The sequence below is a fragment of the Dermacentor andersoni genome, chromosome 5, assembly GCF_023375885.2.
Source record: "Dermacentor andersoni chromosome 5, qqDerAnde1_hic_scaffold, whole genome shotgun sequence".
Lineage (NCBI taxonomy): Eukaryota > Metazoa > Arthropoda > Arachnida > Ixodida > Ixodidae > Dermacentor > Dermacentor andersoni.
Window position 1 is genome coordinate 101,965,161 of NC_092818.1, and position 144,179 is coordinate 102,109,339.

Here is a 144,179-nt window from a genome sequence, read left to right on the forward strand (position 1 = left end):
GGTACGAACCATCGATGGTGACAGCTTTCGGCGTGCTGTTCTGTATGTTCTATGCGTGATTAGAAAGAATTTCAGCACTGCTCGCTTCACTTTACTGAGTGCTTGTAGCCTCTGCCTTACGGGGTTGTGGGTGGTGGCATTGGCTAACGCTCCCAAGGTTAGTTGTAGTAGTAAAACATAAATGCCCAAGAAAGTGGATGGGGAAATGGCGCCGTGGTAGCTCAATTGGTTAGAGCATCGCACGCGTAATGAGAAGACGTGGTATCGTTCCTCAATCCAATTTTATTGTCATTAATTTATCATTTCTTTAATTCAATTAGCAAGTACAAGTAATTTCCCGTATGTTGTCCTTGGTGTCTTTGTTGGCTTCTCATTACAAAGTCTTTTTGACATATTTTACCTTTGTTTCGGTAATCCTAAACAGTCAGCAGCTATGTCACTGACTGGAAGGGTCTTCAGGAGGACTGACGGAGGATACTGGTCTCTTTTGAGCTTGTTCCAGCGCATAGATTGCAAGTATTGAGTAGTATTGGCCAATGGTGCTTATACTATCGGCTACAGTTAAGTGTGCGCGAAGTTGACTAGGTGAAATCTATTGGATAATGCATTTGAGCTCGGCCACAAAATTACTTAGAAGAACAGTGTAACATATCAGCCAGCGGAGCTTTACTACATTATCGAAAAAATATAAAGTCGACAGGCTTTAGGGGTTCATTCAGATGTCCTGCGACCACGACAGCCTGTCACAGCGGCTACCACCAGCTTAAAAAAAAATATTTGTTGGCGATGCACACAACGTGCAGAGTTGTGCCTTGAAGAAATGTGTCTTGCAGTTCACTGCACGATATTTAAAAAAAAAACGGCGTTCAGGATATATGGTTTGCGGTGTGAAGTACCACTTCGGCTCGTGCCAGCTTGTGGAATAAGCTACTTGGACAAGTCTCTATATTGGAACAGACGATGAATGAGTTTATAGCGTGGCATGTTAGTCTTCCTCCGGTACATTGGTCTGAACCAGACCAGGGTGGTATTTGCCCTTGTTGCCATGTGTGCTTGTTGCTGTGCTTCTGTTTGTTATCTACATGTGCAGTGTGTATGAGCGGGTGATTTCTTGCATGACCTGGGCCATCTGGAGTAGCATACTAGGCGCATGGCCATGTAAACGTCTGCAGCGTTCATTAAAGAATGTCTCTCTGTCTGCCTTGAAGCACGACGCGAGTTATCATTTATGCCGACCGAGCTGTTGGAACATTACTTTTTCGTGGTACCATAAGTTGCTGCAGCATAGGAAATAGGCAACCGCGCGCACACGTCACAGTTGAGGCGCGATCCCCCCCCATCCTGCATGGGCTGTTTCTTTACACTTTTCTATCCTCTTCCCCAAAACAGCTTTTTGCGTGAACGAAACGTCACTCAGTGACTTTGGAAATTGCTGCCAGAGCGACAGGAACACGGCAGGAATGCCTACGGAAGAATCCGGGTTACTACCTCGACACAGACCTTACTACCTCGGTTACTTTGGGTCATCCGTGCGCCTTCCGCGGACAACCTGGATGTCGTGGCTTTCAGATTCAGGCAGCAGCAGCCACCGCCGCCGCATTCCGGCACAAGTGAAAGGGAAAAAGGCGTCTCTCTGTCGAGGTTCACGTTGCACCTTAGGCAGTCGACTGCTCCTTTTACCCGAAGAACCACTCCTTCGTTCTTTAACGTTGGTTCTTTCCATTGCAGCGCTTTCTCATGGGCTCTGTACATATTTACTCGGAGAGTACCGGAATCCGCAGAGAGCACAGGACGCTTTCACATACAGGCATAACTCACGAAACTTGTCACCGTGTCGCGCAGAGAAGAGAATCGACGCCGTCGAGTGTATGGGAATGTGAATCTGGCAGTTCGTGGAAAGAGGCTCGGCTGGCAGAGCGCGTGAAGGGTGTCACCCGCGCGAGCGTTGGGAACAGCGGGAACAGCAAGAAAACGTGTATCGGGCGGCCGTTTACGTGCTGCGACCAGCGGGTGCGTGTATGTGTGTGCGTGCGTGTGTCGAGAACTCTCCACCGCGCTTGCCAGCAGTCGCCCGCCCGAATTTCTTTTCCTCCGCTGCGGTGTGAGGTGCGCGGCGGCGTGCAGTGAACGGTCGAGCGAGACGAGTGGAGGGAGCCCCTTTCTTTTTGCCAGTCCCACGGAAATGGGTCACATTCGCTTGGTCGCGCATGCGCGCACCGCCCGTCCCCCCCAGCTCCGTCTGGCCCACAGAGTCGTCCCACGGGGGTGCGGGGGACACAGCCGAGGAGCAAGCGCTGAAAACTTGCAACGCGCCCGGGCGAAAGCGAACGACGCCGTCATCTGGTCGGTGGTGGTTGGTGGTGGTAGTGGTTCCGCGCAGAGCAGCTTTCCTGGACGGCTGCCGCCTCCGTCAGGTTGTCTCTCACCTGTGCGCACCTTCTCCGCCGCTGTGTGGCCTCCACTCTCGCCTTTGCGCGTTTTACATTTTTTTTTTTACTTTCTTCCGTTGTGAATTGCTCTCTCCCTGCGTGTGCGTGCGTGCGTGTGTGTGTCTGTGAGTGCGACAGGAGGAGAGGTGTATGACGAAGGGATGGAGAGTGCGATGCTCTGAGTCTCCGCAAGCGGCTGCCGCGATCTCGCCGAACCACCTGTAGCCAGCGAGAGCGCGTTGTTTGGCCGGCCAGCAGGACAGGCCGCCAGTCAGTCGGCAATAGGGGGGTCCCATCTCGGACCGCCAGTGCGTTTGTGGTGTATAGCTGCCGTGCTCCGGGTACTTTCGGGATGAATGTCTGGATAACCCTGCTCGCCCTGATCGTCACCTTGCAGACCGGTGAGTAGCAAACGATGTTACGCCGTTGACCGCCACAGGTCTCTGTGTTGGCCGCCGCTCGAAAACCGGGGCTTGTTGGGGGGTGCACGTGGACACGAAATGTCCGCTGCCTAAGGACCATATGGTGATCCCCCCCCCCCCCCCCCCCTACTAGTTTCCCTCGCATGGGTGAGGCGTCGCTCCGACGAGGTGGTTTTCGAATCTGTGTCGGCGGCTCCGTTTTGTTTGGCTTTTGGCTCCGTTCGGGACTGTCTGGATTTTTCCCGAGCTGGCTGGCCCGACTGGCCCTGCGGGGGGGCCTCCGCACGTTCTACTTTTGAGGTGCTTCCGAGATGATGTCATTTCCAGCAAGGAAAACCATCGTTGCACCGAGCCTTGTCTGCACTCTTCTTGCTTTTTGTGCAATGACCATTATGTGTCCCAAAGCTGTGAATGTGAACGTTTAGCGGGTTGGTTGCCTAATGTACGAAATCTTTAACGTTGAATCTTCTAGGGGGAGTTCCGAAGTGATGCGAAGACCCGTATCGCTTCTTCGTGGTCCAGTTCTTTTCCACGAATAGAGACAGGCGAAGAAGAAGCCTGGATCAACTAGAGGTTCAGTGGTTGGCGCTGCGGCAAAGTGGGCTTATTTTCTCGTTCGGTATATAGGAGACGCGAAGCGCCTGTCACCTCTCGCTGTTTATAAAACTACAGCGTTGTCACGTGCTGGCAGCAGAAGGTGCCGACATTGGTTTAGTGCCTATAAGCGCGCAGGTGAACAAAACATTTTGATGCCTTTTTGTGTGAAGTTTCTCCCCTGTCCATCGCGTCTACAGCACGTCTTAAAGCACTCCTCAATGAAAGTTGTTAGACAGTTTCAATACAGAGATATAAATCGTTATTCTGCGTTATACTTACGGAGTGGGGGGGATAATACGAGATTTCATTGTTCATAGGTATGACCGCTGATGTTTCAGTTGCCTTGAGGAACAGTGTAATGATCCCTATGGTTGTGTCACAAGCTTATCGTCCTTCTAAAGGTCCCATGCACAGGCCACATCGCGCATCACAGTGTAGCACTTGCTGTAGGGCAAGATGTAGTGGTGAACAAAATAGAAAAAGAAAATACGATGTGGGTACCAAAGTAAGGGAAACAGCTGAACATTCCAAGAAGTTTCAGTAATGTGGAACTATTGCAGGGCAGTGTAATCACGCTCTGCCTTCTCTACTCTTACATGCAGTGTTTAAGAATGACTCGGTGTCTCTTAGTGCGTCGTAATCTGTTTTCTCGAGTGCCGCCGCCACCAAGGACTCCGGAAGTCGGTGCGCCTTGGGGGATTCCCTTGACTCGACGTGCTACAAACCGCTGCGTCCGATAGATCTACACAGTTAGTATATGAGTGCGCGTAAGCGTCCTTTCCTGCCTAGTGTCATTAGTCGCGCGCGATGGTTCGTGCGAATGCGGACTGCAGCCTCTGCGAGCGCCATCGCGGTCAGCCGTTTTCTCTCGGTGCTGTAGTCCTTCCGGCACTCCGGCACGCTCTCGCAATGTAACGGTCAATCTGACGAGCTCTGTCCGACGCTGGTCACGCCCGGTCGCTGGCTAGCTCGCTTCGAGATGCCTCCGCGAGCCTTGACGAACCGGCGTCGCGTCCTTGAAACGAACGACTGAAGCGGCAGCTCCTGTCGATTCCGCGAGGCAAAGGTGCCGTTACAACTTAGCTATATACATAAAAAAAAGAGGAGAGAGGGGTTGGGGCGAGTATGCTTGATCGCCGGTTCAGAGCGCCAAGGTTATCCAGAACCAGCGCTACCTGTTTGTACTTTGCACATCTTCGGCGATGTCGGCCGGCGCCTCGCTGTCCGCATTGCCGTGGTGGCACCGGTGGCTGTTTTCGTGGCGGCGTTGGCCACGAGCTCCTTGTGTTGTATTCACTACACGCACTTTCATAACGGTTCTTGCCTTGCACGCGAGGGGAACAGGAGTGGGGAGGGGGAGGGGGCAAGGTGAACCTGACGTTAAGAGTGTTTCGTAGAGTCCTGTATTCTCTAACTTTATTCTTTTTTTCTTTCCACATTCTTCTTATATTGCGCGACCCTTTAAAGGTCGGCTCGTGCCAGTCGTCTAATGACTTCACCGGCCTTTTCAAACCGATGTGTGGCCCCTCTTGCGACAACGGGCAATTTTCGCACCGGCGTGGTTGCGTCGGCATGCACGGGCGTAGCTGCCTTCTGGATCTGTTTCTTTTTTACGTTTGCATTGCGCCATCTGTCCGTGTAGCCTAATAAAACTGTCTGTGCTGTTGGTGGGTTGTGGGTCTACTTCGAACAGCAGGACATTGACGAGCGCAGATATTAGAATATACCGAAATGCCTGCTCGTCGATTCAGAGAGAGAGAGAGAGAGAGAGAGAGAGAGAGAGAGAGACAGAGAGAGAGAGAGAAGAGGTTGGTTGAAAACTTGTAGGGCGAAGTATGCGAAGACCGATCAAAATTCTCGAGGAAGCCTCAAAACTAAACTACACTATATATATATATATATATATATATATATATATATATATATATCAGAGTAATGAGGAAAATATGCATACAACACTACAGTTTGTAGAATTGTGCTTTCGCAACTAAGCTGACGGCTTTCCGTAGAAACCCTGTGAGCTCCGAATGGCATTACGAGAGGAAATGTCTCTGTGCTTAGGCACGCGCCAGGGGGATTTTTCTCAGTCAAGTGCATGAGGCTTTCTGGGAATGTTGTCGTAACTGGCAGCTGAAAGTCGGCTCGCGTCAGCTGTGCGTGTCTTCGCCTCATCCGACACTCTCACTATTAATTTATTACCCCTATCCTTAGGGATTAATTACGTGACGGGGAAAGTATAGTTACTATGGGCGCTCAGGAGGGCGCATAGTATGGCGCGTCAACTTTATTGCAGGTGAGTGAGTGAGTGAGTGAGTGAGTGAGTGAGTGAGGAAGCTTTATTGCAGGTTCGCGTCCTCGCCGGACCTGCAATAAAGCTTCCTCACTCACTCACTCACTCACTCACTCACTCACTCACTCACTCACTCACTCACTCACTCACTCACTCACTCACTCACTCACTCACTCACTCACTCACTCACTCACTCACTCACTCACTCATTGGACACGTGGCTATCCTTGCGCACGTTCATCTGTAGTCTCTGCTGACTGGCGAATTGCTCCGATTCCCGTGCAACGGTTCCTGGACCATAACATTTTTTTTTCTGTATGTAGCAAATTCTTATAGGGTCCATCCCCGGTAGCATACGCATTCCGATATTTAAAACGCATTGTTCAAACTATACGTACAAGTAAACTGGCGCGCATTATTCTTTGCTTTTTCTTTGCTTTTTATCTCTGTCACTAAGAAGTCGGCAGACATCCTGATAAAAAACTCCTCTTATTTGATACAAGTTTGAAGCCGTATTGTGCGGATAACACAATATGATGTCATATGTGACTAGCTATCACGTGTGCGCTTGCCAAGCAATTCTGACAAGCAAGGCACTCCGACTATTTCAATTCCGCTGGCAGGGACCTGACGCTGTTAAAGAACTTCATTTGCTTGCTCGCACAATGAAGCAAGCTTTCTGGAGCTCTCCGAGCGCCTGGACCCTTTGTTACTGCTTGCAAGTGCCAACTAGCCGTACCCGCGGGGATGAAGCACTGCGCTACCGCCTATGGCTCGGTGTGGCATTTACAAAACCGCATTCCTTCCGTCTTGAAATGGCCGATGCACCAATGTGCGACATCTGCGCTTCTGAAGAAACCGTCAGGTACCTGTTGTGAACTTGCCCCCGTCGTCTAGCGCGGACTATTACAGACCCCACAAAGCCGGCTGGATTCTAGCAGAACATTTTCTGAAACAAGAATTCTTGGTCCCTGGTAACATCCGTCGATGGCGCAGAAAGCTATTCGGGCGCTACTGCAGTTTTTGAGGAACACTGGCCTCAGTGAGCAGTTGTAATACTACTGTGTGCGCTCAGCGATCTGTCCCACTTTTACTCTTTCTGTTTACCCTTTCCCTTACACCCAGTGTAAGGTAGCAAACTAGGCGCCCGTCTGGTTGACCTCCTTGCCTCTCCTCACTTTGTTTTACCACTCTGTCCCTGATGTGCCCAAATAAAGCGAAAACTGCAGAGGAAAACAGGGGCGCGACGCGTGACTTGTCGATGGATGGAGGGACAACTATGACGTCCGACTCCGCGGAGATTAAAAAAAGAAAACGCGTAACATGTTCTCATTACGCGAGTGTCAGATAACGGTTTCACATCTTGTTGCTCCGGCCAATGTAGGTCAATCGAAAGCGGCTGTCATCGCACGCTTGCAGGAATTAGAATCGTTGGGCAATCCATTTAAATAGCTGATGACGCAAGATGACGGCAACTGCTTCGAAACGCGCATTTATTACTTTCGGTCGTGATATAGACACCAATTACTTCAACCGTGGCGTCAAGCCAATTCACCTGTTCCGTTCAATCGTATCTGTTCGGGAAGACTTAATCGCAGCTCTGCGGCGTCTTTACTACTCATTGTTTCTAGAACGGAACATGGAGGAAACCGAAAAAAAAAATATTTTGTCTAGGCGAGGTCTGTCAGCTCAGGGAAAGATTTAGACAATAAATTCGAGGCATCACGGACGCCGCAGGGTTGTTTGCCAGAAACAGGAGCGCGGCAGCTTTTAAAGCCATTTTTCTCCTCCGCGCTGAGCAATTGATTTGGAACGCTGCTCGCGGATCCATTTGTTCTGACCGCTCGCATTCGACATCAATCACGCGGTTTGTAGAGAACGCTATTCGACAAGGGCCCAGGGGACATTTCGGGCTTTCCGCGAACCACAATCTCCGAACAGTTGATACGAGGGATGAAATGTGAAAAAAAAGAAAGAAAGAAAGAACAAAGAACCTAATATTATATCCGCTTAACGTAATATACTTTGGCCGGAACAGGTTCTTCGAACGACAGACTGTTGGTTAATATATTGGGGTGCTCTCACGGTGCGGTTTGGATATGAAGGATAATGATGTGTGCAGAGTGAGAAAGAGACAGAAATGTGCATATACGGGTGCACAACCATGAGCCACTGCTGAAGCATCGAGTCTAGTGTAAGGCTAGTTCAATTCCAGCACATTCGGGCTTGGGGGGATGGCTATATGGCTTCCGAGACTTTCGGTGGCCTTGGTGTGCGCGGTGAGCGGCCCGATCTCTAAGGCAATCCAAATGATGTCCGCCACAACTTACGCTCGAAGAGGTCAGTGCGCTTCGCAAGCAGTCAGTCCAGGCGCAGTGTTGCATATTCAATTTTTTGAAGAGTGCCTTCAGCACATCAAATACTAATTTTCTAGTAACGCTGAACACAGGACGCGGAAGTAAATAGAGGATGAAGTACGCGTGCAAATTTTAGTGTGTTCTTATTCCGAACAACACGTGAATTCAAATAGTACCGTGCGACTTGCCACAAAATGCGAGCCAGTTTTATATTGCAAACGAAGACAAGAGCATGAATCACACCGAATTTGTAGAACAAGAGATCCGCCATGTTAGCCTGTTTCATTGCTCTTTTCTTTTTTTTTTGCTTTTGCCCAATCCGTCGAAATAGGTCATATTGAAAACTCACATAGCGCTTTTTCTAAATTATACGTTTGCGTACATTTTATTATATATTTAGTTGGAAGTTAACTTACGGCGCTCTTGTCATTTATTTATGGTCCAAGGCGCCAATGTTGCTTAAGTACACGTTTAATGAAATAATCAAATAAATCGACAAGGAGGGAATGAGAAATGCTACTGAAACGGGTCCTTACTGTGTCCAGTGACTCTATAAATGTTTTGCACAATCAATGAGGGACGAGTAAGAGTTCCGCTCGAAATTCGTTTAGAGTCCTTAAATATATGCAGTACGGAAAACGTTAGCAATTGCTAAAAGCATACTAAGCGTTTTACTGGAAAACACGGAGAATGTAAAGAGAAACGAATCCAACGTAGAAATAAAGGAGGCAAGACGGAAGTGTGCCATTCAATAGGAAATGCAGGAAAGGAAGAAGTAATCCTACATGTTTATAGAATAAAGGTGGCAATCTAGCTCATGATAGCCTACCTATTCTTCCACAAGAGCCGAGCAGATAGCCTATGGTGAGACGCCCGCTGTAGACGAAGCCCTAGAGGCTTCTTGCTCTTCGTGAAGGCGATATTGGTCTCTTTGTTAAGTGCTCGAAACGCAAACAGCGCGAGGGCAGCGCTGAAGTCTCGCATGCGTCGCTCTTTTTTGGCACTTCTCAAGGGCCATTATACAAGGCCCCCTCCGAACGTTGCGGTATCCCACGCGGCGCCCGCGCGCCCTGCGTGGATGGCAATTTCCAGGAGCCCCCCGATATTACTTCCCCAGCGGGTGTCTCATAGCCCAAGAAAACTGTTTCAATTTTCTCCTCGAGCGAGTCTGCAAGGAGGTAATTACTGGCGGTCTTTATTCAACACTTCCTTTTATTCCTTTCGTCGCGCGTCGAGCTTTCATTTCCCTCCTCGTGCTCGCTCAGGAGTCTGTCAGGTCAGTAGGAAAAATAAACACGGAGAAAATGAAATACTAAGAAAGAAAGGAAAGAAAGAGAGAAAGAAAGACCCGCATGGACGACGGTTGACCCTGCATAATTCGTTTTTGACGCCGTTATCTGTGGCTTAAAAAGGTCCGCAGCGAATGTCATTAGCGCCATTCGTCTGGTTGTCGGAGGTGCGCGGTAGGATGGTCCCACGCAGAAGTGTCCTCAGCCGGGCGTGCGTAGTTTGTTGCTGAATTTGTATTGTGATGCGCTTTTTATAGGAGTATTGAACTCGTAGCTTGGAGAAGAATGCAGACTGTTCCAACACCGGTGGGACAGCAGCGCGCATGAGCGTTCCCCTTGATGAGTGAGTTTGATTTGCGAGCTATTTATTGCATTACATATTTCCCAGAGAGCCTTTAGTATTATAGGTTGAGAGGAAGATTGCTTACCTTGACCTTGCATGTCCGTGGCTTGGTTGAGTTTGGCCTTGGATGCGAAGGTCCTATCCAAGACGGTAATGTTGTCAAATAAATACAGACTCTTCGAACAGCTCTCATCCGAGGTAGCAATTATGTGTCAACAGCAAACAAGCACTACCGCTTCAACGATACATTAAGTTCCATTTGCAAAGTTTACATGTTTTCTTTTGTTGCGGAACAGCACAGTTGTGAAGAAAATTGGTGTTTCCATACGAAGTCTATGTCAGGGCTTCGTTTCTGGCTTTTCGCTACAATCACTTTGATATGCGCATTCTCTAAGTAAGTAAGTAATGAATCAATGAATGAAGTCTGTACTTACTCAGATGTAACTACGTCGCATCGAATTCGCTTGCGTCGTTTTAAAGCCTATTTGCTTGAGGCACGTGGTGAGAGAAGTGAAAAAATTAAGAACACGATAGAACACGGAGGGCGGTGAATATCGCGCCCATAATTAAGCAGCTTTATTGCCCTGTGCAATCGGCTGCGCCAAGTGGTGCAGCAAAAGTCTTCAGTATACCGGCATCTATAGGGGGCCGTGACTCATGACAAATGATGCCTATTTAAGTAGGGGTACTCACCGATGCACTTGTAAACGGTGCCATGCAATTGGCTTGAGTGTAAGCGCTATGAATTTTCAGCCGGAAGTGGAAATTCATACACGTCTTGGAAGTAATGGCGGATGCACCTCGCTTAAGGCTTAGCCCGTCTTCCCAGAACTGATGCCCTGTCTTGGCGCATTGAGGTTGTGTGCAAAGCAGAGTGCTGTCGGACCCCTCCCTTTTTCTCTCTCTCGCTGTCACACATACGTACATTTCATTGTCGTGATCATTATTCTAATTTATATAAATTGCAGAACGAAAGCGATCTACGCTTACCCCTGGATTTAGTCAAATGCCTCCAGCCTGTGCTTGCAAAGTTGCTATTTTCATCACACTACCAAATTTTCTTCCGTTCCTCGGCTGCACTTTTGTTCTCTTGGCACTTATTCTGTAACTTTAGTAGAGCACCGGTATCCGCCCTATGCTTTCATGGCCTTCGCAACTCTCTTTCCTCCACTTTATCTAAAGCAGTCTATCGGCTACACCGTTCTCGTTTTTTTAAATCTCGAGCCACTTTACAGAGGAAGTCATTGCAAATTCAACGTCAATATGAAGTCAAAGGACGAAAACTGGCAAGGACAACCGCAGCCAATTGCACCTGTTTTCCTTTTTGGCGCAATACATAAATATGATCGGAAGGAAGTTTCGTATTTGCACCTGTGGTGCGGTATCCTCCTCGCCTATTTCTTCTCCTACATTATATTGGTACAGAAATAATTTCTACATTCATGGTCCGACCGCTCGACGAAGATGCGACCATGCGAGAATGAAGAGCACGAATTCGCATCGCATTCAGCTATATGCCTGAACGGCGTTTCTTTCTTCCCAGCGTATTTTGTTCCACAACAGAGCTGTTAACTTAAATCTCATTTATAAACAAACAAGCCTGCTTATTATCGCTGACATGAATCGTTTCGTTAAGCGATAAGTAGTAGCTGGTATCACCAGTAACATCAACTTCTCCTACATACACTTCAAACAAACAAACAAACAAACAAACAAACAAACAAACAAACAAACAAACAAACAAACAAACAAACAAACAAACACAGAAGCACAGAAGCACAAGAACACAGAAGCACAAGAACACAGAAGCACATAAACACAGAAACACATAAACACAAAAACACATAAACACGAAAACACATAAACACAAGAACACATGAACACAAACACACAAAAACACATAAACACAAGAACACATAAACACAGAAGCACAGAAGCACAAACAGAAGCACAAGAACACAAGAACACATAAACACGAATACACATAAGCACAAAAACACATAAACACAGAAACACAAAAACACAAACACAAAAACACATAAACACAAAGACACACCAACAGAAAGACACATAAACACAAAAACATATAAACACATAAACACATAAACACGAAAACACATAAACACAAGAACACATAAACACGAATACACATAAGCACAAAAACACATAAACACAAAAGCACATAAACACGAAAACACAAACACAAAAACACATAAACACAAAGACACATCAACAGAAAGACACATAAACACATAAACACATAAACACATAAACACGAAACCACATAAACACAAAAACACAAACACAGAAACACACAAACAAAGAAACAAGAAGTCGACAAAAATTGATGCGTTGCGTCAGACATTGTACACATAGACCTGCTAGGGAAACAATACGACATGCACAGAGTAGGTACTGACGTTCCTCACAGACGTGTACTGGCCTGCCAGTCAGTACCGTACCACCTAGGCTACTGCTCATGATACTGATAATGCTTTATTAGTTTCGTAAGTAAACAATTCAATTTCTTTCGACATTTTATTTTTCGATGAAACAATGTATTTCGTGAGGGGCCGCAGGCTTGGTTAGATGGCTGCGTGAAAATGCCTTATTCAATGCAAACTGGTGCGAGCTCTGGGCACTCGGTGGTTACTATCTGGAGAGAACCGAAGGAGGGAACGGGTACTTGGAGGGAGCGAGTCAAAAGTGGGCGGAACAGACTTGGTTACAGAAGTGCGCGACATTGACTGCGCGCCTACGGCCAGCCTACACAGGGACGCGCGGGCTGAATACACAGGCGGCATGGCAAACACTTCCGCTGCTCTAAAGGTGTGCTGCTGAGCGCCAATGTTAACGGAGTTTTGACTTCATGCAGTGATTATATATATATATATATATATATATATATATATAGTTATAACAGTACAAAGGTATGCAGGATGTCCTGCGTAACTAGGGCCAATACATTAAAAATCAAAGGCGAGTCGGAAGTGAATTGAACCGAACGCATACTATTCGCACTGGCCTATAGTAACAGACCATATCTTGTTTTCCCAATAATAAAGTAAGTTTAATTACGCATTTCTTTTAAATATTGGCTGAGGACCACAAGTATGATACGCAGATCTGTAGAGCACCTTCAAAAACCACCGATCCAGTTGTTTCCTGTACGATACGTCTCACGTAGTCCTTTATTTTTTCCGGGCTGCAAAGAAAGCCCGCGAAATATGAAAGACGCCACGTGACGGAGCGCTTGCGCAGTGGCATCGTGCTGCTCTCAAGTGTGCGTTCGGTGAACAAGGTCTGCTGCATCTTAACTGGTGACGGTGAAGCCGCAGGGCATTATGATGGTTGTAGGCAGCTGGCCCGGCGGCTCCCGTCGGATTACGGTGCAAATGCAGGCTGATGGCCGAGCTCTGCCGAGTAGATGTAGAACGCCCTGCCGCTTCCCCGACGCCAGACACGATGCAGCCGAACTGGCTAACCGAAGGCACGATACCACTGCGGAAGCGCTCCGTCACGTGGCGTTTTTCATATTTCGCGGGATTTCTTTACAACCCGGAAAGAAAAAAAAAAGGACTACGTGAGACGTATCGCACAGGAAACTGGATCGGTGGTTTTTGGAAGGTGCTTCACAGATCTGCGTATCATACTTTCGGTCCTCAGCCAATAATTAAAAAAATTGGGTAATTAAATTAACTAATGAGTAAGTTATGGGGAAAGAAACTATTGAGTTACTAGAGAAGTTTAGCTTGTCCGGTATTCGGGTAAACGCAGGTTGGGGCGATGGGGCGGAGATGTAAACGGGAGCGGCCTGCGTGGTGCAGCCACTTGGTGGCGCAGAGCTCAAACAGTCAAAAACAGCTAATATCGCATTAACCAAGTGTATTGTATGTCGCTGCTGGTACAAATGTTCGGCACTGGCCTAATAGAGTTGCTGCCAAAAATTTACACGCAGGTAAATGGGTGTAAATTCGAGTAAACGCCGCCTGCGTTTATCCGACTACCGGACAAGCTAAACCTATCTACTATAGCCAGTGCAAATAGTAATCGTTCGGTTCAACTCACTTCCGACGCGCCTTTTATTTTAAAATCTTAGCTCAAGTTACGTGGGGTACCCTGTACACTCGTTTTGCCTCTCATCACAAGTTGCTGCTGCTCAGAAATAATGTGAATTACTGCAGATCAACTCGCCTTTTGTTGTTGTTGTTTCTTTGAGAATCGCCTTAGGCCCAAATTTAAAAGCAACAGCTGCTTTGGAATTGCTGAAAGGAAAATTGGAAGTGTTTATGTTTAGTAACTCTACCTTGATTTCACCTTCTGCTCACTTAACTCGTTAAATTGCGTCTATGTGTTTTCCGCATCGTCTTTCCTTCAGTGAATTTTACTTGCGCCGGAGATCTCCCTCGCAGACGGTGAATTACTGTCTGCACGTTCATGTGTCTGTATTTGTGACGTATTTTCTTCGAACAAATTTGAACTTGAATTGTCTGTCCTCTGAGCGAAGGACGAATTCGCGCTCAGTTTCCTTGCAGAAATGCCCAGTAACATACGCATCATATAAGGGGAACCGTGCCCGTTTATTTAGTCGGATAACGCTGTGATGCAAAGAACTTCCTTCACGGTATATGCCCACCGCCATCCCCCTCAACCCTAGGCCGCCTTCGGACCGCTGCCGCCTGGTGAAGCGTATACTGCAAATATAGGCGGTATTGATCTTCACGTACAGTGTAATGCACCGGCGCATTGCGCCAGTACAAGTGAGAGCCTGCCTCTATGATTGGCGCGCCGACGTTGTTTGAACTGAACGCTGCCGCCGGATGACGTCACTGCGGAACAAGAACCTCCGTGACGCGCGCGTAAGTGATACCGAGCGCGGCTGTTGCAATCGCTTTGCCCCCGAGCCGAAGGCAGGCGTAATGAAATAGCGTGCCGACCAGAAACGTTCCTTTTCCCTCGCAAGGGCGGCGTTACACTGGAATACGAGCGGCTTTTGCTCGCGTGGCTGTAGGGACAAAATGGCGCAACGCGACGCTCTCGCGTCGAAGCGCTGACTCTCTCGCCCGGTCGCAGAGCGCGCGCGACAATTGAAATAACAAACATTGGCGGGATAAGTGCGACACACTGACGAACGCTCGCTACACGGCACGCGTCGCGCGCTAAGCAGTCTTTGTGGAGCACTTATGAAACTGAAGAACTGCAGTGACAGAGAGAGAGAGAGAGAGAGAGAGAGAGAAATGGAAGTAAACAGGAGCAAACGAGTCAAAAGGTCGGATGCGCTTGCTTCTAAGGCAATTAGACCATTAGCAGACGACATAGCGGAGAGCCCTAACAGCGTCTTCGTCGTGAACACGATGCCACTCGCCTCTTTTCCATCAGCGGATGGCGTACGCGCGGGCGGCAAAGACGAGATTTCTTTCGCAAATAGCAGCGGTCGTGGCATCCGCACTTCCCGAAATAGGGCCGCGCGCGCGCTTTCGGCCCCGCAACCTTTGAACGTTTTGCTGCCACTGTGTCGGCTGCTGGTTCGGAGAGAGAGCAGTTTGCGCTGCGAATTACGCCGGGTGCACCAGTTCTGCATTCGCTTTGTTTGCGGCGGTTCCCGCGCAGCGAGCAGAAGTCCTTCGCTGTACCGCGCACACTTTCTTTTTTTTTTTCGTCTCTGTCGCCCGCCCTCCCGCGTCGCGCTAGCTGGTTCCGGCGCTGAGAGCTTTGATCGTTGAAGTGTTTAAGGAATACGCCGTTCTCCGAACCTGAGAAAGCGGTGAAAAGCAGAGATTCTTGCACGCTGGGACCTATACATGGCAATGAGCGAATCTCATTGCCGTAGACACACCGGCGTAATCGTTAGAAACGAACTCTGTAATTTGGAGAATGCGTTTCTCGCCTGTACTCCTTTTGCTTGAGTGGTACTTTATGTCCTAGTCCACATGCAGGGTCCACAGGTAGTACCAGCTGTTTTAAGAACGACGGCCAGAAGTTTATATGGACAGTGCAGCGGAAACAAAGACGCGAATTCTTTCCAGCAGCGAATTGTGTTGCGAAACGTGTGATAAAGGTAGATACCTAAGATATCTAGCGAAAGAAAGAAATATCGCCCCCACAACAACGACAACAACAGCAGCAAAAAAAAAAGTGGATAATCATCTTACTACTTAGGGTTAATCATCTTAGCAGCTTTAGCGCACGTTTAAGATTGCAGGATTGACACGACGCTTAGCTCGAGGCATATATTTTTGCCCGTAGCCATATCACCAGTTCCGAGAAGCCGGTGCCGAATTCTGCGGCAAAACTCATCGCCGTTCAATGTAGCTGCGCGCCGATGTGCGGCAGGAAGGCTTTTTGGGAAATGGGTACGTGGAACGCCACTGTACTGCCCCACACATCTCGAAGGGTGGCGGTATCTCGATACTAGCGCCAACTTCAAGATTCCTGGTAAAAATGGTCGTGCGTCAATTGAGATGGCACGGAGTGCGCGGATCTTCCTTACTGCTCTCCCTCTCTCTCTCTCTCTCTCTCTCTCTCTCTCTCTCCCTCCTTTTTTTAGTTTATGTCGTGAGAGAACCTTAAACGCGAAGGCGGCTGCGTGCTGCGAGAATGTCTACAGTGGTGAAAGGCAAGTGTGGCGCCCTTGCGTTGCGCCACGTGTGCGTTTGCAAGACGTTGTTGAACGTCGCGAGTCAGTGCACCGTCGGTGGGCGTACGTTACGAGTTTGTGGGAAAGTTCACGAACGTTTGTGTTGTTCTTGCGAAGAACATGCACTGCGCTCACTTAAGGAACGTGGTGGGGAGGTAGCGGGGGTTAGCGCTGACTTTCGAGGCGAGTGCGCGCGCGCTGCTTCCCCGAAGTATTTCCCTATTTAGTATTCCGCATGCTTCAGTGAGTTCTTCTGTTCCCCGTAACATAGACAGTGCGTGTTCCAATTGCTGTCGCTGCGTTTTAGGCCATGCTGAGGGCGACAGTATTCTAAAAGGAATACACATATCGTAGTGGGCCCTTTCGTGGACCGTATAGCGTGCGTTGCACACATCAGTTTGAGCAGCTGCGGCTTATGGCAATGTATTTGTCAAGTGCACCGAATATAAAAGATGCGTAACATGAGTACAGTCAGAAATGAATACTGTCGGAACGACAAAATCATGAGCCATTCCATTCTGTGAAGGTGGTTGACCAGCGAAGCTGCTTAGCGCACGATATAGAGGTGACACAATTTTGAACAAAGGTACGAACTAATTTATTGTAATGATCAGTGGTCATCATTACTGCAATCACATTCTTTGATAATGTCAAATCGACGCACGTACGCCGCTGGGTGGTCGGTTGGGCCGGATCGGTATGGCATCGCAAGGGATATGTCTGCAACATGGAACGCGTAAACTGCTCCCTTTTCGATACCAACACACCCACATTGAAATCGCCGACGCCGACAAGAGGGGCAATGTCATCGCAGCAAATTCACGCAAAATGAGTAGACATGAACCTTACAGTACTATAAATCATTGCCTTTTTTGCTTGCTTACGGGTGTATGAGCCATTGCTCAAGGGGTTGTGAGCCAGTGATGATGACAGTTTTCGACATGCTGTTCTCTATATTGCATGCGTGATTAGACAGAATTTAAGCCCTGTTCGCTTCACTTTGCCAAGTGCTTGTAGCCTCTGTCTTACGAGGCTATGAGCCATTGATGATGACAGCTTTTGTTCACGGAGTACCAAAATGCATGGAACCCTAGCCATATACAGCTTCGCTGTAAATATGCTCGACCTTTTCACTATTGCTGCGAGCGGACATGCAGCATATATGTAAATGTATTCATCAGATATGTTTGTGTAATAGTCTAATGAACTGCAGTACTCGCCACATCTTAAGTTTCGAATTTTAATGAATGATTCTATTAAAAAAGGCAAGATCGTCCGTTGGTATTCTATTCGCAAGCGCTGTGCCAACACTAAAGGGCTGGTCATGCAGGACCATTAAAAGCTTCGTGCCACGTGTCTAGAACTGATTTCGATGCGGTAAATGTGGAAACTACAGAAATTGCACAATCCCAACCCAGAAACTAGGTACTCATTTCTTGCCGTGAGGATCCCTGTTTAGTTACCCTTGTAGCGTACCATGCATGAGTAAGTTGCTATGTGGGAAACACACGTTCTATTCAATTTTACTTTATGAATTACTTTATATTTTAACTAAGTGGGGGTCCCATTACCTGCACTCGGCAGCGTGCTTACCTCTGCCGTAACTCTGTTAGAGGGGACGGAATAAAGACATGGCGGCCGGGCGGCAACGGTGAAGCTCGCACTTTCATTATTTTTCTTATTTCGGCACCGAGTCAGGAGAACGGGTTTTGCTCGCGATACGACTGCTTGGACGATTTTGGGTTGCAACATCCTTACAAGGCGGGCTCGCTTACACCTCTGAGAATCCTGCCCCCTCGCCTCGTTTTTGCAAACCACCGCGGACCACCGCTCCATGCGCTTGAAAGCGTCACTGTGTCGAGAGAGTCGCACCGCGTTGTCAGCGTCGCTCTTTGAAGCCGGCAACAGAAGACGGTTAACCTCGCGAAGTGGGGCTCGTTCGTATTCAAGCTTGCGCTCTACAAAATAAAACCGGTCGGCATGACGACAGCCGCTCCGGGTGTCTTGCTGTGTGTGCTGACATCTTTGAAAAGCGATAAACGCGATCCTTTCTCTCCCTTTTCTTTCTTCTTTTTTTTTATCGTATCGTGCCTCGAGACTCGTATGCACCGCTTCGCGCGCGCTTGGCTGGCGTGGTTCACTGAAGACGGCGTCCTCTGCGTGGGCAAACCGTCTCTCTTCGTCGCCGGCTGTTTAAATCTCCGGGGAAATTTATTAGCGTCTCCGGGGTGCCTAGGTGGGACAGTTTTGACGAGAATAGCAAGAAGAGCAGCTTGTGCTCCGAGAAACTCATGCAAGTCGGTCTCGAAGTGTAATTTGTCTCTATTTATACATATGTTCAATATCCCACAGGTTGCCACGGGGATCGTTATAGGGTAACGATAACGAAAGCGCTTACTGCGGTAAATTTCTGCGGTAGGCGATGGGCGTTTCTTGTGTCAACAAGGTGCAGAGGGTCGAGAAGAAAAGAAGATGGAGAAGAACAGAAATGAAAGATACAGCGTGGCCTCCCTCATAGTAACAGACATTGGAATTATGGCGAAACATTCTCATTCTCAAGAAGAGGACTTCACGCGCACGCTTTGTTATCATAAATGAATTATTTCGTAGCATTTTAACGCTTAGTTTCGTTAGCCGTTGATTTCGACAGGAATGTCTAGATATTTGTTTGTCGTTGGAAATTACGTTGAATGAGCGAAATTATGTAGCAGAAGAAATCGGGGCTCGCAAAGTTACCGTTACCATGGTGGTGTACTCTATGCACGCGCACCCATTATACAAGCTAATCCTGATATACCGGTACGTTAAAGTGCACAAACGAAATCTGCATGATGTATACAGACGACCTGATGAAGTATATTGGATAACCCGAAACATCGCGAGCAACTCAAGTGCTACTAATACTGGCGCACTCTGGGAGCTCTTCTAATATGCAGATCCTGTATTCTGGAGCGACTCATTTTGTTTGCCGTTCTATTTTTCTCATCAACCGTTGCGCGCAGTGGATAATCCTGGTGATAACGGCGATGCGGCGTCGTCCCAACGAGGGACGAAAGGCGAAAAAAAAAGAAAAAGAAAAAAAAAAGAAAAATGGAATGCGTCGTTACGAACTATGACTGCAAAAAGCAAATTCTAAAACGTAGCGTAAACATTAAAACCTGCTCCACGTGCCCTCGCCACGTTAGCTGTAGTCGACGTCGGGAGCCGCGCATAACGGTGTAGTTTTTATTGGAATGCACTAAATGTTCACTTTCAAGGACTACAGCATCTCGTTTAGCGGCTCAGTCAACCTTGCCATCTAAGGGCCAAGAACTTGGCTCATTTACACGGTGTTTATTCGACACGGCCATAAAAGCAACTCTAGCTGGCGGCATGCATAGTAAAGGGCACTGGTGTTCATGGTCGCGCTTTTGCTTTAATGCTCACTTTTTTTCCTTGCTGCTGAAGGCTTGTATGTTTGTAAACAGAACGATTATACCGTTGGCAAGCTCCCGAATCCTGATAACTGTTCTTTGTTCTGCTGTTAGTACTATTGCAAATAATTTACATCGGTGGGGGAGTAGATATTGTAAAATAACTCAGTAAAAGGTCAGTGTACTATTACTTGTAACTGACCGTGACTGTAAGTAATTTACTAATTCCATAGACAAGGAAGTGGGTAATCATATAGACCACTTACTTTAGGCTTGTATCTATTCTAAGGAATGATGTTTCCACGTCTACCTATTGACATAGCTCTTTACAGATTTGACGTTATCTATGTAGCTGGCTGAGGTACTGCAGTCTACTTCGAACGTAGGATTCCTGATGATTACTGGTGATTCCTGGCGTTTTTGGTGATTGGAAACGAGCGCGAGTGGTGCCAATTCATAAGAGTAGACAGAGGGACAGAGTTGAAAATTACAGACAAGAATCCTTAACTAGCATTGTTTGTAAGGTTATGGAACATGTGATTTGTATCTGCATCCTGTCTCATCTTGATTACAATAACCTTCTTCATCCTAGTCAGCATGGGTTTCGGCAGGGTTTTTCGTGTACGACACGATTGGTTGCATTCACTCATGGGCTAGCCTTAGCAGTCGACAAGAAACAAATTGTTGACTGCATATTTCTGGATTTCAAAAGGCTTTTGACGCCGTTAGGCATTATCTACTGATCGCTAAACTTTGACGTTGCAAGTTGGATGACAAAGTTATCGCATGGATTGCTGAGTATCTTCGCTCAAAAGAGATGTATGTGGCTCTCAACCGATGTTCCTATGAATATGTTTCTGGGACTTCTGGTATACCCCAGGGATCAGTTCTATGTCCACTTTTATTTTTGTTGTTCATTAATGACATCACTTTGGGCATTACATCATCATTTAGAATATTTGCAGATGACTGTATAGTATATAGGGTCATCAACAGCGAATCTGAACAACAAGCCCTACAACATGATTTAGATTCGATTGCCACATGGTGTGAAAAATGGAAAATGTCGCTGAATGGTGACAAAGAGTGTCCACGTCACCTTTACCAGGAAGCGCTCATACGACAGCAATCATTACACTTTAAGTAATGCTACTCATTAACAAGTATCTGAATATAAATATTTAGGTGTATTTTTTCCTGCTGATCTAAGGTGGAACAGACATGTTACTCATGTTAGGAACAAGGCTATCTAGGCATTGGGTTTCTTGAAACATAACTTTAGTAGTTTGCCACAGAAACTTAGGGAGCAGCTGTATTTCACACATTTCCGCAGTACACTGGAGTATGCGTGTGTTTGCTGGTGTCCAAATACTACAGAACTTGTAGATAAACTAGAAAAAAAGGGCAGAACAGGGCAGAACAGGGCAGTTCGGTTTGTCCTTGGCAATTATGACAGGATGCTTAGCATGACATAAAGCAAAAAAAAAAAAACGAAAAAGAAAACATTAAATTGGCATCGTCTTGACCACCGTCGTCAAAATCTCAGATTAAGATTTCTTCATAACTTATACTACTCTAAAACGGGGATAGCCAGGGAATTGCATTTTCCGCCGCCCACATATGTTCCTAAAAGGCGAGATCACAAATTAAAAATACGTGAAATTCCTCTTAAAAGTGACGCTTTTGCTACTATTTCTTTGTTCGTACTATAAGAGATTGGAATACTTTACCACCTGACACTGTCTGTATTCGTTGAAATGATGATTTCTTCCATGCTTTAAGAATGTAATATTGAGTGTTTATTCATATGAGTTATAATCTTCCTGCTCTAATGCCTGAATGGCGACGCAGGTACCCAATAAATAAATAAATAAATAAATAAATAAATAAATAAATAAATAAATAAATAAATAAATAAATATAAATAGGAGAACGTCACGATAACGGACATATTGAGGCATGTGGATGTCATGTAAATATTGTCATAAAATATCATGTCATGTCATATAAATATGTCATATGTCATATAATATATATGCCATATAAATATGGATGTCATATAAATATGTCATGTCATATAAATATCATATCCATATGATATTTAGCGCTACAACTAACCCTATATGTAATCTTAAGTAACGCTCGCCAAGGAAGGAAGGAAGGAAGGAAGGAAGGAAAAAGTGGAGAAGGAAAGGCACGGAGGTTAACCAGTTTAGCTTAACCGGTTTCCTACCCTACACATGGGAGAGGGATGGGGGCCGTGAAAGATGGGGAAGGGAGAGAGAGAGAGAGAGCACATAGCACAGCACACACACATCGTCCGTTAGAGTCCATCAATCTGGCGTGGTACGTGAAATTACTGTCACAGCCGCTTGTCCAATCCCGTCTCTTTCAAAAACCGAAGTAGCCCCTTCGTCGCCTTCACCTGCGATGTCTTCTGTCGGCGGCATGTGAAAATTGTGCCGAGGGACAATGGTCTAGTGTCAAGGTGCGCTAGAACGGATGCCAGGGACTATCGCTGAACATTATATTCAGGACAGTCACACAGAATGTGTTCCAGCGTCTCCTCGCAAATGCGGGCATTGCAGAGAGCGTTGTCAGCCATTCCAATGCGAAATGAGCAAGATTACGTGAAAGCCACCCCTAGCCATAAGCGATAAAGCAGAGTCGCCTCTCTTCGGCGGAGTCCAGTTGGCATACAGAGATGCATCAAAGAGGGCAGGTGGTATTGACGGTTGCTCCGGTTGGTTGTTGCGCCAAACGTGCAACACGCATATATGTGCCTGATATATTTTATTTTAAGGAAGGGCACGGCTTGGTGCCACGCCAGTTGTGTAATGGATTCCGTACGGGCAGCTTGACGTGACCGAAAGGTAGACGCAGATGTAAAATAAGGGTGTCTGCCGCCGGGTATTTTAGCTGAGGAAGCAAGAAATTCAATATTCTTAGCAGCGGAAATCTAGACAAAAAAAAAAAAAGGAATACAGAGAGAAGTAGAGGAAAAAATACAGCAGAGTTCGATTCTTTCGAATCTGAAATCATTTGCAGGGACAGCAGCAATATCCCACACTAAAGAACGCAGTGTTTTTACTGCTTGCATATTTTTCCTGAAGTAATAGTGACTGCCCATGCGGGAGGATGGACAAGAAGGCAGTCGTTATAGTGTTGTTGGTTTGAAAGTGAGAGAGGGGGAGGGAAGGCCTCGAAGTTCCCTCATGGGAGAGCTGAGCTTGGGTCGTTAAACTCTGCCGGATTTACAATAAAGTTGTTTCCATCGATATGATATATCAGAAAAATAGGGCCGAATGTTGCTTAGATAAACAATTGGAGGCTTTTTTTCCCCTTTGTGATGCACACAACTTACGATCCGCATGGTTTGCGAAGCATTTTGTGAAGTTAAAATACACGCAAAGAGACTAGCCCTTTCACATTATCCGCAAGTAAACTAGATTTATCTAATTGAAATGTGTAGCTTTATGACACCGATGTTTATCATCTCTTAGGCCACCCGCCGTGGTTGCTCAGTGGCTATGGTGTTGGGCTGCTGAGCCCGAAGTCGCGGGATCGAATCCCGGCCGCGGCGGCCGCATTTCGATGGGGGCCAAATGCGAAAACACCCGTGTGCTTAGATTTAGGTGCACGTTAAAGAACTTCAGGTGGTCGAAATTTCCGGAGTCCTCCACTACGGCGTGCCTCATAATCAGAAAGTGGTTTTGGCACGTAAAACCCTATAATGTAATTATAATTTTTAATCTCTTAAGCCAAATGATTATAACTCACTTGCGAGGCAGTTCGACTTTTTATTGTTTGAAAATACGTGTTCCAGGCAGTCTAACTGCATTTTGTCTATTTTTGCTCCTTTCGTGTGTCATCATGGCAAGGTCACGCTTTGGTCATTGCGATTAGCTTCGAGAAGTCGTTCAAAACAGTCACATTCTCTCTTTCCATCGCTAAGCAGGACAACGTCAAATCACCAACATGCGCGACTCCTCAGGAGCATGGAATTTAATTTGAAATCGCATTTGGAGATTCCTTACGTTATTTTAGAAATTAGGCGTTTCTATAAGTTAATGCTTAAGCCACCGGTGAAGAGGGGAGTTGCTGTGTTAAGCATGATGGGTTGTATTAAAAGTCCTATAGCAAAGAATTATCTCTAAGGCAAAAGGTGATTCTACAACTGATTTCGCGATCAAATTTCCGCTACAAAATTCTAGAAAAATTAGTTTTTTCTGTGCATTTGTTGCTCTGCTATATCGGGCACTTAGCAGGTCTGAATTCTGTGCGCTACTATGTAACAATCTATGTCACATTGCCGTTGTGATGTTGTGGGCAGTGACGCCATCGATGTTTTCGACGATGTTTTCCGCCAGCCTCCTGATTCCTGGCGCATCCTCCTTTCTGGACATCTGCCATGTTTGAGGCTCATGATCATCATCTTAATAATCTTTATGTATGTATGCCTATTTTGTGCCGTCGACGCTGTTTTCATTAGCATGACGACGAAGAATTCTACGCCGACACGCTGCCGTCTTGTCGAGAACAGCTTTCACTCGATGCAGATGATGTCATTCTTGTCCAATACAGTATTAATTGTTCTGGCCTGCGATACGAAACACATGCGCAGACGTTTTCTTTTTTCTTCACCATCAAGTTGTAGTGAAGCTGGAGGCGCCGAGGTCGCTTGACGATGACGAAATGACGTCGCTGGCGACAACGATCGTCGTCAGCGTAGCGGAATTGACAGACGGACGCACAAGGCAAGAAACCCAGTTTCTAGCACTAAATTCTGCTATCGCAGTAAAATAGATTCGGGAGAACAAAGGAACCCGCTTTTGGAAAGGACAGGTGAAAAAAAAAAGAGTAAGGAAGAAGGAAATAGCAGAAAAGAGGAAGAACATTCCAGAACGAATGGAAGTAAAGAATGTTTACGTAGATATGTACAAATGAAGCGCAGAAAGCCAGTTCACAAGAATAGATTCCAGTACACACACGGCCGCGCACACATACACACACATGCCTTTTACAGAACAATGCAAACAGCCCTTCTGTACTGTGGCGCCGTTACACATAGATCTGACTCTAAATAAGAACAATACTCACGTGAGCCTGAAACTCGTGGGTCTGAGCGCCTAATTTCGTGCGTGGGAGTCAGTCGGTGATTTCGTGCATCTATTCCGTGAGACCGAGTGAGTCTGCCTGAGTCTGCGTTTAGAGAGTCTGAGTGAGTCTGCGAGCCCGAGAGGGCCCTTGTTATTGCGACACTTGCGTCTGGGTAAAACCTAAGTTAAATATGTACTTTGTGAGGGAGTTGGTGAGAGTTTTCTTCATTTTGCCGCCATGTGCTTCTAAATGCTTGATCTAACTAAACCGTTCTACAGACTTGGGCCTCTACTGCGCGATTTGCACACCTCATCTTTGACAATGTCACATAATTGCGTCACATGCTACGTGCTCAATAGAAATACTTGCCGTCCTACTCGTTACGTCTCTGGCGTCGATCGTAGCAGTCATGTATTTCAGTACCTCTCTCTGCTAAGAGTTGGTTGCTTTGAAAGTAAGGAGACTGAATTTAGCACAGCCACTGTGTTTTTATTCTCTACGCTGTTGCTAGTTCCTTCTGACCGTACCTTGTTGTCTCTTTACACGTGAGGCGAGCAGTGCCTATCGATGCTTATATTTGGCATTTTTCTTTCCTTGCTTTTCTTTTCGCAACTCAGTGAGTTACAGATGCGTCGTTTTCACAATAGCCTTGAGTCTCTCGTCGCGTGCCTGTTTTGCGCTGCAAGCTTTGCCTCGTTACGTGCGAGGCACACCGAGGTTTCTGAAGGGGGGCGGGAGGGTTAGGTAGGTGAGCGAGGCGTTGTCGCTTGCCGCGGTGGCCGCTGACTTCCCCGTTGGCCCAGATTCCGCGCGTTCCCCGGAGACCGCGGAGACACTCTGGGTTCGTTGCTTAGCGAGCTACTTACTGAGGCTGCAGCTGTGGGGGCGATAGCGTATTACGCGCGTCGTCTCCCATCTGCCACTCCCATGTAGCAGCAGCGCGGACAGGAGTTAAAAGGTGTGTGCTTTCCTGTTGATCTGGGACGACTGTGGCACGCGACCGATGTCAGGCCGGGAGAGAGCGGTCCCGGTTAGACAAAGCACTGCCTACCCTCTCGCCACATAGCGGCCCGTCTCCGTGGTGAGGCCGTGAGGGTGGCACGCGAAGTAAGAAAAGTGGGCGTCCGTCTTGGATGCTTTCGTTTGTTGTTTGTACACACGCTCGCCACTAACTGTACTCATTGCCAAGAGGTCGCAGCTACGGAGGCCGAAATTCCACGCCGTTGCGACGTTTGTGGAGAAAAAAACAATCCAGTATTATGTCTTGTAGGAAACTGCATTGAGATGGTATAAACTCCACTTTACTTTCTAGCGACTTCTACCTCCTCCTTGCCCTCACTGTTGTCCTTCGCTACGCTGTCTTTTCGATCCTTTACATAACGTTGTAATTCTAAGATGCGGAGAAAAGCGATGCGCTAGAGAGCGTTTACACCGCGATTCGCTTGTGCATTTCGAAGCGAGCTCAGGTAATACCATTCATTCATTCATATATATATATATATATATATATATATATATATATATATATATATATATATATATATAACTCTGGGTATTCTGTAATTACGACCTTCGCAATGCTATCGCGGTTCATTCAAATGCTCGGTAATTTTTGTTTACGTACTGCAAAATACGGGATACTTTCAAGAGACGATAGACACGGGGACGTCTTTATCGGAAGTTGCGCAAGTCTCTCGGAATCTCTAACCGCTACACGCAGTCGTTCCGAGCAAAAAACGAACTAAGTTGTGCAGATTAATGCGGTCGTAAAGAAAGTGCTGTTTACGATCCATTTCTGCAGGCACATCGCGAGACGAATCATTGTACCTCATCCGCTCTGATGAAGCCGATCGATTGAGGAAAATTTATTGACACGAAAAACAGTTTAGATAAAAATGAGGGTTGGAATTTGCCCTTTCTCCGGCAATCAGCGAAACACTCGCTAGAAATGGTAAACAGCAACGCTTGCACCCGTATAAGTTCTCAATAAATATTAGGGAGCAATTGTCCCTCACTGAGCAACCTTGTTTGAGGGGCCGACCATTTGGGCACAAGAATTATGGTCTATCCTCGAGTTATCACCAAAGAAGGAAACTTTAATCGTGGGGTATGACGGACACTCGTCAGGGTGGATTGCTACTCAGCGATAAAAACTGACAGGGCCAGCAGGCGTTTAAGTTCCCCTCGCGGTCAGCCGCTGGTGCCCAGTATGTTCGAGGAACACGTGTTCAAAAAGCACTGGCGACAACACAACCCCAAGTTGTGTGGCAGTCTTTAGCTGTGTGTGTGCGACTTGTTGAATTGGGCCTTTGCGCTTGGACAGTTTGCTCACAGCCACTGCCTAGACGACTCAGCATTCCTTGGTTGTTAAGAGTTCCCAGTCAATCTCCCAGCAAAATATTTCGACTGAGGTTAGTCTACCAGGCTTACTCTCTGCTGGTACCAGTGGCCTATTAGGCAGCTGGTGCCATTGATCTATTCAGGGGGTCGAATGCGTCTTTGTCTGAAGGCGCACTAAGGCCGCGATATGGATTTTACTGCGATAGCTGCATATGCAGAGCAGCATACTTACACGGACAGCCTTTGATCTGTATTCGGCATGCCATATTTCGTGCGTACCACATATTAACCGGAGTAACAAAGACAATGACTGTTCTGCTGGTACGAACGTACTACCATGAGCAGCAGAAGCAGGCAGGTTGTCTCTTGTCACAATATGCTTCAAGTACACAATACGTTGTTGTCGCTATACGCTTTAAACGGCGAGAAAAATACTGCTAAATTCATTGCCAGTGTACGCGAATGAGCTTACTAATGGGAGCGTTGCTTCGTTGATGCAATTATGCAGTAGGTGCGTATTGGCGTCCTGGTGAGACAGTTGGCGGCGTTTTTCCTCCAATCTGCACCGGTGTAAACTTATCACGGAGTAAATATGGTTTCCCTAGTCTCTTAAGCACACACGGGTGACCTCCACTCCGGATGCGCTTTAACTGCCAGTACGTGGGCGTCAGGATGCTCATCCGACTTTAGACGTCGTTTGCTCCGCCACTCGACAGAGGCAACCTCGAACTGGTGTATGGTACGAGAAGGTTCTAAATCCTTGAGGGGGGCTCATGTCACTCACGGGTCTTCAAACCGTTAACAATTCATGGAGTTTTTGATTGATACATTGATTTATTGTTTGAATGATTGAGTGAGTGATCAGCTTTAACGTCCTAAAGCCCCACCGCATTAGTGGAAGGTTCCAGAATACTTCTGATGAGCTGGAGTTCCTAAGCGTGCCCGCAAATATATGTACACGGACCTTTTTCCATTCCGTCTCCATCAAAATATTGCTGCCACGATCGTGAAACGAAACCGCGACCTTGTGCAAGCACTGTAGCCACTGTGTCACTGCGCCTGATTCTCCGTTAAACTGTAACGATAGCCAAAATGACACCACATTACTTTGATGCTCTAAGGAATCCGTTTTCGGACATTACATTAGGAGCGTTGGGTTACACGAAAAGGAGACAGCTCAACCACGCGCGTTCATGCCATGTTGATCCCCATGGCCATGCCTTCATGTTCGACTCCACCTTGCAGCGCTTCTCAGAGCGGTGATATCGAACGCGGAAGTCGTGGGACAGCCGCACGAGTCGTGAAATAGCGCGCAGGGCGCCACGCGAGCCGCTCGGTGAAAGTGGGGGAAATTGGGCTCCGAGCAAAGGCAGGCGCAACGAGCGGGCATCGGCGGCATCTCTTTTTCGCGCTGCCGTCGCACCGGCGGCCCATGGTGTGTTTTGGCGCTCGCCGACGTTCGTAACGTTCGCCGCGAGGGAGACCGGTTGACCTGCGCGCGGGTACGTGCATGCGGGCTCGCACGCGTACGCGCGCTTATTGGCCTAATTGGACAGCCCGTGTTGGGCCGGTTTAGGCCGACGAAGGCAGCAGTGAAGCTTGCCAACCGGAAAGTCGCACCCCCTCGAAGACGGCGAGCGAGACCCGAAGCCGGCGCCGTATAGGATTATTACGTTGCCGCGTTAAACTATAGGAGCTAGGTGCACAGGCGCGTAATCGGGAGAAGCCTCGGCTATCGTTTAGGGCACCCATTGCGCCTCCGTTGTCGCGCTCACAAACTGTGGCACACTTGAAACGCTTCTCAAGTTTAGTGTTACTGGAAGGCCCAGGGTGGCCCAGGGTAATAAAGGAAGCAATATTACTGCCCTCTTTTGTTTCTTTGTGTACATGATGATGCCTTGCTTCCGGTCACGACTGTTGTCTTCACAGCATATATATGAATATATAGGCGCGCGCGCGCGAGAGAGAGAGAGAGAGAGAGAGAGAGAGAGAGAGAGAGAGAGAGAGAGCACATAGCACAGCACACACACATCGTCCGTTAGAGTCCATCAATCTGGCGTGGTACGTGAAATTACTGTCACAGCCGCTTGTCCAATCCCGTCTCTTTCAAAAACCGAAGTAGTCCCTTCATCTACATACTCTACATTAATTGGAGTGACTGACAGCGGAGCATGCGAGGTCTGTGGCACGGACGAAAACATCGACCACCTGTTGTGCCATTGTCCACGATACACCCCTGAGAGACAAGAACTTGCCAAAGCTTTTCAAAAACTGGACAATCGGCCGCTTTCTGTGCAAGTGCTGCTGGAACACCGCCCCCATCGCCCGTCGGCCCATAAAGCGGTGAAGGCGCTTTTGTGTTTCTTAAGGACGACGGGTTTGTGCGACCATCTGTGACTTTTAATGCAATTTCTGCAAGACCACACGCGTCAGAGAACTCGCCGCAATTTCCTTCTTTCCTTCCCTCCTCTCTCTCCCTGTGATCTTTGTTTTCCGCTTTCCCATTGCCCAGTGTAGGGTAGCCAACCGGACGTTATTCTGGTTAACCTCCCTACCTTCTACTTTTCTCTTCCCTCCTCCTTCTCATCGCCTTCACCTGCGATGCCTTCTGTCGGCGGCATGTGAAAATCGTGTCGAGGGACAATGGTCTAGTGTCAAGGTGCGCTAGAACAGATGCCAGGGACTGTCGCTCAACATTATATTCAGGACAGTCGCACAGAATGTGTTCCAGCGTTTCCTCGCAAAGACAGGCATTGCAGAGAGCGTTGTCGGCCATTCCAATGCGGAAGGAGTAAGATTTCGTGAAAGCCACCCCTAGCCATAAGCGATAAAGCAGAGTCACCTCTCTTCGGCGGAGTCCAGTTGGCATATAGAGATGCATCAAAGAGCGCAGGTGGTATTGACGGTTGCTCTGGTTGGTCTGGCTGTTTGGTGTGCACCATAGAGAGAGCGTGATCTCCTGTGCAAGCACTCGAAGTCTGCTAGCTGCGTTGGATTGTGAAAGCGGTATGGCCTCTTCTTGTGCGTCTTCAAGAGCTGCCCGAGCGGCATTATCGGCGTCTTCGTTTCCAGTGACGCCTCAGTGACTTGGCAACCACTGAAACGTCACGTGGTGTCCTTTCTCCTGTGATGTATGGAGTAGGCATCTAATATCGAATACGAGCTGTTCGAATGGCCCGCGACGCAGAGCTGATAGTACAGATTGTAGGGCTGCCTTTGAGTCGCTGAAAATTGACCATTTTCGAGGTGGCTCCCGATAGACGAAACGAAGTGCAGCGCGAAGAGCAGCTAGTTCCGCAGATGTCGATTTCGTTGGGTGGTCAGCCCTAAAGCTGATGGTAATAGCTTTTGCTGGGACAACCACAGCACCGGACGAACACTGGATGTTTGTGCAACCATCAGTATAAATGTGTTCACTGTCCGCGTACCTCTCGTGCAGAAGAAGCAGAGACAGTTGTTTCAGCACAGGCGACGACAGTTCAGACTTTTTCCCAATTCCTGGTACACTGAGATGGACTATGGGGCTGATAAGACACCAAGGGGGTATCGATGGTTTAGATGCAGCGATGAAGCCCGAGTGAAGTTTGTCGCTGTACTTGATGATAGTTTTAGAGAATAATAATTCATGAAATGCACACAGAACAGTAGGGCCAATATGTGGCTAGTTCCTGGTCCAACACAGAAAATGCATATGTGTAGGCGAACCACGTACATATTTGCTCAACGATTAATAACACTGCTTACATGAACAAGTGTTCATTTATTAAAGAAAAGTTATTACACTTAACTAGACAAGTAGAAGCGTTTACTGTGCAAGGTCAAAATTTCTCGTGACATTTGTTTTCACAGGCACGGTGTTCCAAATTATAGCGCCAAATAACTGTAATATAACTTCAGCGTACACATTGCTCCAATAAGGAATATTAAGTTACTTGCTTGCCTGGTGTTCGCACGTGTGAAGTGTGATGCTGGGAAAGAGGAAGTTTGTCAGTAAAACTTCTGTAGGGCGAGTTGGTAAATGTCCTGTAAAAGAGAATAGCGCAAACCAGGACGACCACAAAATGAGAGGGACACACACAAGCGCTTCTGTGTGTGTCCCTCTCATTTTGTGGTCGTCCTGGTTTGCAGGAAGTTTGTGTTGAGTATCTTGGAAACTAAACAAGCGAATGGCTAAGTAAAAAAAATCAGGTATTTGAAAGAATCCGATTATTTATAATCTGATATTCCAGTGCCAGTTTGGCGTGCTTTAGAGGTACACCTGTGGGCCGACATCGTGTGTTCAGGTTTTATGTAGGAATTTATATATTGAATTACGCAATACAGAGGTGGCGCTACTCGGATTACTGGGTCGGTCAGCGTGTCATACAGGGGTTACATAAACCCGTTTGCTACACTCTTAGGCAAAGTTACACCCTTTGGAGCGCCCCTTCTGCCACACAACAATAATCGTTATCTGCCTTGATGCGTTTCCTTTCTTGAAAACACCGCGTCCGCTACTTTCCTCTCGGGAATGCTATCAAGCTGATAACGTGCATGCCGTTCGTTACTGGAAAGTACCGGGCTCGCAGCGTTAAAGAAAGGAAACGCATCAATGCAGATGACGATTATCGTTGTGTGGTAGAAGGGGCAATCCAAAGGGTGTAACTTGGCCTAAGAGTGTAGTACTAGCGTTCAGTTTAATATAAACTTTTGATATATACAGGGTGTTTCCTTAAGCTGCAGCAAAATTTCATAATTGCCTGTGACAGATAGCACAACTTGAACACTTGATCTAAATTACTCGAGGAGGCGGCCATTACTTCTACGAAAAATCAAAATGCTTTATTGAATAAATAAAATAAGTACCCTAATTAACTTTATGATTAATTACATTACGGGACATAATTCGATCTACGATTTGTAGCTAGTGAATATGCAAGGCATATTGACTTAGAACGAATTCTGAGGATGGCACAGGTTCCTATATATGCGCTGTCAAACTTGTGGTAAAAATGCGCTGTTCGACTTGCTTGTTTAAGAAAACGCTGTTTTAGGCATTGAAGCACGAAAGTAAGCGGAACGCCAATACAGTTTGCTGGACACCTTGAAAATGAATATCTCGAAACTGGGTAGTCCGGAGAATTCGTTCCAAGTGGCTTGCATACTCACCAGCTTCAATTCGTAGAAAGAAGTATGTGCCGTAATGTAAGTAATGAAACAGATAATAAGTGTAACTATGTCAATTATTCAGTTAATCATTTTGATTTCTGGTAAATATTCTGGCTGCCTCGCCGAATGATTTAGATCAAGGGTTAGAACTGCGCTATCTGCCACGGGCAATTTTTAAAAATTTTGTGCTACTAAAAAAGACACCCTGAATATAATCGACTATATCCACCTGTAGATACTGACTGATCCAGCAGCAGACAGCAGTGGCAGCGGCCACACCAAAACCAAGAGAGTAAACAATTAAAAAATTGCTTAAAAACACAGAAACAAAAACAACAACAAGAAAAGCTACTTTAGCATTGCTTTCGTGGACAGCGACTTTTGCTCTGCCTTTCAGTAGCAATCCTTGCTCTGTATTTTTCCGCCGCATTGTAATCTTAAGCATGTTTATTAAAGAACAAGTCGTTGCTCGCTAAAGCGATTCAGCCTGTAGAGGTAGTAGAACAGACAAAAGCAGACGTTTATTTGCTCTAAATTGCGAATGGTGCGTACTTTTCTAGTTCAGGAGCCTGTCGTTGTGCCCGCATACCGTGAGAGTTGCTCGCGTCTTTTCGCCGCAAAACAGCGAACGTTATTTAAGGGCGGTGGCATCGCATGTTTTCGCCGCTTCGTCTCAAGCAGAGTATCTAGGTCCCTTAGCGCGACCTTCAGGCGCACTCGGACTTTTTTTTTCTCTTTTAATCCCTGCTCTGCGAGTCGGTCTCCCGCTTCCTCTTGACAAGAAAAAAAAGAAAAGAAGGTCGAGCAAGCAACCTTGTCGTGTCAGACGAGTCGTAAGGCTGAAGCAGACCGCAAGAAGCGTGCCGAACCAACCTTCCAGACGAATTAGTGCGAGGCGGCGTGCCGTAAAGTTGCTGATTGTGCGTCCTTGTGTGCATCACCGGACCTTGATGTCGCTCGTCTCTGATTCGAAGTCCCAATGGACGCTCCGCAATTTGTGTTATATGTTGGCGACCTTTGAGCGATTCGTTTCGTTTGTGACCCTTTCTGTAGAGTCTGTAGTGCAGCAGAGTGCGTTTGCCGAGTACGTGTGACACCTTTCTCGGGCGACCTCGGCCTGGCTGCCGCGTCGCGCCCGTTTGTGTGCGTGTTTATTGCTAAGTGCCAAAATGCTCAAGAATAGTTTAGTGGTTAGCTTCTAACATGGTGCGCGCACGCGCTGACGCACAGGCTTATTAATGAATGTACACAATCGGAGCGCTAAATAAAGCAAGCGATTTTATGTAACTATCTGTATGTTGTCTCAAGAGCCTCGATTTACTTAAGAGTTAAAAAAGACGTTAGAAGGCGATTGAAAGCATAGTTGAAGTCGATGCAAGGCAACGTTTTCCTGGGATAGTTAGGGTAGATAATGGGGTGCATGAAACCGTATAATTTATTGTTAGACTAGAGGTTGAATCGCCTTACAACTTTTCATCATCATTCATCATCATCATAATCATAACCATGATCGCCATCGCCGACATCATTATCATCATCACCATAGCCATCATTATCGGGAGCATAGTAATAATCAGCACCATCCTAATTATCAGCGCGGCTCTTGGAATAAATTATATGGTTCATCATCATCATCATCATCATCATCATCCGTTCTGTGACATTTTTAGACTGCACTAATGTTCGGGATCGGCTCACGAAAGAATCCAGAGGCTAGAAACATTCACAACCGAAGTGGAAAAGGGGCGGTAACTCGCCAAGGAAGACGCTCTCTTCAACATAAATGAACCTGGATTTAAAGCTTTGAAGCTGAAAGCTTAGCTTTGAAGCACGTCCAAACAAATAACGCATCTTATAGCAGTCTCAGCAGATCTAACGAGTTGGAATCTATATATAGCGAAGCTTTGTGTGACTGCATAGAGAGTCGAAACACGAGTTTGTGTTCATTGAATGTCCGCATAAAGTGACGCGGCCGGCTTTATTCAGGCATTGTAGAGAGTGCTAATGCAATGCCACCGCCACTGCTGCTGCTGCTGCTGCGGATGCGCGAAGGCGACCGCCATCTGGTGGTGGTGCAAGGTGCGATTGGTTGGCCTATCGGGCAAGAGAAAAGCCAGGCCGCAGCAGCCATGGTAACGAAACCCTGTGAGGTTCGCAAAGAAAAGCTTCACTTTTAAAAGATAGGCAAGGCGAACAAAATAATTAAGAAAAAGCAGTCACTGACTCAATATATCTTAAGACGAACTTTTTTTTTTGCCTTCCGGAGTGGCGAAGTGACTAAGCGCAGGTTGTGACTCACGGAGCACAGGAGGAGTCGAACAAGATGCCAAGCAATACACAGCGCTCAGGGATATCGGAAACTGGCTGAGTAGTGCTGCACGAGTAGGTTTGTCTGCAGAAAGTCTGTTGGATCACATTGCCGGAAAGGAGTATATAGAAGTTAACGCTGGCGCCAGCTGGCCTGCTGGTAGTTGGTATCGTCGGCAGTTGGACACGCGTGGTCACCGAACCCGTCTTCCCGCATGTAGCGTATTCTTTAAACTGCTTAATTAACACAACGGAACGGGGAAGGTATACGATGTCGCACGCACTTATGATTTGGGTCCGTGTGTGGTGAGCTCACTAATCAACTGCTACGAAGTCGTAGGGATTATCTGGTACTGCCGCTTCAGAGTCTCAACCTATGCCTTCTCATGCTCCTGACCAGGAAAGAAGGGCATCAAAAGGAACAAAGATAAGGATGACGTCAGGTCGGGGACTCGCTTACAACTAGTTCTTCATTCAGGAAGGCACACATTGATGCGCAGGTGCGATAAACGTCTTCGCAGGTGTTACTCAAAGTGTCTACGTGTGATAACGTTTGCTTGCATTCAACTTTAGGCTAGTGCCAATTTTATTTTGACCAGAAATCTTTTATTAGCAACAATGCGCGGTGTAAAGATCGGATAATGGTTACCTTCTATACGTTAAAATCTGTCACTCGCAGATATACCCTGAACGGGCGCGCAGTCTTTGTCGCGAGTTCTCGTCCAACAACTCGCAGAAGTAATCTTGCCTTGGAACAGCACGCCATGCTCGCCCAATGAGTCCAAATAATGCTACCAATTTGAGAGAAAGGGCCATGTCGCACATGTAACGCACTTTGAGAACTTCATGCAAATCATTTTTCCTGTTTCTGCTCAACGTTTTCCGTTTCCCCAGTGTAGGGTAGCAAATCGGACGCTCGCGTGGTTGACCTCCCTGCCTTTCCTCTCCTTACTATCTCTCTCTCTCTCTCTCTTTCTTGTTTGCTCAGTCCCAGACGATATGCGAAAGAGCGCAGGATTTAGTAAATTTTTCATAATGCTTATGTATAATTGTAGACTATGATTCAGAAGCAAGAAGCACGCCATGTAAGAAATATTGACTAACCGGCAGTATTCTTATGTCGTTGTAACGTCATTAGCAGTTCGCAGAGCAGGAATTTGGTGCGTAAAGCTGTAACGAACCTCACGTGCGATAGCGTGTAATATCGATGAATGTACTTTACTGCCGCAATATTACCTAGTAAAGTTGAAACTGATGTCTTAGCACAGCAAACGTTATGACCACTGTAGCGCTGGCATTTCGTCAATCGTACTAAATATTACACCATATATTATGAAAGCGTTCAGCCCTTGGTTGCAGAGAGACGCGGTTTAGACTAAAATCGCCACTTTCGGAATAATTTTACATTGACCATCACCTTGATTTTATTATCCAGGAGATCTTTCAAAAGACTATTTCATCGTTCGTGTTCAGCTGCCACAAAATGCGTTCCGCATAGAACTTGCCATGCTTATAGTGAGCAAGATACTTACGGCCAGGCAGATGAGATCTTTCAACATATTTCACTAGAATGTGCGCGACACGATACTGAAAGGTCGCGTTTGATGCATCATATATTGGCATTGAAAGACAGGTCACTAAGCCTCAAGTAGGTCTTAAGTGCATAGCGAACAGGCACATAACAAAGTTAAGCATTACTGGCGTTATAGATATTTCTGGAAGCGAACAATATTCTTTGTAAATATTGATCACGGTTTGCATCACATTTTGTGAGCTGACCTAATGTGTTTTACTTGAACTGAATTCTTGTTCCTTCCTTGCGTTTCTATGACATGACTTTGTGCTCGCGTGTCTTTGTTTTTCGTTTTATTCCTGCTGTATTTGTCTTTTTCCCATCCGACGCGTTCTTGACTTGTAGAATGTATTAATTGTATGTGAAAATGAATTGCTGGCGCCACTTGAAAGCGACAACGTCTCGTAAACATTGGATAATAAAAAAGTAAAAACATTTCGGTGAATAGACCACTTTAAGCGAACATTTTCGAATGTTATGACGAATTAGTGCGTGTTCATTTTTTATAGCAGAATAGGAGAGAATCCAGACCCCACTGCTATGGCTCCACCAGTATCTCATCAATCAAACGGATCGGGAACATCATGACGAACGGCGCTAAATTTCCCAGAATCTGTCATTGTTACAACGGCAGCCGCTCCGATTGAGAACCCCCTCATCGCGTGCTCTCGGATCGGACGGCGACTCGGCGAATTCTGTTTCTCCGTGATTGCGAACACCGACACACATACTTAAAAAAAAAGAAGACGGAAAGAAATACAGAAAGAAAGCCACTTGTACGGAGTGTTTCGTATCAGTTTCGCACTCAGTCATCGCATAAAGCGATTTTCATCCCCAATTTCGGAAGACAACAAAGAGGCCGGTTATTAATGTTAAGAGATTTCTATTCCCGATGAGATTCCGCAGTACGTAAGGCACTTATCACGGAAGAAATAAAAAAAAGCAAGAAGGCCCTTTTTCCAGCTGCTTTGGAATAAATTATGTGTGTTTGTTCAAGCATGCACCGTAAAGAAAAGAGCTTGGAGCCCGGTTCCTCTCGCACAGCTCCCCCTCTTACTCTCGCTATCCATCCTTAAGTTCTCGGAACTTTCGAGGCACCGAATTGCTCGCTTCTTACTTTCGCATTTGTTCGGGCAATCCAATTTATGCAGGCACGGGATCCCGGTGTGCTAACGCAGATATATTTCACTTCGCAACTTAGCGGCTTTTCCGAATGGCGCGGTATTTTGTAAGCTGCCAGGCCGTTCGCCGCAGGCAAATAGGAAGAAACGACCTTACAATAAACACGATTTGAAGGCAAAGCGTATGCCGGAGAATGGCTCGCCAAGGGCGCGAGAAGATACAGCTCGAAAAGTGAGAGGAAACGCGACACGGAGCGAACGGATACACGAAGGAAAAAGGACTCGAGTAAGGGTTAAATTCAATTGCGATTTTTACTCGTGTTATTCTTATAGCCTCGGTCGCGTCCTATACGGTACGCGCACAGGCGGGGACGAGAAAGTGCTGGGCCTGATAGGCCGTCGCGCGCCTCCGCAGCTCTCGTTCTATCGCACGACACACACACAAAAGGGCGCGACGGGAATGCAGCGTGCTACTAGCCTTATTTTTAGGTCTTTCGGGCGAAGGGAAACTAGAAAAGCTCCAAACTTCTCTCCCGCACTGATTTCACACTTTCTTGGCTTCAGAGTGCCTATGTGCACGCTACTTGGCGGGCTGTGCTTTCTTTTTGGAAATACGAGAAGAGGATTCTCGCAGACCGACCCGTCTATCGCCGGCGTTCAGATCCCTCGACCCCTTCTTAGTCGTCGCAGCGAGGATTCTGTCTGCGAGCTCGGGACGCATATCTATATCGTCTCTTCGCGTTCCTTTTCTTTTTACCTCGTCTTCGGAAGAAAGGGTCCGAGATAAAGTGCGCGCCCGGTAAGAAAAAAGGTAAACGGCTATACGACAGGAGCTGGAACTCTATAGGTTGCGCACATGGCGATGACGCAACTGCGAACCCCTCGGCATGCCGGGCCAGTATCCTTTATGCGTTGAAAGAGCCCGCGAAGACGATTCGGCAAATTTGTCTGCTCGACCGGAAGCGGTGACTGTGAGCGATATCACTTCACAGATGTGTGCGCTTCGCGCGTCTGTTGTCGTGTCTTTGGAAATAGGTAAGGCGATCTGTCCCTTCGCTCAAAGGATAAAAAATTGCGCGCCGAACAATAATAATAATAATAATGAATAGCTTCGCAAATGCCTCCAATTAAGTGGAACAGAAACGATGGCTCATGGGAGATATATCGGATGCACCAAAGTGTGTACTCGAAATGAATGTTTTAACCTTGAAATGATAGGAAATCTGTCATTGTCAAAGTTTTGTAGGAGCATTCCTTCATGTCTGCTGAAGTGTGATAAAAAAGAAAAAAATTTCCGACGATTGCGCGGGGGATACTCCCTAATGGAAAATTTGCGTGCAGGTTTATACGTGCTTTCATGTATAAGCCAGAAAATTGGAGACCGATATCACCGCTCCGATTGGCAGTTGGTCAGTGCGGTGAATGCCTTCGCAGAGGCAGGGGTAGTATGGTAACGGTAGCGTGATGAGCAGCATGGGAGGCAGCTGTGGAAGGAGACGACGATGAAGGCGCGGGCAGTTGCACGAGCGCGAGGGGCAGTATGGCAGCGCTGGCATGGTGAGCGGCATTGGAGCCCGCTGTGGAAGAAGAAGACGACGACGACGAGGGCGCGAAATGTGGCATAAGCGCGAGGGACAGTATATGACAACGCTGAGATGGTGAGTGGCATGGGAGCCAGCTCTGGAAGAAGATGACGACGAAGGCGCGCACAGTGGCATAAGCGCGAGGGGCAGTATATGACAACGCTGGCGTGATAAGCGGCATTGGAGCTAGCTGTGGAAAAAGAAGACGACGAAGGCGCTAACAATGGCATAAGCGCGAGGGGCAGTATATGACAACGCTGCCGTGATAAGCGGCATTGGAGCCAGCTGTGGAAGTAGACGACGACGACGAAAGCGCGAACAGTGGCATAAACGCGAGGGACAGTATATGACAACGCTGGGATGGTGATTGGCATGGGACCCAGCTCTGGAAGAAGATGACGACGAAGGCGCGAACAGTGGCATAAGCGCGAGGGGCAGTATATGACAACGCTGGCGTGGTAAGCGGCATTGGAGCCAGCTGTGGAAGAAGAAGACGACGAAGGCGCTAACAATGGCATAAGCGCGAGGGGCAGTATATGACAACGCTGGCGTGATAAGCGGCATTGGAGCAAGCTGCGGAAGAAGAAGACGACGACGACGAAAGCGCGAACAGTGGCATAAGCGCGAGGGACAGTATATGACAACGCTGGGATGGTGAGTGGCATGGGAGCCAGCTCTGGAAGAAGATGACGAAGGCGCGAACAGTGGCATAAGCGCGAGGGGCAGTGTATGACAACGCTGACGTGATAAGCGGCATTGGAGCCAGCTGTGGAAGAAGAAGACGACGAAGGCGCGAACAGTGGCATAAGCGCGAGGGACAGTATATGACAACGCTGGGATGGTGAGTGGCATGGGAGCCAGCTCTGGAAGAAGATGACGACGAAGGCGCGAACAGTGGAATAAGCGCGAGGGGCAGTATATCACAACGCTGGCGTGATAAGCGGCATTGGAGCCAGCTGTGGAAGAAGAAGACGACGAAGGCACGAACAGTGGCATAAGTGCGAGGGGCAGTATATGACAACGCTGGCATGGTGAGCGGCATTGGAGCCAGCTGTGGAAGACGACGACGAAGAAGGCGCGAGCAGTGGCATAAGCGCGAGGGGCAGTATATGACAACGCTGGCGTGATAAGCGGCATTGGTACCAGCTCTGGAAGAAGACGACGACGAAGGCGCGAACAGTGGCATAAGCGCGAGGGGCAGTATATGACAACGCTGGCGTGATAAGCGGCATTGGAGCCAGCTGTCGAAGAAGAAGACGACGAATGCGCGAACAGTGGAATAAGCGCGAGGGGCAGTATATGACAACGCTGGCGTGATAAGCGGCATAGGAGCCAGCTGTGGAAGAAGAAGACGATGAAGGCGCTAACAATGGCATAAGCGCGAGGGGCAGTATATGACAGCGCTGGCGTGATAAGCGGCATTGGAGCCAGCTGTGGAAGAAGAAGACGACGAATGCGCGAACAGTGCCATAAGCGCGAGGGGCAGTATATGACAACGCTGGCGTGATAAGCGGCATTGGAGCCAGCTGTGGAAGAAGACGACGACGACGAAAGCGCGAACAGTGACATAAGCGCGAGGGACAGTATATGACAACGCTGGGATGGTGATTGGCATGGGAGCCAGCTCTGGAAGAAGATGACGACGAAGGCGCGAACAGTGGCATAAGCGCGAGGGGCAGTATATGACAACGCTGGCGTGGTAAGCGGCATTGGAGCCAGCTGTGGAAGAAGAAGACGACGAAGGCGCTAACAATGGCATAAGCGCGAGGGGCAGTATATCACAACGCTGGCGTGATAAGCGGCATTGGAGCCAGCTGTGGAAGAAGACGACGAAGGCTCGAACAGTGGCATAAGTGCGAGGGGCAGTATATGACAACGCTGGCATGGTGAGTGGCATTGGAGCCAGCTGTGGAAGACGACGACGAAGAAGGCGCGAGCAGTGGCATAAGCGCGAGGGGCAGTATATGACAACGCTGGCGTGATAAGCGGCATTGGTGCCAGCTCTGGAAGAAGACGACGACGAAGGCGCGAACAGTGGCATAAGCGCGAGGGGCAGTATATGACAACGCTGGCGTGATAAGCGGCATTGGAGCCAGCTGTGGAAGAAGAAGACGACGAATGCGCGAACAGTGGCATAAGCGCGAGGGGCAGTATATGACAACGCTGGCGTGATAAGCGGCATTGGAGCCAGCTGTGGAAGAAGAAGACGATGAAGGCGCTAACAATGGCATAAGCGCGAGGGGCAGTATATGACAACGCTGGCGTGATAAGCGGCATTGGAGCCAGCTGTGGAAGAAGAAGACGACGAATGCGCGAACAGTGCCATAAGCGCGAGGGGCTGCATATGACAACGCTGGCATAGTGAGCGGCATAGGAGCCAGCTGCGGAAGAAGACGACGAAGGCGCGAGCAGTGGCACGAGCGCGAGGGGCGGTATGGCAGCGCTGGCATGGTGAGCGGCATTGGAGCCAGCTCTGGAAGAAGACGACGACGAAGGCGCGAACCGTGGCATAAGCGCGAGGGGCAGTATGTGACAACGGTTGCATGGTGGAGCGGCATTGGAGCCAGCTGTGGAAGAAGACGACGAAGGCGCGAACAGTGGCATAAGCGCGGGGGGCAGTATATGAGAACGGTTGCATGGTGAGCGGCATTGGAGCCAGCTGTGGAAGAAGACGACAACGAAGGCGCGAACAGTGGAACAAGCGCGAGGGGCAGTGTATGACAACGCTGGCATGGTGAGTGGCACAGGAGCCAGCTGTGGAAAAAGACGACGACGAAGGCGCGAACAGTGGCATAAGCGCGAGGGGCACTATATGACAACGCTGGCATGGTGAGCAGCATTGGAACCAGCTGTGGAAGAAGACGATGACGAACGCGCGCGCAGTGGTACGCGCGGGTTTACGCCGACGTCGAAGCCGGCGCCCAACCCAGGAACGGTAGCTGCGCTCTTAAATTATAGTCCGTTCCTAGGGTCACATTGTGTTTCGTGAGAACCCGCCGGTCCTGACGATTTCGATAATCTTGCAAAGTATTGTCAAGCACTGTTTGCCACTGAGAGTGAGTGGGCAACGAGATAAAGCTTTATGCTGCAGAGCAAACTTTCGCATAAAAAAGTGATAGAAAACGCACATCAAACTTCTCCGCAATTTTATTCGACCAGACGATAACTGCCAAGGGGGGTCGTAGCCGTATGTGGAGTTAATAAAGCATCCTCACTGCCACAATTACCGCTCCTCGTTTGTGCCACCTAATCGAATAGGTAGGTACGGGCTATTCCGTGCCGGCGTGCGTTGGCACGGAGTGTACTTGCATATTGCCGAAGCATGAACTTGATGCGGGCAGGTCGTGTCAGAAGCCTAGCCGATTTAGCCGAACCGATCGCGTTTGCGTGCATCTCGCGAATAGTGTTGGACGAATCAACCCATCCCTTGCAAGCAGTGACGTAGCGAGTTTTTTTTTTTCTGTTCCTTTAGGGGGTCGGGGGTCGGGGGCGTGCTCGCTCTTGACTGGTTAAGAAAGGTAGGGCAGGCTGGTGTTGCTGCACGTCGTTTTATATGCCAGATAAGTGTCCCTGGTACATAGAAATTTAGGGCAGGAGGAGGGAGAACGCGCGCACCCATACACGCACAATTTCCGCCTCTTTTTATATCTTCGCGCTACTTTTGTCTTCTGGATTGCTGTTTTGTCACGCTTCTGTCGTCGTCGAGGCGGAAATGGCAGCAAGCATATCCCTGTGCACAGTGTAGTCGAGGTCGAAGCGATAGCGGTACTAGCAGGCAAACTTCTGCTTGCAAGCGTAGGCCTGCAAATGTACGAGGTGCTGGCAGACGTTTCGAAACACTGTCACATGTACACAGCGGTAATTAGCTGGCGCATATTCTCGGTGCTGCGTCACTGCGTCTATTTCATGTCAGGCGATGCTCATGCTGTTGTAAAAGACTACAGCGCGGGAACCGACGGAGACAGAGGAAGCACTCAAACTACACAGACGCAACGCTGTCTTTCAACTAATATGTTTATTTTGCCGGTGCGCAGTTGGTCTTATAGTGAACACGTGGCAAAAAAACAAGATCATACGTGCGTATAGAACCTACTCATAATGCTATCGAACCCTGGCATTTGAATCTAGGTAGGTCAGCTCTTTTTCACAGGCTATCGATGGACAACTGACGCAGTTATTTCCCGCACGTGAGCAGTTATTTCCCGCACGTGAAATGGCAGCAGCCTTGACAATTTCTCTAGTAACGCTTGATTTGCTCCTAGATACAATCTTGCATTTATCGAAGGCAGGTTTGCACCCACAGTCGCGGCAAGCGCTGCTCAAGTTCAAACAACAAGCCCAACGGGTTACTCTGCTGAATTCATGCTGTAATCAAAGTGGATGCCTATTCGCTATCCTGTCATCACGTGCAAAGACATACGCCCCACTGAACAATAAGATGTTGCGCGGGTGTGAGGGAACGTGAAGTAATGAATCTTGGCGCGGACACAAAACTGCTTGCCATTGCTATGTTGACAAGTTGCTCTTGATGGCGTTGACAAGCGGCGACTCATAAACAAGACCGTGTCCCACGTGCTTTACTTGTAAAACGTCCGCTTATTTATTCACTTGTACATAGGCACACGCAGATGGCCACTCTGGCACCAAAGATGTCATAGCACCTTTCTATGCTGGTTGACTCATGCGACGCGTCTTAACAAATTTTCCGGAGGCACGTTTGTGTCAACCGCCCTGCGTGGACATCGCCGAGTAAAAGTTCGGTTATTGGTGTTATAATATCAGTCTTTTGTCAAGGCGTATCTTCTTTTCACCTAGTATAGTTCGCACATTATACTAATAGCGCTGTAAAGTCTCGTAACGCATACCTCAACGAACAGCAATTGTCCAGAAACCATCAATAATGCTTGTCAATGTGACCAGCCGAACGCTTCTAAAAAGCCGTTCGTCTTATTAAAGGAATGATGCGCTTGTAGGTGTATATTTGTTGCAGGGAGAATGTTGTGGCTACCGTTATCTTGCTTCATTGCGTAATTTCGTGGAGAGCAGAGCCGTTAGCCAGCACACCTGTAGCCGTAGCATAGGTGGCTAAACATTGTATAGGCCGGTTTGTCATAGGTGTGTCGACTCCGACGGCACCATCACCAGCGTGTGAGACGCACTGTAAAATAGTTTACACCCTAAAAAGTGAGAAAGGGGGTAAATTTGTCTATAACTCACATCCTTAGGGTGTCCGTTAAATAGATAACACCCTAAGGGTGTGAGTTATAGACACATTTACACCCTTTTTCACTTTTAAGGGTGTAAATTATATTACAGTGCGATTGCCGTCCTCCTCTCCTGCAACCGTCACCAAGAAAAAGGGCGCAGGGAAAAGTGAGGGGCTGTCCTTCCTGAGGACTCCAGCGCAGCATCCAAATACTTCAGACTTCACATAAAAGTCTCGTGTGCTGGTACGTGCGCTTCAAAGAACATGTGCCAAAGCGCACATATGTAGTCCTATAGCAGCGTGAAAACAAAAAAACCGATCTTAATAGTTAGGACAGAACATACCTAAGGAATTGACCTCAGCTTGGGATGAGACTTAGCGATGACAGGTTTTGGCGCTTGTTTCTTGGTGACAGGACGAATGGCCAGTAACAAGCGCGAATTCGGATTGAGGCGGGTAGTTGGCGCTGTATGGGCGCTGCCACGTTTAGGGTGGCTATTACGATTACCGGCTGTAAATAGTAATTCTCGGTATACGACGTGCATGCGCAAAGGTCCTAACATGTTATGCATCGCTGTACCATATCATGTAGCGAGCAAAAATAAAATTCTCTAGTGTAGCCAAAAATTTACAGTCGTATTATAATACGCCAAAGAGGGTGAAGGCGAAAGCCTGCGCGCTCAAGAGACATCATTAAATTACTTGACATTCTCATTCGAATGCGTTGTTACTTCTTACTTATTTTCTCCTACCAAAGGTCGTGGGTTCGACTCCCATCAAAGGTCGTGGGTTCGAGTGCCTTAGGGCCAAGCAATGATCTTCTTTATCTCAGTAAGGAAGCCTTCATTGCGGTGAGGTCACCTTATGTTACTCTGAAAGCTTCCTTACTGAGGGGCCCTCGGTGAAGGCTTCCTTGGTGCTTCCACAGCGTAAGGTAGCTCCGAAGCTACCTTCATGCGTCCTTACGCCGCTCCTGGCCCTGAACGAGCACTTCACCTCACTGCTTAGCCACGTGACGTTTGCTTGCGCATGCGTGCTGTCGCCAACCTGTGGAGAAGTGCGAGCACGGTACTTCTTGCCAGGTATGTTTGTTTCTGTCACGCGCGCGTCATGAAAGCGTTGCTAGGCGTTGATAGGCGTAGCACGACTCCGGCGTGCCAGCGTTGCCGGAGCACAAGTTTTGCACTGTAATGTGATACTTTTTTTTACGTTTAGTAAAGAAAACTAGAAGAAAGCGTCCACGCATCTCTATATTAGCTCTTCGATTTCAAAATTGTGCGACGATACAACATTTCTTTATTGAATAATGGTGTTCGCGTAAAGCTTTTAAGAGATAATTTCGAACCCAGGAATGCGGCAACCGCTCGTTACGTGAGGATGGGCGAAAGGAGCTTTCAGAGTACGCGTGCTTCCTCCATCGGTCCTTCGCTGTAAGGACTCCTCACGTTAGGTTAGGAAGAGCTCGAAGGAAAGGAACGTTTCATTGTTTGCGCCTTACTTAACTCTATGTTAGTTAACTGTGCCTTTTTGGCATGATTAGCGATATCGATGTAGCGGCGATGTGGAAGAAGACGACGACGAACGCGCGAGCAGTGGCACGAGCTCTTCAATTTTCTGTACCTCACAACGCCACCTTGCAACATAGCGATCTAAGGCTTTCGCCTTAATAATCAGCCAGTTATGCCCGGAACAATAAACCGCTTGTTGCGGATCGAGGCGGCGTTTGAGCCAGGAATCCACCAAACCCATCGACGCGCAGTAGGGTAGTAGGATTGAAGGAAAAAGGGTTTATTTTACGTTACTTACACTGGCTCCAGATATGGAAGCCGACTACATGCAGGAGCAAATTAAACGTCTGAGTTCGCTTCGGGACATGTCGGCACCTCTCAATGCACGAAAGGTCTCCCTTTTAATACCATCGTCTTGCCCAGGCGACTTGACTAGGGAATCTGATGACTGTACCCCGGTCAGTCACAATCGTCCAATCTGTCCCAATATCCCGCCCATGATATCGCACCGTTCCGCTGAATCCCGCCCCCGATGTTGGTAAATATGCCGCCGCATATTTAGCAAGCGCGTAGTAAACTGGGAATCCGAGGTCGAAGCCGCTTCCATGGTAGCATTCGACGTTAGCCCTTTTCATCATTAAGTCAGGTTGTCAGGTGCAGCACGAAGGGTCTTTTGTGGACCCATCATCAGTTGGTGTGAACGCGGCGTTGACTTCTGGATAGGCGCTGATGGATGGATGGGGTTGCCTCGTGGTAAACGTCTAATTAATGCCTTTGGCCGTATTGAGACGTATCACGTGGCGCAAGGACATTGCCTTTGTAGGCCTCGCACCTTCGGCAGTGCTGCAACCAGCTTGTGAGATGTAGTATAAAGCTTGGGACGCCCCAAAGCTTTCACGCGACAGCATGCGCGTCTCGTAGCGCAATATATAATAATAGGGTTACGCACGCGCACCGCGTACGTAGCTAGCTTTCGCACAAGCACGTACCCTTGGCATCAGCGTCTTTTTATCCGCGGTGAAAGTCCGACCACCAACCACGGACCACGAAAGCTTGCGAAGGCTCGAAAGAAAGCCACTCTTTTCAAAACTACTGCGAGAAAAAATATGATGAATAAAGACTGTCGGTATGGGAGCTTCCCCGATGAGGAAATAGAGAGCCAATCGTGGCGGCTTTGTAGTGTCTCCTTGATGCCAAGAGTTCTACTTCGTCGAGACAGCGTTCAAAAGTTGATTCCGAAATCGGCGGTAGCTTTACGGCTGGTATACATGAGCGCCAGTCTTGTTGATATCTAACGAAACGGAGACAAAGGTCAGCAATAATGATACTACACGAACGACAGGTTGCTCGTGGACGTGCGCGCGGATTTTCGTCTTTCATTATGCGTGTGTATAGAAGGGCACAGCGCGCGGAGGGCCTCCGTGCAGGAGTCTCCCGGCGTCGTTGCGTCAGCGGTGGCGGCGCAGAAAGGCCGCTCTTTGTCTCGGTTTGGGATTCGCGGCTTACCGCTTCGCAGAGCGCGACGAGATTGAACACAGGACCGTAGCAGCTCGTGCAATTTGCATCGCAGCGGCGAAGGAAGCCGCGCGAAAGCAGCGTCCGATTCCCGTCCTTTGAAGCCGCCTTTCTATGTTTGGGCGTCAGAAGAAAGGCCGGCGAATGCGGGCGACGCTCTCCGGTTGCAACCTCACTCTGAAGGGACGTGTTTTAACTCCGCGGTGGAGTGGGCACGACGGAGGAGCGAGTTAAAAGCATTCCCCATCTCGCGTGCCTCAAAGAGAGGGCGGCATCGGCTGGTAGATGTTTCACGAGTGGCTTCCGTTATTTGTGGCGCTGAGAGTCGGTTTAGTCCCGAAAAAAAAAAAGATTCCCGGGAGAACCGACACCGTGGTTCCGGACACGTTAGGGATTCCGCTCGTTGCTTGTCGCTGCGCGTGTTCCAACTTCTCACCAACTTCTTGAGGGTGCTGCGAACGTTACGGATCCTCTCAGCCAACCAGAAACCGGAGCCGGTTTCGGAGAAGGCAGCACGGGCTCGCCCATTATATTATGTGGCACTGATCCTTCCGTGAAGCTTAGGGGCATCGCTCCACGGAGGGCGAGACTGGCGGACGCTGGAGAAACGCTTATTCGTGCTTTCTCTCTCTCGCTTCTTGTTGGCTGACACTGCACTGTAGTTAGTGAGACGAAGTAATCGTTACCACCGTGGTCTTTTAGCAAGGACGCTTTTATGCCCGAATACCGAGGATACTCAGATGCATCAGGACGTGCACAGGCGGCGATTTTTATCCACGCATTATTGAGTGCTGCTCTGCTTGTAGAGAAAGTTCATGTGGTACGACTGGATAGCTGGAAGGAGTGGAGGGCGTCAAAAGAAGATAAGATAAAAAAACACGCTTAGCCTGCATGTGCATTGAGAAACGCTTATAAAATGTTTTAATTCGGTGCTAAAGCTGGTTTAGAAGTGTTCGGCACGGTGTCATCAACATTATTTTTGCGTCATGTACACCGCAAAATTTTCTAACGTCTTGTAGCAATAACGTTACTGATAATAAGCTTAAATTACTCATAAAAAACGTAAGCGAGGGTTGCGGCGCGCGTTGTGTCTGGTTATTTTAATGTGTGCGTAGGGACGGAATGACGCATCCATCTCGTCGGTGCCGAAACCAAAACTATAGCTCGCAGAATGAAGCATTACACTAGATTAATTAGGACGCCCTGACGATGGCCAGTATCTTTTATAATGCTTACAGCGTTTTCACCTTCAGATAATGAAAGAGAAAGAAAGAAAGCAGCGACAAAACAATATTGCCTTATCTGTACCCCTTTAAGTAAACCAGCACGAAAACGTATGAAAAGTTACAGAGAAAAATCGTTTTAGTCCACAGACAGTCGTCGTCAAATTACTACGTAAAGAAGCGTTAGGTAACATTTCCATCATAATAAGCACGAAAAACTGATTGCGGCGAGAGATGATGTGCATTTCTCTAGTCTCTGCAGTACTGTACCGATGCCGTAACAAGTGCGATAAGCGGAGTGATAGAGCAAGGTTCTTTTTATCACTTTCTTCTCCCACATCCTTTTGCCGTGTCGAACGAAAATGTAAATGATTACCAGGAGGTTAAGTTGCGCTTGGTTATGTAAGTGCTAAATATTCGTTTGGGCTCGGCAAGATGTTAGAATACATATACAACTCCAGTTCCCCGTGTATATTTTTGCTATTTCTCACCAAAAAGGGTTGGTATTACATCAATGATGCGTCAACGTCGAAAATAGTCCCACCGTTTACTATTTCCATAAGCATTTCATGTATCTTTCACGCCAGTGATGCGAACTGCGCGTCCTTGAATGGGCCTTTCAGAGTTTCCGACGGTCATTGGCAGCCTTCGAAGATTGAGCAAGAGCGGAAGGCACTGTCCAAAGCAAAGCTGTTTACAAGAAACGAAGCTAAATGAGGAAAGGCGCAGATGATGCTCACGGAAGCTTGCGCAGCACCAGCTGCCAATGAATACCGCATTATCAAAGGCCCACGAACGGGAGAAATAAGAAGAAAGAGAGAACACGGCTTGTCGGATTCCCGACAAGGTCGAAGCCTCTGGCGTCTCTGTGTAGCTGTATCAGATTCGCGCAGCAGCCGTTGACACAAGGAGACCGAACTTCCCCACCAGAGATAGTAACAGCTCGTCCAACGAATGACACTGTGGCGTGCGGGCGGGCAGACGGCCGGGAGGATCACAGTACAAAGCGGAGGTCCAGGAGTGTCCGGAGGAAGGCGGGGGTGGTATGTTGGGGGAAGGAGAGGCGCATAGGTTGAAGAGACGCTCCCGGTGACCACCCGTTCGCCCCGCAACGAGCTCCCCAATCGATGCTCTGATCAAGACGCCACCGGTGTGGCGACACGATGCCCTCGCCATCGCCGCTCACCCTTCGAGCGTGCCCGACGATCGAGAAGAGAGGCGCCGGAGCAAGGCTGTGTTGCGTTATCCCCAGCCGGCTAGCTGTCCCGACCGACGGGTGTTGACTTAATCACGGAGCAAGCGGCGGCGGCGGTGGCGGCCAGCCAGCCAGCCAGCGGGCCGACCGTCCTATAGGTCGGGCACCCCGCACGCGCGCTCATGTGTGTCGTCGCTTCGCGCTTTCGTAGGTTAGGCCTAGCCGCGGGTAGTCACAAAGATGCGGGTGCACCGAGCGTGCAGCGACCGACCGACTCAGCAGTGCGCGCGGCTTTTCCTCAGGAAGGGACGACAGAGGGCGCGCCATGACCCATTGAATGCCTCAAAGCGGTGCACTGAGCCCGATAGTCGATACGTCGTGTTGCCCTGCACACGCAGCCAACGGCACCGTCTTATTGCAAGAGACCAATGCGTGCGAGATGCGAGAGGAGGGAGGAATAAAGGGAAGCACGAGATAATGAATGGGTTCGCACGCATTTGTGGCGACATCTGGCGCGTCTGGTGGGCGTCGATAATGAGGCACACTGTAAGGCTATGAGGCATGTTTAATTTCAATCAATCAATCAATCAATCAATCAATCAATCAATCAATCAATCAATCAATCAATCAATCAATCAATCAATCAATCAATCAATCAATCAATCAATCAATCTAAAGCATACCTCGACTACAGTCGGTTTGTCAGGTTTCTGAAATGAAGAAAAAAAATGTAGCAGTGTTCATTCTAGTTTCTGCGCTATCGAAAGGCGTGGTCAGGGTCTAGGTATGTTAGCTCAAGCAGTGGTTCAATTGCGTTCAGCTGAATTTAAGACAGTTGAGATGTGAAAGAAAGACAGACAGCTCAAGCAGACGCAAGTCCGGTTTGCTATCCTACGTAAGGGAAATTGGCACATCTGCAGAGATGTTCGATATCAGCTGATTTAAAGCGATCGGGAGGCAGAGGTGCCTGAACAACTGCTTCACAGAAGGCTTGAGAGATGAAGTCCTAGTAATGAAAAAGAATAAAAAAAAACGAAGTGACAATAGAGTACGGCTTAGCCACTGAAAGGCACCTTAAGCAAGACAGAGGTTAACAGAAAGACGAAGTCTTGGTGTCATAAGCAGTGGTGGAACAAAAAAACTTGTGCGCCACTGTCCCCTTGTCGCCATGTCGAAAGTAAGCCCTCGTATCGCAGCGTTTACTCCACATAAACCCCGTTGCGATAGCCGTCATCACTAAAAGGCAACCTGCACGAAGGCGGTGCCTGCGTAAAAATGTGGCTCACTGATGTGAGTCGGCCGATTACTTTCGAGGACATGCACTTTCACTCTTGCGTGACGTATTCACGCTCGATGGGGCGCCTAATTGGAGCGAGTGGCATCCTTCCCGCTGAGTTGTCTCAAGATTGCTCACCGAATTCGATATTTTCGAAAGTCCCTGACCGAGAGCCCCCGGCGCGGGTGCGGCCCGCGACTACGACAACGTAGTCCCTTCGGACCAATTAAAGTTTCTTGTCTGTCTGTCTGTCTGTCTGTCCCTGACCGAGAAGGCTGCCGCAGGCGACAAGAACAATGGAGGGACATTGAGAGAGACGCACCTGATATAACGCACCTGCCATTAAAGCAGTGATAGAAGCCTCTGCTTTCCAGGTGACCAAAGCTCACTGCCGTGCGCGTAGCCGAGCAGAACGAGCAAAATAAATATCACGCAGAAGAGCCGAAAGGAGCAAGCGTGCTCAGCCGAGCGTTTAGGAGCCAACAGGTGCTTTTCACGCTCTAGAAAAAAAAGCGCCCGCATCGCAAAGCCGTTTCAGGGGCAAGTGGAGACGTGGAAAATGGTTGCGTGCGCCGCCAACCGTGTCGCACTCTACGTCACGTCTCGGTTACTCAACGGACTGCACGTACATCTGAGCGACCGAGAACTCGCTCCACGCTCGTTGCATAGAGGTTACAAGGAAACAGCGACCCTTATATAGGTGTCAGAAAGCACGTCATGTTTAGGGTACACACGAAGGGACATTTGTTGTCGCAGCAACAGATGTGGCTTCTGTAGTTATTAAAGAGAGCGGTAGGTCTGACAGTGAATAACGCATGCACACACAAAGGCACGTACGCACGAGAAATAAAAATGCTGCAGAATTGTGGGACCTTGCAGAATCACAACCGAATTTTAAGTGAACTTGTTTCTTTGAGAAGTTGTAATAAGCATTTTAGTTGCCTGCAATTACAGAACATATACTTTAAAATGTTGCCCGCATATAACAGGTTCGATTGAAACCTCGGTCGCATATTAATCTTTCGAGCACTTGAGGAATTTTTAGAAAGGCAGTAATTAACCACACATATTTTACTTCGCCAGAACGTTGGCTTGTTCAAGTGGTCATTGGCCACATGATTAAGAATTATTATTATTATTATTTTTTGCAACGACTGCCAGTTCATCCACACGCATTTAATTTTACGGAGAAAATCACCGTGGCGTTACCTATATTTTCGCTACATGTTATCTAGGTGGCATTTGTAGTTCTACCGGGACAACAAGCTGAATTTTGATGCACTCATAACACTCCGGAACGCTTGCATGCGTAATTTATTGCAGACAACCACAAACAACCAGCACACTTCAGATTTTGCCTATACATATCAACCATTATTTGGCCCTTGCATTCACCAAGTGTAAACAAGATGCCTCGTTTAGTTCAGCAAGGACAATGGGAGAAGCCGATATAACACATGCAGCAACCAAAAAAAACGAGGGTGGAGTAATTATTTGTAACGCTCCTAATAGCGCCAGAAAGGTTATAATTTTGTGACGCATTTAACTTGCGATGGCCTCCATTTGTACTGAATATAAAATTTGTGCAACTCAAAGTTCTCTCGCTACATTTTCTCTATAATGCTACGGCGATCGAGGGTATCGAAATAAATAAATAAAATAAATTTGGAAACTGGAAACATAGCTGATAGCGACCGCTTGGCACTTCAGAAAACATTATCTTAAGGATTTTCTCGCAAAATCTGCATTTGATTCACAGGCATTCGACATCGCACACAGATTTGTCATAGTGGTCAGCCCCGTTTTGCCAAGTTTGATCTTGGTGGCATTTGTAATTATGCCAGAACAGTGGGCAAAATTTTGCGCCACTGGTGAAATACACTCATAGTGCTCCGGAGCATTTGCATAAGTAATTTATTGCAAAGGAAGCGAACTTTGTACACATTTAGAATTTGTGCCACGCGTTGCCCATAACGTGCTCCCAATTTTCGCCTAATATAAACATGGTGCTTTGTTTAGTTCGCCGGGGACACCGGAGAAACCAACTACAAATACCTTATAATTCATGACGGAATAAAAAAAAAACGATGGTTCAGCAATTATTTGCAATGCTTCTAATTAAGCCAGCAACTTGAAAGTTTTGCCACGCACTAATTAAACTTAACGCTTACGTTATTTTTAATGAACTCGAAGTTGCTGTCCTGCGCAGTTGTTTTAGGACTGGGAAACATTGCGGATAACGGCAGTGTGACACTCCGGAATGCTTTAAATTAGTAACTCTCTGCTAAGGCTGTACTTGACTTTCACATATTAAACATTTATCCTTCGTCAGTCATAACATGCTTAACACTTCAACGAAATTTAAACGTGGTGTCGCGCGTAGTTCACCGAGGAGAGCAGGGAGAATAACTACATCTCTCGTATAGCGCGTTATATTTGGAAAACGACGCGTATTGCGTAAATATTGCGAAAGCACGTAATTAATGTACGCACTTCAAACTGTAGCTACACGCCAGGCGTAGAGTGGCTCTAATTTCCGGCCATTTTTTGTCCTTCCAGGAAAGCCGCGTAGCTTAAGTGCTTATTCTAACGGCTGTAAATGGATCGGAAACGAGGGTTTTGCAATTTCCATTTGACTTCTATTTGACACACTCACCTGAAAGATTTCCTGCATATTGCAATTCGCCATATTGTTGTATTACATATTGCCTGCACATTTCATGTGTAACCTTGGAGATATAGCTTCTTTTTTTAGTAAATTGCGAGAACTGGCATATAATACTTGTGAGTGCTTCAAGTCCCATTAACAGTTTCGCTGTAAAATATTTAGAGAAGCTGGGATGATATCATGCAACTTGGACCGAAATTTCCATTGCCAAGCCCGGCGTGACGAAAGCGGTGACGTCAAAATCACCGCCGCTTACTCGGGAGCGTTGCCATTAGATTCTATGGCAGTCGGGCAAGGTAGCATGACGTCACGGATCTTAGTGATCCGGCCTTGCGCTATCTGGGAGGCGTTGGCTAAGCGTCCCAACGCGCTCGGTTGCCCGCGATGAGTTCATAACTCGAAGGATCGCTCAGCGGCGTTCAATTGGACATTAGTGCTTTCGCATTCACAACTCATAAGAAGTGCTTAGGTGCCCTCGGATTTCTGTCAAAAAAAAAAAAAAAAAAAAAAAGCTGTAGCCACTGGCTTTTTCCGGCGGTTTTCCAGAAACATATCGCACTTGGTGTTCATGGCATAACGCAAGTTTCCGCAGACATCTGTCTTTTACCCTTTAGCGCCGTAGTGCAATTCGTGGAGCTACGCGCTCTATCTCAATCCTTCCAACGATGGGGTTCGCGGTGCTTCTTTTGCATGCTTGCGTGATGCGCTGAGCAAAAGAGAAGAGGAGGTGAAGAATCGCAAAAGGCCGATGGCACGTGTACTTTCCAATATGCGAAGCTTTTGGCGGTTGGAACTTTGTCGCACCGATTGGTGCAGAACGAGGACACGTTTTCGGGTGAAAATATTAATTTCAGTTCGCACTCTCCGTCTGGTGAACGAAAAGACGAAAGAAAAAAAGGAAAGCTTTGGCAAAGGGAGTTCGGAATGAAATACATACATGTATATACTTTCAACGGACATGAACTTTACGAGAACGGTAGCGAAGATTAAAAAAAAAAAGATACGGTCGTTAAGCCTGCACTCTTGATGAAAATATACGTACTGGAATGCTTGAGGAGCTGCAGAGGAAGATGTTAATACAACATCCAAACGCAGTTAATCTGAGATTCCAGAGCACTTCAGATCCGACTTACGTGCAGTATTTTCCGCTGTAGCTTTGGAATAAGACCATATTTTTCCTGAAAAGAAAAAGTAAAGTGCTCGAAACCTGCTTCAACACGCACGCAAGCTAAAGCGTTTTGCATTTTCGTTTAATACCAGGCAAATATGCCTGCCACGTTCTTTAACAAGGAGGTAGGGGGGGCGGGCTGCGCATTTTGTTTGTGAGAAGTGCACTGCATGCACAAGTATAAACAAAATGAAAACTAAATAATGCGGCGATACACTCATGAGTGCAAACTTCGCATGGTGAAAGATTAGGGAAAGGCTTCATAAAAAAAAGTTGTGTGCATGCAATTTAGAACACATGCTCTGGCAGTGTCCCTCCTTATACGATAGGATAAGGACATCACGGAACAGAAGTGGAACTCGGCCATCAAGAACTCGTAATACCATCGTCAGCTTTGGGCTGTCCAGAGAGCCTGAGATGCGGCAGTTAGGTTAGGCCTAACTGTCCCCTCGTGGGAGCGGCCCGTGGTGTCGCCCTAAGGGCCCCCTTTTAATGAAGTTCTTCGTATCCGTATGCAGATTTAAGTATTCAGGATGTTCTTGCCAATTATTTATTCGTAATCCCACGAAGAACAATCAAGTCATACGCAGAAGTAAGATCAAAACAATATGCAATTTGAACAATACGGTGCAACACTTAATGTGGCAATTTAGGAATAACTGAAACCGGCACACGGTGTGCCGGCGTGAAGGTCGAACTGATAGCCGGCACCGTAAAAAGAACACAGCTGTACCGGCAGGAAAGCGGCAAAATGGCAACCTTACAGACAAATCAGAATATTGCTTCAAGCAATTAACTAAATCGGGAGGTGGAGACATCAGAGCCGCCTATGAGAAGGCAGTTAATTCGCATGTCTGCGATGCCTGTGCCAACATACAACATGATCCCACATGCCATATATTTCCCGATTTACCCTATACTGTCCTTGGTGTCATATATATCTTAGATAGGTGGCGTTTGGAACGATACCGCAGTGGGGCACGTAAAGTCTCTTGTGGGTGCCGCAGAGGATGTATGGATACAAAGGTACAAGATTGATGTAATCCTTTCGTTGCATGCGGTTTTAGCAAGCGACCACCTCTGCTGACCGAAATGAAAGAAGTTTCACGTCAAAAAGGAACGACGCTAACCACTAGGGCGATAAATGCGCGTAATGCAATGGAACCTCACAAATATAATAGATACGCTATAGTACACGCACATGCATGCGCACGCACGCATGCTGCGATGTGCTTTAGACAAGCTGGTGACTTTCAGCCGCAGAATATTGTTATATTCTTTTTCAAGGACAATAAGCAGCGCAATCGTCCGTCAGCTGTTGTAAATTAGGTTTATGAGCAAGAAATGACCTTGCCGTAGAAAGCCAATGAAAATAAGAAAGAATTATTCCGGCAAGGGCAGTCCCAAATATTCGAACGAATATTAATAAGCATGGTTATATGAAGCCTGGCTGAACGATTTATTTGAACACGTAATTTCAAGTCGCGGGAGTTGCGGGAGAAGTGCGATATACTCTGGGCGGCTTAGCGAAGACAAGGCGCCAGTTTTTGAGTTCATGTTTGTATTAAGCTGGTGTTAATCAGCAAGAATTATTGACGCTGATGCGTTTTATCTCTTTCAGGAATTCCGCAAAATGCATCCGGTGCGCATCACAAGTTGGTAAGTAATAATCATTTTCTTCACCTATGTAGAACGTTATGTTGCGTTAGTTGGTGCATTGCTGCCGATGGAAGAAGTGCGCAAATAAATAATGAACAAGTAAGTTATAAATAGTTGAATCTGCGGTTTTCAGGTTTTCTCAAACGCTTGTGAAATCGTCGACGCCACGCGTACCCCTTAACTTTGCTGAGTTGAGATAGCAAATACTTATCAGTTCACGATTGGACATTTGCGTCGCGGACGTTTATGCGTAATGTAAGGGTGATAAATGAAGCCGGGATATGGTCGACACACTGATGTTTACAACGGTGGACCCGTCCGCCCCAGATACTAAGTCAGGTAAACAGAACGTGAGGTCCGGTATTTTCATATATATGTGTCCACGCAGAAAGTCGCTAGGCCATCAATGAGCAGCGTAAAGGGCCGATTACGTACATCTGTTTACGTTTGCAGTGTGCTAGCCTCTACTGTCGTATGCTGCGCTGTTACACATTGCGTTGTGCGTGCTAAAATCGCTGCCAATGATAACTGGGTCTCCATTCAGAGGCCTGCGTATCTACGAACTTGGCCTGCGATTTGCCGTGCAACCCGGAGGTCCCAATATGGCCCTTGACTGTGGGACATCCTTTTGTATTTCATATCTATCCACACTTGTAACTACTTTGAAGGAATTAATGGACTCACTAAGTGTCCACCTCTTCTGCTGCACTGACATTACCCGGCAAATCGCGAGCCAAGCTCGTGGATACGTGAGCCTCTGGATGGAGACACAGAAAAGCCACACAGGCAATTCGCTGTGGCGGCGTCAGATGGCGCAGTGTGTCCGGGGGAGGGCAGTGCGATAGAGTAAGTAGATCGGCTGCATACGCATATCATACATGACGCGTTTCGGTTGTTGTAATAAGGTGTGTGGACACCGACGTGTGTAGACGTTAATGCTAATCGACTTAACGTCGACATTCATTGCGAGATGGGTTCTGCCGCTTTTTTAAAAAGTTTGTGCACGTCAATTCCGCGTTAAATTAAGATGTCAAAATCCTCGTTTACGATAGGCCTATAGGCGTTGTACGAAAGGCTTACAAAGTGGCCTAAAGGAGCAGAAAACGGCCGAGATTTAATACATTTGTCGGAATTGTGGCCGCTCTATGGGTGATGTGTATGGAAATTTTGTAGAAGGCAGGTTAATTATTTTGTTTAATTATTACTGAACACTTGTCTGCTCCAAATTTTTATGCGTTATTCTAGTCAAACAGCTGCTGTTCTCCGGTCTCCTCAGTGAACTATGTGAGGCCCAGTGTTTATGTTTAAGTGAAGTAGGAAGCATGTCATGTATGACGAAGGATCAACGTTTGATCTCTTTATGATGATCACAGCTTTTGTAGAAAGTTACGCATTCAAGTGTTTCATAGTGTCATATGGTGTCGTTGTCCGCAATGTTTCCCAGAGCCACGGAAGAAGTGTGCAAGACCCCAACTTCGATTTCGCGAAAATAATAGTAGTCTTTATTGAAACGCGTGACACAGATTTCACGTTCTCTGCTTCAATGCAAGCATTGGAAATAATTACTAAACCCTCGTCTTTTACCCTATTTTCGTGCATGATAAGGTGTTCGCAGTTTCTTTGTCCGGTGTCATCAGTGAAACAGAGAATGTACTTTGTTTATATATGGCCAAAATAAATAAGGGTAACGTTGTGGATAACACGTGGGATTTTTCAAAGCCTGAGGATAACGTACTGCCTTTGTAATAAATTACGCGTGCAAGTGCTCCTGGGTGTTACGAGTGGGTTTTATGAGTGGTGAAATATTTAGCTTGCTACCCTGGCATAGCTACATATGCCACCAGGATCATATTTAGCGAATTTCGGAGAACTCTGTGGTAACTCTGTGTGTGATGATAAATAAGTCTGTTTCAAATGCAATTTTTCCAGAAGAAAGTTTAGGCAAGTATTCGAGAGTGTTGCGTGGCCTTTATCAGCTGCGTTGTCCTATGTCTCAAGAAAGCGCTGCTATACATAAAAGCTTTAATTTAGTAGAAATGGGGGCACCTTAAGTGAAATGTTCTCAAAATGTTATTGTTTAGATTAATTAGGAGCATTATAAATAATCAGAGAGTCCTCCCTGTGAGTTATCCGAGAACTGAACTAGGAGCCTTTTTTATATTTAGGGACAGTAAGGTCCAAGTGATGGGTGGCGTTTAGGCAAAGTTCAAAGTGGATGGGCTATTTGGGAAAGTGGCAGTGAGTTATACGTATTCAAGGCCTCTGAGGCGTCATGAGTGTCTAATGAGAAAACTTAGAATTTACTCAGTTGTCCTGGCAGGACTACAAACACCACCGAGATCAAATATAAGAAAAATAGGCAGAATGGTGTGGAATACCTTTAGAAAATTTGGAATTTTTCTCGCGTCCCTGAGAGAAACATATCAAATTTCGCTGAGGATACCTGCTGGGTTGAGGCTCTTAAGGTCAATATGTTCTGTCGAAGTAAATTCAGTGTGGATGAATTACTGCCTTTGACATACTCTTTGACAAGTGTTCGAAGGCTTTATATGCGGGAATGGTTTCAAGCGGGCAAGTCATATACGGGCAAGGGTTTAAAGTATGTGATTTATTTACATACAACTGAATGGTTTACTGCAGCTACACAAAAGAAACAGCTTCGCTAGAAATGGGATCTATCCTGCAAGGTCAAACAAGTCTGCTGCCATTAGTAGTAAGCATTTCCACAGCACCGTTTCAGGCCTACATTTACTTGCGTCAGGACATGTTAGCTTAAAGGGTACGAAAGAAGCCTGAATAATATTATTATCATTAGATATTTTTTGGACGTTTGCCATGATTGTTTATTAGATGTGCATACCAAATATGCAGTCCAACCAGAGCATGCACGGAGGCTGTTCAAGATTACGTATGTTTACAGTGCCTGTATACATGTGGCTCCAGTGACTAAGGCGCACGCATTCTTGTCGGTGATGCTTGTAGGAACTCTCATCAGTGGTCGTTAGAAGAAAATTTAGCTCGGGACCGACTCATCTTAAAAATTGGAAGTGGCTTAGCTCGGCTAAGCCAGGATATACGTAGCGAAAGCTAAGGCTAATGGTTAGTCTTGGTTAATCTTGATTGCCAGTCCAGGTTAGTCTGATTGTCTAGCTATGTTGCGGGTTTAGCCAATCGTTCGGCGCGATGGTTTTTTCCTTTCATCTCGTTCCGATGTCGCGATTCCAGGCCTCCTCCTGCTTATCAGAATTGTCGCCTTCCATACTGCCGCCTCAACTGTGGTTGCGGCGCACGCGAGCTCTACTTTTCAATCCTCCGACATGTTATCAGGCATGCGACGCAGCTGGTGAAGCGAGCGAAGGCGAGCGCAACGACGAGGAACGTGGTGTGACGTCATACCAAACGGCGGGCGCGGATAGGCGCGGCGCTGCGCAGCGGTGGAACACCTGTGGCTTGGTGCTACTAGTGGCGCATGCACTGTAGTGACGAGGGAACGAGAGAGAGAGAAATATCCGCGGCGAGGCGCGAGTTGTGACGTCATGTGCTTCCTCGGAGCACCGCCACTGCGAAATCGCAAGTTCGCGGCCAGTAAAGATTTCGCTGTAAAAGCGAAGCTCCTCCCTGCGTGCATCGCTGGCATTCCGTGACCTTGGCAGTTGCGCATCTGTTCCGTCGCCTAATAAGTCAGCCAATCACCGCGGAAGAGACGCGCGTCACCGCCACTGGCTTTCAGTTTTATGTAAATACAACTGAAAATACAACTTACATAATACTGCGCTATATATATAGTCCAACTCGTTAGGTGTGCTGCATTTTTTTTTCAATAGTCAAGTAAATTTAAAATGCAGAAATTATCTTGTGAGAGCGTGGTCGCTCTAGAACGCTAGCACTTTTACGGCGCTTTCGATGAGAACGCTTTTCAGCGCTGACATTGCGCCATGCAGTTCTTGAGGTGGTGGCCTAGAGGCGCGAAAGCCGACCCCGCCGAAACCACGTACTGTCGGCTCTCCATACCACGGTGTGGTTCCGTCAGGCAACTAGGGCCAGCGTGACCCACGGTGGTGGCCCACCGCAAGAGAGATCGTGCTGGAGAATCTGGACACCGCATTAGCTACGGTAGCGTCCTCCCCATACCTCTTTACTTATAACCGAAGTGAAGATCTGCTCAGAAACGACCGCTGACAGCATCTTCGAAGTCATCGAGCACGGGATGAAAACGAAGGTCGGTGAAGGCAGCAGTGAGCTTGCAGACTAACCAAAAAATATTAGAGTGGCAGGTAAGAGCGGCATTCGACGCTCTGCAACTTTAGCTTGCTCCACTCCCGGATTTCACCTCTAAGCGTGCCGTGAACCTAGATGCCATAGCGTCGGCTGGAGGATGTGTGCAGAAGAAAATCAGCGATCTCATTCACAAGATGCCTCTTCAGTTGATGTCAGATAAATACTTTCTCTTGCTCGCCGTGCGTGGCCTGCTCTACTGCGATCGGTACTGCGCGCATTCTTTACAACGAAGTGACCTGTATAACAAAGAATTTTGGACGTCCCAAGCGCTTTGTTATAGAGGCGTTCGACTGTATTTCTACAGCCGCTGTAACGAGCGCTACGCGGGTGTATCTGCGAAACACCTTATGTATTTCTCAGAGGCTACGTCTCTAACGTATGCTTCATTTCACCTCTCAGTTCTGAAGCGCCCTAAGTCATAAGGCTTTGCTAAGGGCGTCCGCCTACAAATTTGCATTCTTTTCTTGTTTCTTTTTTTGTAGTCAATGGATAGTGCTACTCTTCCACTTAGCGAAAGGCGCCCGAGAGCTTTTCGTTTCTTTGATGAATAATTCTTTGCAATTTCACCACTAATCTCCCCCTCGTCTACCCCCTTTGCACTGCCTAGTTGCATCCCCTGAGCACTGCACCGGATATATTATTGCTGTCGCAATAAAATAACATTCACAAAAATGTTGCACTGTGCTTTTTAAAGCAGTAAGCATAACCATTAGAGTGTAGAGGCCAATTTTATGGGCGATATTCACTATATATGGCATAAACTTTGCACGCTTACGAGGAACGCTTTCATGAGCGATGACTGAGAGCCGACGGCTATGAGGTATTTCAGTTTTGAAGTCTAGAAATGAAATGCGGCTCCCTTCTCTGGACTCGTCGCGATAGCCATCATGAAAACGTTATTATTACGAACAAAATAGTGAGACGCGTTAAAGACTCTAATGGTGGCTACATTTTTACAACGACTTCACGCCCGTTTGCCGAAGCATGGAGAGGATATGCAAGTGCAGGTCTTCCACCTATCTCTGGTGTTGACAAACGTGGGCGCACGGGTGAAATCGAGCAGACGATGGATGAGCTTGTGTGTGTGCGAAGTGATGGATCCCAACGCACAACACCAATATATGCTGCTTTATGCCCTCCAAAAGATCAACGAACGTGAAATGCATTACAGCCGAGTCTTACAGGAGAGCAGCAGCCGCAGTTGTGATCCGGCTATCCGTGAACCACGCAGCAAGCCTGGTTCACGGATCACCGGGAACCAAACTTCGAGTGGTCCGTATGGCAATAAGTGGCCTCTCCATGGCACGCAGCCTGCTCATAACTGTTGCTGTCATCGAGGTCGGTGACGCGAGCAGACGTGGAAGGCGTACCTCGACAGACGAAGAGACCACGTGGCTAAGCCTTCGGCAGAACTACGCGAGCGGTCGTGATGATAGCGAACAGTCACACGTTCGTTGTCGACAGTGCTTTGGCGGTTCACGTGAACTCGGTATACCGTCGGATACTCCTTATTTACGACAGCCCAACGGTTATCCACCCGCGCTGGCGGGAATGTTGAAATTTGGAACTGCGTGATGTAAATCGTGTGGTATTACATTACTTGGGACACTACTGTGCTTATGGCGGTCGTTAGCATAGTCCCCTAGATACTGTGTATTATCCAAGCGAAAAAAATATCATCAACGAGAATTTGATGTCTGTACTCCTAGTATGCTAGCGATCATGGATACGTATAGTGAAAATTCTAGCTATTATATATTCTATTCTGAACTAATTAAAGCAAAAGCCGGCTTTCGTTTGGCCAACGCCTAATGGTCGAAGCATAACCGGCAGGCGGTGCAACGCCCTGCGCAACAAAAGGCAAGAGCAGCCATCGAAGGCGCTCATGGGACATTGAGCTATTGGCTGTGCATAAGTGAAAGGACCTCACAGGGCCTTTAAAGCTGCACTGCGAGAACGATGTGGGCCCTGCGTCGGGGCCTTGTGTGCACACATAAAAACATGTTGTTCCAGACGCAAATGTCATCGACGCTATTGTAGACCGGATATATTAAAGTAGCAGCTCGCATGGCCACTTCGCCGTGAATGGGAAAGTTGGGGCGGGTCATGCGGTCGACATAGAACACAAACGTTTGTCACGTTTCTGCGCTATTCTCGTCTTGGCAGTGCACTTTCATCACCAAGGTGCTACCGTGATTGGCAAAAAAAAGTTTATTTTGTAGCTGTAAAAGACGTGGAAGAGAATCCGGGAAGGCCTGGTTTAAAACCAAACATAAGGTGGAATTGGGCGGATGTTGCTTTTATCGATGGAACACCGTGTAAGAGAGGTCATAAGAGCCACAATGGAGTAGGCACAGAGGTGTCTGTGGACGTTGATTTGTTCCTAGACTATGAGGTCCTGTAAGATTTCTACCTTTCATGTAGCCGGCTCTAAAGTTAAAAATTAATTTAAATTATGGGATTTTACGTGCCAAACGATCTGATTATGAGGCACGCCATAGTTGGGGACTCCGGAATAATTTGGACTACCTGGGTTTTTTTAACGTGAACCTAAATCTAAGCCCACGGGTGTTTCCGCATTTCGCCTCCATCGAATTGCGGCCGCCGTGGCTGTGATTCGATCTCGTGACCTCATGCTTAACAACCCAACACCATATAGCCACTAAGCACCGGCGCCAAGGTCTTGGTACTGAGGAAGATATATAGCAGGCATATCACAGTTGTGTTTGCAAGAACACTGGCTGCTCCTCTTATACTGGGGTGACTGGAATAGCGTTGTGCATATGGCAAAGGACAATCTCATACAAGACACCCATTGCGTTTCACCAAATTCCTTAGTAACTTGGTCAGCAAAACTTACACGGCTCTCTTTGAGGCCTAAGTGTACGGATGAAGCTGATGTCAAGGAAGACGACTGCACAGACCACGTGGCCAAGTGCCTATAGGCTGCACCCTGTGCAAATGCGAGCAGCGTTTTTATGTGGAGACGTTGAAGTAAGACATAACACAGAAGCTGCTAAATCAATACCACATTGCTATCGCTACCAACAGGATGGACGTCTGGAAAGTGTTCCGTGTGATTTGGGCACCGTATTTTCATTCCTCTTCAACTAACACTGCAGCAAAAAACAAGCTCTATCCAGAAGAAATAATGTCCCGTGGTCAAGAAAGGCGAGCCCAAGCTCGTGCGGCCTGCAACTGACGCAATTCTTTCTTTACCGAGGCGGAAAGGTTGGCTGTGCTTTCCATCTACGAGTGCCTCACAAATGAAGGCCTGTCACAAATGAAGAGTCTGTCAAATTCGGTGGCAAATAGCGGCACAATCTTTAGAGTTTAAATCAGCCTAAAACAGTGCTTGAGCGTGCGCGTGCGTACGTGGGTGCGTGCGTGCGTGCGTGCGTGTGTGTGTGTGCGTGTGTGTGCGCGCGTGCGTGTGTTGTGCGTGCGTGCGTGCGTGTGTGCGGGTGTATGTGTGTGTGTGCGTGCGTGCGTGTGTGCGTGTGTGTGTGCGTGTGTGTGTGTGTGTGTGTGTGTGTGTGTGTGTGTGTGTGTGTGTGTGTGTGTGTGTGTGTGTGTGTGTGTGTGTGTGTGTGTGTGTGTGTGTGTGTGTGTGTGTGTGTGTGTGTGTGTGTGTGTGTGTGTGTGTGTGTGTGTCTGTGTGTGTGTGTAAAAAGGCTCACTGTGCCAGCCTTCTTAGAGGTCTGGTAGCTGCCACAGCTCTGTGCTGCGCGGCATAAGTTGCCTCGCTTGCTCCTTCGTGCCAACATGTCGCCCATGCAACGCCGTCCGCACAAGCGGGCCGTGTATCACGCTGAACATCACAGGTGTTTGAAGGATAGATCCGTCTTCGTGTTTACTGGGGGTGAGGTGGCATGTTACGATCCAACCAGTGAAGGAGTGCCGCAAGGCGGAGCGTTAGGACACACGTGCAACCCTTAGCCGTTGTTGGGTTATCTCCAAAGACAATCCAGATATCAATCTACGCAGGTGATATCTGAATCTTGTGAGTCCGGCGTGAAAGGTCCGTGGATACGTGCGAGGCAGCTGAAGGCGGCCACACAAATGTCATCTTACCTGAAGAAGAGCAAGGTTAAAAGCTATATCCAGAAAAAATGCCAATGAGTCAGGTTCAGATGCAATGCAAGGATGCCATATGTTATACGCATCAATGGACAAGCGATTGCATACGAGTAAAAAAAAAAAACTATTTTCTTGGAGTCATCATTGACCATGATTTATATTGGACAGCGCACGTTTCATACACGAAGAAGAGGTTGATTGCGATTGCCGATGTCATCAGATTTATCGGTGGAAAGTCTTGGGGCACCATCTGTGCAAACGATGCTGCAGCTATATGGCTCACTATTTGTGGGCTAACCTTCTGTACTGGCAGGAGGTAACACAAGTAACACGAACCTCCGCACACTGCGGGGTATACAAGTCCAAGTGCAATGGACGTGCCCTCGGCTTCCATAAGTGCGCATTCAAAGCAGCTATAGTATCACGATTGCGTGTGTGAGCACCCGTTAGCAACGCACAATGTGGTCGACGCCCTTAAAGTGCACATTCGACATCTTGCTTGTTTACCAACGTCAAGGCCGCGCAGGAGCTTTAACCTTATCTTTAATGCCTAGCGCGCATCGTTACTACCTAACTACGTGTCTGCACCGCGGCCGCCGTTACGCTGTGATCTCTACATGCACCTCGAACATGCCTTACCGTTACAGGCATCGGAAAAGTAGCACAGATGTCGTCAGTCGCTTGAAAACAAGCAACACTGCTACCGCTTCATGAATCCCACAGTGACCGTTTCGTGTTGACGCTGCTGCGTCGGTCGTGCGCTCTAGTTTAGAAGATACAGTTTTCGTCCAGGCTAAAGCTATTGAGATCAAGTTGCTAACCTCACATTAGCCACCGACGATGACCGCCGAATTTGCAGCAATGCATGTAGAACTTCAATTCGCCTAATCAGAGCACCAAGCGGCGCTTTTCATGGGGTTTTGCGTGCCACAACCACTTACTGATTATGAGGCACGCCGTAGTGAAGGACTGCGAAAATTCGGACCACCTGGGGTTCTTTAACGGGCACCTAAATATAAGTACACGGGTGTTTTTGCATTTCGCCCCCAAAATGCGGCCGCCGTGGCCGGGATTCGATCCCGCGACCTCGTGCTTAGGAGCCCAACAGCATAGCCACTAAGCAACCACGGCGGGTTAGACCGAGCAGTTCTATGTTCTGCCGTTCAAAAGCAGCCCCCCCGGAGTTGACTTTCCGCATTACGCCGTGGATCCGACCAACCGCTTGCTGCAAGCATAAGATAGTAAAGGAAAAATTAGACAACCACCCAGTCGTAACAATTGCTACACAGAAAACTCGTACAGGTTCTTCGAAAGAAAAGCCTCGCAGTTGAAGAAAAATTCGTCCTGGTCCGGAACGAATTTTTATTCAACTGCGAAATTTTCTTTCAGGGAACTCGCATGGCTTTCCTTTGTAGATATTGCTACGATTGGGTGCGTGTCTCATTTTTCAATTATTAATCATTTCTGTCCACCTTGCGGGTTTCCGCAGAACTATTGCTTCGGATATGAAAAAAACTTACCATCGGACAGCTGAAAAAGGCCACTTGCTTCAATGGCTGCCTAGCCACTGCGGTTTTGTAGGAGATGACCATGCAGATGGAGCCGCTCGCTGCTATATGACAGTGTTCACTCCTACCTCTTGCACGCCAGCTTACATTGGACCAGTGGAGTGAGCGCCCACGATACAAACAAGAGACTTTATTTTCTGGATCTCCAAGCAAACCGCCGCCTTTGGTACAACTTCCCACGACACGGCCTTAGATATATGCCACCTATGGCACGAAGTAGCACTCACAAATGCTTACTCCCTCCTTATAGGAGTGGCCAGAAGTTCTGGGTGTGAAGCTTATGGCTGCACAGAGATGATTGCGCACCATCTGTGTCGCGCTCCTCTTTTCGGTTCCCAATGGAAAGCACTCTGCTCCTCGTTCAACAAGCTCGACTGACGGAAAATTCAATTTTTGGACCATGGGCCGCGTTTTTGTAACGGCGTAACCTTTCCTATGCTTTTCTTTTTCACGCTTCATCAGTGGTCAGAGCGAGGCTACACCCGTTGTATCAATGGGATCAGTTGGTCGTGAAGAGTGGACGATAAGAGTGACGTAAAATTGGATGGAAGATATCGCTACAAAATCGCGGCCCTGGTCCGAGCCTAGGTTTGTGCTGCATAAACCTAGCACAAACCTAGTGCCTAGGTTTGTGCTGTGAAAAAAAAAAGAGCAAGATCAGCGTTATTCCAAGTTAAGCGACTTTAACTAAACAACTGAGAGGCCCTAACCTTTGCACAACCGAAGATCCATGGTGAGGCATTCGCATAAGCTGGGTCAATATTTTGGCTCTCCAGGTAAAACACTCTGTCCTCGTATTCTCCGCCTCGAAATTGTTCGATTTTAGCGAGCACCGGTTTTCACGTTTCGCTGAGCGGTTCTTGCTGGACAAACATACTGCAGAAATAAAGAAAGTGTGTGTGTGTTTGAGAGAGAGAGGGAGGGATAGAGAGGGAGAGAGAGAGAGACCAAAAGGCAAAGGAAAGTTTTAAAACTAACGGAAAAAGAAACGCTGCTTCGCTTGGATCCACAGAGAATTTCAGGGCCCGTAACACAAGCTGATGACATCAAAACGCTGGTGTCAGATGCGAAGAAGCTTTCCCGCTCGCGTGGTGCAGCGTGGTCAATGCATGGGTGGAAAGGAGTGAGTGAAGCGGAAAAAAAGAGGGGGAGGAGCACGGGGAGGGAGGAGAAGAGGGAGGGAGGGAGGGGTCTTCGAAATGTTTCCTTAAGCGGAAGCGTGCCATGACGGTTCTGTTTTTGTCGTCAAAGATCAAAGACCTGCAAACGGGATCACCGCCGTGTACGGACCTGCGCAGCCCAGATGGGCTCCCTCTCCTGCCCGACGGTTCACGGTTCCTGGTGGGCAAAGGCTACGCGCGCAAATCTTTGGGACGCCTGGAAGAAAGAGTTTCGGGCGTGCGTACATCCACATGCGGCAGTTCTTAAGTAAACTGTGGGGCCAAACGCACTCGAACCGGCGTTGGTTTACTTTGAATGAGATACGTTTTTGAAGTCTGAAGAACGGAAGGCGGTGGGTCGTGTTATTTCGGTGTTAGAGCCGTTAGAATTGAACTTCCTTCGAGAGATCTAGAAATTGAAAGCTCTACTTTTGCCAATATTGCCTAAAACGGCGTAGAAGAGTGCTAGCACTGAAGTCGCTTCAGCGAAAAAAAGAAAGACGTACGGAAAAATATATAGTTGGTTTCGGAATATATAGGGGAGCTCACGTGCGCTGCCAAATCAAAAGAAGACGTTTTCTTCCCAGTTTCCTCAGCAAATGCTGTAGCTTTAGAATAATGAGTTTCTGCAGTCACCTGTGTAAAGAAGCGATTTAATAACACTTGTTCAAGTGATTATAACAGGCAGAGAACCAACGCTCCTAGCTTTTGGCACAAACAACAACCAGAGCTAGAAGCTAGCGTTGGACCGACGACAGTGCCTACAGTGTTGCTTTCACTGTATATATATTCAATTTTTTTTTTAATCCGCGATATTAGGGTGTCCACTCGTAAGTCGTCCATACCGCTTGTCAGTGCCTGTACATTGTGCAGATTAACGAGTGGAGCTGAGAATACCTTCAGTCATGGTCGCCTTTCGTGTCTCTTTTGAATGGAGGCGAATCCCTGACGACATGAAGCCTGCGGCTATGACGTAGTGTCGACCGAATTTAGAAGCGTTGTATGCGAAGCCACATGTGCATTAGCAGAAAAGGTTGTTTTCCAGCTTTACAAAAACCGAAAACCAATGACTGTCCAAGTCCATGTGCTCCTTACATAGCCTGTCTGGCGCTCAGCGCATTGTGAAATTTTCGAATAGCCGTTCCGCTTCCTTATCTGCAACCTTTATTTATTTCATTTAGACGGCCTGCGCAGCGCATTCTTCTTAAAACGCCTGACAGAGGCCACCGAACCTTTGCTTTCGCAGTTCGCAAGCGCACTAGTGCACACAAACAAAAGCCGCCATGCTATCCACAGGATAGCTCTCACAGGCAAAACGAACAGTCGCGAACAGAGGTTTGGGTACCAAAGGTAACACCATTTTTTTTTCGCAGACTGGGCATTCCGACTGAAATAAAGAGCGCCCGCCTATGTGTGCGTGCTTGAACAATGCAACGTATTAAACTAATTCCGGGCCGCAAAGCTGCGCTTGATTATATTTTAATTTTTGATGATGCCGTGGTCTCCGAACTTTTGCACGCGACTGTACATTCCGCTTGAAAAGCGCCCTTGTGTGCCTTTTCTTATTTCCATTTGTAGCCCATAACGACCTAGACGTGAGTCCTTATGAGTTCCTAAAAGAGACCGTTTGTTCTTTTTGTATCCAAGCTGTGTCGCATTTTCCCCCAATCGTCACCAACCCTCTACTTGTTCTTTTTTTCATCCGAACTTCCTACTCACTTCACGTTGAGTAAAATGTCACTGCTTGACGAGTCAAGGAAAGCGTCTTGGTTCCCTGTGCTATTTCATTCACCGTATTCTCTGATGCACAAAGTATCAATAACAATTTTCTCGAAAATCATATCAGTGCGCGGCATCACAAAGCCGACTGCGCGCACGATTGGCTAGCAGTGATTAATGTCTATGTCTAAGTGTGTGATAGGTTACGTACCAGCCATAGACAAAGAGTTCATCAGAAAGAAAGACTATATGCAGGTCCAACGAAAATGTTGCAATCCATGTGAAGCGAAGCTTAAGCAACGCGGGTAATGACATGTTTTACAAGTCATGGCGAAGCGTAGAATTTTAACGCGACAGCGTTAAGGAGCTCGTGTCGCAGAAAAGCCGGTGTCGTCGGTGTCGGTGTCGGCGTCGGCGGCGTTGGCCGTGAGCGATAAATCACAGCAGGCACTTCATGAATAAAAACAACTTGCAAGATGGGCTGGGTGGGAATCGAACCAGGGTCTCCGGAGTGTGAGACGGAGACGCTACCACTGTTGTTTACTTCGTTCCTATGCAATATTCCATATCGTGAAATGTTTACGTTAATTCACCGCAAAGATCGCAACCTTATTGTCATTGTACCCGAATGAGACATACCAAGCGGCTAAATTAAACAAAATAAAGCAAATCGAATAATTCGTAAAATACAATTCACCAATATATGAACTGATTGGTGTGCTTCAACAATATGTGTGAGCCAACATGTATGTACAGGCTTTATGTAGGAAACATAGTGGCGTATGTCCATTCTGGAGGAGTGGCCAAGAACGGGCACACACTGTTAGGGTTGTCACCAATGGGTACAGGCTGGTAACTGTTGTTAAGGGGACGAAGTTTCGGCGACCTTCAACAGCGTCTGCTTGGAGCTCGAACCCGTTTGACAATCGGAGAGGGTTCGGCAGTAAAGACGAGGTGATGTAAAAACAATAACAGAAGTTTAATATATCGTTACGGGGGAGCGGTCTGCTTCAAGACAAAAAGTATAAATATATTCAGCGTGCGTTCTCCTACACGCAAGGGCACAGAAGATGTACCGTGTGGCGTCTCGCTAGCCTTTTTATACCGTACCCCATCCGGGCAACCTCATTCTCTCTTGCTCCTTAATATAGGGCCTTATCAGCACATTGGTCAGCCCATACAGAGGAATCAGGAGAGAAACCACTCACTGGTGTAAAGCTGGGGAGCGTACGTCACGTCGGGTCAACACACTGGTCAACCAACACAGAGAAATTCTGAGAGAAACCACTTCCTGGCGTAGAGGGGTCGAACACTGGACAAAGGAGTCCAGAGAAAAGACGGGGAATGCGGGAGATGGAAATTCAAGACGATGAGCAAAACGTGAACAAGGAGGGTAGCATTTGCACTGGTGCATAATCCCGTCGCACACACCCGCCGGAGAAGTCTTTTCGTGTTGACGAGTGTGACGATTAGGCACGCCGAGTCTCAGGCGCTTGGCATCTGTTCCATTCATGGCCGCACAAAGAGAACCGTAACAACACCCATTGGCACGTACTAAGTAGCTAAATAAAGATAAATAAAGTAAATAAAAGAATCCGTTAAATATAGTTCACCATTCCATTAACAGATCGGCGTGCTTTAGAGGTGACTGTGAGGCTACATTATAAGTTCTCGTTTTATGTAGATAACGTTACGCTGAACAGAGGTGTCCATGCTTGACTTGCATACGAGGGTTATATAAGCCCTTTCGCTGATACTTCCATATAACATTTATATATATGACCACAAGTACGTCCGCCGAGATAGCGATCGACCCAAAAGTCACGCGAAACCTGAAAAAGTCGCAAGAAAGGCTTCGCTTGAAAAGAACTTTGAAATTTGTGAATATGGTCCCAGGTTCGTCGGGTGACATTAATGAGTCGTCAAAAGGCAGTGAAAAACGTGGACTGAGATTAAAAATGGACAGGCGTCGTACAAGTAATGCCGCTTGAACTGTCACACCGCGCCTCCGTGATGGCAGAGCTTGCCAACTATTTCTAAAACAACTAACTAACCAACTAAAACACCATTGAGGCTAAAAGGCTGTGCTCACTGGAAGGCACAGTGTACAAATCAGGAACACTGGCATATAGATTTGAAAAGGTGCAGGACACTCTCTAAACATCTTTCTAGGCTTGTTTATACCACCTATACTAGCACTAGCACTAGCACTAGCACTAGCACTAGGAGCACCAGCTTCCACGTGTATGTGGAAGCTACTGCTCCTAAAAGTACAAAGTCAACTGGAGACACGTTCGTGAACAGTCATCTAACAATACGAAACAAGATATCTCCCTGCTTAGAGGCGACAGCCAACCTTTTCCAGATGTCACGGGCACCATCGACATATACTTCATGCTTGTGTACGGTGAAGAGTACAGTGACGGAGTTAGTGAGCTTTCAAATAAACCTTCCCTGGATTCAAGTCATTCGGTCTCAGAGGAATTTGTCTTTAAGAGCATCAGACGCTTAAAAGCGTTTTTTGTGTGGTTCTGATGACAATCCACCTGCTTTGATTAAGATGTACGGGTCCTTGCTTGTTCTAGTGCTTACTTGTATTCTTAATTCTGCTTTAAAGACGAACACATTCCCAAAGGCTTGGAAAACAGCGCGGGTTGTTCCCGTTTTTAGGTAAGGGGTGAAAACTGCTGCGAGTAACTACAGGCCTATTTCTCTCCTATGCGCAGCTTCTAAATTATTCGAGTCAACTCTGCACTCAATAATTTCATCCTCTGTTAAAAATACTATCGTTCCTCAGCAGCATGGATCCATATCCGGACGCTCTACAACAACCAACCTCGTTAGCTCCATGATGCATGCCTCTCAAGGAGTGTATAAGAAAGGACAGCTGAGTGTCATTTATTTTTACCTCACTATGGCGTTTGATGTCGTATGCCACAAAATACTCCTTCAAAAGTTGACCCAACTTGATCTGTACCACTGTCACAGCGCTGATAAGAAGCTATCTACGCGGCCGGTACTGCTACGTTAGCGTATATGGTCAGTCGTCAGAACTTCATGCGGTTACAAGTGGAGTTCTTCAAGATTCTACCGTGGGCCCTCTTCTTTTCTCGCTGTTTATTAACAACGTTTTGCCAGTCATTCAAAACTCTTCAATTTTCTTATATGCTGATGACGTGAAACTTTTCAAAGCAGTAAAAAATAGCGATTGCGCCGCTCTACAGAAGGACATTGCAAAGTTTGCGCCATCGTGCACTGAAAGCCAGCTGGTCATAAATGCATCAAAAACTAAAGTTGTAAGCATCGCGCGGTGACTAACAGGACTTTATTTCTCTATAACGTTAAACACGTTCACCTGCCAAGAGCTCAGGGAGCGGAGGATCTTGGAGTATACTTCGATAGCTCTCCGAGTTTCTCGCCCCACTGCTCAAGAGACAAGGCAGCGCGCACTTCGAACGCTCGGCACAGTATGTCGGGTGACGAGAGACTTCAAACAACCTGGTTCCTTTGTAACTTTATATAACAGCGTATACCTTCTAGTTCTTGAGTACGCCCCCGTCCTTTGGGGCGGCACTTGTAGGTCAAATTGTGAACTTAACCAAGAGTGGGTGGGGAGGGGTTCCTCAGGACTCAATAAAGTTATTTCCTCCTCCTCGAAAATATGCAAGGAAAGTTCACATCTATACTTAATCATCGATTCTCTCAGAAGCCTTCCATCTCCATGCAGCTAATACAGACACTCACGCTACCTACTCTGGCCTGTAGACGCAACAAGTCGGATGTTCTTTTTCTCCACAAATTAATACATATGTAAAGGGGGGTTTATTCGGCTCGTAGAGTAGCAGCGATAAACTCAGCATCAGCAGGTAGGGCGCAGCCAGCGAACGAACTGGGTACGTGCCACGCGATGGCAACGGGGCTTTTCAGCCTGCCGATCTTCTTCGTCACAATCACCCCCGGAATTGAAGCGTAGCCATCCTGGCGATCTAGAAAGAGGTGGGCGGATCGTAATACTGCTTCAGCCGGTCAATGTGCACAGTCTCTCGCCCCCGACGACGCAGATCGGAAGATGGCGATACGGGTTCGACCACGTAGTTCACTGGTGATGTTTGTGCGACCACGCGGTAGGGCCCGTGGTACTTCGGGAGGAGCTTGGACGAAACGCCAGGAGCAGCAACAGGCGGGACACAAAGCCACACGAGTGAGTCGACGGGGAAGGGGTGAGGGGGAGGATTGAGGTCATGGCGTTCTTTTTGGCGGCACTGTTGAGCAGACGTCAAAGAACGGGCCAGTTGGCGGCATTTCTCGGCGTGCTGAGCAGCCGTAGAAACAGGTGAGCATTCAGCAGGGTCCAGCCGGTACGGCAGAACCGTATCAATGGTGCTGGAGGGATGGCGGCCGTAAAGCAGAAAGAATGGTGAGAAACCGGTAGTGGCTTGAGAGGCAGTGTTATATGCGTAAGTGACGAACGGAAGTACAAGGTCCCAGTTGGAGTGGTCAGATGCAACATACATTGATAGCATGTCACCAAGAGTTCTGTTGAATCGTTCTGTTAAGCCATTGGTCTTTGGATGATAAGCAGTAGTAGTGCGGTGAATAATTTGGCATTCAGATAGGAGTGACTGCAGGACATCTGAGAGGAATACGCGGCCCCGATCGCTCAACAGTTCACGAGGTGCGCCATGGCGGAGAACGAAGTGGTTTAGAATGAACGTGGCGATGTTTTTTGCTGATGCGGCAGGCAAGGCGGCGGTTTCAGCATACCGTGTCAAATGAACTACGGCGACAACAATCCATCGGTTGCCAGCGCCAGTAGATGGAAGAGGCCCATATATATCAATGCCGACACGGTCAAACGGCTGAGCTGGGCAGGGAAGTGGTTGGAGAGGTGCGGTGGAGAGATGCGGGACACATTTGCGTCGCTGGCAGGCAATGCAGGAGCGTACGTATTTGTGGACGAAGGTGTACATCCCTCGCCAATAATATTGTAGGCGAAGCCGTAAGTTTTTGACACTCCGCCGTGACCACACTGCGGGTCAGAATGAAAAGCGGAGCAGAACTCTTGTCGTAGGTGGCGAGGCACGACTAAGAGCCATTTTCGGCCGTCATTGTGGTAGTTGCGGCGGTATAAAAGTCCGTCCCGGATTGTGAAATGCTGTGCCTGTCGGCGTAGCGCTCGAGGTGCCGACGTTGCCGGAGGATTTTACAAAAAGTCGAACATCGTGACGATCCATGGATCTTTTCGTTGCTCCGATGCCATGTCCAGGATGTCAAGTGGTGAGATGTCATGTCTGTCGGTAGAAGTGCTGCTGTCTGAAGTAACTGGGGAGCGCGAGAGGGCGTCGGCGTCGGCGTGTTTGCGTCCAGAGCGATAGACGACACGGATATCATATTCCTGGATTCGGAGGGCCCACCGAGCGAGGCGGCCTGACGGGTCTTTTAGGTTGGACAACCAGCAAAGAGCGTGATGATCCGTCACCACGTCAAAGCGTCGACCATAGAGATATGGACGAAATTTTTGAAGAGCCCGTACGATAGCCAGGCACTCTTTTTCTGTTACTGAGTAATTGGCCTCAGGTTTTGTGAGGGCACGACTGGCATAGGCGACTACGTATTCGGCATTAGTCTTCTTGCGTTGTGCGAGCACGGCACCAAGGCCGACACCACTGGCGTCAGTGTGAAGTTCTGTAGGTGCGCTGGGATCAAAATGGCGCAAGATTGGCGGAGACGTGAGTAGATGACGAAGAGTCGCAAAGGCATCATCAGAGGCTTCCGACCAAGCAGAAAGTTCATTGTCGCCTTGGAGAAGTTGGTTTAGTGGTGCGATCACAGTAGCGAAATTGCGAACGAAACGTCGAAAATAAGAGCATAGGCCAATGAAGCTGCGTAGTGCTTTCAAGTTAGTGGGCTTTGAAAATTCGGATACGGCGCGAAGTTTAGCAGGATCAGGAAGAATGCCTTCTTTGGAGACAACGTGGCCTAATATAGTCAGTTTTCGAGCTGCAAATCGGCACTTTTTTAAGTCAAGCTGGAGACCAGCATTCCGGAGACAGGTCAAAACTTGATGTAAACGCCGAAGATGGGTCGGGAAATCAGGAGAAAAGACGACAACGTCGTCGAGGTAGCAGAGGCAAGTATGCCACTTCAGGCCGCGTAGGATGCCGTCCATCATGCGTTCGAAGGTGGCGGGCGCATTGCACAGACCGAACGGCATTACAGTGAATTCATACCAGCCGTCTGGTGTTACAAACGCGGTTTTCGAACAGTCAGCGTCAGCCATGGGAACCTGCCAGTAGCCAGAGCGGAGATCTAAGGAGGAAAAAAACTCCGCTCCTTGCAAACAGTCAAGGGCGTCGTCAATACGTGGCAACGGGTATACATCCTTTCGGGTAATCTTGTTAAGCCTTCGATAATCGACGCAAAATCGTATGGTGCCGTCTTTCTTTTTAACTAGGACGACTGGTGATGCCCAAGGACTACTAGAAGGCTGGATGACACCGCGATTGAGCATATCGTTGACCTGGTCATTGATAACGCGTCTTTCAGTCGCCGATACTCGGTAGGGATGCTGTCGAATTGGTGCATGGCTCCCAGTGTCGATAGTGTGCGAAACAGTCGTTGTGCGGTCGAGTGATGTTGCTTGGCAGTCAAAAGACGAAGAGGAGCCTTGGAGCAAGCGAAGAAGTTCGTCGCGCTGCGTCGTCGTAAGGTCACTGGCAATAGCTGGCGTAAAAGAACGCGGCAGTGGCTGAGGAGGCGATGCCTCGAGAACAGCAAGATAAGTGGAGTCGTCCATCGTGTCAAATATTGAAGATGAGGTCAGTGGCTCTGCTCTGCCAAGGCTTTCACGGCGGCGTAAAGTAATTGGTTCAGCCGATGGGTTGGAGACGCACATGAGAGAGGCGCCAGCTTTGAACTCGAGGACGGCGAACGGCAGTGGTAGTGAACGGCGGCGAACTAAGAGTTCGGACAGAGCGAAGAGTACTGTGCCGTCATCTACAGATTCGCAAGAGATACTGACAAGAGTGGAAGACCAGGCAGGTATAACGGTGTCGTCTGAAACAGCGATTTTGCGACAATGGTCCTTATGGTCAGTGGTAATATCGGTCGAAAACTGAAACAGCTCGATTTCAGCGCGGGCGCAGTCAATGATCGCATGATGTGTGGAGAGAAAGTCCCAACCTAATATGACGTCGTGTGAACATGATGGCAACACGATGAATTCTATGATATAGAGGACATCCTGAATTACGACACGAGCAGTGCAGGCGCCGGATGGCTCGACGTGCTGCGCGTTGGCAGTTCGATGAGACAATCCAGAAAGCGGCGTCGTCACTTTTCCGATCTTGCGGCAAATACGGGCATCTATCGCTGAAAGTGCAGCGCTGGTGTCGACAAGTGCTAGCGTCAATGTTCCTTCGATTGCGACTTCAATAACATTCTTCGGGGAAGTGTGAGGCCTTATACATTTCGCTGGCTCCGCAGTTCTCGCCTCCTGAACTGCGATATTTAGTTTTCCTGGCGCAAAGGGCTCCGCCGCCGGTGCATGGGGGAAAGCGAGCGGCGGCGAGGAGAAGGTGAACGGCGAACGGCGGAGAATGCGGTGTCGACGGCAGAAGGAGATTCAAAGGCGTCCGAATAGTTGCGGCGTTGTTGGAAACGAGGCGCATACGGACGCACATTGTTCGGGACGTTCGGTGTAAGCAGGCGACAGTGACGTGCCACGTGTCCAGCACGGCCACAATAAAAACAAATCGGACGGTTGTCTTCCGTGCGCCAATGGTCTTGAGGGCGTGCATAGTTCACCAGTGGACGGACTGGAGGGGATACGGGTGGGCGCAAAGGTGGGCGAAGGGGGCCGTAGGTCTGTGGCGCAGGCCTCATCGCGACTTCGGCGTACGTCAGGGGAGCGGCCGTCGGAGCCTGCTGAACAGAAGGCGAAATGTGGTCGGCTACCTGCTCCTTGATGACAGATTGGAGAGCGGGCGCCAACGGAGTACTCGGCTGGCCGTGTGCAAGTGAAATCAAGGAAAGCTGACGAGCCACCTCTTCACGGACGAACTCCTTGATCTGTAGCAGCAGCGAATTGTTATCCGGGGCAGCAACCAAGCTCGACATTGAAGTGGCCTGAGGATTGGCGGGTGGCTACGCGTTGTTTGCGCAGTTCGTCAAAGCTTTGACACAGACTGACGAGTTCAGAGACTGTCGAGGGAGTTTTCGCCAACAGCATGTGGAAGGCGTCGTCTTCAATGCCTTTTAAGATATGGCGGATCTTCTCGGCATCAGGCATTGCGACGTCAACGCGATTGCAGAGGTCGACAACATCTTCTATATAGCTCGTAAATGTCTCCCCGCACTGTTGCGCACGGCTACGCAAACGTTGCTCGGCACGAAGCTTGCGAACCGCGGGGCGCCCAAATACCTCTGTCACGTTAGTCTTGAAGGCCGTCCACGTCGTCAGATCACGTTCGTGGTTGCGGTGCCACACGCTGGCGACACCGCTCAAATAAAACGACACGTAATTAAGTTTTTTGGTGTCGTCCCAGTGGTTGTGGATGCTCACCCGGTCGTAGTCAGTGAGCCAGTCTTCGACGTCATGGTCTTCGGTACCACTGAAGATGGGTTGGTCGCGTTGCCGCAACGGGCCGGGGCAGACCACGGTAGTCACTGGGGCAGCGGGTTGTGGTTGTGGTGGTCCTTCTTCCGGCATTATGAAGACGGGCTGAAGTGTCCAATTACTAAGTTCCAGAATTCTGGTTGTACCCAGCACCTCCACCAATTGTAAAGGGGGGTTTATTCGGCTCGTAGAGCAGCAGCGATAAACTCAGCACCAGCAGGTAGGGCGCAGCCAGCGAACGAACTGGGTACGTGCCACACGATGGCAACGGGGCTTTTCAGCTTGCCGATCTTCTTCGTCACACATGGAAAAATCTGCTGCTCGAACTTGCTTTCTAGTGTACGCGTTTACAGTCCGTAGAAAGGCACAAGGAAACAGCGCGCCTTTCAGCGTTCACATTTTTGTGACCCTCTATCTAGAGTGCAGGCGACACACCATGCCCATTCAGAGAGCCTGAATGTCCTCGTGCCTAACTTTAATATTTTTCTGAAACGCGTAGCTGAGGAACTTAAATAACTGAACAAAAGCTCTAATATCTGCTGTGTGTTCCGTCATTTTGAAATCCTTTTTCTGCTTCTTCCCTTTTGTTTTCTATTCTCTTCGTGTACACATTTTATGCTCTCTTAAAATCTACATTCGCGAAATTATTATGTATTTTAGTGCGCGCGCGTGTATATGTGTGTGTGGTCGTGCACTGTTTTTCTCGTGCAATGTTCTGCCGAGTGGGCCAGGACCAAAACCATCGACGTTGTTCTTCGGCAACTTATTAAACACCTTTGATTATTATTATTATTATTATTATTATTATCATCATTATTATTATCATTATTTCTTTTTTTCCAGGCGAATCAGTCGAGGTCGCAGATAAATTCAATCATTTGTTCGCACTGGCTTCCGAGAACGCATGTTCATGTCAGACCGTCCAATACACGCTTAAGAATCCCTTTCAGCGTCCGCATTTCTACCTAGAATTTCAGAAAGTGAACTTCGTGAAATAATTTTCCGCTTTAAGCGCAGTAAGCCTCCTGGAATCGACGGTTTATCAGCGGATATGCTACAAAGGAACTTTGCAGCCTTATCCGATATACTACTCTTCATGTTGAACAATTTTCTTGATACCGCGCTTATCCCAAAAGAGCTTAAGACCCGCAATCGTTAAACCGCTTTTTAAAGGAGGGAAAAAGAGATGACATGAAAAACTATCGGCCTATTTCTATACTACCGATACTTTCTCACACTATTGAAAAATTTCTCTTAAAATCCATGACATCTTTTGTTGAAAAATTTTCGATTTTGTCGACTCGTCAGTTTGGTTTTGTTACCGGTCGTGGCACCGTAGCCCTTCTGAAGGAGTTCTCGGATGAACGGTTCTCAGCTTTTGATCGAAATCTGTTTAGCGTTGCTTTATTTTTGGACATATCCAACGCTTTCAATACAGTTCATCACGGGATTCTATTAAAAATTATATTGCAGTGGTTTTAGGGGTCCATTTTACGATGTCCTCAAGAACAATTTCGCAGAACGGTCACAAGTGGTTCTCTTGGATAAAACGATAAATGCAAGTAGTGAACTTCCACTGAAAGCCGGAGTTCCTCAAGGTTCCATTTTATCACCTCTACTTTTCAATATATTCATTAATGATTCATCTCGGGTTGTTTCAAAATGTTCGATATTTCAATACGCTGACGACACTGTATTGCTGTCAAAACACCTTTCGTACAACATGGCCATCTCGAATCTTCAGAATAATGTGGACAAGACAATGACTTGGTTCGCTGATAACTGTCTAAAGTTTAACGCCTTAAAAACCCAACTCGTTTGCTTCAGATCCCATCTAAAGCTAACCGTAATCGATGCACCGATTTTCCTGCACAGTCGGAACTGTCATCCCTGTCGATGCGTGCCGGTTAACTACGTAACCTCGGTAAAATACCTGGGAGTATTTTTCGACAGTGATATGTCGTGGCATAGTCAACTATCGCATACTTGCGATGAGCTTAGGAGCGCTGCGTTGTTATTCTTTCACATTAAATCTATCGTTCCACTTCAAGTAAAAAAAAGACTATTGCGCATGCCTTGGTCTACAGCACTCTTCGATATGGGATTACTGTTTTTGCTTTCTGCCCCACCCGATGGCAAAACCGTGTTGATTCTTTGTTAAAAAACATACGAAAAAACATACCCTACAACACTCCATCAATCACAAATAATAACATCTTCTCAGCGCTTGGCCTTCCATGCTTCGGGACTCTGTTTACGCAAACTGTGGTGCTAAGGCATTTTTGGTTTAGTGATATTAAAATATGTTACACAGCCCCCCGAAGCCTTCGTAGTACTGTTCGCTTTATAGTTCCGCGATCCTCAACAAGATATGGTGAAGCTAGGCGTTGTGTTTATGTGCCGAAAATTCTGAACGATTTGCCAAATGAGGCATTCTCCATAACATCAAAAAAGGCATTGAAAAACATGATTTATTCACTGTAACATGGTTGCTTGAACATTTGTGACAAATGCTGTTCATCATTTCAAAAATATGTACATCTTGCCGTCTTGGTGTCGATTATTGATTCTTGCTATATGTTTTGCTTCTTGTTCGTGTTATGCTTCCCAACTGTTAGTCCTCCTGCATTGTCTTGCCGGATGTCTATGGTAAAGTAAATATTGCACGCTCGTCCGCTGATTTGCCGGGCCAAGTACCTCAAGCCACTTGTGGCTTTGACAGGCCCGTTTCTTGTGTTCTGTATTCCTTCGTGCAATAAAGATTATTATTATTATTATTATTATTATTATTATTATTATTATTATTATTATTATTATTATTATTAGTAGTAGTAGTAGTAGTAGTAGTAGTAGTACTGACCCTTGCAAGATTTAACACCCGAACCCTCTCGAGGGAAGCTAGCCTAGCAGGACTCTTTGAGGCCCAATTAGGCATTGTTTGGGATATCATTGGCCATGGTGAGGTTAGAAGAAATGGTGAGGCTTATAGAGTGCTGACAAATGGCCACGTCCTCTGCTATAGAAAACTTTCAGATGATAAGCAGTTAGGAGTAAGATTCCTAATCCATAAAGACATAGCGGGCAACAATGACGAATTCCACAGCATTAATGAGAGGGTAGCAGTAGTAATAAAGCTGAATAGGAGATATAGAATAAAGGTAGTACAAACCTACGCTTCAACCTCTAGTCACGATGAGAAAGAAATAGAACAGTTTTATGATGTTCAATTTGTGATGCGAAAAGTGCAAACTCAGTACTTAACACTGTCGCGCAGAACGACAATGGAACAGGACTTGAGCGAGAAAACAACACACGACACCTGAGCGCATGTCCAACGGAGCGTATGTCCGACAGACCTCATTTCCTGCGAAAGTTTCCTGGAAAACTCAGTATACTGCGGTCATGGGCGACTTCAATGCAAAAGTGGGGAAAAAGCAGGCTGGTGAACAAGCAATTGGAAACCGCGGCGTGGATTCTAGGAACACTCGAGGAGAGATGTTGGTAGAAGTCGCGGAAAGGAATACGCTGCGAATAATGAACACCTTCTTCAGGAAATGTTGGAACAAAAAGTGGACCTGGAAAAGCCCTAATGGTGAAATTAGAAATGAAATTGATTTCATACTTTCTGCCTATCCCAGCATTGCGAACGATGTAGAAGTGTTAGGTAGAGTAAAGTACAGTGATCATAGGTTAATGAGGGCTAGGATTCATCTGAATTTGAAGAGAGAAAGAGCGAAATTGGTCAAGAAGAAACAGGCTAACCTAGACGCAGCAAGGGTAAAGGCAGACCAATTCAGGTTGGCACTTGCAAACAAATATGCAGCCTTAGAACAGAGAGATGCAGATGACATAGAGGCAATGAATGAAACCGTAACTAGGCTGGTTTCAAAAGCAGAAATTGAAGTGGGAGGTAAGGCACCAAGGGAACCAGATGTAAGCTCTCCCAAGCAACAAAGGACCTAATAAAAAGACGACAAAGAATGAAAGTGTCCAACTCATAAGATCAGATAAAATTCGCGGAACTGTCAAAACTAATCAACAAGGACAAAATAAGGGATATTCGAAATTATAACGTGAGAAAGACTGAGGAAGCTGTAAGAAATTGACACAGCTTGAAAACAGTGAGACAGAATTTAGGCATCGGACAAACCAATATGTATGCACTGAAAGATAGGCAGGGTAATATCATCAGCAATGTCGAAGATATAGTAAAATCAGCGGAAGAATTCTATACTGACCTGTACAGTACCCAGAGCAGCCACGATACCTCCATTCAAAGTAGTAATGAACAGGTTACAGAGGGTCCTTCTATAACTAGTGATGAAGTTAGAAGGGCCTTGCAAGACATGAAACGGGGAAAAGAGGCAGAGGAAGATGAAATAACAGTCGATATAATCAAAGATGAGGGAGACATAATGCTTGAAAACTAGCGGCCCTTTATACGAACTGTCTGTCGACATCAAGGGTCCCAGCGAACTGGAAGAATGCCAAAATTATGCTAATCCACAAAAAGGGAGACGTTAAAGAATTGAAAAATGATAGGACCATTAGGTTACACCCAGTATTATATAAAATATTCACCAAAATAATCTCCTATAGAATAAGGGCAACACTGGGTTTTAGTGAACCAATGGGAACATGCAGGTTTCAAGAAGGGATGCTCTACAATGGATTCCATCCATGTCATCAATCAGATAATCGAGAAATTCGCGGAGTACAATCAGCTTCTTTATATGGCTTTCATAGATTACGAAAACTCATTTGATTCAGTAGAGATACCAGCAGTCATAGAGGCATTACGTAATCAAGGAGTACAAGACGCTTACGTAAATATACCGGAAAGTATATATAGAGATTCCACAGCTACCTTAATTCTCCACAAGAAAAGTAGGAATATACCTGCAAGAAAGGGCTCAGACAAGGACACGCAATCTATCCAATGCTATTCGCTGCGTGCTTGGAAGACGTATTCAATCTATTAAACTGGGAAGGCTTAGGAGTAAGAATCAACGGCGAATATCTCGAAAACCTTTTATTTGCAGATGATATTGTCCAGTTCAGGAACACTGGGGACGAATAATTGAGGACCTCAACAGACAGAGAATAAGAGTGGGTTTGAAGATTAATATGCAGAAGACAAAGATATATATATACATATATATATATATATATATATATATATATATATATATATATATATATATATATATATAATATAAATGATCGATAGCTGGGCAAGCGAACAAGAGTTCAGGATTGCCAGTCAGCCTCCAGAGTCTGTGAAGGAGTACTTACCTAAGTAAATTAATCACAGGGGACCCTGACCATGAGAAGGAAACTTGGAGAAGAATAAAATGGGTTGGAGCGCATTCGGCAGATATTGTCATCTCCTGACTGGAAGCTTACCATTATCATTAAAAAGAAAGGCGTACAATCATTGCATTCTACCGGGGCTGACATATGGGGCAACAACTTGGAGACTGAAAAAAAGCTCGTAAACAAGTTTAGGACCGCGCAAGGAGCGATGGAACGAAGAAAGCTAGGCGTAACGTTACGAGACAGGAAGAGAGCGGTGTGGATCAGAGAGCAAAAAATGATAGCCGATATTCTAATTGACATTAAGAGAAATAAATGGAGCTGGGCAGGTCATGTAATGCGCAGGTTCGATAACCGGTTGACCATTAGGGTTTCAGAATGGGTGCCAAGAGAATGGAAGCGCAGTCAAGGGTTACAATGTGGGCTTGTTGGTAATGCGTCTTGAATAGGTGTACGGTGACACACAATGACACACAGAGACATACACAGCGCTAACTTACGTTTAAGTTAGCGCTGTGTATGTCCATGTGTGTTTTCTTTTGCTGTCTTTTAATGGCGCTACCGTACGCCTATTCAAGACGCAGTCGAGTACGGGAGAAGCCTAGGTGGGGTGATGAAATTAAGAAATTCGCACGCGCTAGCTGGAATTGGTTGGCGCAGAACAGGGGCAATTGGAGATCGCAGGGAGAGGCCTTCGTCCTGCAGTGGACATAAAATTGGCTGCTGCTATTGAGTAGTAGTAGTAGTAGTAGTAGTAGTAGTAGTAGTAGTAGTAGTAGTAGTAGTAGTAGTAGTAGTAGTATGGATGAATGGAATAACTTTAATGAAAGGTTCTGCGAGCTACGGGACGCAAGGTCCCATAGGGCGGGCTACTCCCACGTTAGTAGTAGTAGTAGCAGTTTAAACTACTAGCGGCAAAATGTATGATGATGACTCATGTTTAAATCGAAGTAATTAAGTACCTATGTACTTCACCCATGCAGGCACGACGGCAAGCCGTGAGGCAACCAAGGCCAGGTTTCCGGCTGGTTCGTGCCCGCGTGAGGTCCACAACCTCCACGACCACGGCGAGCCCCGACGACTACTACTACTACGAGGTGCCCGAGGATAGCCACACGCAAGCACCGACTCGACCGCCCTTCAGGGGTCGCGGACGCGTGGTCGGTCGGTTCAGGGGTCGCGGCCAGCAGAGGCCGGCGCCGAATCCCATACCACCGCCACCGTCCTACGAGGAGGAGCTGGAACACTACGGGTACAGCTTCGGTGAGGCTTGCGCGAGCTGTTTTTTTATTGTTATCAGCAAGGGTGCAATTATTTAAGTGCAGGTGAAGCAACGAAATGTAGCCCCCTTACAGCGATGGCGTCTATTCATTCCAAAGCAATGCTAAAAGTAAACAACGCTAGATTGGAAAGAAGGTCACATGTTGGGCGTGGAAAGTGTTAAGAGAGCTGAAAGGGGTACAACGACGTTCAGACGAGGTCTGAAATATACACAGTCGTCGCGGTGGATCAGTGGCTATGACATTGCGCTGCTCACCTTGTACAAAGTCCTGGTCGCGATGCCTGTGGCAGCGGCCGCATTCCGAAAGAGGCGGAATGCAAACACGTTTGTGTACCGTCCGGATTGCATGGTAAGGAATCATTGGTGGTGTAAGTTCATTCTGAGGCCCCCACTACGACATGCCCCGTAATGACGTCGGGGTCCTGGCATGTAAAACATCAGAATTTCATTTCATTTCCATTCTGAGATAGCCTATACAGACGCGTGAAAGGAGAATTCGACCGCAGTTCATTTGTTCAGTTCAAACCGCCGCAATGTCATGTCTTCGACGTGGCCCAACGCTGTTCAACTATTTAACTACACAGGGCCGAAAGCGCAGTACAGACCTGCAGACGGTATCTGCAATAGTAAACTACTACGTTTTTCGTACAGCGGGCTAGTTTTTTTTAGTAGCGTTGTTTCGTCCCGTAATCACGTTCCTCCTTTACACGTGCGTTCTTGTGATGTACAGTGAATAATAGTTTCATGTGACGAAATAGAACGATTCAAGTACAGAATTAGCTTTTTTCGCTGAGGGAAGCCACAAGGGTAGATGATGCAGCGGTCACTTTATATTATTAGTTTTTCTAATGAGTGAAACCGCTGTAATCACACGCGCGGCCTGTCCTGAGCACCCGGCAAGAACGGTATAACCACGGAAAACGAGGTGGAAAGTCGCACATTTCGCTATATATCGCAGTTTGAGTAAAGGCTAAACCCCATGTGCGCGATTTTGTGCGCGACAGCGACGAGCGACGGCTTCGAGCGACGGATCGGGCCGTCGCGTGAACAGATCGCTTGGTCTTGTCGCGCGATAACTCGGTTCTGCAAATCTAGAATTCGTCGCTCGTCGCCCGGAAGTGCTATGAGCGACTAGCCAATAGCGCAAAGCCGGAACTGGATGTACATAACTCCGATACTTCCGATTGTCGCACGGAACGAGCAAACGATTGAATTTTTATACGTGCAAGGATAAGAACCTACTGCAAGACTTTCAGAAATATTTTATCCTGCTTTTTACAGTAAAATACATCAACTTAAGTTAATAAAGCACGCGTCATGCTAGTTTCGGCGCCTATATTGCTGCCCTCATACCGGCAACACTGGGGAGACGTCGCTCGAAGTCGTCGCTCGCATGGGGTGCAACTTGTAGGCGACGAGCGAATGCGACAGCCATCTCCATCGCGTCGCTTGTCGCTGTCGCGTGCAAGATCGCTTGCATGGGGTTTATACTTAAGAAGGCTAGTGTTATAACTGATTTCTCATGCTTCCAGAGTCTCACAGTCACGCACCTACCTATTTTTTTCTTCTGAACAGTAAGTAGAATAGTGAGTAGTGAAGCTTGCCGCGAGCTCCAGAGGTGATTTTGCAGGAACAGTGTATGTGCGTGAAGTGCGCAGTTCAGCAATTCCTGCGGCGCCCGGTGGGCATCGCTGGACACCAGTATGTAGAAGCACGAGACGCGATTTAGCTATTATTAGATCTTCACTCTGCTGCTTTCACTCGAAAGGTGCGCATTTCAAGAAAATGAGGCAACTTCTTTGTGGGCATTGGCCTTCAATCTTCGTCAATAGATACGGCGCTGACGCCAACGTGGCTGAAAATTTCAGCCACTTGTTACGTCTTCCACCCTAATTTCGTAGGTCCATGTTTACACGTCTTTCACGTCTTCGCGGTGGCTCCGCAGCTGCAGCGTTGTGCTGCTGAAAACGCAGGTCGCAGGTTCGATCCCCGGCATCAGTGGCCGCATTCCTTGGGCGGTGGAATGCGAATGCTCCTGCGTACTGATATTTAGGTGCACTTTAGACAAGGTTGTGTGGCGGAAATTAATTTGGAGTCTCGCACCATGGCTTCGTTCACACCTCGTGTGTGACTTTGGGGCGTTAAAACCAATAACCTTATTTTTAACCACTAATTACCAATGTTACATGCCCTTGTGCACTTACCTTAGCTCTCGTCCTTTCCTCTTAGCCATGGTGAATGATTTCTGTCTTAAGTAAAAAAAAAAAAATAGCCACAAGGAGCAGCCATTTCTGTCGCACAGGACGCTCATTTCGGCTTCGCGATTCACGATCATGTATGGTCGTAAATGAATTCGCCGACAACCCGGAACTTTCGGCCCGTGTACACAGTGCGGGCATGCCTTGCCACACGTTCACCTCCGATCGCCTCATTAAGTCGGACCTGCTCCGCGTGTCGCATCAATTGTCAGACGGAGCGGATGCTCGCTTATTGGGACACGGTGGTCCATAAGTATGTGCCACGCCTAATGGTCGTAAGCGACAAGCTTCGGCTGGCGTGGTGCTTAGCGATCGTGGTCTCTGCTCACGAACGCTTTAGTTCTGCATTTATCGAATTGGCTACATGTTTCTTTTGCGGCAAGTCAATTTGATCCCCGTATTCCAAGATGTCTGTCCACTCAGCGTTCCACCTGGTTCCAAGAAAGTGAATGGCAGCGCCGTTCCTCGACAGAAGCGATCACTTAACTTCACTGACACTACGCGTCAATTCTTGAGAAGTGTGGATCCGTCTTCAGTCACTCGGTAGTAGGCTTACGCGGTGGAGTGGATGAGGCACTTCGAGTCGAGGATGGTTTGAGAATGCGGGGATCAGACCTTCATCACTAGGCGACCTCACGAGCAAGAGCAGCTATCAATCGACGACGGTGCTTAATACGCTTGTGATTTGCAATATATCTCTTTTGGAACTAACCTGCAATCGTCCGCGTGGGGACGCAGCGAACATTTTCGATGGCATGACTGACTTAGAGTTAGCCTGTGACTCAATGCATTCTCTTTTGACTAACTGCGCTCTCCTTTGTTTCCAAGCATGAAATACGCTTATTGCCGCTTACACAACGACTGTTTCAGCTCTCAACTGCGTGAAGACCGCCCGAGGACGCCGGATATATGATGCACCTAGTGTTGGTGGAGGCACCACTAGGCACGAAGGTGACGAAGTTAACAGGATTGTCTCACTGCAATAACGACACGATATCTCGCGCAGGCTTGCAGATTGGCTCACTGGCTGATTAACTCAAGCAACCCTACTCACCAAATGTAATATAAATGCATATATTTCTCCGGCTTCCTCCTCCCTGCTTCACACTTCATGCTGTGATCAGTATTATTTATACCCGTTAATGTACTCATCCCTTCATGCACCGTCCCCCTTCCTGACGGTGGCCTTAACCATAAATCAGGTACACCTAACTACCATGCGAAGAAGCAGATCGACTGCGGCCACGATGCTGACGCCTTCCTTACGTGTTACACATTTTACTTTCTAGCAGTGGGTGCCCAGCATCGTTATCAATATTTCTAGAATCAGCCCGTGTATGACCTTGATAGCTTATTGACACTGTCTTTTACCTTCGATATGACACAAGTTATATGGTAAAAAAAAGAAAATGTCTTTTTTTTCTCCGAGGCTTTTGTTTATAGCTCACGCATGAAAACCAAATAGCACCTAATTGGGTGCTTAGCGACTTCTCATAAAAGCTCTGCAATACAGTGTGACACGACCACAAGTCATTTGATGCATAACTCTGTTAGGAAGTCTCCTGGTATACTTCAAGGATATCTACGGTTGCCTGTGTGGGACATGCGCATGAGGCATATATGTAAGGAATGACCGAAGGGCACTTCCATATGGCGTATGTATTGATTGACTGATTGATTGTTTATTGGTTCATCACAATACATGTGATGGGAGGCGAAGGGAAAAGTCATTCAAGGGTGGCTTCAGGGAGTCCTTCGCTCCCATACAGGCAACGACAGCAGCAGAGGCACAAGCATTTTCTTCACGTTGTCGTAAAATTTGACAAAACCATCAAATTAAACACATCACAAGTTAATGTCCTACACAGAGCGTCATGCATTAGCGTATATCACTTCCCATCACCGTCATGCAACAGCACAACTCTTCGTTACAACGTACGCATGGTAATAGTGGCATTTAAGAATATATCAACATACAAATCAAAGACCGCTCTAGAGGCCAGTCTTAGGCTAGAAAGAACGCGTACAAGTCGGATAATTTTCTTCGCAAATATCGATTTTTCTTTTTTTATTATAGCCATTTAGTAAACGGAGGAGTTCGTTGTAAAGCATTTGCTGACCATATGGCCAGTGCGACACTACAGAACATTCCAAATTTCTGTTGCTCTTGTGTGACATGCTACTTTCCGATGGAGATTTACTAACAACATATATAGAGAGAGAGAGAAAGCGGTGACGTGCTACCTGCACTGTTGCCGCTGCTTAAATGAGAGATGCTTGCCTGACGGTACGGCGCGTCGCAATACGATTTTCTTCTTCATAACCAGCAAACAAAGCGCGGGAACTTCAATGTTCTGGCAGAGTACGGCCTGCAGTGTTGTTGGTTAAAGCACAACGAAGCTCTCGACACAGCGCCTGCAATGTACGCCTCGTACTGATTAGAAGGCGCGGAGAAAGATTAGAACGGAGCAATAAGTGGAAAGGCAGGTGAACTAGGCGCACGTCCGGCTTGCTATCCTGGACCGGGGGGAAGGGTGTATAAATGAAGGAAATGTGCAGAAAGAGCACTAATTTCGTGCCCACTTAAAAGTGCGCTGCGAGTCTCTAGAAACGGTCGCAAATACCTGTCCGCTTGAGGGACCGCAGTAGTGTTATCATGGCTTATTTTGCTTCAGCGATGCGCCACACCATGGTCCAAGGACCTTCGCTTCTTTAAAGGGTCCAAAGTTCAGACTGTTTTAACGCTTTGTTGTTGTCGTCGTTGACTTGGGCAAGTTGGGTGAGTTTTGGCAAGCTGCTGTAACTTCATAAAGAAAAAAAAAACACACACACGACTGGACAGGCGTTGGACTCGCAACTCCAAACTTTATTGTAGTTTGCGGCTTTGTCCGTTCTCGTTTGCACGCGTGCCCATTTGCTTTTAGTTCCTCAAGATGCAGCCGTTTTTTGATCTGGGATTCCTGTTACTTCAGTGAATGCAATCTTTTTTGTAGCCTTGCCACATTCTGGTTGCATGTTCCATCTTTACTTCTTTTAATGTTGCTGTTTATTAAACGATGAGACCCTGGAAAGACAGGCCACCGAAGGGATGGTTATTTCGATCATCAAAAGCGAGTAAGAAATGTTGGAAGAAAAAAAAATAACGGTAAGGAAAACTATTGCATTAACGACCCCTTTTAATAGGCGGCAGGGTTGGGGGAAAAGGTATCGCATAAAGAGTGGGCTACATCAATACGTTCTAGCAGAATTGATACGCACGTTAATTAATTTTTTCAATTCATGCAAATAAAGTACTCTGTCAATAAAATTCACTTCAATACAATGCAAACGTTTATTTCATAAGAACAACAGGGTCTGCATTCACACACACACACAAAAACTAACACTAGAATTCTTCGTAAGAGCCAATTCCAGTCAATCCTAGTGCTGGAATTATTACTGGTGAAAGCGTCCAGCCAATGGTGAAGCGCACATACGAACGAAAAGATTTGTCGATTCGGCTCCTGATGTTCTAGTATATATAGTGGTCAAGAGCAGTGGGCTTTGTACTTTCGACATGTTCTGTGTAATCGCAGCTGTCTCACGCGCTTCTCCACGCAGGGCCTCCTAAGCAGACGTCCTCGACGACGACAACGACGACGACGACGACTACGACAGCCGCGCCGACGGATCCTCCCAAAACACTCTCGCCCAACTACAGGCAGCGCGCGGACGGTCGCATCATCGACTTCTACGCCGACCCGAACTTCCCGCGCGAACTGAAGGGAGCCGACCTGACCGACTACCCGTTCTACGAGAACCTGCCCGAGGACATCAACTTCGACTGTAGCAAGTGGCACGACGGGTTTTACGCCAGCATACCGCACAAGTGTCAGGTGAGAACCGACGTTGCAGGTCGTGGTATGCCTGCTATACCGCATGGGACACCGACACCCGTTGGCTTGCTTAGCGAGGCACTATAGGGAACGTAAATGATATACAAGTGTTCTGGTTTTAGGTACTAACGGATGCAGAGAGAGAGAGAGAAATATCCTGATTTGGGTTGTCTAATTAAAAAAAAAAAAAAAGTTATACCTACGTATCACCTGCAGTTTGAAGAAGTATTGCGCAGTTTAATAAAACGCGTTGCTATAGACTGGCTGGTGCATGATTCATTACGAGAATTGTGGCGCAGTGCCTGTCCGTGTTGGTTCTGTCGTGTGCTGGTGTCTGGCGGCGCCAGAATTACGGTAAAACGTTATTGTGGGGTTAATCATCTTATTTTTGCCGTAGGTTAAACGCAGTATTCCTTTACAGAATACTCAAGGGTATCCGCAGTTTCATAAACGAGCAGAATGAGGCAAAGACATTTCGGTGAGTTAGTGGCGCGCCCCTTGAACCTTAACAAAGGTTGTGTTTCCTCCAGTTCTCATATGAAGGAGTGCGCTGACGCTTCTCATCAGAAAAAAAAAAAAAGAAACTTGGAAATGACTCAGTAAACCTTAAATGTTGATCGCGCACGCACGCACGCACAGAGAGAGAGAGAGAGAGAGAGAGAGAAAAAATATCCGTAAATATCCGTATACTGTGCCTTTTGCGCAATTTCTGTCCATCAGAATCGGCGTCGTGCGTGTGCATACGACTGTAATAGTCTGAAACTACCCACGCAAGTTTTCGACGTGTTGAAATTGCGAGAAAAGCTCAGATATTTCTGGACCTAAGCACGTAGCTTGCACATGAGGGATGGACTCTGTATTTAAGTAGGGAGCCTACGAGCAGCACCGTTAAGTGCGCGCTGGGTATTTACGCTGTGAAACCAGTGGAGCTGTTTATCAAAGAACGTACGCCGAAAATTACGAAAGATCTCAGGAACGCAAGACGCTTTTAGCGCTCTCAGAAGAGCCATTAAAGTATTTTCTCGCCACGGCAGCACGATCAATCTAGCTGTCAAAATATGCTTCTTCGTTGCACCATGCTCATATATATATATATTTATATATATATTTATATACATATGTACAGACCAGAAAATTTTTGGTTGCGCAGAAATTTTAAATATTGCCTGTGGCAGATATCTTAGTTCCAATTGATGTACTAGATTTCTCGAAGAGGCGGACATGATTTGCATAATAAATCGAAATGCATATTTGACTTGTTTAACTAAAACTATAATTCTGTGGTTTTACGTGCCAAAACCACGATATGATTAAGAGGCACACTTGAGTGGCGGACTCGGGCTTGGTTTTGACCACCAAGGATTCTTTAACGTTCGTCTAAATGTATTTACGCGAAGGTTCTTGCATTTCGCCGCATCGAAATGCGCCCGCGGTGGCCAGGATCGAACCCGCAACCTCGAGCGAAGAAACGCAACTCAATCGCCACTAAGCTACCGCGGCGGGTATAGTTGGCTTCACAAAACTATACAAATATGTCTTTAACTAATTATACTGCAGCACTTATTGCAAGTTTACGAATTGTAGCAGGTTAGTTTGCGAGGCATATCTACTAGGAATGAATTTTGAAGACGGGACTGGTTTAGAGATATGCTGCGTCAAGATTGCGGTAAAAATCATCGTTCTTTGACTGATATGCATTGAAGCGCCAAAATAACTGGGGCACAAATATATTTCGTCGCGCGCGTTGCAAATGAATATCTCAAAAGTAGTGTCATCGTCAAGATTTGTTCCAAGTGGACACGTCCTGCGATATCCCCTGATACGATTCATAGGTTGCAATATGTGCCATAATTAGTTAAAAGACATGATTGTAAGCATTGTTAGTAGATCGCGAATTGCGATTTCTCGTGAAAACTAATGTCCGCCTCTTCGAGTAATCTAGATCGAACACTGCAATTGTGCTATGTGCCGCAAGCGATACTTGAAAGTTGTGCATACTCTAAAAGAAACACCCCATATATCTGGACATTCAGATGGCGGCAATTGTTGAATGCCAAGGAGATGCCGGAATAAAACTGCGTAATTGTTGAGAAAATCGGAGAAAGTAAGATACTCAATCGGGTGAAGTAGCTGTGCCAAATATGTCAACCGCCGATGGAACTATTTGAAGCACAGGAAAATAAAGTGTCGCTATTTGAAAGCGAGAAGAACGACGGCCGCTAACTGGAACGACTGGCTTTCAAAGAACGTTCCTTTGAAATGATGTTGTTGTGAACGTGCTTCCGTGATCGTGAGAGAAAGGTTGGTTGAGGCACCCAAGGCTAGATTAAATTACTTCTAAGTGTACAGGAAAGTGAAGAGGCCAAACAACCGCTGTAGCTCAATCGGTTTGGTATGTGTGTATCGCGCATTCTACGAAGGTTGTGGGCTCGTATGCAACATGTGGCATGCAGTCATTTTCTCGCCATTCCTTGCCTTTCTTTTTGTTTTTGATGAATGTGAACCAAAATTATATATATCACATTGATGACATCCATGTGCTTTGTCCCATCGTTGGTGTCTGCGACTGCTGACTTTCCCGTTGCGATTCTGAAAGCTGTGGGATAACCAAGTTTAAGATGGTGAAGCAGATGCTTTCTAATACTTGGCGTATGTTTCACTGGCTCCATTTTCCCCTCAGAAAAAAAAAAAGAAAGCAGTAGGCAGCCAAGCTTATTACTGACCGCAGCTGTTAATAATTTCTCAGGGAGAGATACCAGCATTTATGCCTCATATATATAGAGGAATGTAATTTGCAGCACCACTTAGAAAACTGATGTGTTTATTATGCTGGAAAGCAAATATTTCTTTTGTTTTTAAAAACCGCACTACACCATAGCACACACATACTCTAATCAGCCCCCATGTAGACTCTCAACGGGACAGCTGTGCACGTACTTAGGAACGACCTGGTTATCTTTCGTTTGGTTATATTATTGTTAATCCTGTGAGATCATCAGGTTTCTTCATTTTCTCCTCGTTTTCGTTGCCTTATACGTTACTTTCCTTTACATTTATGTTTATTAATTTTTATTGCCCTTTTTTTTTGTCTGCGTATGACACTTCGACGACCCTTGATGCAAATTAAGTTTTTGTACACGAAAGACGAGCTCATTACCGGAAGTGTTTATATGTGGTCGAATAAGGACGCCGTGTTTGTTAACCAAGACGCTGCTGCTGGTCTTGAGCGAATCCGTGGGCCGGCGGGAAAAAAACAGACACCCACACTTCAGACATTACGCTTTTTGCTTTGTAGTTATTTTCGGAGCGGCGATGTTAACAGCAGCCGTGTTGATCGACGTGTCACATTAATTTTATAGCGCCACTTCCGCGTAGTTTCACTTGTACTCGCCAAGTGAAAGACTGTTTATAAATGTTTACTCGTTTGAGCATACTTTGGAGAAAGAGTAATGAAGCGCCTGCAAAAGGCTTTTCCTGGAATACAAGCGACTTCATATCGTGGAAGTGCGGGTATATTTAGAGCACGTAAATTAAAGCACTCAGATTATCTGCGCCATACATAAGGCCTTGGTAGTCTTCGTCAAGTGACGTTGCACTTATCCCATGCGTCGATACAGATTTATGAATGGGTAATATTTCTAGGAAATAAGTATTTTGGTTGGGGTTAAGAGCAAGTCGATCCCGTGTTTCAAACAGGCGTCGGGTAAGATATTATTTTAGAAGCTGTGAAAAATGAGGACAGAAAATTCTTTAGCCAAGGTTCTTAATGGTTAGCCTGTCACTCTTTCTGCCTTGTATAAAGGCAAGGCGTCTTTTCTTTCCTTGCTGACATTTTAGATGGGTACTTTTTCGCTGAAATCCTTGGTCATTTTTGTTGCCGCGTGCGTGCTGTGCACGATGCATGTGCATAAACTCGAGAAAATGACTGATCTGTCAGCTAAAACAAAACTGGAATGAGAAAATGTGGACTCGCAACCCAGTGAGTGCCTTATTCCTTGCAAAAAAACAAAATTAGAAAATCTGCACGTTGTAGAGCTGTCCAAATGCGACTATGTGTAGTAACCACGCTCGTGGTAAAAGTTTGTTGGAACCTGAGTTGCTGAGAGCTTTGCAACACGCTCGATCGCTTTGGCGTAATGGAAGTCCTCTGGCGGCATCGCTGAGTCCTTCTGGCAGAGTGTAACTTTTGATGCGCAGCGCAGCTTCCGACATTGCGTAATCATTTAGCTGAATTCTTACACCGCACATTATGCATCCCAGGCACTATACCCTTTTAATATGGCTCAACGCTGGTGTTCGGTGATACTAAATTTCGCAAGTGTATTTACCCTTCAACGACTTCCTTGTCAAAGCGATGGCGTATGATAATTACGCCACCTCTGGTGATGACGCAGGAATCTTGTGCTTGTGTTAATGAACAACCTCCACTTAAACGTTTGCGATGCAGCGCGACTTTTGTTGTGGTTTTTGTGTCTGAACAATGACTCATACCCATGATGGCGGATTGGCCATGAAGAAGGCAGTATTACAAGTATTTCTATTAAGATTGTCACCTACTATCACTTTGCCTATCATATCGTGGGTGAAATAAAAGGAAACTCGCTGGATGGTTACTAGTGTGGAACGCGAATGTTTAGGCGTTTGCTGTGGTGTGAGAGGAAAGAACACTATGTAGACGTGTTCAGGTCTGTCACCTTGATTTATTTTAATGTAGCTGTGACGGCCGCGCCATCGCTAAAGTGAGTATTTTCATGCGGAATGTCTTGGATCAAATTGCTGTTTTGAAAGACGAGGTCGACGCACGTTCCTCTATATGTGGTGGCGGATACCGGATGTATGATGAGTGGCAGCATCAAAGATTGCTAATATCGTTGAAGAAATTAGGATTGCTTGCTGGTATGTTTCAGTCTTCCACGAGAAGCATTGGACCAGACCTCTTCTACGGCAGCAATGCGTTGGTGAGGTAGGACACAACCTGGGAGAGAGTGCTTTGGAATTAAAGTAAGCTACTGCGACGGCGAGTTGATTGTCGAGTTCCATCTTCAGCAACGTTCGTAGAGGTGTCATCGAAGAAGTCTACGCGTTCTGCGTGTACGTTGTCTCGGCGGTAAACGGCAACACCAGCCGCACGATTCTCGTGTTGATGTCGGTATCCGCAGCGGTACATACGTTTCCTATCACGTGTAGCGGCGCTTCAGGGTCCATCCAGGTCTCCAAGAGGCAGAGAATGGAGCAGAGCCTGACAACGTAGTCGTGGCGAACGTCGGGTGCGTGTGGTGCCAAGGAGCGTACATTGATATCTTCGACAGAGAAAAAACACCAACGAGAGTATTGCCTGGTGAGGCAGAGGCAAGATAGAGGCAAGGCAGAGAGATTGTGCTTGAAGCACAACCGACAGCACATCGAGTAGTCGTAGCCGAAGGTGTTGTGCAGAATCTGTTTGGTGAATTCCTCGGTTGGCAGTCTCTGTCTTGATTGGTACATTTGCTTGCCGATTACGGTGCCTCGCGTCTACCTGAGGTGGCTCAAATCATAGGATCGTAGCGTCTAAGACGGTGTGCTTCTTTCTCTCTGGCGCGAACTGCAGTGTCGCCGCGTCTATGTCCCTTTGCTTCTGCTTGAGTGGCTTGAACCGACGAGTGACCTCACTTACGTCGCTATGTTGCTGCCTCCGCGACTCGCCAAGCAGAACTGTTGTGATAGACTAGGCGTTTCCACTCTTGATCTCGAGGTCGATGAATCGTTTGGATGCCCGAAGGTCCTGCTTCCTCCATGGCACTCGACCATACTGTGGGCGCAATCAGTTGGTTTGCCTTCATGAATGGCTCGCACCGAATATGAATGGCTCGCACCCAATATGATTTCCACTGCCCACGATGTACGGAAGGCAGTGTCATCTGGGTGTATTCACAGAAACCGGGACCTCGAATCAGGACTTTGCGTCACCGTGACCGAACTGTGCCCTCTCATTGGCGGAAGCGCACGCTTCCGCCAATGAGAGGGTCAGCGCCAGCGAGTGGCACCAACGGCGCGAAACTAAGCAATACGGACCACTTGCTCTCTCCACGCACGCCGTTCTGACCGCCGCCGCCGCGTCTCTTTCACCCCTCTTTCAGTTCTCTCTCCCATTTGTGCAGCGCGGTTGAGGTGTCCTCAACTGGGAGACAGTTACTGCGCTGCACTTTAGCCCAATTTTTCCTTCCCCAAACAAGAATCTCTATCTCTCTCTTGCTCTCGGCAGATGTCGCCATGGACACGAAAGTGAGAAAGGAGCTAAGAAAAGCTAAAGTTTAAAAAAAAGTAAAAAGGAAAACTGGCTGGCAACTGTTTCCTAAAGGAGACACAGAAACACCGCGCCTAGCCTCATGAAGAGGAGAAACAAAAATATGGGAAAACACTTCCTCTTCTTTGTAAGAAGAGAAAGTCACAGCAGAACGCACCGTATCCTGCAAGGACACGCATCCGAGTGCTGTAGACGAGAGTCGAGGTCCTCTTGGCTGAAAACAGTTAACAAACATCTTTTTTGGACCTTGTATGACTCGAATCTCGACCTCTTGGAAGCAAAAATATCATCGAGAGGAAAATTCCTGAAAGACCACGTTATTGGAAGTTGCTCAGCAGCATCAACAAGCAGCCGCAACAAACCATTTAAGGTACACGGGTTTGTATGTCCCGCACTGTGCTCGCAAAGCGCTCCTCACTTCTGAACCACAAGTGTTGACGCACGCATAGCCGTCGACGTGAAGCACATCCTCAAACCGCTTTAAGCAAACACTGCGGTTGTGGACGCACTCTCTGGCCTTTTAGCCTGCGAAGGCTTTCCTGTGACCAAGTACCTGTTTGCTGCGTAGACCCAGCATCGGTAACAGAGGCTGGTGTAGCAGCGTTTTCTCGTTCCCAAAAGGTCGAGCTACAACTCGACACGAGGCTCACAAAGCGCTCCCACAATTCTTCTCAGCGTTGGGACTGGACTCTGGTCTGAAGTGATAATACTCTGTGTGTGATGTGACGTGCTTTGCTGCGTCATCTTCCTCTTTCTTTTTTTTCTTCCTCCTCTTCAAGTCTGCCGGCGTGGTGGCCCTTTCCTGAGTCGATTGCTAGCGTGATTCTATTTCTCTGTATATTGACACTTGAGGATGCGCTTGTAAGCTTCCGCGATTAATATATAATAGTAATAGTAGCATAGCTTCATCATTCCGTACAGTGAATGGCCTGGGGTGCCACCGTTCTTCACCTCTAAGCTGTGTTGTCGTCTGTGCACCAGGCCGTGGTATCACTTCCGAGGAAATTTGTATTTCTTTGCCACATCTTTAGAAGTTATTTGTGGTTGAACACTTTCTTTAATGACATATTTCGGCAAAAATAATGATTTATCCGTTTGGTGCTGTCGTCATGCCTCCAACATTTGTTTGTATCTACATGTTAGCCAGAAAACGTCTCGTTAGCTACCCGACGGTGGGAAAGGAGAACAGGAGAATACAGAGAAGAGAGCTGTCTGCAGCACGTAAGCACCTCATTATTGAAAAAAAACATTTTTTTTTCGATGGCGTTTGCTTCTATCTGAGCTTATATCGCAACAGCCACCGGATTGTTTTTACAAAGAGGAACGACAAACTCTTTTTGGTATAGACGACATAATTTGAATAGTGCTGATGGTCGCTGAATTTAGCTATCCACAATGACGAATGAGGAAGCGAAGTGATGTGGTATGGCTGAGGGTTGGGGGGCAACTCAGTACCGCTGACACAGTATCGGTTTCGCTCAAGGCGGACACTCCTAAGTTCAATGGTCCGTGCGTCATCATTGGTGATTATCCCCAACCGTTTTTATCTGCCTGCTATAGGCGACCGTTGAAAGCCACACATGGTGGCCCAAATGACTTCCTTTTCTTAATTTACTTGTCGTTCTTTCACGTGCATGAAATGCAGCTCTAATAATAGCTACAAATAACATAAAATATTGTATAAGGTAGCGAATGAGGGTATCAACGGAAATGCCACTGGTACAATAAATAACGCAGAAAAACAGGCTGTTGCATGGCGTGAAAGAATTTGAAGCCAACTGCACTCGACATTAAAGCGAACCTTTTATTGCTTAGCCAGTCACGGTATCGTGCCTCATGATTGGGCACTATCTCGCCGAATATATTTGTGGATATACATATCATCACCAGCCTATATAAGCACTGCATGTTGACCGCTAAAGTAGTGCGAATTAGCGCACCGCTGTTATTAATCCCGACCTATGGGTATAACCTAGCCTCCTTGGCATTTCGCAAGCACACCGACCTCTTAATGGAATAGCGCACGATATTTAGCGGCCTTTCTTTTTCGTTTTCTTGTAATTAGCCAGCCCCATTCTTGGGCCCCCGGGTATATGCACATTCTTGGCTAGTATCCCCAAAATGGGTATGTGGCACTGTGACATAAGGGTTACGCAAGCCCTGAATGTATTTACATATGTGACACGCTTATCTCGCGGCGCGCACATGTCATCATTATTTCCTCGACAAGAGAGAGAGAGCAAATGATAAAGGAAAGGTAGGGAGGTTAACCAGGACTGAGCCCGGTTGGCTACCCTACACTGGGGAAAGGGAAAAGGGGACGGAAAGATTAAAAGAAGAAGAGAAAGTCTACTGGGTATATCGTTCGGTCACTCAGTTCGGATCACAAACGCTGACTCAAACCAGTAGCCTTCAAATATCGCAGCAGAGCTTTTGTGGCCTTTTGTAGCTGCGATATGCGAGGCCATGGTCCCAAGATCTTCTTCAAGGTGAACGGTGTTCTATCTAGCTGATTGAGAGCTGTGCAGAGGTCATGTCTTTCGTTTTGAAAAGATGGGCAGTAGCACAGTAGATGTTCTATAGTTTCCTCGGCACCGCAGGCATTACAGTCGGCGCTATCAGTCATTCCAATCAAAACCGTATATGCATTGGTGAATGCGACGCCCAAGCGTAAGCGGCACAGCATTGTTTCTTCATTTCGCAGAAGCCCTGGTAAGAGCCGCCGTTGCATAGAGGGGTCGAGGGAATGCAATCGTTCTTGGGTGAATTCAGGTGTGTGCCACTTCTCTAATGTCATACGGTGTGCTACCTTGCTTAGGTGTTGGGCTGCGTCGGTCCGCGATAAAGGTACAGAAACAAGGGTTGCTCCTTCGTGTGCTTTCCTAGCAGCTTCGTCAGCGAGGTCGTTGCCGGAGATACCGCAGTGGCCAGGCAGCCACTGAAACACGACGTCGTGTCCTTTCGCTATCATACGATGGTGCATTTCTCGTATCTCCGACACTAGTTGTTCACACGACCCGCGACGAAGAGATGACAGAAGACATTGTAGGGCCGCCTTCGAATCGCAGAATACTGCCCACCGATTAGCGGGTTGGTTGTTAATGTAATCAACGGCACCTCGGAGGGCAACAAGCTCCCATGCGGTCGATGTTGTCATATGAGAAATCTTGTATCGGACGCTAATTGATCGTGATGGTATAACCACTGCGCCGGTGGAGCTGGTCTGAGTGGAAGAGCCATCCGTATATATGTGGACTCGGTCAAAGTAGAAAGTGTTCAAACAATCCAGAGCTGCTTGCTTCAGGGCCAAGGTAGGCAGGTCGGTCTTTTTCCTTATCCCTGGAACCGTGAGACGCACTTGAGGTTGTTCTAAACACCACAAAGCTGAGGTTGAACGTGCTGAGGGTGTGAAGCCCGATGGTAGACAGGCACGATGGATGCTGACCTCGTTGGAGAAGGACGCCTGTGGTCGTCGTTCTGGCAGGCAGGCAAGAGAGCTTGATTGCATGCGTGAAACATGACGAACATGGGCCCTAAGCGTGTCGATGCTAATGTAAGTCGCGATCGGATGGTCTCGAGCCATTATAATGGTTCCTGCTGTTGAGGCGCTCCGCGGAAGTCCTAGGCAAACACGTAGTGCCTGTGCTTGCACGCTCTGTAGTTCTCGAAGATTTGACTTGCATGTTTTAGCAAGCACGGGAGAACTGTAACGTAGCAATCCGATGAAAAGTGCTCGATATAACTGTAGCATGGAGCCCACTGAGGATCCCCATGTTTTCCCGGCGATAAACTTGAAGACATGAACAATAGATGTGAGCTTCTTCTTCAAGTGGGCAACATGAGGGCTCCAAGAGAGGTCCCGGTCCACAATGACACCCAAAAACCGATGATTTCTCTTGTAGGAGATAGGCTGGCCATTAATGCACACTGGATAATGAGACATTGGTTTTCGTGTGAAAGCGACTAACGCACATTTTTCTGTAGAGATGGTAAGGCCTTGTGTGTTAAGATAGTGAGATGCCTGCGTTGCTGCTTTCTGTAGCCTTGCGCGAACCTGCAGACGAGTGACCGCTGATGACCAGATGCAGATGTCGTCGGCGTAGATTGAGACACTCACTGTTTCCGGTAGGGATTCGGCCAGCCCAAGAAGCGCGAGGTTGAAAAGAATAGGGCTTAGAACCCCACCTTGGGGAACTCCTCGGCATGTGTAGTGGTCGGTAGTGGGACCATCTTCCGTACGTACGAACATGGACCTTTGTGTCAAGTAGTTTCTGATCCATCGATATACTCGCCCTCCTAGTTCAATTGTCAAAAGTGCGTCTAGAATGGGTTGATGGGAAACGTTGTCGTAAGCGCCTTTCACGTCCAGAAAGAGCGCTACTGATAATCGTTTCCAAGATTTTTGCTGTTCTACAGATGACACTAAATCGATGACGCTGTCAATCGATGAACGGCCTCGTCGAAATCCCGCCATAGAATCAGGGTAAATCTTGTGGTGTTCTAGGTACCATTCGAGACGCATGAGGATCATGCGTTCCATGAGTTTCCCGACGCAGCTTGCAAGTGCTATAGGCCGATACGATGCCAGTTCGAGCGGCGACTTTCCTGCTTTTAGTAGCGGTACCAGGCGGCTGCGTTTCCACTCCTGTGGGACGACACCATCTTGCCATGAACTATTAAAAAGGCTGAGGAGTTCTCTTCGTGCTTCTCGGCCTAGGTGGCGCAAAGCAGTATATGTTATGCCATCGGGCCCTGGTGAAGACGAACACCTACAGAGCGCCATAGCAGCTTCTAATTCTTCCATAGAGAATGGAGCCTCCATGCTGGTATCTCGTGGACCGGGGATGTCGCTTAAAGCCATGTCAGGGACTAAAACTGTGCCGCCGGCGATTTGCGCGCAAAATTCCTCTGCAACGTCTATCTCGCGGCGGTTTTGATAGAGAGCGAGGGCGTTAAAAGGGTGTCGTTGCTGGGGTCTTGAGCAAAGACCCCGTAGGGTACGCCACACACGGGACAATGGCTTGCGGGGGTCTAGTGACTCGCAAAAGCATTTCCATCTTTGATCCGCTAGCTTATCCATTCGGCGTCTTATCTTCTTTTGCATGCGCCGAGCTTCTCTGAGGTCAAGAATTGACTTTGTGCGCCTGTACCTCCTTTCAGCACGGCGGCGTATTGTACGAAGCCTTTCCAATTCAATGTCATTCTCTGTACGCTTTTTCGAATGTGTGAAGCAACGCGTGCAATCTTGCATTGCGTCTGCAATTATGTCTTCTAATCTGCGTGCGATATGTTTCTTGCAGGTGTCTTCTACTCGATCTTGAAAGACTGACCAATCGATTTGACGAGATACATCCGGTAATGCGGCGTCTAGACCATTGATTCTCACATAGGTCGACATATGATCACTTCCATGGGTTTCAATATCAGTAAACCACTGCACGCTCGAAGTCAGGCAACGTGACACCAAAGTCAAGTCAAGGCAGCTACTGTACGTTGTTCCTCGCAGAAATGTCGGACTTCCGTCATTCAGAAGACACAGGTTGTGGCCTGATGCAAAGGATATTAGTGACCTGCCCCTCGAATTTATCCTGGAGCTTCCCCATATATGGTGGTGAGCGTTGAAGTCCCCTGTTATTATCCAAGGACCGGGAGTAGTAGCCATAATATCTTCTAGTCTTTTGCTGTCAAACTGACTTGTTGGGGATAGGTAGACGCCAATAATAGTAAAAGACAGCCTCTTCTTTTTCACACTAACACAGACGTATTGGTTACCGTCGTGTGGCGCTACGGGTTGCGAAAAATACGTTAGGTCCTTGCGAATATAAACCAGAACCTTACTACTACGGGCACACGTTGTTGAAACAAAAGGTTCATATCCTGATAGTCTTATGGAGGCTGATAAGTTCGGTTCACAGATCACCAGTATAGGAAAGTGGTAGTCAAACACGAACTGTCGAAAATCCGAAATACGTGACCTTAGGCCTCTCGCATTCCATTGGAATATGGAGGCACTTCTCACATCATCCCGGAACGATCGCTGTTGCTGTCGAGCCATGGTTCTGCTGTAGAAGTTCTCAAGCACTGGACTTCTGAAGGCTCGCTAGAACCGGATTGATGGCATCCAGCACTTGCAACGCACTTCGAGCTGTTGGTGTCTGTATCTTGTCCAGAAGAACACGAATAGCACTCACCAGAGAGCTGATCATGACAACAATTTGTTCATCTTGGTCCGTCAGTTTTTCAGGAGCAGTCGAAGTGTCCCTTGCTGTAGAAGTCTGATTTCGCTCAGTAGGAGCATGTAGCCTCGGGAGTGCAGGCCACGCGTCAGCAGCAGGGCTGTTCGTTGCATCTTTGTCCTTTGAGCTGACTGCGTTTGGCCTGGGCGGAAGAGTGGGTGGCAGTGTACGTGGTTGGCGCTCTGCAGAGGCTTTGGAGGTTCGTGATCGACGTCGGCGACGCGATCGTCGCCGCCTAATAGATGTTGCTGCTTCTCGGTGAGACGAGTGGTCTCTAACCATTTTCCTCAATATTGCCATTTCCTTGCGAACTAACGGGCATTCCTTCGAGGAGGCATCGTGAGGGCCGCTGCAGTTTGTGCACTTCAGCACACTGGCTTCGCACGTGTTAGTGGTGTGGGGCCCAGTGCAGCGAGAACAGACGGTAGTGTTCTTGCACACACTACTCACATGCCCAAACTTCATGCACTTCCAGCACTGCAGCGGTTTTGGTATGAAGGGGCGAACTGCGTGTCGGAAGTGGCCCACTTTTACATGCGATGGTAGGGATTCGCCTTTAAATATGATTTTGACACACCGTGACGTGCCGAGACGAAACGCGTTTGTGATGATGGTGTTTTCTGTAGCTGGCTTGATTAAGAACGACAGATCGGAGTCGGCAATGGTCTCATCAACATCGTAAATTACGCCACTACTGATTTGTTTGCCCAGCGGAATATGAGGGCGGACTTTCATCCCGTCAAGTTCCGTGACATTGTGCAAGGAATTCAACGCAGCCGCGTGTTCTACGTCAATTGCTAGGACGTTCTTACGGGTGTTCACTCTGATGTCTTTGATTTCATTCGGAACCAGTGCCTCTAGATGTGAAGACACGGCTTGCCTGTTGAGGCGTCTCAGGTTGTCAGTAGCGAGAACTGGCGTGAACAGGATGGTGAGCTCCTCGGTATTCCGCGAAGATCTCACGGTGGACTCACTCGAATTCGAGGATGCGCTGAGAAACCTTCGTTTTGCTTTACGACTCCGCACCAGCTCGAAGGCGTCGTCACAAGAATCTTCACCGCTGACATAGTACTGCATGGTGTCGTCGCTGTCAGTGTCGCTCTCGGTGCCGTTGCGCTTCCTGGAGGCAGCCGTCGCGGGCACTGCCGAGTCCGGCGGACGCGCGTGAGACTCCATCTCCATCGCAGTTAAGGAGGAAATAGCAGTTCACTGGCAAAGTCTAAAAAAAAATCCACAAAATAAGTAGAGCTGGAAGACTCTGTGTTCTGCCTGAAAGGCACTTCGTCTTCCTCGAGGATTAATATCCATTTCCTCGACAAAGATCGAACATTGTCTACGTCCTCATGAAATCGCTTCGTCTATCTCTTACACTATTCACCGACATCTCTTTAGATTTCAGCATAGCTTTTGAACGATGCAGTGCATAAACATAACCATTGTGATAGATTCAAATTGTGATTTGTACGGTAGGTAAATATTACATCAGATTACGCGTTACATCGAATTAAAATAAAGGTGCATAGCATTTAATTTATTGACTGCCTCGCGAAGGCTTCGCCTCACATAGATTCCAACATGCGCGTTGTATCTGCATTTTTTTTTTACTGCTGCCCATATACTTGATTGCAGTTGTTCCACTACTGCTACGGGGGTCTGCGTTACGACTTCCTGTGTCCGAACTACACGCTGTACGACCAGACCACCTTCACGTGCCGCTTCATCAACACGGTTGAGTGCGAGAAGTCCGAGAAGCACTACGACCGCAACGAAGCGCTTTACAAGGAGACTACCACGGTGCCGCCTTCTACCGTGCCTCCTAGGTGAGTACCGGCGCCCCTTTCGGCGACGCTCTTGAGACATGAACGTTGGCAGCGTTGAGAAAAGAACTGCAGCACAGATATGCGTTACTATTGTTACTGTTCTCTTGTTGCTTAGTAGTGCGGAGCGGTGCTTAGTTCCGCGGCGCGAGGCAAAACTCGCGCCGCGGTACTCATGGAACGCTGGCGTTCAACAGAGCACAAGCAACCCTATCTCAGCGCCAAAAGGTGACAGTAAAGTGTATAGTGCCCTAAAAATTAAATTATGGGGTTTCACGTGCCAAAACCACTTTCTGATTATGAGGCACGCCGTAGTGGAGGACTCCGGAAATTTAGACCACCTGGGGTTCTTTAACGTGCATCTAAATCTAAGTACACGGGTGTTTTCGCATTTCGCCCCCATCGAAATGCGGCCGCCGTGGCAAGGATTCGATCCCGCGATCTCGTGCTCAGCAGTCCAACACCATAGCCACTGAGCAACCACAGTGGGTATTATGGTGCCCTGTATGCACTTTTTGAACGTCGCCCTTATTGGAAACGACAAATAAAACTTCAGCGTACTAGCAGTTATAAAACGACAGAAAGTTGAGCTAGTTGGTAAGGATTCATTATGCAAAAAAAAAAAAAAAGAGGTGAGGCGTGTCCTGTCTGCACGCCCCACCTCTTTTTTGGCAGTTATAGCTTTAGTGATTTTGTAAACAAACATTAGGAAGAACTCGGAAGCAATACTTTTTGTAGCTTGTTTGGGCAGTAACTAGCGTACTTAATGCGGTCCTGTACAAAGGGTTGGGGACCAGAGGCTGCATTTTCTAAATTTTTGACTGGTTGCCCGGAAGATCTCGTTTTGTTCTCGCAACTTGCAGGATAACGGCTCTGGATTTTGGTTCAAGGTCACTCGAAGGTCGCCGACAACAGGAGCTAAAAGCATTTCATGCTTAATGTATTTCTTCTTCGCCTTTAGCGGGCGAGTGGTTGTATGGCCCACAGTGACGAGAGCTGACTTGGAGGCAAAAAATGACGACACAAAGAAAAGATGATTTTAGAGCACACTTTGCACCGGTTTAAATTTGTTGAGAGTGCGCAGCAATACGCCAGTCAGCAATACCCAGTACACTTAGCATTTGGAAAGAACACATGAGTTCATGCAGATTCCGACTTTCAAGGTGTCGCAGAGTATTCTCGGAACAATATGTTTCTGGAAAGCTCATCATCATACATTGGCATCAAAAACAAAATGCGAACACACTAGTTTTTTAGAGATTATCTGCATAATCAATATCGTGAATGATCGATTTCGCTTCATTTACACCGCAACAAATGGCCCTAGATATCAGTTTACATTGTACGTCTGTTGCAAGTGTGGTGGCGTGTCATAATATCCCGAAAGTAGTCGAGTGTAGTCTACAGTCAAAGGTCACTGGGATTCGTCGCGATGCAATAGCTAATATGCGAAATTGCGTAAGCAGTGTTTCGCACACACCTGGTCTGGGCTAACCCCGATGGCGGACCTCGGGTTAGAAGCATAATTAAGGGGTCAACATGCGGGCTGCTGACACATTTCCTGCCGCATTCCCTCCTTCGCACCATCCGAGCTTTGAAAACGCGTGTCTCAGGTTTAAAAGTGCTACCAGCAGGAACGCGGCTATCTTAGTTAGGGCAAGTTAGCTGTGTGGCAAGGCCTGCTTACAGAATTTCGCATATCGTCCGTTGTCGCTGTAAGCTTGAAGACGGGACTAAAGTGCGCGAAGGGCTAAATGTGTACCAGAAATGGAGGAAATGGAAGTAAAATATTTAAGCTTGTTTTTTTCGAACAAACTCACCTGTGATTCAAAACCTAACAGCGCGTGCCCCTTACCGAGGATAAGCTGAAGACCAGACAAGAATAAGCATTCTTCTTTTTAAAAAGAATTTAAATTATGGGGCTTTACGTGCCAAAACCACTTTCTGATTATGAGGCACGCCGTAGTGGAGGACTGCAGAAATTTCGACCACCTGGGGTTCTTTAACGTGCACCTAAATCTAAGTACACGGGTGTTTCCGTTCTTTTCTTTATTGCGTTCTCTTCAGTTTGTCCTCGTTCACAGTCGCTCTCTTATGATTATGAATAATAACGCTCCCCGTCTTCACGAACAATTGACCCAGCGATATAACTGAAGTTAACGCATACTACCAAGAAAAGTAACGCAGGCTTGCTGCACAGGTTGCGGCTACAAGTGTGACGTTCACATAGCGGTACCTCTGTATACATCGACTGTGCTGACAGTCCGGACTGGAGGAGTGCGACATACCCGAGTCTACGGAACACGTATTGTGCATCTGCCTCCAACATGCTATGACTAATACAATCGTTGATAGAGAATTTGTCAAAGTTCTTGAGTCAACATCTGCCTGAAATGGTTATATTGGGACCTTGGCCCGTCTCCTATCGTCCGCGCAATGCTCTAAAGGCTCGTATCAAATTCCTGCACAAGAGTGGTCCGCATTTTCGGACTTTGAAGGGTCTTCACTGTTCAAGCTCATTCAAAGTGTCATTTGCGTCCTCACTGTCAACGCTTCACCAATGCTTAGTAGCAGCTCAGAACTCCCATTTAGGCCAACCTCTCATATTTTCTATTTCTATCGCAATAAATCTCGCTCTACCTTTCTCTCTCTCTCTCTCCTTATCCGCAGGCCTCCTCCGCCCCCACGCAAGAAGCCATCGCCACTCAAGAAGAAAACGACAAGCACCACCACCACCACTACCGAAGCGCCGGATGACTACGAGGAGTACGAGTACGAGGAAGACGAGACAACGACGACGGAAACAACGACGACAACAACGACGACTCCTAAGCCTAAGCGGCGAAGACTTAGGCCGCGTCTAAGGGGGTCCGGAGGTCGGAGCCCTCCGGGTGGTAAAAAGTAGGCCCAGACGCTCGTTCTACAACAGTGTCATCGTTCAACTGCCATTCACGGAGCTGTCGAAGCTGTGTAGCGGCTTACGCTACACCAGCGAGGCGTTTACGCTTGCGATGACTCGCACGTAATGATGCGTGTTCGAAAACATTTTCCCGTCATGTTCAGGTTTTTCTCGCTCGTATCCGGCTTGAAGCTCCGGGGCATGATACGTAAAATTATGCTGTTCTTTTTTTTGGACATTCATTTTTAGCGAGTTGAAATTGATGTTGAGTCGTATGCCTCGTCGTTATTTTCTCGTGTCACGTCTGGCAAGAGCAAGCTGAGACAGATTGCCAATCACTTGCATCCTCGACAAGCAGTCTTCGAATAGGAGTCACTAATACAATTTTGACACCAAAACAGATTCCTACAGTAATAACTTGCTTTATTTCTGAACACAGTAGTCTCTTAAGACGTAGTAGCAAGATCCGCTGCACAATTTATTCCTGGAAAATTATGCAGTTTCGTTAAACGTTTCTTCTCTTTTCTTTGTTTGAGCCAAATCGCTGCTTTTAAGTCGAAATATTGAGAGATGTGCTTACTTCAGCACTGATAAGTAGAGGTGGACCAATGTAAACTTTGTCGAATACGAATTGAATAAACATAGTAAGTAATCAACGTAAAATCGAATAATGAATAGTCAAATGTAGACGCATATATTTACAGCAGCAGCAATTATTTTGTTATAATTAGGCACCACGCTCGTACTGACCAGCGAAGAAAAAAAAGAGAAGTACCAGGGACAATCATGATTAGTTTCAAGCACAAGATTGTCATAAAAGAAAGCTGCATGAATAGCCTCTCCACATCATTAGAGTCTGCTTGCAAATAAGATTTCCGAGAATGAATGACTACTGTATGACTAGCTTTCCAAAAATGCTCATTAAATGGTGGAGGAAAAAAGAAAGCTGCTAAAAGACTTGTGCGCTACGTATACAATAGGGGCCGTTGTAAGAAAACATCACTTGTAGTGCAATAGATAAAACTGGTAAATGACTAGGCTGCCGAAAACACTAAACAGACTGCAAGCAAAAATCACAGGTTGTCATTAGGCTTCTGCCACGAAAACGAAAGCAAAGCTTTCATTACCCATTTTGTTTCTGCTTTGTTTCGAAATTTTCTTGTTTCACTTTTGATAATTTGCGATAGTTTGTTTAGCAGACGCAGAATAGTAAGCAGACTCTAGCAGCTGGTATTTGCAAAAAGGTTTAACTACTTGAGTAACACGTTTCTCAAAACTACGTCTTCATAGTGCGGCACTACATTTCTTAAAACAAACGTGCGGCGCAATAACATCTTTAACAAGTTCTCGCGATAAAATGCTTTCGTAAGATGCCACGACAAGCACCGTTGTTATGGACTACGTCTTAATGTCAGGGCAACTGCAGGACATCTAACAAATGATGAGATATTCACTTGGGTGGCAGACATGGTGGACGCTCAGTCTTTCACATAATATAAAGGCATGCGGGGAAGAACGAAATATGAATGTACAACAGCTCATTTACACTTTCCCAAGGGCCACTCATCGCAGTGCTAAAGCTAATCTAATCGCAGTGAGTATTTTTAAGGAGTAAGGCTAAGAGCCTAGTCAGAAGCACAGAGTGCATCAAGGCGTTTACGTTTAAGAATGGTGCCGCTTGAGGCCTACTAGGAACTGCCGCTTTGAAGCTCGAAATACTATGTCACTGTCTTGTATGGTTGTCCTTGCGTGAATGGAGAGTCGACAGGGGTGAATATACATTGACGCGTTTGCCTTCTCTGGGCCGAACAGGTTCTGTGCCTTACCTAAACGAACGCTTCGGATGCAAAACGCAGGTTATTTAGTTTGTGCTTGGGAATTACGTCAGAACTATTTTACGCCATATTCGAGTGAGGCATACGTGCTCCGTCATATCTGTGTTGTTTTGAGACATATCATGATGTTCCACGTTACACGCGCGATTTTTTCTTGTCAGCGCGAGCACCCTCGAAGACAGCACAGGACTTCTCTGCATTTTCTTGTGTGAGGTACTTACAGTACCACGCTGCAATAGGAAGACAGGCATCCGAAATGTTTAGGACATCGTGATTCAACATCGCGATTTTATGTTTTGTTGTCGTTCGTGCGCGTGACAGCTATATTCCTAGTTGTCCGTATAAAATTTTGGTAGGCGATTGTTGCTAGTGTACTTCGAAAAATTTCACAGTGGCCGTGAACGCCTCTCGTGTGGTTTTTCTTGTAGAGCAATGTAATAAAAATATGTTTGTTTGCTTGTTCTTTCACGAAGGGAATGTTTACTCATTGCTTCGAGTACCAACTTGTGATCTTGAGTACCAACTTGAGTACCAACTTGAGCACCAACTTGTTTCGGGGCCCCTGTGCCCCGAAACGTCCATCCTGTCCACAACGAGGGCAGACACATGGCCAGAGCAGCAGCCATCCTCAAACAGATCAAACAACACGACATTAGTGCAAGCCTCGTCGATGCCGCTGAGTACAGCGACGGGAAAGCTTTTGCCGTTGTTGCGGTCGACTCGAGCGGCAAGATTTCCAATAGCGCCTCGATTCGCACTTCAGAACCCGGAGTCGCCGGGCAAGCCACCATCGCTCTCGCCCTGCCAGACGGTCGTGGGTCCGAAACCTATAGTGATTCCAAAATGGCAGTTAAGGCTTTTCAGAAGAGATGCATCGCCAAGGAAGCTGCTCGTCTTCTTAGCGGCTCGAGTCCATATGCTCTCACAAACCATTCAATTCACTGGTTTCCCGCTCACGTAGGGTCGGTCGAGGGTGCTCCCCCGAACCTCGATGAGTCTGCCCACGAGGCTGCGCGTGACCTCACCGACCGCGCTTCCTCTATAAGGAGCGCTGACTCCCCTCCTCTCTACGGTCACAGGGACGCTCCCACTACTCCCAACGAGATTATTAAAGATTTCCACATGTCTAGAAGGGTCTTTCCATCCCCTCACCCAAAGTATAATAGGGCGCAAGCCGTTTCGCTTAGGCTTCTACAGACCAGCACATATCCGTGTCTGTCCGCTCCCCACGAGGCTTAGCCCGACGTGTATCGCGACGACGCCTGCCCGTCCTGCGGGCAAACCTCCACTCTAGCGCACATGCTCTGGGAGTGCGGGCCGACATACCCCAAGTTCATCAAGGAGGAGTGGGACTCGCTTCTGCGTAGCCCCACTCTAGAAAAGCAAATCCTGGCCGTCCGGCGTGCCCGCGACCGGGCCGGTGGGCTAGACCTGCCGGTCCCGACGTGGGACTAGCCGGGTGCGCGACGACTTCGCGTCCTCGCCGGACTTGCAATACAGTTATTCACTCACTCACTCACTCACTCACTCACTCACTCACTCACTCACTCACTCACTCACTCACTCACTCACTCACTCACTCACTCACTCACTCACTCACTCACTCACTCACTCACTCACTCACTCACTCACTCACTCACTCACTCACTCACTCACTCACTCACTCACTCACTCACTCACTCACTCACTCATTACCAACTTGTGACCAGTTTTCAAGCGATGATACAAGCTCTGCAATGCTGCCGATGGCTGAACGATGGCGACGAAAGCCGCTCATGACATCAGGAAAGAAATTGAACTCCTGTAATCTGCTATCTAGACGAAACAGTGTCATTCGTTCCATCAGCTTGATAACATTATATGTTAGTGATATTGGCCGGTATGACTTGTGGTGTTTTGCAGAAGGCCCGGGCTTGAAAGCAGGTAACAGCACAGATGCTTTCCATTCGTTGGGGATCAGACTGGTTCACCACGCCCTATTATATTCATCTAAGATAAGTTGACGATAGGCCTCATCGATGTTTCGTAAGGCTTGGTACCTGGCACCTTCTTCGCCTGGGGCAGTGCGACGTTTAGAAAGGCTAAGCGCATAGCGTAACTCCTCGAGATTAAACTCTGCCTCATCCATCTCACAAGCAGGACCATAGTAATGTAATGGCCCTAATGGGCCTTTAGTGTATCGAAATAAATAAAAACTAAAGATAGCAAGTTGTTATGGTACCATGACATTACAGAAAATTAAGGTCGCCGTTTGTATTGTCTTCTGACACAGCAGATACGAAAAGGTTGGCTAATGCTTCCGCGAGAATTTTCGGCGACCGACCGGTCGTTTGCACAAAGCAGCAGTTGGATTAGTGCAGAGCTCGGGAGCTCGGAGAGCCTTCAGTATGCGCCACACACTCCGAAACCGCTTGCCGGATGCAGCGAACTACAAAGTGCGACCCAGCTCTTTCGACGAAGTTGCTTGTTTGCGCCGTATAGCATCTAGGCGGCTATATACCGTCCAATCAGAGCTTCGTTTAGAGCGCTGCGCTGTCCTGTAAGCGCGGCGTCGGCGGGCATGTAGCCTCAAGAGCTTAAAATCAGGGTTTGGTTTGTCTATGCGCCGCCATCGTCGTACCGTAGCTTGTAGTAGACACTCATTCAACAGTTTGAACAGCTTGTCGTGTGACGGCGCCTTTGAAATCAGCTGACGGAACTTGTCTCACTTTGTCACAGCATAGGCGGCAGTCTGGCAGCTAGGAGCATTTTCTGGAACCAACCAAATTGGTAAGTGATCTTAGCTTCACATGACCAGGCCAGGCACACACCTCTCGTTGATATCGCAAGGTCGATAGGTGGATTGTTCCTTTGCTCTGCCGCCAAATGTAGGTGAGCCGTTATTGAGGGTTTGTAGATCATTCTAACAATAAGTTCATTGATCTCCACGCCACGAATATCTTGTGGACGAGAACACCAACGAGGATGGTGAGCATTGAGGTCTCCGCACAGCACAAATGATGGGGCGCAACCAGAGACTAAGCACTCCAGTAATGTGATGTCTGAAGACCGCGTCGGTCGACACTATATGTTTGCCGCAGTCGTCGCTGTATCTCTGAGACTTACAGCAACAGCCGCACATTCAAAATCGGAGCCGCAGATGTCACCTGCGTCAGTAACTGCGTAATGTGGGTCAGCTCGTACGTATAATGTGGCCTTTGAAGCATTTCGTGGTTGCGTGACGTCCGTGCAACTGGAAAGTACCGCTTGCTGGCAATGTGCATGGAGTGTTACTGTGAACGCCTACGAACCCTGTAAGTCTGAATTCTTTTTTCCTGACATTGCTTTCTTGATGCGCTAGAACATCTGGCGGGGGTTCATTGCGAGCAGCCTAAAGACTAGATCAGCATGCATGCCGCAGCCGTTGGGACCTGACATTCCATTACAGCACAAATTGACGAGGCTTTCGACAAGTGTTCATATTGTTTCTAGTGAACGGCCTCGAGAAGTGCCACGAGAGCCTCGAGAAGTTGCAATGCGGCTTATGTTGCTGATGTCTGACGACCGGCAATCAGAGACCTAATAATTTTGACAAGCATCTTAAGAAGGTTGATAAGCTGGGCATCGTCGTTGACTGAGACCGTTTGGGGCACCCTATTTACAGTGTTTTCTGCTGTAGACGGGGCCTTGGAAGAAGCTGGTTCGGACGCTTTCGGAGGCGTGATCTCGGCAGGGACAGGTTCCGATGTTTTCGATGGAAGCGCCTGCCACTATGTCACTGAGAGGCAGAAGTTCCGCCTCATTCCTTCCCTCCGATGCACGGTGTCTGCGCTATTCTTCGAACGTGCGGGTACATACTCAGTTTTGGCACTTGAAGCTGCTGGACGGGCGCTATGGTTGCGCGTATTCACTCCTGATGCCTTCTTTTTAGCTTCCTTTTTCAGAGCTTTTAGTTTTCCTTCCGTGTGGGACAGTCTTTGTCTGTTGCCAAGTGTTCACCTTGGCAGTGAGGGCAGTGAGATGTGGGACTGTCGCAAGAATTTACGTCGTGATCTTTGCGACATTTGACACAGACCACAGCACTTTGCAGTAACCCTGTGCATGACCAATCTTTAGACATTTGCGCCACTGTAAAGGCCTTGGTACAAAAGGTCGAACTGGGTATCGCACCAGTTCAGCCTTTATTTGGCTAGGGAGCTTTTCACAGCCAAAGAATATATTCACACACTTTGACGAGCCAAGCTTTCGAGCGCTGATGATTTTGCATAGTGGCGTGCAAACGATCATGCTTTTCAAAACGTCGTCTTTAAATTATAGGTCAACATCAGATATGGCACCAGCTGTTGCATTCGTGCCCTGTGGTATGCAAGCCCGCGTGTTGTCACCACAGGGTTGAGACAGGCCAAGTGGAGTTTACACCGTCTTCTCATCTGTTGTGTCTACGGAAGTGATATGTTTCCATGGGTGCATCCGAACCTCTTGAATAACCCCAGGGGCAAGTTCGAAGAAAAAGTCGTGAGATTTCTTTTTTGAGACGTCATTCGAGCTTACCACGACGTCGACAGGCACGAAGGCCACTGTCGTAGTTCCGATTATGTTGTATTACGTCGCTTCACTCGAGGGCGACGTCGAGGACTTCTGTCTTGAATGCCAATGCTTAGCAGGTATGAAGGTAACGGAGCCTTCCGGCATTGCATCAGACTCAGAATCGCCAGCTTCTGATGCCACTGAAGAGCTGAGACGCTTCCGTGTATCAGGAGGCCTGTTCCTGCATCCAGACGGGTCCATCACCATCTCCTCTATCGCAACATTTGCAGGGAGTGTCTCCCAGAAAAGCAGGGGTCTTGAGGGTCAATACCAATAGCACTGAATGTTTCTGATGCATGATAAAGCACAAAATTAGAAAAAACTTCAGCATCAAAAAGAAACCACCAACCGAACGCAAGAGCTTCGTCGTCGTCCCCCACAGAAACCAAGAAAGTCAAAGGTAAGCATCAAAAATACATTGCCAATAGTTTTTAAGCTGAAATTAAATGAAACCATCAGTTCTCCAGGAAACGACAAGAAACAGACATTATAGAAAATGCGCCTTCGGTTGCTTGTTCGCAAAAGAATGCAGTGACAACTCTTTCGGCCTGTCGATAAACAAGTTGCAAGGCCCCAAATACACCCCAATAAATACGACCATGTCTAACCTGGACGCACCATGCAGTTTGCTAAATCCCCTTATGTGGTCAGTTTCCAGCTAACATTGTTATAGGAAATCGAAGGAATGCTTTGGCTATGCCAAGGAGCGGCTCAGAGTTGTATTTGTGCACCCCATACCCTCGAACCAATCCCCTTCACTTCTGCTCCTCTTTCATCTTCTACATGATTACTCTTTTACGTTAGCGACTGGTGTATAACTTTCTTATTTTGCGCCACAACTGAACAAAGTGAACGCCATCACCAACCACCAGAAACGGCTGTTCTTTACGCCACTTCCTAATGGGCTTTTCGACTGCATTCGTTTTAATCAACAGCTGTCGGATAAGTAAGAGAGCAAGCAGCAATTAGGCGTAAATCACTTGCCAAGAAGTTCACTAAATTTAACCCGCCTAAAGGATTTTTTGCAACACCAACAAACAAGAAATAAAGAAAGCTCCCAATCAAGCAAAGCATATGAATGATTATGTGCCACTAGCCGAATGCGCTTTTCTGAGTGCTCCAGCATATATTAGTCACGTCGTGGATAACAATACCCGCAACAAAGACGTCTAGCGCGTCCAAGGAGATTTCTTTGTTCAACGCGGCGCCGAAAATCAGCCGCCTTTCTGGAATCGCGCCGACTGTGGGCTCAACTCGCCCCAAAAAGGGCTTTGTGTTTTATTTTTCTTTTCTGTCTTACAATAGCGCGAAAATGGAGGCGCAAGGAGAAGTAGGAGAGCGGATCCTCTTTGGAACTCGCCATACAGTCCGGCACGTCAGAATCAAAGCCCGATTTTCTCCTCGAACCGTTGTTTTTCACCGTTTTCTTTTTTGCTTTTATCCCGGAATGCCAGAATGAAGGGGGTGTTCCAGCTTGAAAACGATTGCCGAGGGAAGCCATTTTATTCGGATCAGGCCCACCGCTCTTTGTTCATCCTTCCGAAGAAATCAAGACCGGTCTTTCTTCCATCGCTTTTCTTTAAGTTTTTTTCTTAGTTCTCTCGGAATCTCTTTTCTCTTTGACCCAGTGCTGAACGGCTTTGCAGAAGGACAACACGCCGAGGCAGAGTACGCGAGCTGTTTTGCGGAAGTTGCGCTTCTTGCCCTCGTCTCAGAAGATCGCGCGCTTTGTAGAGCTGGACACGCTCCCGGTGAACATGAGCAAATCCAGGAATTATGTATATGGCGCAAACTGCACGCTTACACTATTGGGGCAGCCATGTTCTGTGCGCTGTTTTGTGCGCTGTAAAGCCAGAACCCAAGAAAAAATGCAATGGCTGCGCTCTGAGAGCATTTTTTCTAATACGACTAGCCGTGAGATGCGCCGGCGAGTAGTTTATTATTGCTTAACAGTAGTGTTAGTTAGGCAGGGCACATAGGGTATAGAGTAGGGGTTCTGGCGCAGAGAAATTAAATCTACTTGACACTCCAAGCGCAGGGAATATTCGCTTCGGCCACGCCAACGCGCAATGGAACATATGAGGAAAAGCAAAACGCCGAAATGAAATCCCCCCAAAGCGCTAATGGACTGCGCTACTATAGTCAATGCAAGGCACAATAAGAATGAAACATTGTCGGAAACCCTGATTAGATTGTCTCTTGGCCCGTGAGAGCTGGGACAGTATAGGACGGAGTGATTCCGTTGCTTGGGCAAACAACCTTGTTGCAGCATTGTGACGCACGTAGCACTGAATAGTACCGTGTAAGGAACATGCTTCGATAAGGGCTCTGCCACACGCGTTATTGACGGGTCACTAGGAGACACGACTAATTAGCCTTTTGTTCCGCGGTGCCATTAATGCGTGCATTTCATATGTATTAAGCTTTCTTTTCGGGGCCAAGCTTCTCCTTTTGCAGAAGAAGGAGCCAATTAGAAAGCCGACGGTCAAAAGTAAATAAAGATATGCTGAAAGCGAGAGGTAGGCTAGAGGAAAAGAAATGAAAGAAGCTGAATTTGGTTCTGTTGAAACCCTTTCAGGGAACCCAGGTCACTAGTATGATATGGCTCCGTGAGTCTTCATTCTTCGCCTTTAGGATGTTCCCGTTTACTTATCCTATTTTTGTAGAGTAGCCTTTCGCTCAACTCCTCAAAAGAGCCCATCGTCTTCACTGATAATGAACTTACCCTGGACACGTCTTTTTATAGGAACCACGCCTTTCAAATAACTGTTGGCTTTAATTAGTAGTGCTTGTTTGACCAGAGTTCGTCGTACCCATCAATATCTACACGAATTATTTCATACTGTCATTTCACGATCGCAGTCATTGTCGCAGTACCTTTCAGTAAATTGAACAGAAGGTCAGAATGTCACGTTTATGCCAATAAGCGCAGGGCATCTACAGTAAGCAGGCTGCCAGAAAGTTTAAGTAAATCAGCATAATCCAAACGCGAACAGAAATAAACAAAGCTTTAGAAAGAGCTTTTACTCGCGAAAACTTCAATTTGAAATCGCCCGTGCAGCCGAGTTCTAAAGCTGCTTTACATAGCTAGACATTTCCATGTTTAATCTTGAATAACAGCATGTTATGAAACGTTGTCAAACAAGAAAACCTCTAACACCAATCTCACTCAATCGTGTCAACTCTTGTTAGCATTTTATTTTCCTTTATGGTACATTGTAGGTGCAAAGTCCTTACTAAACTAGCGGCATTTCAATTAAGTTCTATACAGGGCACTTTGTCTACGAATTCATAGAACTGTTTAGTTTAGCTTTGGGGGGGGGGGGGGGGGGGGGGGGGAGGAGGGTACCACAATAGGCCCCTGATGTACCGCACCGAATCATTATTTGGATGACGTATTCGTAGCACGCCAAACACGACGTCGACGAAAGTGTTTCCACGGAGGCATTGCAGGGGGATAGTTGGGCCTTTTGACGATGCAAAAACATGGTGGCAGGAATTTACGTTGATAAATCCATTACATATATAAAGAAAAGTCTGCAAGATACAGGACGCTAGTCGTTGAAAGCAAACAAGCTCCTTAAAGTAAAACACCTTCCATCTGTTACATGTCGCACAGCAGCACTTACTGTGGCGTCAGTTAAAACGTCATTAGTTGCTTTACCAACAACGATTTACTTTAGCAATCAATGTAATTGGACTTGTGCAAAATATTTCTACGTAGTTAGTGTCCATGCAACCGCCGAGAACCACTAAGGGAAGCATTAATGCGGCTAAGAGTACCTCGTGACTCTTCCTTATAACTAGCCGAGGCATTTGGTTGACCCGATCGTCATTGGTTGCAGCTTAGTCAGCACAACGCGTGCCCCGCTTCTCTGGCGTATTCTAAATGCAGCAAGCTCGCCGAAGTGGCTTGAAAGCAAAGGCGCCAGTGTGGGCAGCTGGCGCAAGAAAAAAACAGGAAACAAACATTCCTTTCATGTGTTTTCCGTTTTTTATTTTTTATTTTTTGTTTCTTTGCAGGTAGTGTGCTGTCATTACTGAAAATAGAGTAATTGCGTTGGTAGGCAGGCTGAAGACCATATAGAGAAGCGAGGTGTTACTTAGGACTGGAGAGAGAGAGAGAGAGAGAGAGAGAGACTAGAGGATAGGCAGGGAGGTTACGCAGAGGTACGTCCGGTTCGCTACCCTGCCCTAGGGGAAAGAATATAGGGAAGAAAAGAGGGATAGAAAGGAGACAGAGAGAGCACAGTTTCGCGCACACTGGAAGGTTCGTACCGAGTCTACACACAGTCACCAAGACCTGTCAACTTGAGGTACTGCAACAACCTTTCGGGCTGGAGTATACAAGTAACTCTGGGCAAGCTACTCCTTATATAGCTACCTGCGAAGCAACGGCTTGCTGACGCCAACTTTAGGGAATCAAAGATTCATTACCGACTTGAACACCACGAAAGGGCAGCTGCCATATACGTTCGAAGGAGAGTACCCCGCCAGGTAAAAATATAGCCCACTTCCAAGCAGAAGCAAGCTACAGGAGCACTTGCCGTGCAGATAGCAGATAAAGATGGTCGCAAGAGTGGCAAAAGAAGAAGAAGGCATTGTCGTGGGGCGTGCCGACCGTGACGCCCCCGAACAAGTTGACTGCTCGGCACTTGTCCGTAGGAGGGGACAACCAAACGTGCTCTCGTCGCTGACTTGAAAGGAGGCCTGCCTTGTATAAAAGCGGCTCTCTCGCACACGGACCGCGCCACTACGGTCCGAAAGAGGAGCATAAGAACAAGAGGGGAAAAAAAAAAGTACATAAATGGCGCGTTCCGTTGGCAGGCAGCCCTCTGACAAGCGCGGTTCAAGCCCCGTCGCGCCAGCTGGCCCGCTTCTCGCAGCTCTGGCTTTTTGTCTTCGAACGGCTGTGGCCGCTCGAGCCCCGCGACTCGTCCACACACTTGCGTGCAGTACCGTTCAGGTTCCGGGCTTAATAACGAGGCACGCACCACCGTTTCCGCAAGGTGGCGTGCAATGTCGCCGTAAACGGCGATCAGTGCGGCGTCAGTGACTTAAACATACACGCACAAACACACACGCGCGCGTGCCTTGTACATATTTCTTCCAACTTTGTCACTGTATAAGTATGTACTTCCGTATCAGGAAGAGAAAAGCATAACGCTGAGCAAAGGGATGCTGTGAAAAGGGTTGACGTTTCGGCTTCCACACGAGAGCCTTGCTCAGTCTGGTTTATAGATGGAAAAAGCATTCCATGTGTAAATCAAAACGTCGAACCGTTTGACAACACAACTTTGGTCGTCATTCTCTCTTTCTGTTCCTAATATGAATTTAGTTCCCGACCGGGCAGGATGTCATCCAAGTAATGATTTCTTAAGCACGTAGTAAAACTTACACGGAGCAGAAGAAAAAAGAGTGCCACTAAGCCGCGATCGCAATGCAAACCGATTCCTAGGCTGATGCTTGTGTGTTGTGCATTGAATAAATGACGTAGATACACTGCAAGTATCTGTAGAGTGATTAAAAAAACAATGGAGTAGTACTAAAAAGAATCTATGGCAGTCGCAAATGAGCTGGACAGTGCTTAAAGATAGATACTTTGTTGGAACAGTCAGTGGTATTGTAGCAAATGAATCACGTATAGATTTCTCACCGTCACAACTCTCTGCGAAGGCGAAATACTACAGGACCGCTGACCAACATTCGCGCACCTGAGGCTGCTGTTATTGGAAAGAACGAGCTTCACAGTCATGTTCAAGTTATCACATATTGTTGTAGGAAACAAACGCAAGAAAAGAAAAAAAGAAAGAAAAATGTATTCGTGCGCACTGTGTGGATAGTGCAGAGGTGCACTATAAGCGCTGCATCGAACTTGACAGACGGTGCCATGGTTTGGGCCCCCTTAAACGGGCCGATTCTTGGGCCGACCGCCGCCCCCTATTCACCCCCTCATTCCATCCCCTCTTTTCCTCCCCCCACTCCGCCTCATCGCGGCATCGATTGTTTCACGCAACACGGGGCGTTTGGTAACTACCTCCAGGCGCAAGGCAGCCCGGCGTAGAGCACAGGTAAGGACCGCGGCCCGGAGCTGGGGCTCCGGAAGAGAGGGTCAAACCCTTCGAGGGAGAGGCCACCGACGAGTGACGAGATTGGCTGGAAAGGGGAGGCGGAGAAGGGAAGAAACAAAAGAGGCCCGGAGAGCCAGCAGCTTCTCGTTTCTTTCGTCCGTATTTTTTCCGCGATCTTTTTTTTTTTAACCTCCTCCGTCGACGCGGACACCGTTAACAACCTGGAAAGAAAGAGTGATACAAAAACCTAGTAAAAATAGTGTGCGAGAGACGGGCGGCTTTGACAGGCCCCGCGGAGCCCGTTAGTCTCGGTTCCTTTTCGGCCCTGAGCTGGAAAAAATGGAAACGACCCCTAAGCGCCGCAGTAATGCGGCGGGACACGCCAGGCCGCCGCACCACCGCCTGGCTTCCTTCTTCTCCGGCGAGAAGATTGAAGGCCGCCGTGCGAGAAGATGGGAGGGTGGCCGGGCTGGCCGTCGCCGTCCCAGTTAGGTGCCGGCCCAGGGATGTTCCTTCTATCGAAATTCGATAATGAATTCTCTTCCCGGGGACGCGGAAGCGACGTAGCCGTGCGCGGGCCCGCGCTCCTCGCGCGCTTTTTAGCGGCTCGCTCCAACGCCTCGTCTCCCGCCGCTGGCGACAAGACGTCTTCTTTTGGCCCACTGGCACCGCTTCGTGCTTTTTGCATTCGTGCGCGTCTACTCCCTCTTTCTCGCCACAATTTACCGCGGCCCTCTCCAAGGCTGCGCGACTTGCTCTAAAAGAGAAGTGGCCAGCGCGCGCACGATCCGGCAAGAGTCACGTGGGTGCGGCGCTGACGCGCCGATCGCGGAGGTCTTTTCCGCCTCCGTAGGCAGCCGGAGGAGTGATTTCTTTTTTTCCAGAGACTTCACGCACCCGTCCCTACTTTCTTCGGTTCTACGCGCCCTACGTCACCGTCTGCTCGCGGACGCGGTCCTTCTTTCTGCACCGGCGGTGGCGGTGGTGGGCGGAAAAAAAAGAGAAAGAGCCATGGAAGGATCGCTCGCGCTTGCAGAGCATAGCCCGACGTTCCCGACTCAGCCGGCGTCGTGGAGCGGCCTTTTCATCGAGGAGAAGCGGCCGTGAATGAGAAATGGCGTCGCCGTTCGTTGGCGGCGCGAAAAGTGCGCGCCGCGAGCGAGGGACGAGTCTCTGCTGTCATTAAAGGAAGCGAGTCGCCTAAGCGACCCCCTCAGATGCACCCCCTCTGCTCACCATCCCACTTTCATCGACTGCACTGCCCCGCGCCGTAAGAGCTGCCTGGAAGCGCGCCGTGCAACCATTTCCCTTCGCAGGGTTTTCTTGGCAACATTGGCGTCTCAATCATTGGCGTTTTATGCGATTCCCTTTATGTATTTGGCTGCCGTCGCTAACGGCTTTTCATAAACACAGTTTAGGGCTCGACAACTTTCCTTGACGGTTAAATTTGCCGTGAAAACGCCTTCCAAGTCTTTTTTGTTTGATTTCTGGTTCGTGCAGTGAAGCGTCAAATGATGGCATTCGGTAGCGCTTTCATTCGTCTACCATTTGACGCCTGGACTACGTAAGTAGCTGTCTAACCCACAGCGCAATGTGTATCACAGTAACAACAATCGGCCTTAAATGTGCGAACGATGGTGGCGCCTCAACCCTGAAGTTGGCCAGGTGGTGTCTTGATGTACGCCAGCTGTGCACATGTGAAGTTGGACCGGATGTAGCCAGCCGCGTACCAAAGTTGTCGTGCTTCTTATGTACGCAAGGAGCCTGACGTATCGTGACGTGCTTTACCATGTATATTGCAAGCTCGCACGGCTCTGTCCCTCCAGGAAGTGCAAGATTTTCACGTCCACGAGCAACCAATGAGTGACTGTAGACGCATACTGTGCATACTTTGAAGTCACTAGATGCTCTTTATTCACTCGCGCACTCGCCAATAACTACAAGCTATTCAATAAAGTGCCGTTGCAGAAAAAAAGAAAAGTTCGAGTGAGTCCGCGAATGCACTTCAAAAGCCAAAAGCTACAAAACGCGGAGCTTGTCAGCAAGCAATCTCGCAACGCAAGAACGCTGAATTGCACTACGCAAAATAGTCATCAAGGGTTTGCCAACTTGTTGGTTTACTTCTTGGTATGTTTATATGACCATTGTGTGGCAGATATAACTAACTGCGCAATATAAGTATTTTATTTTACCAGCAAAACAATTGAAAACATTTCTTGCATTTGTGTTTCCTTTTTATATCTCCTTCGTTCGACCAGCAGTGCTGAAAATGGGCAAGCATGAGACGATGATAATGTGGACGCGTCGTTCCATACCCTTAAACCAAATTATGGCTTAAAAAGTAAGAAATCGTAGATGAAACACATAGAGGTGTTTCTAACCCCCCGCGTCGCCTGAGCCAATTACCAAGATTACGTTTAGGAATCGACAAAAAATTATAGGAGCGTTCTCACACGTTTGTGTGTTTGTGAACATCAATGAGTGTTTAAATCGCCTCAAGATACGAAGCGTGCGTGGCCATACCTGGCCCTTGCGCCACTAAACAACACGCATTAATTCATTCATTACGAAGCGTGCGTATGAAGCTCCCTAGGTACGATGCCTGCTGGTGGGAGACCACGCGTCGAGACGACGATGTCAGGAATGGTCCCCCTCCCCCCACCTCCTGTACCGGATTGGCTCATTTACACCAAGACACCGCACAACTAACGTTACGTGGAAGGCTTCGTCCAGAAGTGCCTGAAAAAGTTCACCAGCGGAACCCAAGCACCCGCGGGGGGTGGGGGGTGGGTGGGGGGGGGAGGGGAGCGAAGGGAAAGAGAGGAAAGGCAGGGAGGTTAACCAGATGTCAGTCTTCGGTTTGCTGCCCTACAGTTGGGGGACAGGGAGACTGGTCCCAAGAATGCAAAGAAAGCTTTCAGTGTTGCAAAAAGCTTCTCTGTAGCGATGCGATACTCGAGCTGTACGATGCAGCAAAGCCACCAAGACTAACATGTGACGCGTCTGCACGCGGCGTAGCTGCCGTTATCTCTCATGTTGTAAACGGCTAAGAAAGACCGGTGGCATACGCTCCTCGAACGGTAATTGCAGAAGAAAATATGCGCGCATTGAAGGAGAAGCGCTTGCAGTCGTGTTTGGCTTAAAGAATGTCATAAATATCTATATGGCCGACAGTTTACTACCTCGACGGACCATCAACCGCCCAGCTACATTTTCGACCCAAAGAACAATGCAAGTTCCGTTGCAGCAGCAAGAATGCACCGCTGGTCAAATTTGCTTGCCAGTTATCAGTATACTATTGGGTACCTGAAGAGTGGCTTGATGGGAAATGCCGACGGGTTGTCAAGGTTACCTTTGCCTCGGTCGCCTACTGCGGAAGCCGTGAAATATTTTTCGCCTATTCCGGAGGTGCCGCTGACGGCTAAAGAAGTAGTCAAAGAAACTAACAAAGACGAGGAGCTCAGAGTGGTTTGTGAAATGACGTGGCAGAGTTGGCCGAAAGCAGTCGACAAGGTCTACAGCCATATATTATCAGAATGTATGTGAGCTTTCCTTAGAAATGAACTGTCTTTGGAACAACCACGTAGATATTCCCAGTTCATTGCGGAAGAGCGTCTTAGACCCATTGCATGAAGAGTACCCTGGTAGTTTTAAAGATTTAAAACTCCGAAGTAAAGAGTCTTTAAGCTTTATTTATATCCTTTAATCAAAGAACTTCAAATCCAAGGCAATATGCGCCGAATATTGTACTGCTGAATGTTTGCTACTAATGGATGCCGAAAATAGCCATGAGACGATGATGTTTGCACGTCTTTGTAGAAAAAGTTGGAAGACGATTCAACCTCTAGGTGAACTCCATGAAAGACAGTGTTTTCCTAGGTGAGTTGGTGGCGAGAGTGGGCTGTGTGAAGTTATAAATCGTATAATTTATCGTGAAAGCCGCGCTGGGACTACAACTTTCGATCGACGTCATCTACAAGTTGGATCGCCTTGCAACTTTTTGTCTTAAGTTATCGTCATCATCGTCATAATCCCAGTCATCACTATCATTATATCATCGTCATCCTAGGCACCATCAGTATGGTTTATAATGAATTATGTGGATCATCATCATCATCATCATCATCACAACAACAACAACAACAACAACAACAACAACAACAACAATAATAATAATAATAATAATAATAATAATAATAATAATAATAATAATAATACCTACTTCTTTCATATTTTAGACTGCACTATCTTCGGATTAGGAAGCTAGAAATGGAGGTTAGAAACAGACACGCTATACACAAGAGTGGAGACAAATTCAAGACAAATTTTTCAAAGGTTGCAGCAGATTTCTGCGTTCCAATATCCAGCGAAAGTATTTCTTTAGAGAAGTTGTAATAAAAATTTCAGGCGCTTGTAATTAAATCACATAGTTTAAAATATTCACCGTATATGACTGCTTCGTTTGAAAGCGTGCCCGTTTATAACGCTTTCGAGAACTTGCTAAGGAATTTTCACAAATGCAGTAATTTATCCACGCACATTTTACTTAGCCAGAAAATTGGCCATATTAGCAGCTTTTCCGCTGACATTGATTTAGTTTGCGTTCACAGTCGCCCAAGGCAGCGGGAGGAATTCTGCGTTGTTCGTAAAACTCACCCATAACTCTCCGGATAGCTTGTATACGTAATTTACTGCAAATGCAGTGATTAGTGCACAGAGTTTGCTTTTCGCCTACACATTACCCATAACATGTCCGCAATTTAACATGTCCGTAAACACGGTGCCTTGTTTAGCTCGCGAAGGGCAATGGGGAAATCTACTGCAAACTTCGTATGGCGCTTGATAATCGAGGGAGAAGGAAGCGGCGGTGCAGTAACTATTTAGAACGCTTCTAATTAGACCAGCAACGTAAATGTTTCTTCTTACATTGCACTTAAATTTCCCCCACTTTCACCAGCTGTGATCTTGGTGTTTCATACAGTTGTTTCGGGACTGCAATAAACATTGCGAATAACGGCAGCGTGACAATCTGGAGCGCTTGAATAAGTAATTTTCTACAACGTCTGTAATTAACCGGCATATATCGAAATTTTATAGTTCCTTACTCGCAACATGCTTCCTACTTCAACGAAATATATAGACAGCATCGCTCGCACAGTTCACTGAGACCGGGGGAATCAAATACATGCTTCGTATAACGTACGAAAAGTGGGAGAATAAATATTTTCAAAAGCACATAGTTATCCTGTACACGTCAAACATACAGTACCAGTCACATTCAGAGTGGCCTTGATTTCTTTCAAATATGAAATCTCAACCGTTCTTGGTCCCCCAAAGGAAGCGGGAAACTTTGTTATCGTTTCGTATAATTCCTTTATGGCGGGCGGGAAACGAGTGTATAGCAATTTTCATTTAGCTCCTAATTAACCGACACATGTCAAAGTGTACGTGCATATCAGCCCTGACATTCCACACGTTCCAACACGTCGCCATGGTTGCTTCACACGGCTTTGTGACTTTGCAAACGTACTATCTTCACTAAAACATTGCGTTATAAATTTAACATTTCGCAGAGCTTATGCATGTGAGCGCCTCTCATTGCCGGTTTAGCTCAGAAAAAAAATGGATTTCTTAGAAATTTATGCCAATAAAAGCAAATACACAGAGAGAGAGAGAGAGAGAGAGAGAGAGAGAGAGAGAGCCCGTAAAAGAAATGCAGGGAAGTTAAGCAGGCTGAACCCGGTAGGCTACCCTGCAATGGAGAAGGGTGACTGAAGGATTAGAAGGAAGAGAGAAGTTCACACATTGCAGTGAAGCGTTCATCGTCACAAGCAGTCATAGAGACTGGTGCTGTGGAAGAACCATACCAGTGCTTTCGTGGCGATATACATCGCAGATGAACAAGGCCATGGTACCAAGATGTTCTCCCCTATGAAATTTAGACCAAAAGAACGTCTGAAACCACTAGCGCAAAGATCAGACAAACACATGAATTAACCGTCTATTCGATAGCAGCCGAACGAGCGCATGGCCAGAGTTCCCACGGGTACCTATGGCTAAATGAGCGCGAGGCGCACTTCCGATGGCACAAGGCTTCCAACACGCCAGAAGCAACGCCGAAACTGCATCGGTGCGTCACTTGGTGGCCCGATACTGTCTTTTCGAGACTGTGTACATACATGTGTCCGTCGGAGTGGCCGGCAGATGTCAGTATCCGCCGTGCGCTAATGTTGGCCATTGTGGCGGTGTGCCAAGGAAGGAGCAGGAAATAAAGAGAAGCGGCAGGGATGTTAACCAGAAATGCGTCTGGTTGGCTACCCTACTCTAAGGGACGGGAAAGAGGGAGTAGAAAGAGAGAGAGGGGAGGGGGAGGAAAGCTTGGTGAGCTCGCGCACGCACGCGGAGGGCCTGGGCGAGTCAAAGGCGTTTACATAGGCCAGTCGCCCTCAGGAGAGACATAAGTGCCTTCATAGCTTAGAGGGCCGACGAGGCGCTGCGCCAAGATTCTCGTGTGCGTCGTTATGCTGCCGTTCTCATATGATCACCCCTGCATCCACACAGTGGACACGCCAGTCATGGCAGTCATGGTTTCGGGACATGATTGCCGCGCTGCCTGGTGAGGCAACGATGACATTTGAGAGCACACTTACTTGCGTGTATATGTGGCGTGCCTACCTTTGTTCCTTGTAGTAGATTGTATCAGGGCTGACATTTGAGCGAGTTGTTGTGGATCCATGGCAAAGTGAAGGTAGCGCCAAACAACAAGGACTGAGAAAAAGAATAGAGATAGCTGCGAGGAAATGCTTGTCGTGTCCCTTCTTCTGCGTCCTTGTAGCTAGGCGCTACCTTTACCATGGATGGTAGATTGTAGAAAGTGAAATATGGAAAGGGAAAAATCATGCGTGAAGACTACTGCACTTTACAGGGCCTGTTTGCTCGACCGCATTTGTAGACTGGAAAAACAGTCAACGATGCCCCATGTCAACATTAGACGCCCAATCGGCTTCGCCAAGCGTGTCATTCGGGGCATGCTCGAGGCACACTTCTTGTGGCAATGAAAGGAAAGCTACGAATTCGGAGCTTCTGCACATCTATCACTGCGCCATGTATTCCGGTAGAGTTTCACAGCCCTTTGGTTTCTTCGAACACATACTCAGCGGTTGAGTGATGGCGTAGATTCCACGTGTGACAGTGTCGCATTTGCCTGAATGCGGAAGGTGAAAATACAAAAAATAAGCCAAGATATTCCCCCAGAAACGTATTTTGTCTCGTTTTCTTGTTGCGAACAAGATATCTATGTTCACCCTTAACGCTCGGATACAGTGAGGCGTTTTCAGGGTGCTAGGTAGCGGCCGGCGTAGTGGGATGCATCACGAAGGTGACGCCAGGATCTCCGTAAATTTGACCCCTGTATAATTCAGCACATTGAGCGTGGCCCACAGCAGCACGGCGATGAGCTGCGCAAGCGCACATGGGCGCGGCGAGCGAGCGCTTTTTCGTTTGGCCAAGGCGCTAACTCAGGACAATCCGTTAGTTGCACTCGAGCTGTAGGCCGGCCAGTCAAGCTAGCGCGTGATGCACTCCGGTATAGCGGCTCTGACGCGTGAGAGAATATTTTCTATCCCCGCGCTGGCCATGCCAAAGCGCGCCAAACGAAGCCAGTCACGATGACTGGGCGGTGACGCTAGAGCGTCCGCTTCGCGCGGACGTAGCGTAACTGAGCCGCGCTTGGCGCGGATCTGCGTTACGCCGGTCTATAGTCACCCCTTCATTACCCACCGAAAACTAACGCGGGCGAGGATGTGGAAATTTTTCAGGAGTGCTCTTGCTTGCCTCTGTGGATTCGCCTTCATTGCCACACAAGGTTGTTCGGGAGATTAGCCCATGCTGCTATGTGAGTGACGAAACCGCCAGCTAACCTATTCGAGATCAATCACACGCGGGGACAGTTTCGCAAGGTATCGCGTGACTGCACCGGATGCACCGGGGTCTTCTGGCGACAGAGTTCTCAGCACAATGGGCAAGTACTACAGGCTGTTCTATTTCGAGGTTTTACGTGCCAGAATCACGGTCTGATTATCAGGCACGCCGTAGTGGTGGACTCCGGATTAAGTTTGACCACCTGGGGTTCGTTAGCGTGCACCCAATTGGCTACACACGGGTGCTTTTGCCTTTTCACCCCCACAGAAATGCGGCCGCCGCGGTCGGGATTTGGTACTATACTGGCTGTATGCTGAGATATCGCAACGCAGGGAACGCTGTCGCCCGTCGATGCCGGCGCGTCCGGTTGGTTCTAGTCACGCGAAATCTCGCGAAAGCGATAGTATAGTGGCGTGAGCATGTGACCTTCCGAGAATGCGGCCCGCAGATATCGACCGCATTGTACAATGCGTGGCTTACGCATTTACTGCTACTGGAAAGAGAGGCATATCCGCGGTGCACTGCAAGCGTTTCTTAGCCGACCGTATACTTCAAACTATCTCGGAAAGTAGGATGACAAACAGTGGCTGCGTGCCTGTTACCTCCATTGTAACCGTCTTATAGTCACGGGGGTATCTCAGTTATCTCTGACGAACTGCAGAGTGAGCTTGAGCGGCTGACGCGACGCAGCAAGGTCGTGCTTGGTGCAAGTGCCACGTGGTCCCTGTAGTTCTTCGACACCTCAAAACTTCTGTGGACATGGCGGAAGACACGAGTGGCGTGCACATCTAGGCTGCATCAGGGATTGTGCGCCGCGCCACACTTTCTAGCCGTGCCTCCCTTGACATCCGGTGAGTGTCTTGCATAAATTTAATTACGAAATATGGCGCGACTGTGTAAAGTTACGCAACCTATAGACTATGGGCACTAATAGACGCACATGGCGCAGTGAACGGGCGCCTTCACTCTTTATATCGTGTCACATAGGTTCCGCTAAGTAAGTGCAACTATCTACAAAAAAACGTTCTGGCTACATAATGGAATCTACGTGAAACGAGCGTCATTGAAATAGTAGCGAAGCTTGCGCGAGTTGGTAGAAGTGCATATTTGACAAGCAGCTGCGCTAACTAGACGAGTTAACATGAGTGTTCGTGAGTGACGGCTCTTCCTTCAGTTGAGCTGCTTGCAACTGGAAGATAACACTGTTATTTCTTTCCGCATAAGTCCGATTAAATATGGGGAATATCTTATGTCGGTTCACGATTAAGCGGAAGACATGCACAAATATTTCGCTTAGCTAACAGTACTTACGTGGAACGAAGGTAGAAATGGAGGTACTACCTGGGGCTATAGTTACCGGTTCTTTCACCATTTTTGCCGGGGTATAAGTTTATTTCAGGGTTAATGGGGAGGGTCCAGCAGATGGGCACGAGTACGCTATTTTCTCTTGCTCTCACTGACTGCACACTCGGCTCTCACTGACTCAATGTGAGATTTTAGGATTGCAAACTGCACTGTCTAGTTAAGGGTTTTAAAGAGCGCATGCGTCTTTTCTCTCTTCCTAGTAGGCAGGCGTTGTGCCCCTTCCGGTGGCAGTTGCCAGCCTGCTCCTCGCTTTCCCTTTCCTGATACCTGTGTATATGTGTATATGTGTTCAAAACAAATAATAATAAATAATGTCTGTCTGTCTGTCTGTCTGTCTGCCTGCCTGTCTGTCTGTCTGTCTGTCTGTCATGATCGTGATGCCATCATGTTCGTTGCATCGTCGTCATTCCAGCTTCGCCATCCGACTCTTCTAATGTCGTCATCCTCATGACATCGTCAAAATAAAACCGTCATGTATTTGTTGTTATGACTTCAACCTGATGCCGTCGTGGTCGTTTAATTGTCATAACCCCAGCTTTGTCATTCGATTCTCGTCATGCTATTGTCACGCCATCGTCATCAAACAGTCGTCATGCATTCGTTGTCTTACCGTCGTCGTGTCAGCGTTGTGGTTGCTCCATTGTCGTCATTCCTGCTTCGTCATTCAATTCCTATCATGCCGTTGCAATCACGACGTCGTCGTCATACAGTAGTCTTCACGATATCATCTACATACCCTCGTCGTCATCTCGTTGCCATGATACCGTTGTCATGCCACCGTCGCACTGCGTCGGCGTCGTAAAGTCGCCATCATAGATTTGTTGTCATACAGCCATCGTGACGCCGTCACATCGTCATCGTTCTAACTTTCTTATCCGACACTAGTAATGCCGCCGTTGTCACGCCATCGTCATCATACCATTTCGTCATGCCGTCGTCGCCACGCTATCATGGTCTTATCATGGTCACCACTTCAGAAATGCTGTCTTATTGTAGTCATACCGTCGTCGTCATACCGACTTCACTGTTCCATTGCCGTCATTCCTTCATCATCCTATTGCAGATATACTGCCGTCATCCAATCGGGATTATGCCACTGTTGCCATGCCATCGTCGTCGTTGGGTCGTCGTCAGGCAGTCATCGTCATGCATCCGTTCTCATACCGTCGTCATGCCGTCGTCGACGCCATCGTCGGCATACACTCGTTGTCTTCTCATTTTTCTCGCGCCGTGGTAGTCACGCTGTTGTTCTTATACCATCATCATTTGAGAATCGTCATATCATTGTCGGCATTACATCATCGTAATACCGCTTTCGTCATTTCATCGACATCCTTCCTCCTTCCTCATTCTATCGATCTTCGTAACTGCATCGTCGTCATACAGTCATCGTCATGCCATCATGTGCATGGCCGACTTTGGCAAGCGACTGTCATAGTAAAGTGGGCGGACACCTGAGACAGTGCATGTCACAAACAGCCGAAGCAGCAGAACGACAAATACGGATTCTAAATAAACGTACTTCGTGCAATAAGGTGGATCGCTACATTGCTTGAATGCTGGTCGCATTACAGTCTGCCAGAATTTTTTGAAGATAAAGTACTAGCAACTCGGGTCAGTTTGCCACTATTAATCAACTTCAAGTTAACCTCCTTTTGTTTGATTCCTTCCCTCTCTCCATCTGTCTTCAAACTTAATGCACCTATAGGAACGGGTCCTTTCGAAACTACAACTGGTACGAAGCTAAATATTCGCTGATACGACAGAAGGGAAGAATGAGAACGTGTCCAACAGGGAGTACCACAGGGCAGCGTGCAGTCCTTTCCTTTTTAACTTCGTCATGGCAGATTTAGCAAGAAGACTGCCGTCTGGGTTACGATTCTCACTTTATGCAGATGATGTGTGAATTTGGGCACCTGGGGCTAACGCGTATTTTATTGAGATGACATTGCAAGAAGGCTTACATATTGTGAACCACTCTTTTATAGAGATAGGGATGACTAGGATAATAGGGGAATTCACGTGCCAGTACCACGAATATGGTTATGAGGCACACCGTAACGGGGGACTCCGGAAATTTGGACCACCTGGGGTTCTTTAACGTGCACCTAAGTCTAAGTAAACGGGTGTTTTCGCATTTCACCTCCATCGAAATGCGGCCGCAGTGGCCGGGATTCCATCCCGCTGCCTCGTGCTTAGCAGCCCAACACCATAGCTACTAAAAAGATGAAAAATTTGTCGCAATCTGTAAGGACAACCTTTAATAAATGTCGCATAGAGCTGATTTCTTGGCAGCTATGCTGGGATTCACACATAAAAAATCTTGAAATTAAGATCAACGTGATAGTGAATGTACTTAGCAGTATTGCTGGTGCATCATGGGGAGCATCACTATCAACAATTCTCAACGTTCACAATGCTTTAATTGGACAAAATATAGCATACTCCGTGTAAATTTTACGAGACCTTTCCAGCACATAGATAGAGCGACTCGAGATACTTTTATAGGTATTCGCATATGCCTAGGAGGTCCACACGTGATTTCTAGCTGCCTTGTTATTGCTCAGGCTCGCCAAACACGTAGATCCTCCATTGACTTCGTGAGTCGGTATCTACGTACGGCACGTCACCGGATTGCTCGAAATCGCTCTAGTCCTATAACGGATTCAGTGAATTTCGCAATGCACATGAGATTACACGTATTATCTTGCATTGTGCTCCTGATTGTGTCTTCCAAATTATGCAATAAATTGCTTCGACATAGGTCTACCCTTCACAAAGTGGAATTTGGGCCAGTTCACTCTTTGGACTGTATCACATGACTCGCATTTACGCACTGCTAGACGCATACAAAAGAATTCAATGCCGGTTAGATAAGGTGGAATCACAACTCTGTTCGGTTTTATGTGAATCGCTAGACCATCTTAAGTCCTTATTGCCCTTATCGAGGACGGTAAGAGGCCTCAGGCCCTTCCCCCCCTCCCCTCCCCCGTGTAGCGGTCTCCATTTAAGGATCTGGCACTCTTTCAACAGCGACCAGATATTGATGTCACAGAAGACATCTGCACCATATTATACGGGCACTTAACAGTGCCGAACAATGTATCACATTCCATCAGCTTTCCTCCATCATGTGACCCCTGCGTGAATCTACCCTTTTCCATCTATGAACTCAAAGCGGGGCTAGCTTTGTGCGGACGTACGTCGTCACCAGGATATGTCGGAATTTCTTACAGAGCCCTGTGTCATCTGGGTGAGCGGGCGAGGAGTGTTCAGCTAGATCTGTATAATGAATCTTGGCGAGATGACACGCAAGTATGCGAGGCTGCTGCGGCGTTCTACAAATAAAGAGCTCCGAAATGAAAACAACGTGAAGCAAATTGATTTAAGCAACATGTTATAAGTTGTATAACAGTCTCGCCCCGTTCAGGAATCAAGACTATGCTATTTAATAATGAGCCTATATAAAGAACAGTTTCGTATATTTGCTCGCAAACACACCGCACTATTTCTTAGGGCGGACGAGCCAATCATGTAGCCTTCAAAGCGCTGCACCCAATGTATAAAACAGAGTATGTATGCTAGGGACTATGACAATACCGAGAAGAAAACGGCGCGACGGCAGCAACGTTTCACGAGATGTCTAACAGATGGCGACACTGCGCTAGATCTTGAAACGAGACGTTCATTCAAATCGCGGACGGGTGTTAAATGACGTTTAAATTGTCTTTTTCTTTTCTGCAAAGCCAATCTGAGTTCTCACTCGGGCTGAATACGCCCTATGCAGAGAAAGGGAAATGCTATTGACACCGGAAAAATCGAATATGCGCATACACCTTATGAGAAGTCAAATGCCAGGACATGTCTTATGTGCTGCCGTGGACCTGATTATGCTTGTGACGCTGCTACTGCTGCTGACTAGTCTACAAAAGGCAAATTGCGTGTATGGCTCTATGTAACACATAGCTACCACGAAAATGCAGTTAAGGTTCCTCAGAAGAGAGAGAGAGAGAGAGAAAGAAACGAGAGCTTCATAGATAAAGCTTAGCACTCAGTGTAAGTACGTCAACACGGAGTAGAGTGGGCCCGAAAGATGTTTCCTATAAAAAACGGTGAGCATTATTCCAAACGCTTGAAATTTGCTTTGCGGAAAATAAATCCTCTAATTGTGCGGTTAGTTTGGCATCACTATTTCTGTCTTCAGGAAGCGCTGTGGCGCGTTTACTTATGTTCATGCGGTCATACAAGCTAACCTTTGCGTGGATGTGCGCTGGTTGCAGTTGCTTTTCCTAGTCTGTACTTTGTAATCACGATTTTGATATGAACAAATGTCAACTCTCCATTACTTCAGCTCCTTTGCTGGTATGAATGTGCAGTGTGTCCCACTCTTGAACAGAACATGAGTGCAGAGCACGTACAAATTTACTCTATGATAAGTGTGGACGCACCCATGACTTCACCATGGACCTGTGGTTTGTAGCGCAGGCACCGTTCTACACTACTGTGCAGTGTATTGACATATCTTCGGTCGGAAGTTACAGCTAAAAGGTCAGCAAAAGCAGAGCCTTGTCGTGTCCCGTATAACACACTGTACTGGATGAGTCATCCGCAATGGTGAACTGCGGGCTGCACGGAAGAGGCTGGCTGCAGCCGTGACAGTGAATAGGCGGCACGTGGTAAATCTAATCAGTGCTTGCTTAATAGCAATGCGAACAGCGCAGACGACAGGGAAAGTCTTTGTTGTCCTGGCGCCCGCTGTGTTCACCATGATAGTCAAGCATGTAGCCTTCCGCGCGTGGTCGTCCATGTCCGGGGCCCGGATTCACGTTATGCTCGAGAATTACTCCATCGAACTGGAGAAACGGGATAGTAGGCAATATTGCTATTGCTGTAGAGCTGCGGGACCATCATTTCAAGAGGCTTGCTTTGAGCCGTGTTCCTCGAAAACTCTCATGCACAGAGGTGACATGGTCGTTGAAGAACGAGTCGGGGACGATTTACCCACAGCAAATGACGTTATTTCGGCTTTGTGATTCCCGTTACAACCGCGAACGCCTTTTCACAGACAGTTCGGCCGTGTCATCTGCGCCTGCAATCACCCCGTCAAATATTTCCTAGTGTTGTCTCATATTGCAATATCGACTGGCTCTCAACTTAACAGCTCTTGCTTCTGTTGGATAGCTCAGCAACGTTGTTGTCAAAAAGGCGTTCTCCGGGGTTCATTTACCGTGCAGTCTTGCAATGTCTCCATTTCGGTCTGCTTCCCAGTCACCACGGAGATGGTGTATGAATTGAGGCACAGTCCACTGTACCGTCCAGTATGAACACGACATAGTTTAGCGGCTTCAGAAGCGTTGCGGCAACGTCGGTAAGGGACACCTCCGACCAAGCTACGCACGAAGGGGACCAGCACGCCTTTGTTGCCTATATGCCACTGGCAGTTCTTATTAGCGTTTTTATGGCTGCATGAAAAGCTAAAGACTCAAGCAAGCAGCCTAAATAGTCAAAAAGAATTTCATTGTACATGTGTGCTTAACTTACCTGCTTTTCTTCTCTTCTGCTTCTCTCTTTCTTTTACTTTCGGACGAACGATGAGCCGAAATTGCACAATTGGAAGCAGCTGAGGCTTTTCGCGTACACCGCATCTCAGATATATGCACCAGTAAACTCGGTTCCCATCTCCTATACAGGAGTGAAATAACTTTTCTTTAATTTATGGGGTAGGTTAACATACTCTTTTATCAAGTTTCTTTTGATGGTCGTTCGCAACCAGCGAAATTAAGCGACCGTGGCTTGTATAAAAGAGAGCGTATCACTATCGCTGCAACTTAGGTTGGATGTACGCATTTGCGTGCCTGGGGCGGCTTGCACGAACATCTAATAACGAAAATAATAACGAATTTAGGAACGCGTTCTTGTGCGGACTAGGCGTTGTCTATGGAACGTTTAAGAACTCGTTCTTAAATTCGTTATTATATTCGTTATTAAATGTTCATGCAAGCCGCCCCTGGTCATTTCTCGTTGTCTCCCTTTTTTTCTTCATTTACACTGCGCAAATTTTCAATCCCGTCCCGCTATTCCCGTCCCAATTTCCGTCCCGCTAGTCGCGACACTAGCAAAAAAAGAACTATACACTTTGTCCACAACCGGCCTACACGTGCACGTATGAATAAAACTTTAATTAATAGATCATTACTGTCAAGCTAAGAGATTTTGAAAGTACCAATTCCTAAATCCTAGGTTGAAATCAATATTAACGTCGAAGGAAAGGGGGAGACAGAGCTCTATTAATGCTTCGTCTTTATCCACTTTTCTCATATACGGCGAAAATGGAGAATATAACTACTTTTGTTGTTGTTCTTCCACAGAAGCCAAAATGAAAAATTAGAACACATCAGGAAAGCTAGAAACGTAGCTTCGGAAAGTGCGAAGAGGAAAAAAAGTACTGGCATTCGGCTTCGGAAATTGAAATGGCACGCAACGACCACATTGATAAAAGAAAGTAACTTGGCCGCGACGTAATCCTTCTAATTATCTCAGACTTAGCTGCTGCAGGCAGCCGATTCGAGGCGTTCAGGAACTAGTCAGCAGCGCGTCTGGCTCGCAGGCTTATCCCCAATTTGAAGGATTTCGGCTACGTCCACTCCGGGCTTCAACGGGAAAGACGGCGGCAGTTTGCAAGTCGGCCCTCCCGCTTCCTTGGATTTAATGCCGAATGACTTCGGCAGCAAAACTGCTTCGCGAAATCGGCGCCAGTGTGGTGGCTGCAGTGTCTCCCGTCGAAACAGGTAATGATTAAGGCACGGACTGTGCGCATAGTTGCGACTTTAGTCAAGTTTTCTCGACGCTGCCACTTCGTCAGCTGCAGCCAGGCAGCTTAACCTTGTACGTGTACGCCCCAGGAAGACCAGCTAAGTGCTGGCCGTCTTGTGGCCGCCGCACAGAATGTCGATGGTGCTCGCCAGGTCTTCAGAGGAGGCATTCTGTAAGAGTCCACCTAGTGGACACGTCCATTTCGTCTGCTGCTGAAGTTCTGATTGGCTGTGGCGCCTCGCTGCTGCCGACTCGCAGCCCATCCCCGCCAATCAGAACTTCAACAGCAGACGAAATGGACGTGTCCACTAAGTGGGCTCTTACAGAATAGCTCCCCAGGTGCATGATGGACGAACAAGTCGTTGTTACTTTGGTGCTTGTGCTATCTCAAAACGCTTCTAGCACATCGCGCGCGTCAGTGTCCCCTGCTCTTTCCCGAAATTTGTAGCTCACACAGCCGTAGTTTACATCCACATGCCGAGAGACGCGCGCCTAAATGCGCACCGTGTTTATTTTTAACATCAAGCGCATGTTTCGCATGCTTCTCGATGTGGGCTCGAGCCACAGCTACACACGCGTGAGCTGCAAATTTTCTATAGAAAGAGCACGGACACTGTCGCACATGAGATACTTGAAGATTTTCTTTATAAAGAAAGGAGGAGACAAATCAGCGAGTAACACACCGATATCACATTGTCTGTATGCGTCTAAGATGTGGTATGTCGGAAATGTTTTGTATGTTGTGTGATGGTTGTCTTAAGCACTGACACAGTATGCTTGCACTGGGGGGGTAGGGGGATATATAATTCTTGCACCGCCTCCAGAGCAGCAAAGTTGTTACGGGCACCTTGTCCCGTATTCAACTACTGTGTGTTGTCTTGACCTTGTACATTTTCGAAGATGAACACCTACCAACTAGGCAAACAGGAAGCCCTACTCGCGTAAGAGTATTTCGAATATTTAACGCTGATGGCAAACTTCCATTCGAGAGAACTTTCTTAGAACCAGATCACGTCATTGGAGGAGAAGGAGGAAGCAGGCAGATTTAGCTTTGCTGGAAATCGTCATTGCAGTCAGAGAAAATGCTATAGACCCCCATAAAGATATCGAGGTTTTACGTGCCGACATTGCGATGAATTCTGGACACCTTTTTTTAATGTGCACCTATTCTAGTACCAAAGGGGTATTGCATTTCTCCCTCATTGACATGGGGCCGCCGTGGCCAGGAGTCGCACCCACAACTTCGAGCTCGGCAGCGCAACCCCAGAACGCCTGGGCTACTATGGTGTGTAGTTCCCAGAATAGCAGGAATAAAGTTGGCTATTTACACGATAATAAGGGGGCAGGACCTCTGTCAAGCTTGCGAGCTTTTAGTCCTGTCTCCTTCTCTGTCTAAGAGAAAATAAAGACTGAATTCAATTGAATTCATAGATAGCCTTAAGGGCCTCGTGTCGCTGAAAATTTGGCGTCGGTGTCCCGCGTCCAGCGTCGGTCGTCTTGTGAGCGAAATATCATTCCAAACCACGCAACCCAAACCTGCAGGTCCTCCATGTTGCGCAAAGACGTTACTGAACTAATTGAATTTCTCAAAGTAAAATGCTTCAGAAAAATTGTAATACGCGACTTACACACACCCTAGGGACATGATAGCGTCGAATTGTAATCTGAATATACGAGAAAACATAATTCTGTTACGCGAAAATTCAAACACAAGCCCCTTTTTCAGCGTTTGCACCGTTCATAGAGCGGCGCTCCCCGCTCGATTTTTTGCAACACCACCCAGATGGTGCTCGCCTCCGCGCATTCGCGGCCGATGGAAGAAGCTGCGTTTCTACCAGAAAGCTCGCCTTCGTGCATAGCGTTCGCTGCCAGCGTTTCCCGGGAAACATTGCTGTTACATAAGCTGCAGTTGTTGGGAAGCGTGAGAAGCAGGTCAGGGATCTTTGAATACTATCGCGTTTCACTCTTAAAGTCGATGCGCAAGCGTTCCCCATAAATTTTCAGACTAATGTCATCCGGCGTTGTGGTGTTGTTGGCGGAAAGCGAATCGAGCCTGGCTGGAATTCGTCATTTCATTCGCGTAAATTGCTTCAAATTCCCACGATAGAATGAATAAAGATGGCTATTTAAACTAATGCTGTCATCTCTGTGTGGGATAGAATTTAAACTCTCATTTTGGGGTTTTTTGATACTTATGTGATGTTTGCGCTACCGTAACATATGTGCAGCAATCTCATTTACCTGGCTGCTTTGTGTGGGTAATTATTTTCTTTGTTATACTCTAAATTATACTAAACCCTTTAGTTATTTGGGCTGTTGGATCTGTTGGGTTTTATTCCCATCACGTAGATTAAAACTTGGCACAAGAAGCATTTGAAGATTTATACGCCGATTGCGTGACCAATGAAACTTTAAGTGCGCATTCCGCTCACATCAGGACTCTAGTGTGTGTGTGTGTGTGTGTGTGTGTGTGTGTGTGTGTGTGTGTGTGTGTGTGTGTGTGTGTGTGTGTGCGCGCGCGCGTGTGCGTGTGCGTGTGTGTGTGTGTGTGAAAACATTTATTGTAATCAGGTCCGGAGGCTCGACTTCTTAAGCCAAGGCGGGCCGCTCCCACGTTGGCACTGTCAGACCAAGCCTTTCAGCGACATCATGGGCCCTCTGGACTGCCCTTAGTTGGCCCTGAAACAATGGGCTTTGAACCCTTTTCTCCCACTGTGTCCGTTCTTCAACGAGGTTGGGGAGAGTCGCGGGACACCCCGCCAGCATATGTCTGATTCCAATGATGCCATTACAATCGTTGCAGTCCATCTTAATCTCACTCTCTGGATATATTTTATTAATGGTGTACGGTGTGGGATATGTACTTGTTTGCAATAAGCGCAGTGAGACTGCCTGAGCCCTGTTAAGTTTTGAATGTGGCAATGGGAATTGTGTGCGTCCTAAATAGCAATGTTTGGTAACGTCATTGTATGTTATTAAATGATCTCTAGATTCTCTGGCTTGATGGTGAACGGCTCGGTTGTGACTGCCACGGTTAGCAAGTCCTCGTGCCAACTCATGAGCAACCTCATTGAGGTTTACCCGAGTCTCGTCCACTTTCCCCATATGCGCAGGAAACCATCGGATTTCAGTTCTCATAATCCCAATGTTTTCAAAAAGTTTAGCTGTAACTCCAGCTACATAGCCTTTATCAAAACATTTTACAGCGGATTTCGAATCACTGTAAATGCAGGCCCACTTATTACTCCTGAGGGCTAGAGCAATTGCCGCTTGTTCCGCCACCATGGGGTCCTTGGTAAAAATAGTGGGAGCGTCTTGCACCTTCCCTTGATAATTTGATACAGTGGCCGTATATGCTTCTTTACCTTTCACCCAGGCAGCATCAACTATAGCTGCTAGTTGGTTCTGCTGCTCTATTATAACCTCGCCATACCTTTGACTTTGTCAGCCCAGGTGGTTCCTGGCGTCGTCTTCTCGCCAGGTATTGACTCTCGCCAGGCCTCTAGTGCCTTGCTAAACTTCACGTATAACGCATTGCCGCACGCCCTCTCTGACACCTTCTGGGCTAGGGAAGTACGTGTTTCGTGCAAAAACTTTATTTGACAGGAAGATATTTTAAATTAAGGAGAGGTAGCCGGAGCCCCCCAGTCCAGGGCCCCGCTGACCTCTGCCGCCTGCCTGACCTGGCTAATTAAGGACTTTTGTCCTGCCAAGTTGGAAAGGGTGAGCTGTGCCTCCTACTACTCCATTGTGTCATTACTATTTGGCCCATGAGGGAGCTTAGTACCCTCCCAGGTTACATGTATTAGGGCTGGTATGCCACACCATCAAGGGCACTTGTTCCTATAGCGAGTGGGATACATAGTGTTCAGCAATCTTAGATGGGGGAATACCTCAGTCTGTATGTTGCGCCAATCGCCGACCCCTTCCCCGTTAAGTTGTGGGTGACCGTGGAGAAGAAAACAAGTTTGGGCTGGTGTTGATAAAGAAGTTGATTCCACAATGTCTTTGTATGCTTTCCCCGCGACATACTCATGGAGATGATAAGTACATGCCCTTTGACCCAGAAGTTTCCACCGTTACTCTAGGTACCTTGAAAGTAGCCCGTACACACCTTTAGTCGGTGAAAAGTTAAAAATACAAGGTTATATGTACCCTGACCATCTAGAGTTTGCATAGATGCATCAGTCAATTAGATTCGCCTATTTGAAACAACTGTTTTCTGTACTGCTCGGTCTTTGCGTCACTGGTTCTAGGATGAAACCTAAACGTCTAGGCAGATTTTATATTGCATCCTGGTGCCACTGCTAAGTCAGAGGTAATATTTCGGCATGAAACAACTAGCTTTTATTTTATAATTAACCTAGCATTCACAGTAGCCGACCAGGGTTGTTAACCTGTGAACGGAATCCAGCGGGTTTCGCTGTCTTTCAGAGGTGAAGAGCAGTTCCACTGCGTTTTTGCGGGTATAGCTTCTTCGTTTTTCTTAGGTAGTCGCCTACTATAGAAACGGCCGCCGTCTGCAAGGACTGCCTTCATAGTTCGATCCCTTCTCATTCATACGAAAACGAAGCCCGTGACTCTGTGCTGCTGAACAGGAATTTGAACTTGGAGCTTGTAAATCGTGATACCGGTGCTTAACTATCAGAGCTAACGGCTCTTCGTTTACGTTTAGGTGCGCGAAACTACGTTTGCGCGTGGAGCCCGTCACGCATCGTGAGACGAAGCTGATGACGGTGCCAGAGGTCGCGAGACAGGTAGTGTACTCACTACTGTATTAACAAGCTAATATGAGAAGCGCCATTTAGATAGCCGTTGGACCATTAGGGTTACAGAATGGGAACCAAGAGAAGGGAAACGCAGTCGAGGACGGCAGAAGACTAGGTGGAGCGATGAAATTAGGAAATTCGCGGGTGCTAATTGAAATCGGTTGGCGCAGGACAGGGGTAATTGGAGATCGCAGGGAGAGGCCTTCGTCCTACAGTGGGCATAAAACAGGCATTATTATTATTATTATTATTATTATTATTATTATTATTATTATTATTATTATTATTATTATTATTATTAATAATATAGTGTTGCATATTTACTTTTCAACATAAGGGGTTTAGTACCTCTACCAGTCAACAAAATGATAGTGCATGCACTAGCGTACAGTGTGCTGAGGTATGGGATAACGATCTCCGCCTTTTGTACAGAGCACTGGAAAAATCGGATTGATAAACTACTAAAAATATATTAAGAAATGTGGCTTATGGTACTGCACTTAACGACAATAATATTTTTCAGGAATTGGGATTTTGCACATTGGAGGATTTATTTACCAGAACTGTTATTATGCGGCATAATTGGAGCGATGAATTCAAAGAGGCATACGATGTACCTCGATTGTTAAGAAATAAAGAACGTTTTAAGGTACCCTATTCCACTACTAAGTATGGTGAAGCGAGAAGAAGTGTATACATCCCAAAAATATTTAACGATTTGGCCGATGAATTCTTCTTGGCTACTTCGAAAAAACAGTTGAAGAAATTATTGATGAAATGTTGAAATTTAGTCCTGATCTTTACTTAAGTTGTTTATGTGTTTCTCTTTATTTACTATGTCATTGTCTGTTAACGGATAATACTACCAAACATTCTTCTCAGAGTAGAAAAAAAAATGTCTTATTATGTAAATGTCTACCTTTTCACTTTTTATGTAAGTATGTAACCACATCGCTGTACCGACTCTGCCGGGCCTAGTCGCCCAAGTCCTCGTGGACTTAGACAGGCCCGTTTCTTTGTTTTGCTTTTGGATGTGTGTCAATAATAATAATAATAATAATAATAATAATAATAATAATAATAATAATAATAATAATAATAATAATAATAATAATAATAATAATAATAATAATAATTATTATTATTATTATTATTATTATTATTATTATTACAAGCAGTGTTTGAGCAATTATGCTGACTTAGCAGACGGTTGATTTGGCAGCCAAGAGACGGTAAAGTGTTAGCCACAATTTACCTTCTCTATGAAAGCAATTCGCGTTGCGCTGCTAAGATCGAGGCCGCATTTCAATGGGCTCGAAATTCAAGATGTGCTCGTGGGCTTTAATTCAGATGCACGTTAAAAAACCATAGGTGGTCAGCATTATTCCGGAGTCTGTTACTACGGCGTGCCTTAATCGTTTCGAGATTTCGGCCCGCAAAACCCTAGAATTTTTACTATGAAAGCAGGCTGGTTAGAATGATCACTTAAACGATTGAACGGTTTGGTAAAATTACTAGATTAGAGTTCACGTGCATACAAAGTATGACACAGTTCTCTCCTTCAACTTATTTTGACAACTGCATGACTATACACTAAGAATTTCCTCCACAGTCTTCTCACGATGTCAATATATTTTAGTATTTCACCTCGTATGGGTCGTATATTGACAACGTTCCGTGAGTTACGATATCAACAACAATCCATTCATTAGATAGCCACAAGAAACATGGCGATAATATCGCGAATATAGCATTCGTTTGCAGTCAGTTGTCAGCGAACAAAACCGATGGCCGTATCACTCTCCGCTAGATTGTCGAATCCCAGGAATTGCGTTCTAATAAATGTTTCAAGGTTGCTTCAAACGCGCATAAAATTTTCAACTTTTACATCACGAAGTTTCACAGTCCGCAAGAACACGTGAAGACAAATCTTGCACGTAAAAATGACGCACTGAAGTTAAGTTCGGGAGTTGTAAATGACGGTCGTTAAGGGGGTTGTGATAGTCGAAAAAACACGTTTCCTTCTCAGAAAATACTATATTTGTGTTTTTACTTGTTTTGTCCAGTTCAGTTTCGATAATTTCATTACAATAAAAATCGAAGCTAAAGTCAATATGAAAAGGCTTTAAAATCACATTTAAAGAGCACAACGTGGCCGTTAAAAGCCCGAAAGTGCGCTATATCTTTAGCGTCTCACCGCGGACAAAGCGCAGGCACTCGCCGTTGTGGATCGCACGAGCTGTTGAACCAAGCTGCATTCTCTAAAAACTACGGTTGCGCGAGCTGCCACGAAGCAAGAAATAAAAAATAACGTGTGTTTGCAGTGTTTTTCGAACGCTGCGTCTGGGTATTAAATTGTAAAATGCGTTTTTCTCAAAATGCAATTTTTGCCAAATTTGTTGAGTTTGCCTATCCTGTTTTCGATGCTTCTGATGCTCAGATCTGGATTAAACTTCGCCCATATTTTGTTTAGTATGTGAGGAGTGCCATTACCTCATTTAAACTTAATGTAACGTTAATATGTAAGAGAAATTTCAAGTGCCACTTTCTAATGTATGGACATTAAATTTAATACTTTCCATGTTCTAACTTTTCACCTGTATTAACGTATTTTATAGGCACTTCTTAGTTAGTTTTCGGCATTCTACATTTTATGCGAAGGAATACGAATGATCCGTAGTTATGGAAGTTTAGTGATAGAAAAGGGGCGGGGAGCAAAAAGACCTACATTTTATACGTTGTCATGGCACACAACAAAAACTGTGCAACTCACTATAAAACTGATTATATATTCGAAATCTACATGAAAACCACGTAAACAGCCAGAGTTTCATTGGTCTACGTTATATATTTAAAAAGGATTTGCGGCAGAACCCATCTCACTATGACTGTCGACGGTAGTGCGTTATCGTTGAATCAATATAGGGGAACAAGATATTGCCCCGGTCGAAACGAGTTATGTATCAGGTTTGTACGTAGTGGGACTCCTCTTTCGCGTTTCCCTAAGAACACTTGGTGCCATCTAGCGCCGCCGCCGCGAAGCCTGCGCGTGACTTCGGAAATACGCGGCGCGCCGATGCGGGCT

At 47.1% G+C, this 144,179-nt stretch overlaps 1 protein-coding gene across 1 annotated transcript; it reads left to right on the plus strand.

Annotated features, from left to right (window-relative positions):
• Positions 1–2,234: 2,234 nt before the first annotated feature.
• On the plus strand, positions 2,235–110,062 carry LOC126530983 (uncharacterized). The gene is made up of 6 exons (XM_050178328.3): positions 2,235–2,830; positions 56,330–56,367; positions 84,089–84,368; positions 90,246–90,520; positions 104,669–104,859; positions 107,527–110,062. Exons 1-6 carry the CDS (start codon positions 2,782–2,784, stop codon positions 107,759–107,761), a joined length of 1,068 nt encoding a protein of 355 aa, XP_050034285.1. The 5' UTR covers positions 2,235–2,781; the 3' UTR covers positions 107,762–110,062.
• The last annotated feature ends 34,117 nt before the right edge of the window (positions 110,063–144,179 follow it).

Excerpts from the sequence above, each read along its gene's own strand:
- LOC126530983 (XM_050178328.3), top strand. The coding sequence starts at position 2,782 with ATGAATGTCTGGATAACCCTGCTCGCCCTGATCGTCACCTTGCAGACC. Across the intron at positions 2,831-56,329 it reads GATCGTCACCTTGCAGACCG|GAATTCCGCAAAATGCATCC; the intron begins GTGAGTAGCAAA and ends TATCTCTTTCAG. Across the intron at positions 104,860-107,526 it reads CCTTCTACCGTGCCTCCTAG|GCCTCCTCCGCCCCCACGCA; the intron begins GTGAGTACCGGC and ends CCTTATCCGCAG.